Source organism: Marmota flaviventris, chromosome 11, assembly GCF_047511675.1.
Source record: "Marmota flaviventris isolate mMarFla1 chromosome 11, mMarFla1.hap1, whole genome shotgun sequence".
NCBI lineage: Eukaryota > Metazoa > Chordata > Mammalia > Rodentia > Sciuridae > Marmota > Marmota flaviventris.
Genome location: NC_092508.1, coordinates 28,852,327 through 28,996,505, shown reverse-complemented (window position 1 = coordinate 28,996,505; position 144,179 = coordinate 28,852,327). Strand labels below are relative to the sequence as shown.

The following is a 144,179-nucleotide window of genomic DNA, read 5'->3' as shown; positions in this document are numbered from 1 at the left end:
GGCCTTGAAAGCTGAGGAGGTTGTGACCTTGTCCCCAGTTCTGTGATTTTCTTTGTGTTTATATTTTTTACAAACTCACACAAACTTATTTTACAATTGGGACCATAAGTGCCTTGTCAAAATTTGTGTAGATTCATCTGGATTCAGAATAAACATTTTGTTCTCATTTAGAGGTTTTGATTTTCTTCTCTGATGACTGTTTTTGGTATATTATTTACATCATTGATGCATTATTTCCTCAGGGTATCCCATTCCCGAAAATTCTCAAAGTGCAGCATTTTGGAGTACAGAGACTTTTTACAGAGAGGAGGTGGAGCCTGTCTTTTCAATAGACCAACAAAGGTTAGTAACTTCAGAAGTGTAATTATCTCTCCAGTGTTTAACAATGTAACAGTGCCAGATAGCATATAATTGTCTTAGAAAGCAGGTTTCTTGTCAGTCAGATTAATGCTTAGTTATAAAAAGTCTTTATCATGTGGAAGATTGAATCCTGTTTGAATGAATGACTGAGCTATAAATCACTGTTCAGTTCTAGGTGCACCCCAAACCCTCTACAAAGCAAAACCCCTTCAACTTAATATCTTTGATATTTGCATGCACCTCTCTACTAAGAGACAGTGCAGTAGACTAAGAAAGTAACCCGTTTTTCATTGTTTCTAGGTGTCCAACTTCTTTCTCCTCTTTTTCATCTTTCTGTCTTTTTGCCTTTCTTCCCCTTTGCTGGCCTGCCTAACTCCAACACCCTCTCTACTTCTCTGCTCTCCCAGGCAGGAAACATTGCTAATATCAGCCAGCCAAAACATGATATTTCAGGATATTTATGGCTGCCATAAAGACCATAGGTATTTATACTCCATAGTCTCTCCACCCAGAGGAGGTCCACATTGTCCTGGCATTTCATCAGAACTTATATACAGTGTCAAAAATCCCTTATCCCTAAATCCTGAGTTCAAAAAACTGAAAATTTCTAAATGTGGTTTTTATGAGTTTGCAGAAAACAATTTAACAATACAACTACATTTAAAATCTGTATTTATCCCCCATAGGGTGAATGCTTGAAAGTCTTATTGCAGAAATGTTAATTTGTTCAATTGTAGGGTGTGTCCCAGGCCTCTTGGGACTGTTAGATAGAACATGGCCAATCATTATACTTTGATAAAATCCAGCAAAGCCAGAATTCTCAGACTTTCTCACTATAGAGCTTTTGGATAAGGATCTGCTTGGAAATAAAGTTCCTCAGCAGACAGAAAGATAGGATCAATGCTAATTATCAGATGGTATAGAAATTCTAACACAGCAAATTTCATATTTTCTTTAAAATACTGCTTTATAAGTCAAATACAGTTCATTACTATAAAAATGTTTTTAATACTTTGCAAATGAGATCAGTGGAATCATGTGAGATTTTCTTAAAAAAAAATCAGTGCTAATGTGAGTAACTGATAGAGTAACTCTCCATACCCATAATTAAGTGATACTGCTGGAGTCAGCGGATGGTAGCTCGATGTCTGATATCTGTATAAAATTTCAGTAAAGCTGTGGAAAAAAGAAACTGAACTTTTAAAGTGACCTTACATCATTAATGTAGGCTGCCTATCTTTTATGACATTGCTCTTAGTGCACCAGAAACCTGAAAGCTTTGAAGTGTTTGAAATGGGTAAAAATCAGTAATAAAGAAATGATGCAAGATGCTGTCATTTTTTAATTGCTGTATACGTGGCTGATTTTACCTAGCTTGCAGAGTACCAGCTAATTATAAGCATCAAGCTTGAGGAAATAACACTCACTGATTTGGGAAGGATAAGGTTTCATATATATGCATTATAAGGATTCATCATTGCTTTTCTCAAATTGCCAATGAGCGGGAAGACAATTATTGCAATAATTTGGAAACTGTATAAAAGTAACTATGTATACATCTTCAATTTTGAACGTTAGTAAATAAAGAATTATTTCTCTTCTTAAATTACATATTACAACGATTTTTAGAAAGCCCTGTGGATTCCAGTGGAAGAGTTTATATGTATATATCAAATAACTAATTTTTTCCCAAGTATTTTTAGTCAGTGAGGGTATATATATGCATGAGTTATGTGTTGTTTTCATATTATTAATGCGCATATTTTGTGTGCTTTGGGAATCTTCTCATCTGCCATATTTTTCATGTGGTTTGAGGTATGACACATCTCAAGATGGAGAAAAAGCCCAAGGAAGAAAGGACCAGAGGCCTAAAAGAAAGTGCTGATTGTGTTCTCACTGGCCCTTCCATTTTACATTTTATCCTAAGAGAGTGCTAACAGAGATTAGCACTGTTGATGTCACTCATTGAACTTCCCCCAGTGGAGTCTCACCCAGCTAGGGTGGGAGCTTCCTTGCTTCTTATAATAGTTTGGCCTTCCTGGAAGTGGAAGGGAGGTCAGGTCTTTCATGGGTAGACTTGGTAGAAGGTAACCTTTCCTCAGGGTGTATACAGCTGCTGGGGACAGAGTCTCTTTCTCTCTCTCACATCCAAGGCTCTGAGCATTTTGTGTTACAATGTGCTTCACCCAAGGTAATGATCATGCCCAGAGAAATCCTTCCCCAGGGAAGTGGGAAATAGGGCTATTTCTCCTAAGCTATGTGCTGCCTCAACAGTTGGTCCCTAATAGCATTTATCTAGAAGCAAGTTCATGACACCAATAGGATGGGTTATTCTAGAAATTTGATGGTTCTATCACTCCAGCTATGACTGAGATATTGAGATTTCCGTAGATTCACGCTTGTGTCTGCACATTCATCTAACATGTTTCAGACAGATACAGGTTTCTTTTCAATGAGGAGGATGGGCTTGGGTTTCTTACAACATTGTTTTCTAAGTTTGTTTGCATTGACTTGATTTTATGTATCACGTTTGGCTGTGACTGAAGCATATTTATCTTTTTTGACAATTTTTATGTCTTCTGATCTGCCTTGAGATAAGTCAGCAAATTTAGATATCTGTGATTCTTATTAGCAATACATTTTAGCTCCATTAGCAAATATGAAAAGTGATCTATCCCTCTTGACAGCTTATTTCCATAAAAAGTAACTATAATGCTAGAGGTCATCTCTCAAGCCCACTACCAGTGAAACCCCTTGGAGATTTCCCACCTTTCAAGTATGGTTTTAGAAGTGTTATTAGTAAGTGAATAGTGTTTCCCACCCAGACATCCTATATAAGATGACTTAAGGAACTGGGATTGTGGCTCAATGGTGGAGCACTTGCCTAGCATGTGCGGGCTCCTGGGTTCAATCCTCAGCACCACATAAAAATAAACAAAGTAAAGGTATTGTGTCCAACTACAACTAAAAAATAATTTAAAAAAAAAGATGACTTAATAACAGGTCATAGAACAATACCACATGATAGCTGGGTGTAGAGCTATGTATGTGGTCTGGTTGGTGTGTTGATTTTCTGTGATAAATTAAAATATTTTCCTTTTCTCTTCCTAATCTCTTTCAGCTATTTGAGCCCACAGAATGTGGAAATGGATACGTAGAAGCTGGGGAGGAATGTGACTGTGGTTTCCACGTGGTGGGTATAAGAGGGGACTCTACCTTCAGTACAGCTCCTCCAGCACTAATAAGAACAGTGTTAGTGAGAGGCGTCTCTGCTGTTCATTGTCGCCCCACTGCCTTTCTTTCTGACCTCTCTGATCAATACTCCTTCCCAACTCAGACACGCTAGCATTAGTCATGTCCTTATGGGCCTTGTCTGAAAAGGACAAATGGATTGTTCTAATCAAATTCCCTACCTCTTTAAAAATCCATGACTCATATCAGGTTGGATAACTTTTACCAAATCACAAAACATTTTTTTTTTCCATGCTCTTCATTGCTTTTGCCTTTATAAAACTTAACTGGGTAGTAAGAATGTTAGTAGAGCTAACCAGGGGTGGGGCATTGCTTAACAATTAGATACTCTTTGAGAGAGAAGTCCTTCCATAGGAGATCATGCTGTGCTAGGAAATGTGGCAGGAAGGGGACTATCATTGTTTAAAGTGATCTTTCTTTGCTAAAATATTTGCTTATAATTACACATGTTTGCTCACTTGGATTTTTGCATAAGGCACATGTAGAGAGAATGTCAAGAGTGGCTTTACTCATTTAAGATGTTTTTCTCTAGGAATGCTATGGATTGTGCTGTAAGAAGTGCTCCTTGTCCAACGGGGCCCACTGCAGCGATGGGCCCTGCTGTAACAATACCTCATGCCTTGTGAGTTACCCGACAGCTTCGTCTTTCTTTTAATTGACAGATTAACCAAATATCTCAGTATGTGCATTGAGCATTTGTGTAGCTTGTCATAAATGTGTGCATGCTGGCTCAATAATTTTGTAGAATCAGTAATTCCATCCAACTTTGGTGGTTCACAACATTTGCCTTTACTGTTACTCTCTATCCACTATCTTATCCTCCATCATCTCCTTAAGAAAATATACCTATGCAGCTTCCAAAATAAACATTGGGAGTTGCCCTACTAACACAGATGAGACTCAAACAAGTCATTGAATAGAAGAGGGACAATACTTGTAATCTTTTTGATAATAGGACCTACTTATAACTTTTACTTCAAAACTTTCCCTAATTCATTTTAGACCTCAAGTATAAAAGGTAGTGTTCATATTTTTCCACTTGGCTTTTTGAATCCTCTATGTAATCAGGAAAGCTAGATAAGAGCATAATTATGTATGTTCATATATGTGTATGAACAATTTGTGTGTGAATATGTGTGGACACAGTCTTCTATTTATAGTGATCCACAGTTTTTGAAAAGTCATTTTGATATTCCTTTTCCTAATATATGAGGCCTGTGATATTTCCTGTAAGTATAAAATTACATAGCTTTACTGATTTTTTTCAATACAGAGGGATATTCTATGGTACTATATTCTAGAAGATTCTAGCTTATTTAAACTTGCTTCATGCCCCCTACCAGATTATAAATTGCTTAAAGCTAACGAGTCTTTTTTCATGTTGTACTCATCCTTTCCCATATAAACAAAATGTTTTGTACATCATAGGCAATCACTGGCATCACTGAAGTTAATTTATGTAGATTCATTGTAATTTTATTGTATATATTTAGTTAAGGTAAGATTAACATTCAAGCTAAATATAAATTAAATAAATTAGTGCAGGTTGGAAATGTATATCAATCGTTTAGAGAGATCTTAAATGTTTATATTACAGTGTTTTGCTCCTCTGTCTCAAGACAAATCAGTGTTTCTTCTTTACATAATTTCCATTACATTGCTTTCCTAAAATAATATTTGGAGACAGTTCGATTGAAGCCTGAATACTTAATGCCTTGGCTGATGACTCATCTTCAGTGTAGACAGTCTCGTCTGGCCTTGTATCATCCTGTAGTTATTGTATTAATTCATCAAAAGAGACTGGTGGTGGTTGGTTACAAGAAGATTATTGGTGAATTTAAGAGTAACTTTTTCAAAGATTAATTAGTACTAGCTCCTAATATTGGGTTTTGATTTACAGTTTCAGCCACGAGGTTATGAGTGTCGGGATGCTGTGAACGGGTGTGATATCACTGAATATTGTACTGGAGACTCTGGCCAGGTATGGCAGACTGAGTTTTTGGTAATACATTGTACAATGTACATATTGAAACTTTCTATGTAGATTACATGTGTGAACATGTTTTCTTTCTTGTTTTATGTTTTGGCATGTTATGTTTTCTGGTTATTTTTAACTCTTCATCAGACTTTTATTTTAGGAAAGTTGGGCATGTTATTTTTGGACCTATACTTTTTTTTTTCCTTCCAAATTTCCCCTTCATAGGCTTTTTTAAAATTTATACCTTACTAATTGATTTTTTCCCCTGGACCTCACATCTTAAATAGTACATTAATGGGGCACTAATATACTGTTTCAAATATTTTATTGCTATAAACCCTGCCTTTTAACAACTTTTGGATGGGAACCCACTGTAGAAAACTAAGGACAAGCAGCACTGTCTTGGGGTGGACTGGGTGTGGAAGTCTGCCTTCCTTAGTCTCTTGATGCCTCCACCCCACTACTTAACCTTGGCTTCAAGGCTTTTACATTTTAGCATGATTTTCTTTTTTTCCCCTACTTTTTTTTATTGATGCATTATAGTTGTACATAATGATGAGATCTGCTGCTATACATCCGTACATGCAATGCACACAATCTAACAATCCAGTTTGACCAATGTCACTCCCCAGCACTTCCCCTTCCCTCCGCACCTCCCACCCCTTGATCCCTTTCCTCTATTGATCTCTCTTTTTTAGGAGAAGCCTTTGAGTTTTGATATGATTTTCTCTCCACTAAGTGATTATAACATTGTAATTAATGTTGCCTTCTAGAATTCCCTCTTTATAAAATTTTTTATGTTTTTGGTTTATGTCATATCATGCCAAGTCTTTGTTATTCAAATAAACATTTGTTGAATTATGTGTCCCGCAATGCTGTAAATACCAGGACATGGGAGGTTCTTGTGAAACCTACCTTCTGCCGGTATAAAAAGGCAAATAAGTAAATAAACATGTTAGATTGCATAAAGAAAGCTCCTGTGGAAAAAAAGGATGGCGTAGGAGCGTTAGCCAGGGTGATCAGCTGTGTTTTCCTAGGATAAGGAAAGATACACATAAGAAGGAACTAGTTTGTGAACAGTAAATGTAGAAGCTTGGCTTCTGCCAGAAATGGAAGGAAAGCAAGGAGAGTGGAAAAGATTCAACAAAATGTCAGGAATCAGGTCAGGTAGGAACTTGCAGCCATGGTAAGAAGTTTGGATTTCATCGTACCTTCATTTTAATTCTGATAACCCTTCAAAAACATTTTCCTATTTGCACAGTTATTGTAATTATTATTTTCTTGTAGATTTATCCGTTGATTTATATCCAGTGATGGATATTTAGATTTTGGAAGTTTTTTATTATTTTATTAGCATGGTAGTGAATATCTTTGTGCATTTTAAACAGTGTTTCTTGATTGAGGTAACTCCTTAGCATAAGTTCCCATCAGTAGGATTACCTTTTATAAGGTATCGTAGCTTCCAAGGGGCTCCCAACAGATAGAATACAGTTGGAGGCCAAAATATCACTTTTCAAAAGAGCGGGTTGAAGGCCATAGCTCAATGTGGGGGCTAAATGAGTCTCTTCATAAATCTTGGTTCTCTAACAGGGTACTGATAAAATCAGGTCCATTATGACCTCTCCCTGCAGGGGTAGGTCTGTCATGGAGAAGTAGTAGAGAATGCATGATTTATGTGGGCAGACTTGCTTCTAAGAGAAGAATGACAGAACAGAGCTAGAATTCCTAGTTTTTCTTCCCAAACTTATCTGCCAATCACCAATCACTCCACTTCCATGTGGTAGAAGTGAATCAAGGAGCGGAACAGCTGGAGTTAACACTGAGTGAGCTCTGTTCACTGGAAAAAAACACAAGGAGAGAAAGAAATATACATAACCATTTTTAAAGGTCTGTATATGTATTATCTAAGGCTTAATTCAAAGGGACCCTTTCAATGATATGGTATAGGGAAGTATATTCAGGCTGTGTGTGTGTGTGTGTGTGTGTGTGTGTGTGTGTGTGTGGAGAGAGAGAGAGAGAGAGAGAGAGAGAGAGAGAGAGAGAGAGAGATTGATTTTCATGCATATCTGTTTCTTATATTTAAATATATAAAATAAATATATAAACAGGTTTCTTTGCAGTTTTTCTATAACATAATGACAGAGTATGAGAACTGTGTGTTCTCCTTTTCTTGACAAATGTACTGACAATCCTGATAAACTATTTCACTGAATTATATTGTTAGTTTTGTAGAATAATATTATTTTTATAACCATCATAGATGGTTTTAGTTCTTTGTATTCAGTCTTTTTGGAAGTATAGTTTTCTCATTCCAATTTTTAACTCCTGATTTGCCATGAATTTACTGAATATAAGGCTTTTATAATAGGGCCTCTTTGTTCAACCTGATAGTCTAATGTCTAAGGAAAACATTTTTTCCTTTTCACTACATTGGCATAAGTTAAACATTTTACAGTTAAATTAATTTCTCATTGGCATATTAGAATAGAATATTTTCTTATTATTATCATGTAAAACATGATCAGAATGTTTTCCAAATGGACAATTGGAGTAGGAGTTAAAGTCTCTCAAAATTTTTCTTCTCTTCTTTCAGAGACAGTAAACTTTGAATCTAATTGAGACTGATAATTTTTAAGAAAATAGAATCTCTATAAATCAGTATCTATAGGTATTTTTTAATTTGCTATTTTTAGTTATATATGACAGTTGAGTATATTTTGACATATTTATATAAACATGAAATATCTTATTTTAATTAGGATCCTGTCACCTGCAACCTGTGTGAGGATGGAATAAGTAACCCTCTGAGGTGTGGGCTGGTTGGAAATAAAGAGTCTGAAAAAGTAATATCAAGAAATAAAGCATGGGGCTGTGGTTGTGGCTCAGGGGTAGAGCGCTTGCCTCACACAAGCGAGACCCTGGGTTCGATCCTTAGCACCACATAAAAATAAATAAATAAAACAAAGGTATTTGTCTAACTACAACTAAAAAATAAATTAAAAAAAAAAAAAAGAAAGAAAGAAAGCAAAGATTCAGGAAAATATTTGAAGAAGAGGCTTGATGGGTGGAAGAGACCTGATAGGTCTGATCCTAACAATGGGAAAAGCTCAGGAATGCTGTATTTATAGTGAAATGCACCAAAGGGATTCACTGAGGAGCTTCTTCAGGAAAACAGGATAAGAATGGGGAAAACAAGTTGTTTGGGGCTTAGCAGGTTATGCCCATCTCCAAGTGGCTGTGTTTGAACCTAGTGCTGTGAGCTGAGGCAGGGAATCAGCATGATCTGGGCTTTCTTAGACCAGGGAATTTCACCCAGGAGTCTCCCAAAAAGTAGCCTCCCTGCCTTATGATGGTTCAATCAAGCCCATAATTTATACACAACTTCCAAATTCCCCCCTTATTTACTTTTTAAATGAAAGCAGTGTGCACTTACTTGGAATTCCTGGATCTTTGTTCTGAGAGGAGGACAAACTATTATCACGACACAAAAAAGAATTAGTAGCAAACATATCATTTCAGTAATATGCCATGCAGAATGCTTCAACATATTTCCAGGAGTAAAGCCATTTAATTCATGAAGTATTATTTGTGTAGCTGGAGATGCAGGGACCATGAGATCAATTTTGCTTTTCTGAATATCCTGGATGTGATGATGTAACTTCACAAGGTCCAAGTTATTATTATTGCTATGCCAAATGCCCACTAGATGATTTTTTGACCTTTTCCCAATTCCACTGGGAAGCATTATTTTGTCTGCAGCATTGCAAACATATTTATAGCTGGCATGACGGCTAAGCCTTTGTTCAAATTTGAGAGTAGAAATTTTATTTCCTATATTTATGACAGTAGCTTTCAAAGCATTTAATTTAGTCTCAATCTTTTCATCAATATTTACCTAATACCTTCCAAGAATTATGAGGCTGAAAGCTCACCTGTGTCTGGTTAGCTGAGCATGTATCCGTTGCAAAACTTGTATCCGGGCATAAGCATATCATGGCCCTGAAATGTTAGCTGGGAGTAAGGCAAAGGAGGGTTGATGAAGAATCAGAGTTCCTTTCCCTCTATTATACCTAGTGATGCAGTTAGTCAGATTACACCTTTTACAAGTTACATGACATTTATTATCTTTTTTCTTTACTCTTACATTTCTAGTAATTAAAGCGTAGGAGACTGGATAGGCTTACAGGCCATAGCAGAAGCCCTCCTTCCAGTTCCTGCCTTTAGAGCCATCCGTATAATGGAGAAAATCTGAGGCTGTTATTAAATGTCACAGATCTTTTTGCATGTCACCTTCATTGAAAGTTAGAATATTACCAACGAATACTCCAGGGGTCATGGCATCCAGATGTAGCTGTCTCTTATCAATTCTTGGAGACCAATCCAAAATCTGTCCACCATTTCTAGAAACTTTATGTTGCATTGACAAGGCATCTGTGCATTCCATCCATTTAGGGAAGGTGCCAAATTCTATTGCAAAACTATTAGGGCAGCAAGGTACTGGTGGATGTTCCCTGGAAATAATTGGCCTGTTATGGGAAAGTCCCATACTAATCCTAAGATCTTAAGTACCAAGGGCCAGTATGATTGGTTGATCCAGGTCTCTTATTTGATGTCTTTTACTCAAAAGTTATTTTAAACAGCCAGCATGTTTATCATGAGACTAACATATAGGTGGATTCTCACTGTAGCCAATATGATTAAATCCAGTGGCATGAATAGGTGTAATGTGTTTGTCTGTGAAACTTCCCATTATATGAATATCATTAGTAAATACTGGGATGGATTCTTCAGTCCACACAGCTCGATGTCCTAAATGTGGATCTGGGAAATGGGTCCAATAAGTTTCTCCGTGGACTCCACTTACCTGACAGCTCAATAGAACCAGCATAACCACAAACATTGAGATTGGAGTCGTAATACCTCCTTGTTGTTGAACCATCTGCTCAGCCTAAAGTGTCAGGTCCTTCAGTCGTCTCCATGATGACAGGTTGGGTTTTCTGGAAATATACAAGCACAGCTTCTATCCTATATTATTACTGAATCTTGTTTATTGTATTGCTGCATGTGTGGCTCAGAAGCAGTGAGAATTTTAATATCATAATTAAAAAAGTTGTTTTAAAGATTTTGTGAGATTTAGTGGGGTTATGTGGGGGCTCTGTCCTCCCCCCCTTTTTTAAATTGTAGGAAAAGGTTGATATAAGCTGGAACATCATTAGCTTTAAATTGTAGAGAATGGCCCAGCACTGTACAAGTATTTAAACAGTACAAAGTGACTTAATAAATATTTTTATTTGGCCAGGAAAATTAGCAGAAGTTACCTGTTAGGCATGTGAGGATTGTAAAGTCAATGTTGTTGAGCTAAAGAGGGCAACATAGTAAAAGAAGACCTAGTTTTTACCAACAGACTATGATATTTTTCTATTAATGGGCTGAGCAACAAAATATGAAATGGGGTCGGTATAGATACTAAAAGCCAGTTTTATGACCTTATTATCTTAAATTAACTTAAGTTATATTAGAATTTGTACTTGTGTAAGGTATTAACAGATAATAGTTGTAAAGTTTGTAAGGAAAATACAATATGAAACTAACAAGAGTAAAAACATATTTAATTTTTATAATAGTTTGAACCTTTACTTATTTATATATAGTATTTTTTGTTTATTTTAGGAATATAATAATTTTTATAACAAAAATCTATATTTTGAACTTAATTTTAAATTAACTTGAATAATTATTTTAATCTTGAATGAGATAAGAGGCAGTCTTAAATGAGGTGGCCTCTTGGCAAATCTTAGGTGAGGTGCTTTAATTTGAAACTAATCTTAGTTTCTTACTTGAATATTATTTTATAAAACTTTTATATAACATTTTATGTATAATTTTTTAATTAATATGAATTGGTTAACATAATGTAACATGAAACAGACAAGTTAAGAGAGCTTTTAACCCCCTCTTTGAGGGAAAGTAGCAAAAGTTTTATATCTCATATTGTTAACCTTTAAATAAGTTAGGCTCTCTTTATTGTCCTTTAGAAATATAATTAAGTTTACTTCTCAGTGTAGAGAGTAACATAAAATTCTATAACTTATGTTTATTCAATTATAGAATATTAAATGACATAACTAAATTTCCAACTAAATTTTTATATTTGTATAAGTTTGTAAGAGACCACTTGTAGAAAGCTTTAGTATGGAGAGCATCAGCTTAGTAAAATCTTGTAAAGACTTGTTTATTTGGGAAATAAAAATTTATTTAGTAGATGTAAAAATCAATAACAGTATCACAATTATGCTGATTTTTTTATATTAAACAAATTAAGCTTTTAAAAAAAATTTTGAAATCTGGAATGTAATGTGATACTTTAAAACAACAGTTATTGTTTTACCAATATTGTACAAATCTTAATTCCTTTAAAACTAGTTTTTCTAAATAATAAAACTCCACAGACATAAGAAATTATTTTATTTGAATGAGAGTCGATTAATGTTTTAAGTGTTTCTTTCTTCTCTCATTCTTTATTTAGAAGGCCCAATTAACAGGGGTCTGTGTAAAGAACTTATCTGTACTTGTAAATAGGTCTTATGTCAGAAACAGCACAAAGCCAAGCTTTTCTTTTTAAAAGAGTAAAACATTTTAAGTAACCTTAGTTGATTGTGTTAATTATATATAACCAATTTAATTACATGTAAAATTTTTGAAATGTATTTTTTAAAAATTTCTTTTTTATAGTTGTAGATGGACAGCATGCCTTTATTTTATTTATTTTTATGTGATGCTAAGGATCGAACCCAGTGCCTCACACATGCTACGCAAGTGCTCTGCTACTGAGCTACAGCCCTAGCCCTTGAAATGTATTTTGTACAAATTTTATTTTAATTTTCTTAGTCATTTACAGCCTTTTACTTTAACAGGTGAAAAATTTGTTAGACCCTTATAAATAAATCACATCTGACAGAAAAGAAGCTTAAGTCCCAGCAACTCCATTCTCAGAACATAGAGAACAAAGGAATTATAGACCTTTTTTATATTAATCAAATTACAAACACATCTAACATTTAAATACATTTTAGTTAAGAATGCTTGATGTTTCTATATTTAGTAGATGATATTTTAGCATTGTTTGTAAATTAATAAGTATCTCCTTTAATAAAGACTTATATAATTAATCCCATTTATCTTAAATTTAACTTATTCTTAACTGTAAAAGCCAAGACATCAAACAAATGTAGATAACAGTGCTAATCATCTCTTTCCTATTGAATAAAATTGTTAGAAGCAAATGGATATAAAATAGGAATTAGCAACTTTATTAATTATCTGATCAGCTGGAAAAACCTGGGTTAATAATTTTAAAGACATCTTTATTTTCATCTGTCTACCCAATTTAAATTGAACCTTTTTTAAAATCGCATGAATGAAAGGTATTTGGATCCATTTTTTAAAAATTTTAATTAATGAATGCTCTTTCACCTATATGCCAGTTTTGGTACCCTGTGAATAACATATAGACAGGCAACAATAAAAACACTATAGACGAAGAATCAAAACAAGAAACAAAGATTCATAACTTTTATAAGTGAGGCTCCGCAGGTAGGAAACAAGACTACAGATTTTTATCAAAGCTTTTATTAGATTTGACCTGTTAGAAATTAAGATATTAGAGCCAATCAGACTTTTATATGATTTAATTATAAGGCAGGCCTATGTGGATGGAATAGCAGGTCTAAAATCTGATAATCATGAGGACATTGAAATAAAATATTGCAGATTTCTGGCTTATTGTCCTGATGATTGCTAGATTCACCCCCAGCATCAGTCCCTCCTGGAACTGGCCTTTGAACAAAGAGTGAAAAAAACCTGCATAGCTAAATAAAACTGATTAGAAAAATACATGAACTTAGAAACATCCAAAGAATGCAAAAGCCTGTAAAAAAAATCCTTGTTTTAAAGGAAAAGAAAACGTGTACGTTTAGGATCTTTCCATATTTCCTCTCCCGGTGCTGTAGAATTAGAAAAAGAGGTTATTAACAAAGAAGCGTGGTCAAATCAGAAACAGTTTGAGTTTTAAGGTAAACTCTTTTGATGTTGTTGTTGTTGTTGTAAATCCTGTAGGATCGCAGCGGCAGCACAGATATAGTTTTGGTTTGTTTTTACAACGAGGCAGCAGCCTGCAGTTTGTGGCCAAATCACTGTTAAAATATCTCCCTCTGGAGTTTTATCTCCTGGAAGGTTGAAAAGTTCTTCTAAAAAGCATCGTGGAGTTTGGGCTCCTTCCTTCACTTCCTCTTTCTGCTCTCATAAGCAAAGACTGAGAAGGCAGAGGGTAGAGAAAAATGCAGGGGGCTGAAGATTCTCCCTTAGTTTTTTGTATTCTTTAAAACCAGAAATTGAGTCAGAAACCAAACATTTTCCATATTACAAGGTGGATAAAGACAATTTTTAAACCACAAGATAAATGCTCCCACAGGAATTTTATCCGGTCTCTGGGCTGGAGAACTAACACATAGCTGTTTATCAAATTTCTTCCTTTCCTGGGCTGCACTCTCTGTAGGCAAAGAAGCTTCAGAAGCCAGGCAGTCTGGTAGCCTCTGACAGCATTCTTTTTTGTTGTTGTTCTAATTAGTTATAGATGACAGTAGAATGCATTTTGGCACATTGTACACAAATGGAGCATAACTTCTCATTCCTCTGGCTGTACATGGTGCAGAATAACTCCAGTAGTGTAATCATACATGTATATAGGGTAATAATATCTGTCTTATTTTACCATCCTTCCCATCCCCACAGACCCACTCCTCCCCTCACTTCCCTCTACACAAAGTTCCTTCATTCCCCCACCTCCGTCCCACTATGGATCAGCATCCGCTTATCAGAGAAAACATTCAGCTGTTGGTTTTTTGGGATTGGCTTATTTCACTTAGCATGATATTCTCTAGTTCCATCCACTTACCTGCAAATGCCATAATTTCATTCATCTTTAAGGCTGAGTAATATTCCATTGTGGATATATTCCACATTTTTTTTTATCCATTTATCTCTTGAAGGGCATCTAGGTTGGTCCCATAGTTTAGTTATTGTGAATTGAGCTGCTACAAACATTGATGTGGCTGTGTCACTGTAGTATGCTGTTTTTAAATCCTTTGCGTATAGACTGAGGAGTGGGAGAGCTGGGTCAAATGGTTGTTCCATTCCAAGTTTTCTGAGGTGTTTCTATATTGCTTTCCAAAGTGGATGCACCAATTTGCAGTCTCACCAGCAATGGATGAATGTACCTTTTCTCCAACATCCTCACCAACACTTATTATTGCTTATATTCTTGATAATTGCCATTCTGAGTGAAGTGAGATGAAATCTTAGATTAGTTTTGATGTGCATTTCTTTAATTGTTAGAGATGATGAACATTTTTTCATATGTTTGTTCATTGATTATATTTCTTGTTTTGTTCAGCTCCTTAGCCCATTTATTGACTGAGTTATTTGATTTTTTGGTGTTAAGTTTTTTTTTAGTTCTTTATTTATATATCCTGGAGATTAGTGTTCTCTCTGATGTGTATAAGACAAAAATTTGCTCCCAAAATGTAATCCCTCTCTTCATCCCATTGATTGTATTTTTTCTTATTTATTTTTTATTTGTAGTTGGACATAATACCTTTATTTTATTTATTATATGTGGTGCTGAGGATTGAACCCAGGGCCTCACACGTGTTAGGCATGTGCTCTACCACTGAGCCACAACCCCAGCCCCTGATTGTTTCTTTTGCTAAGAAGAAAATTTTTTAGTTTGAATCCATCACATTTATTGATTCTTGATATTACTTCTTGTGCTTTAAGAATCTTGTTAAGGAAGTCAGGTCCTAAGCCAACTTGATGAAGATTTGGGCCTACTTTTTCTTCTAGTAGGCACAGGGTCTCTGTTATAGTGTCTAAGTCTTTGACCCACTTGGAGTTGATTTTGAGCAGGGAAAGAGAGGTTTAATTTTATTTGCTACATATAGATTTCCAGTTTTCCCATCACCATTTGTTGAATAGGCAGGTTATCTTTTCTCCAATGTATGTTTTTGGCACCTTTGTCTCGTATGAGATAACCATATTTATGTGAGTCTGTGTCTTTTATTTTGTACCATTGGTCTACAAGTCTATTTTGGTACTAATACCATGCCTTTTTTGTTACTATTGCTCTGTGTTATGTATCCTTTGAAGTCTGATATTATGATGCCTCTTGCTTCACTCCTCTTGCTGAGGATTGCTTTGGCCATTCTGGGTCTTTTATTTTTCCAAATGGGATCATGATTGCTTTTTCTAGTTCTATGAAGAATGTCATTGGGATTTTAATAGGATGGCATTAAATCTGTGTAACAGTTTTGGTAGTATGGCCATTTTGACTATATTAATTCTGCCTATCCAAGAGCGTGGGAGATCTTTCCATCTTCTAAAGTCTTCTTCAATTTCTTTCTTTAGTGTTCGATATTTTTCATTGTAGAGGTCTTTTACCTCTTTTGTTAGATTGATTCCCAAGTATTTTATTTTCGAGGCTATTGTGAATGGGGCGGTTTTCCTAATTTCTCTTGCAGTGTATTAATCACATATACATAGAAATGCATTTGATTTATGGATATTGATTTTTATATGCTGCTACTTTGCTGACTTCACTTATTCTAGAAGTTTTCTGGTGGAATTTTTTCTAAATATAGAATTATGTCATTGGCAAATAGTGATAGTTTGAGTTCTTTTCCTCCATTCTCTCTCTCTTTATTTTTTTAATTTTTTATTTTTTTTAGTTATTGGCAGACACAACATCTTTGTTTGTATGTGGTGCTGAGGATCAAACCCGGGCCGCACGCATGCCAGGCGAGCGCTCTACCGCTTGAGCCACATCCCCAGCCCCTCTCTCTCTCTTTAAATCGACTAGCTACACTTTTCTATGAGGGAGGGCCTGACACCCACCTGACACTTTTTCCATCTGAATTCCTCTCAAGGGTCCCTGTTCCAGGTGCCATCTGTCATCCACAACCTGTATAGGAATGGAATAAGTAACCCTCTGAGGTTCTGGGCCTCCGGGGGGAAAAAAAAAAGTATGAAAAAAGTAGTATCAAGAAATAAAGCCAAAGATGCAAGAAAATATTTGGAGCTGGGGCCTGACTGGTGAGGAGACGTGATGGTTCTGATCCTAACAAAGGGAAAAGCCCGCAAATGCTTTATTTATAGTGAAATACACAAAGGTGCCAGAGTACAGCTGCATCAAAATAACGGGGGGGGGGGTGAGGAACAACTTGTGTACATTGATATAGCAGGAGTGGGAGCCGTTTATTGTAGGACGACAGAGGTATATATACATTCCACACAGCTTATCTTAATTAGCATAAACTCGATACAGCAGTCAACCAATAAGAAATCTCCACACTTAATGACTTGCTGGCTTTACTTCACAAACCACTCCCTCTGGCAAAGTGCCAGGCGCCATCCAGACTTGTTTACAGACTCTAACATTTGCTAGGCGCCATCCTGACTTGTTTACAGACTCTAATACAAAGGGATTCAGTGAGGAGCTTCTTCGGGAAAACAGGATAAGAATAGGGAAAACAAGTCGTCTGGGGCTTGGTAGGTTACACCCATCTCCAGGTAGCTGTGTTTGAACCTAGGGTTGTGAGCTGAGACAGGATGCCAGGAGGGTCTGGGCTTTCTTGAACTGGGGAACTTTACCCAAGAATTCCCAGAAAAATAACCTCCCTGCCTTATGATGGCTCAAGCAAATCCATAATTTATGCACGGCTTCCAACAGGATCCTAGTCTTGTGGATGGACATGATGTGGAGATTCACTGTGGTGTATTCCTTCATGTCCACAGGAAAGTCATGTTAGACTTAGTTCACAGTCTTTCATATTCCTGTTCCCCCTTCTTTCCCTTCATTCCCCTTTGTCAAATCTGCTGAACTTCTATTCAGTTGACTGCTGTCCTTAGCATCCACATATCATTTGACCTTTGGATTTTTGGGATGGCTCATTTCACTTACCATGATAGTCTCCAGATTTCTCCATTTACTGGCAAATGCCATAAAGCCATTCTTTTTATGGCTGAATAATATTTCATTATGTGTATCATTACTTTATCTCTTTTGCCTCATGTTTTTGCTTAATTTGATATCAGGTCAGAGTATCTCTGAGCGACTTTTTAAATTCAGTTTATGACAGAATCAATACCGGTACAACTGAGAGAAATCTTTGGTAAAAAATACTAGATGATATAATAAAGATATTTAATAATGTGGGAAATGTTTTTGTTGGCACTAGGAAAGAGGTCATCTAACTGGGTAGTATAGTATATTTTAAACATATTTAAATACTGTTGTACTGTTGAAGATTGCCTTGAGCAACCCTGCCTATACAGCATTAAACAAGGGCAAAGTGACATTTAGTGATGGAACCCATACTCTTCTTAGTTAGAGAGGTACCAGAGTTGTGATTTTTTTTTTTTTGAATATCCCTAGAAAATGTAAGAAGCCCCATAATTTCCTTGTTAAACATTTCAGTGATAAGCAACTGGATTTTATTGGCCTAAACTAAAAGCAAATTGTTTAGAAATCTCACGAGGCTATGGCAGTTTGTAATAAGGTTTGTACTAAAGACTTTTTTCTTTAGTAAAGAAAAGAATTTTCCTTCTTTTTAAAAATATTTTTATTTGTTATTGATGGATCTTTATTATCTATTTTTTTATATGTGGTGCTGAGAATCGAACCCAGTGCCTCACACATGCTAGGCAAGTGCTCTACCACTGAGCCACAAACCCAGCCCAGAATTTTTCTTCTTGAAAATTATAACAGTGAAGCATGGCAAATTAATTTTAGGCCCTCATGTGCCTATTCTAGTAGCAACATTTTTTCCCCCACTTCTGTTTACCATGGTTGCATTAGTTTTAGGGTAAGTGAATAATTAATGATGGTTGATTGATGAAATAATGATTGTATTCAGAGTGAGTTTAGATAGATGAAAGAGGCCTCAGGGATCCCTGCTTTTGTGCAGTTGGCTCAGGATTCCAGGTTTTAGTGCCAATAGTTGCATCCTTTAAATACTTACAAACAGGTTTAACGAAAAGCTGTGGTGAATGAAGCTTGCATTACAGTCAGTTATTCTTTAGAACAATCTAGAACTAAAGTATTTTAGCTCAAAGTATTCCTCAGTACTGCTCCTTAAGCATGATAAATTAATTCTATTATCCTTCTGAGATAAACCTGATAACCAGCTTGGTAAAGTGCAGAATAGAATAACTTAATTGTGTCTGTATGAGTCATTCATTTATTTTTCTCAGTCGATAATAATTAAACACCTACAATATGTCTGATATGGTTCTGAGTGCCAGGAAGGTAGCAGGGTACAAAACCTGCATTGATCTCACATGGATCTCTCCTTATTTTGTTAGGAACAAAAATAATGAATGCAGAAGTATAAAATGTATGAACCGTCAATTGGTGCTAAGTGCTATGGAGAGGAGACAGCGGAGAATGGGGAGTGGAGAATGCCAGCATGGGAGGGAGATGGGCTTTAAAGAGCATGGCAAAGCCTCTTGGAGATTATCGTACTTAGGCCTTTGACTTTTCAGCTCTCTTAAATGCATGCAAAATTTAAGTTCACTTATTCAGAATAACTTTTGGGGAAAACAAAGGATACCTTAAAGAATGATTTGATAAATGGGCCTGTAAGATGCAATAGCCTCGACATCACAGATTGTTCTAGTAAAGAGTTTGCAGCTTGAGAGGTCAGAAGGATCCTGACGATGCTGCATTTATATTGTGTTGAAAAGCAGAGTATTTCTTCTGTTTCAGTAATGCAGCCGAAAGGTGAGCGTCATGGTGTCACATGCAGATTTGACATTTTCATGGAGCTGAGCAAGGTCTTGCAAATTAGTTCCCAAGTGTGTCCACTCCTACATAACAAGCTGATTCATTTCCTTCACTGTCCATTTTAATTCCTTCTACTTTTATCTCCATAGGCAAGTGAATATATTATTCTAGTCCACCTCACGGTAAACAGAGAAGCTTATAAAAAAACAGCCACTTTGTGGGCCTTATTTATTTATTTTACCACGAATAGAATTAATTTGGATAACCTACTTGAGGAGTTGCATGTGTTTTTCTAAATGTTCCTAATTAGATATTCACCAGTTTTTTGCTTTTTTGCATTTTTAAATATTGAGCACAGTGTTTGAATAAGGTGATTAGCATGCCAGACTTTAACTAAAAAGCTGATATTTTTTCAGTGCCCGCCAAATCTTCATAAGCAAGATGGATATGCCTGCAATCAAAATCAGGTATACTGGTCTATAAATTTTAAATATAATTTTAAAATAATTAGCTTGAAAGGTTTTTGTTTTGTTGATGAATGTAATTTTGAAAGGAAATTATTCAAGAAAATTATTGCAATGAGGTTCTAATTCAGAGTTGCTTCACCTCATACCAAATATTAAATATACTTAACTCTGGTGACAAATTGTCCAAATTGAGGGAACAGAAAACAACAACAACATAATGGCTGAGGAATCAGAAATCTAATTTTTTAAGTCATGACCATTTTTAAATAATTTAAACCTATCCATTATGGGAAAAATGACTTACAATGCTTTTGAATCCATTTTATAACTATAACCATGTACATACTGGAGAAGCTAAATATCATTTTGTATGATACAAAAAAACTGCCAATTTTTGTTTTCCATAAAATTTAAATTTTTAGGCAATTAATTTGGATTTTAAAATACTGTACTATGAGATCTGTTTCAAGTTTGAAATTTTAACTGTGTGGGATTCTCTTAAGATTCTTATTGGTCACTATGAAAATATTAGGGTATGAAATAGGAAAAAAATTTAAAAAACTTACCTAGCTGAACCTGAAAGAGACCTTGTCATTGGAATTTGGGGTAAAATGAAACTGGCTGTGTGTGCTTCACAATATGTGCACTCTTGTCCCCAGGGCCGCTGCTACAACGGCGAGTGCAAGACCAGAGACAACCAGTGTCAGTACATCTGGGGAACAAGTAGGTCACATCTTCCTGCCTGGTGGTCATACACACAGTTTTCTTTTAATATTGTTCTTCTCTGCCACGTATGCTGACAGAGATACACGATTTGGAGTGATGTTTAAAAAGAAAGGAATCTAGAAAAGGGTGAGAATAAAGAGATTAGTGAATCTCAGTCACAAAAACGATAGAGGGGTTGAAGTGTGGCTTAGAGTGTGAGAGAGGCCCTAGATTCAATCCCCACCTCAAATAGTACAACAAGATACATAATACAAACTATGTAGTTTGTATACAACTACAAACACAAATTGAGGACTTGTCTCAGAACCCAATGGTGTCATTCAGTGATTATGGCTGTCAGAGAAGAATATTGCATCTGCTTGCAAAGATGATTTGAGTGCAGAGGTCAGAGTCACTGTCTTGGCACTTGCATGGTTTACTTTGTACTTTGGCTCCAACATGTATCCACACCACCCCCATACCCGCAAGTTAGCTTTCTGTTTTTTACCCCAGAAGAGTGTCAGCCTTGATTTTTAAAATTTGTGTCACTTACTATCTCAGTTCCAGTGAAGAAACGCAGGTATTTCTGAAGAGCAGATAGGTACACGGTCCTGTCTCAGCACATTTCTCAAATGTTCATACACATATTCTCTTGATGACATTTACAATGCCTCTTCTATGAGCTTCAGTTCATGAGAGACAGACAGGAAGCTCAAGAAATGGGTCTTCCTTGCTGAGGGTCATTGGCCAAAAGAAAAGAAAGGACACAAAAGCAAAACAGAACCCCTGGCATGAGTGATTTCAGTTATTAACAAATATCATTTATCTGAGATTTGTGTTCAGTGTTCCAGTTTTCATAGGGGAAAGATAATAGACACTTATCATCTTTTCAAAGATTGAAATATCAAAACCCAACTACCAGTACAAAATCTCAATGGGCTGACTTTATAATTAATCTCCCAATATTAATATAGAACAGAATTAAGAATGTATGTTAGATTTCCGCGTGTCATTTCACTAATTCCTACTGATGATCCTTCCCACTACCTACCCTTAAACTCACCAATGAGAAATTTGTTTCTCACATTAAACAAATTGTATTAGGACCCTTTTTTTTTTTTTTCCAGAACTAGGGATTGAATCTCTTGGTATTCTACCATTGAGCTACATCTCCAACCCCTTTTTATATTTAAAAAAAAAATTGTGACAGCATTTTGCTTAATTGCCTAAGCTGGTCTTGAATGTATAGTTCTCCATTCTCAACCTCCCAATTATCTGGGATGACAGGCATGTGCCACTGTGCCTGGCATGTGTTGGAGCTTTTTTGAATAAACCCACAAGAATCATTGCTAAATTTTCAGGAATTTTTTAGCTTAAAATCAGTCCTGGAATATTTATACTACAGAAATTGGCAGATGCTACAAATCAAGGTTTTTCCTTCTTTTTCTGGAGAACCAGTTGTTAAACATTTAGTGATGCACTATTGGTTGTGATTAACAAAAAAAGAACTAAAATTAATTTTCTCCCCTTGCCAATCTCCAACAGAGGCTGCAGGATCTGACAAGTTCTGTTATGAAAAGCTGAACACAGAAGGCACAGAGAAGGGAAACTGCGGCAAGGATGGAGACCGGTGGATCCAGTGCAGCAAACAGTGAGTGCTCAGTTTTGGAGCATAATGACTGCACTTGGAGGTCCCGATGCAAATGTAGAATGAGAACAAGACAAATATTACTTGCTTTTTAAAAAATATTTGTTTTTTAGTTTTAGGTGGACATAATATCTTTATTTTTATGTGGTGCTGAGGATTGAACCCAGTGCCTCATGCATGCTAGGCAAGCACTGTACCACTGAGGCACAACCCCAGCCCATGTTACTCATTTTTATAAATGTCTGGCTACTCAAAAATTGAAGCATGCATTTGAAAAATTCAGTGGTGTATCTGGTGTCAAATGATAATAGGCAAAACTGATACTATGCAACAGACTCACAGCCTTTCGATAAAACTCAGAAAATCCTCATATGCTGTATTTCTGTATTTTACCTGATTCTTGTTTTGAAGTGATACTTTGCCAAAATATTACAAATGAATATCAGGTTTTAATTTACTACTTTAGCTAGAATATTTGACCTATGAATGTGCTATTTGCTATTATACACAGAGTTGAAGAGGTAAATTATATAGACTGTATATTTTGGAGTCTATTCAAAGTATACTAATAATATATTTTTAGTCATTTCACATGTGCAGCACCTTTTGATTTAATTAGCCATCAAATATCTATATCAGATATCAGAGGCTTTTCCCTTCTAAAAAGCATCTGGTTAGCACATATTAGAGGCATCCTTACTCAGGAAGGGAGAGGCTTTTAGTATACATCGATTATATTTCCCTTGGGTTTGTTGACGAAAGTTAGAATTGTGATTCAATAGTTTATTCAGGTTAATCCAGTGATCCAAGTCAGTTGACTTAGTTATAAGTCAAAACTCCTCTATTTCTTTCCCCTAACAGTGAGGATTTTTCTCTTAATTTTTGGTACCAGGGATTGAACTCAGGGCACTTGACCACTGAGCCACTCCCAAGCCCTATTTTGTATTTTATTTAGAGACAGGGTCTCACTGAGTCGCTTAGCACCTCACTTTTGCTGAGGGTTGCTTTGAACTTGTGATCCTCCTGCCTCAGTTTCCTGATCCACTGGGATTACAGGTGTCTGCCACCATAGCTGCTCTCCCAGTTTTGAAGTAGAGCAAGGGAAGTTCTGTTTCTCCTGTTAATGATCTCTATGCTATACTTCATGAAAGTCTGCAATTCCACATAGTGTTTGATAGTGAATAAGGCCTTACCAGGCAATGAGTCTTTGACTATCATTTCTTTAAAATTAAACCAAAATGACAGGGAACAGTTTCCCTGATGATTACAAGTGAGGTATATATATGCTATGATGTTGAGCCTCAGTTCTTGAGGTGCTAGGGAGAAGCAGGGAGAGGTCTGATGTGGTGAAAACTCATGGGGTTGGGTATCTCCAAATTGATTAGCTTTATCATTAACTCCATGTCTTAGACAAATCTGATCATTTCTCCTTGTCTCTGTAACTTTAAAAAGTTACAGAGACAAGGGAGGCATTGGATTAGATCATTGTAAAAGATAGCTTTTGAGGAAAATTACTGTTTTTTTTTTAAACTTTAAAAATTGTGACATATAATATGTAAACTGAAAAGTAACCCAGGTATGCCTTTTACCAAATAATTATGAGGTGAGTCCCCATGTAACCCCTACCTGGGTCAAGAAATAGAATGTTGTAGCATCCCAGAAATAATGTCTCCTTCCCCAACAGCTTCCCATCTCTTTTCAGGAAGTCCCTTTCGCCCAACTTTTGTGACAATGGTTTTCTTGCCTTGTTAAGAGTTTTACTGCCTAAGTTTTTTTTTTTTTTTTTTTTTTCTTTCTTTCTTTCAGTACTGGGGATTGAACTCATGGACACTCAACTACTGAGCCACATCCCCAGCCCTATTTTGTATTTTATTTAGAGACAGGGTCTCACTGAGTTGCTCAGTGCCTTGCTGTTGCTGAGGCTGGCTTTGAACCCATGATCTTTCTGCCTTAGCCTTCCGAGCTGCTGGGATTACAGGCGTGTGCCACCGTGCCTGGCTGCTGCCTAAATTTTTAATCCCTAATACTTCACGCATTGTTTGATAGTTTGCTTCTGAAGTTCAGCATTTTAAGAGCTTTTCCTGGTGTGTATAGCTGTACTGTTTGTTTCATTTTTGTACATGCACATACTAATATACTATAATTTAGTCTCCATTCTATGTTGATGGACTTTTGGGTTATTTCTTTGTTTTGGCCATTAGGAACTATTGGGCTATGAATATTCTTGTACATGTAGCCTAGAGCACCTTTGCACACATTTCTCTAAGGCCCTGGTACCTAGTTGAAAAATTGCTAAGTCATAGGAAGTGAATATCCTCAGCATCACCAGATGATGTCAAACTATTTTCTAAAAATAGTTTTACTAGTAAACTCTGCCATTAATAATATGAATATGAGAATGTTGTACCATATTCCCACCAACATGTGATCTTATCAGATTTTTTGCTTTTATCTATTCATTTGGGTGTGAACTACTATCTTATCATGATTTTCATGTGCATTTCCCAGATTCTAAATAGCATTTAGCATATTTTCTTACATTTATTGAATATAGATTTTTTTTTTTTTTAGTGATGTCACTTCAGTTCTTTGCCCATTCTTTAAGAGTCATGGTTTATTTAATAGATGGGCTGGAAGTAAGTACCCTCTTGGTGGATGAGTTGTATAACAGTGTCCCCAAGGACCTGGATCATTTCTGTCCTGCTGCTCTGTCATCCTTGCATGTTGATTTTTTTTTTCCTGTCTGTGAACTTATGAGCACAAGATGGGTACAAAACTGCACATTCAAAGGTAGGAAATAGGGGTAGGAGTAAAGCCTTTTCCCTGAAAGGCTCTAACCTTTATCCAGAAATCCTCCTAGCAACTCTCTTGCTTTCTCTTCCCCACATCTCTATGCCCTGAACCCCTTTTAGCTATAGGGAGTGGGGTAGAGGGCTGCATAAGAAAGTGGGCATGGGAATGCCACAGGTAACTGGGACTTGTCATGATCCATCTTTCAGGCTGTCTGCTTCACTGCCCCAAGCAAAAATGTGGTCCTTCTGGCAAGAAAGGGGGGGATCATAGCCAACTATAATATCTAAATGAATATTTCTATTTTAAAGGAAAGAGAATATTTAAATTTTTTGAATATATGTACACTGAATACTTTTGATTTTTTTTTTTGAGCTTGATTTGTCTTGCCTTGTTCTTTCTTTCTTTGTTTTTTTCTAAAAAACATATTCAGTGACGTGTTCTGTGGATTTTTACTTTGTACCAATCTTACTCGAGCTCCACGTATTGGTCAACTTCAAGGAGAGATCATCCCGACTTCTTTCTATCATCAAGGCCGAGTGATTGACTGCAGGTAACACCATATATGTTAGCCTCATGAAGCATGAGAATTACAAATTCCAAAAAATAAAATTTTGTAAAAATAATTTAAAAAATCAAAGATTTTCTTTTAAAAAAATCAAAGATGTTCTTACAAGAGGAAAGTTGACTTAGATTTTATCATTATCTTTCATGTGGAAAATTACTTAAAAAAGAAAGTATTACATTGATTTGCAAATTACACTTGCTCCAAATTGTACTAGTTAATACCAGTGAAGCATTCTTTTAAATCATGATCTGAAGAGTAGAATTATCATTTGAGTATCCCTTATCGCAAATTCTTGGGACCAGATGAGTTTTGAATTTCATATTTTTGGGGATTTTGGGATATATATATATATATATCATGGGGGTAGGACCCAAGTCTAAACATGAAATTTTTTGTACACCTTAAACACATAGGCTGAAGGTAATTTTTATGTATGTATGTATGTATGTATTTATTTTTAATGGGGTTCATTGTGATGTTTCCAAAAAAATCATGCAGCATGCAGTGATTATTTCTAACCAAGTTTCTCCCATGCTTCCCTCCTCCACCCCTGTATCTTTTCCATTCCACAGTAATCACTATTATTTTGGGGAGGGTGTACCCAGGATTGAACTCAGGGATACTCAACCACTGAGCCACATCCCCAGCCCAATTTTTGTATTTTATTAGAGACAGGGTCTCACTGAGTTACTTAGCATCTCACCTTTGCTGAGGCTGGCTTTGAACTCGAGATCCTCCTGTCTGAGCCTCCCGAGCTGCTGAGATTAAAGGTGTGTGCCACCTCTCCCAGGCCCAGTAATCACTATTTTACTTTCAAGTTAACTTCTTTTTAGTTTTTATGTATAAGAGAGAGCGTGTTACTTGTTTTTCTGTCTAGCTTATTCTGCTTAACAAAATGTTCCCTAGTTTCATCCATTTTGCTGAAAATGACAGGATTTCATTCTTCTTTATGACTGAAGGATATTCCATTGTATTTATGTGCCTTGTTTTCTTTAACTATTTGTCTGTTCATGGGCCCCTAGGCTGATTTCATATATTAGCTATTGTGAGTAAACTTGGGCATGCAGGTATCTCTTTTATATGCCGGCTTCATTTCCTTTGGATAAATAGCCAGTAGTCAAATAGCTGGATCATATGATAATTATAGTTAGTGTTTTGAGGCGCCTACCTAGTATTCTTTATAATGACTGTCCTAATTTACATTCTCACTAACAGTGATTGTAATAGTTCCTTTTTCTCCCCATCCTGGCCAGCATTTGTTTTTGGTTTTGTTTTGATAATAACTATTCTAAGTGGGATAAGGTGGTATCTTTTGTAGTTTTATTTGAATTTTTTCAATGGCTAATGATAGTGAGCATTTTACCACACATACATTTTTTTTTAAATTTTTGGAGAGAATCTATTTTTTATAAGCACAAACATATATATCTATTGTCATTCAAGATATTCTTAATGCATTTGATGAAAAAGAAAGAATCTGCTTCATGGATGTTGAAAATATCTAACATTTGCTACTTCTCCTTCATATTAAACTTAATCTTTTTTTCCATATATTTATTGACCACTTTTATTTCTTCTTTTGAGGAGTAATTCTTATGTAGTATTTTTAGTGCACTTCACTTTTGAATGTGACTCATCTCGTGATCTCAAATGTGTACTTTTCCACTTACAGTGTCACGTCAATGTTCAGAAATTTTCAAATTTTGGAGTGTTTCAAATTACAGATTATTGGATTATAGATGCTCAACCTGTATGCTTTTTTAACTCAAGATTACAATTTTGAGCAAGGAATATGTCACTATTTGAACACTATTATTATATTTTTATCAAAAAGAGCTTAAGCTTTGTGTAGCATAAGTCTGGTTTAGAATATGGCTTAACAAATACCTAATCACATATAGAAAATATTAATTAAAATATTATTTATAGTTGTAAGCAAACATTTTATGTTCAGTTGTCTTGAGAATACATAGGATATAGGTATAGGCTTATTTTTTAGCCAAGAAATTGTAATATATTCCAAGTGAGTTCCCTTCAAGTAGTCACAGTTCTAAGACACCATTCTCTTATTTAAATTTTCTGGTGTTACTTGAACTGCTTTTTGGATTTCCCCTATAGAATAGACTTTAGCATCTGCACTTTTGTTTTTAGTAGCCCAGATACCAAATCTTCAACTTATGTGAGTGAGTAAGATATGAGGAATTATCCAAAAGTAATTTTGAACAAATTTTAGTAAATTGAGTGAGTTCTATGCTGTATTGGTCAAGTGATTGCTGTTTTTTTTTTTTCCCCTGTATTTTTAAGTGGATTTAAAGGCAATTCTTGCCTGGTCTATGACAATAAGATCATTCCTGGAATACATTTGCAGTCTCCCTTGCTTGTTACTTTGAGGCACACAAGTTTTCTTTGTGTATGTTTTTATATGTCTGTAACAGCCTTGTTAAATTACATTGTTACATTCTAAATCAGCATCTTTGTAAAATACTCAGCAAGATACTCTGTTAGTAATTATAGCATTATCATTTAAATTCATGTTGTCCCTAACTTTGAAATTTTGGAAGTAAATATCAATAGAAAAGCACTGGTTTATTTTTTCAATTATGAATCATCAAGTCCTTCCTCTAAAGTAATAATAATAATTTTCAGAATACTTTCATGGCTCTTTTTGCTCAACGTCTGCTTTTTTTTTTCCCTCCCCTACCACATCTGAAAGCCTCAGAGAACTCCTGACATATTTGCTTCTTTTGTTCTTACACGAAGGCCTCTCCCCTCATCTTAATATTGGGTGAGGGAAACAAGTGAAGATTCAGAATGTACATAATGTGAATGATGGTTTTCCTGATGATGGGAAGTGTAATAATGATAATGAAAGGGAGGGTTTTTGTTTTTGTTTTTTCATGCTCTTTTATTAGGGGGACTGGAAAGGGGAAAAAGGAAAGAGAAGATTGGGAAAATACTAAGAGGAACCTCTGTTCATAGACACCCTCTTCAGTTCATGCTGACCCTGTATTTCTAAGTATGCCGCTAACGATTGTGTGGATCTTTTTTTCTTCTTAGTGGTGCTCATGTAGTTTTAGATGATGATACAGACGTGGGCTATGTAGAAGATGGAACACCATGCGGCCCATCCATGATGTGTTTAGATCGGAAGTGCCTACAGATTCAAGCCCTAAATATGAGCAGTTGCCCACTTGATTCCAAGGGTAAAGTCTGTTCAGGCCATGGGGTAAGTAAGCATCCATGTTCCAGCTCGAACCTCCATTGTCTGGTCCCCTCAGGGTGCATAATGGCTGGACTTCCGGTTTAGCCATCCTCCTAGGTGATTATTGCCAACATCTAGGCATGGATTATGACTATTTTCTTAGTCCCCTTACCTGCTAAGAATGTGCCACGTATTAATTTGATTTTATTATTGCTCTTTTTTCCTATCTCTGGCTATTTATATTCACCACATCCCCAAGATATTATCTGATATCCAGATGAGTATTCTGCAGAGAAACAGAACCAGTAGAAGATAGATATATGTATGCATATGTGTATGTATGTATGTATCTGGGTATATTATGAGCAATTAGCTCATGTGGTAATGGAGGCTCAGACATCCCCAAATTTGCTGTCAATAAGATGGAGACTCAGTGTTATAATTGTCTTGAGTTCAAAGGCATAAGAACTAGAAGAGCTGCTGGTCCTAGGACTAGAGAAGATGTCCGCATTCAAGTAGTTAAGCAGGAAAAAAAAAAGGTGTGTATGTGTGAACCCCCCTTCCTCCTCCTTTTTGCTGTGTTCAAGCCCTGAATGGATTGGGTAATGCCCACTCAGGTTGGGTAGTCAACTAATTCAAGTGGTACTCTCACCTAGAAACAGTTTCACATATACATCCAGAAATAATGTATCAGACATCTCTTAGTCCAGTGAAGTTGGCACATAAAATTCATCATTACAACAGCTAAAAAGGTGGAAGAAAATTGGCGTGGGTTCCACAGAAACTATGGATCGCATGTGACTATTTTGTATAATTCAAAACAACTTAAACCATTGTGGTAATTCACTGTCATGAACTCAATTTGCACAAACTGAGTATCTAGGTGCCAGTTCACACTAGGCTAGAGGTTGAATCAAAGATGATATTTGCAGGTTTAAAGTTATACACAGTTATACATGGACAGTTGTCAACCAAAGAGAAAATGCTATCCCTATTCACAACCACATGTGTCTTTAATTCTGTGAACAAAGTGTTTGGGCAAGTTGCCTTTATTGGTAAATCTAAGCTGGATCCCAAAACACAAAATTAACTATTATTTAAATTGGGCTTATCAAAAGGAAGGCATTTCAAAATTGACACAGGGTCGGGAATAGTGGTACACACCTGCAATCCCAGCTGCTAAGGAGGCTGAGGCAGGAGGATCGCAAGTTCAAAGCCAACCTCAGCAAAAAGCAAGGCACTAAAGAACTCAGTGAGACCTTGTCTCTAAATAAAATACAAAATAGGGCTGGAGATGTGGCTTGGTGGTCGAGTGTTCCTGAGTTTCATCCCAAGTATTTCCTTCTACCCCCCTCCCCCCCAAAAAAAAATTGATTCAGACTTCAGAAATGGAAAAAAAGGGGCTGTGAAAAAAACTGAGGGCAATAATTTAAAAAGGGAGGTACTAAAATGAATGTAAAATTAATTCAAAATTGAAAGGCAGGTGATCTGGAACAGAACAAGGTGGAAAGGCCCACAAAACTTGTGTCCAGTGATCTTGAGATTGAGATTTTGTTGGAGGAAAGACTCATGGGATATAGTATAGTCCAGTGATTTGAAAACTTGGATTTGGGGGCTCAAATGAATCATGGGTTTGAATCCTAGCTCTGCTTTTTGGTATTTTGGTAATGTTGGACAAGTTACTCTCTTGGCGCTTAGGGTGCTGGAATGGTGTAAATAAGATGTTTTACATAAAGTGTTGGGCACAAGTACTTGGCACATGGTACGTGTTCAGTAATTGCTATGTTAAAATAAAGTCAATGGCCAGACTTATCAGGTATTTCAGTTACTGCTCTAAGAACATAAAACTTAATGCTTAAAAAGGCTTGAATTTCTTTCCTCATACCCTCTTACCTTTTCCTCTTGTTTTTAAAAAAGGTCAAATTCAGCATTATTAATCATAATCAGTATTATAACAGTTCAGATTCAAATACTTCTAAGTTTGATTTTATCATCTCTAATACTCTGCCTCTGAATGTATTTCATAGGGAGGTAAGGGTTTCAATACCCTTGTCTCTAGTTTGCAGATGGTTATTTATTTCATCTAAATTGCAAGTTCATTCCAACTAGCTGTTTGGTCCCCAGAGAAAGAGATGGGAGATGAAGTCCCTCCCAGTTTTTCAGCCTGGCTGGCTGAGAAAGGTGCTTGTTTGGCAGGAAAGTGCCACCACTGAGTTTGTGTTGGACATTAGTCATTTGTGTCTCTTGGAGTTTTATGTCAGACAGTGCCACTGTCTTTAATATTGGGCAGTTTCTCTTAAGCCCACTACCTATTAATTTACTGAATTAAGCATGTGTTTTTCTTATATGTTCCTAGAAACAAGTATGTGTGAAAAAACTACCTTGTAGACATTAATGTACAAATTTATATACTTAAATAATATCATCATGAATAGTACAAACTTAAGGCTTTCTTCTTCTTAGTCTTTATTTTTATATAATAAACAGAAAATATATTCAATGATTTGATCTACACATTGTTTTCCCTCATCTCCATCTCAAGGTGTGGAAAACTTAAAAAAAAAATATTTCCAATGAATTTTTTGGTACTGGAGATGGAACCCAGAGGTGCTTCACCACTGAGCTATATCTCCAGCCCTTTTTATTTTAAGAGAGGGTCTCATTAAGTTGTTTAGGGCCTCATTAAGTTGCTGAGGCTGACCTTGAACTTGTGATCCTTCTACCTTAGCTTCCTAAACCACTGGGATTACAGCAGGCACCACCATGCCTGGCTCCAAATGATTTTTTAAGCTTTCTTCCTGCCTATGTCTCTTTCACATTTATCACCACTCCATGAAGCACAGTGAAAATGCTCCATCTCTGTTGTTTTGTTTTTACAGGTGTGTAGTAATGAAGCCACCTGCATCTGTAATTTCACCTGGGCAGGAACAGACTGCAGTATACGAGATCCAGTTAGAAATCCTCACCCACCCACGGATGAAGGACCCAAGGGTTTGTGTGATTTCAGTTTCTATTCTTTTCCTAACTTCATTCATTCTCACTCTTCCAATGCACCAGCACAACACTCTCATGGATTTGAAAGGAGACACATAAGAACATCTCTTTTTGTTATTAAAATGTATGTCATTTTTACTGCAGAATTAAGCATCCTGTGTATATCATATTTGTAAAAATGTGTTTGAATTACCTCTTAGCCTAGAACAGCATTAGGAAGAAGTATACCAATGTTCTCTAACCCAGTTTCCTTTCTCTCCCTTAAACCTCATCCTTTTTCCATGATCACAAATGCTAAATTATTTTATAGTTTTTCTAAGCTATGCCAGTTTTCTAATAGAGAAAGTCTTTGGGGCTGACATGAGACTCTGATCTTTCCTCAGTATTTGAATCCCTCTAGGGGGATGTTATGGCATTCCATGCTTTTTTTAAACTCAAGTTTTTGAAGGAGTTAAATTTTTTAATACAGCTTTAATTCTTAAAAGAAGAGGCAAAGGATCTGAACCTTTGTTTTAGTCAGTCCCTAAGAAGAAAAAAATTAGAATTTTAGAGTTAGGAGTCTCCATGGCTGCTCAGAACCACCCTCTGATTTTGCAGTTGAGGATGCCCAGCTCCTGAGGTCAGGTGACATATAGTTTCCCAGGCAACAAGAGACTGAGCTGCAATCAGGAACCAATTGCCTGACCTGAGACTCATGCTCTCTTCCATTACATATTCTTAAAATGTAGTCTGTGTTGTCGTGAACATGGTAATCATTTTCTCATTATTCTTCCCATTCAATTCTAAAAGATCTAGAAAAACCTTCAGTCACAACTGGTTTACTACAGCATCCATAGCATCATACCTGAGAAAAAATTAACTACTAGAATCAATTTTAACATACAGAGATGACATTGTACATCAGCTTCTTTTTCATGGTACTCCTGGCGGTATTTTATAAATAATAGCCTTGCTTTCTCCTACAAGTAGCTAAATACACATAGGAATAATATGATGTTGATCATCTCCATTTTGGATGAAAATTCATTTAAACTCTCTGAACTTCAGTGTAGTCTATATGGAAAAATATGACTCCAAAAGCAGATGAAGCTCTGTAGTCTGCAGTTCCTAAAGAGATTTAAGCTAGTTTGGATGCATGTGAATTGTTCTGTAATAGTGGGTGTGTTAAAACACATCTCATGCATTTGCTTAATATGCCCTTGATATTAAAATTCTATAAGAATCATTATCACACCCTCACAGTCTATTTCTATTCTTTTTCCATTTCTAAAAGTGAAACTATCCCATTTTCACATTTTGTCTTTTGTTACTTTAAAACTAGAACAAAACATTCTTGGATCCACCTTCAGAAGTTAGATTTAGAGATTTAAGCTCTGACAAGAGAAGCAGAGGTTCATTCTCTCCAAATTTTCTCTCCATAGCATGTCTGTGATTTTTAAAAAGATCTAGATGCATATCCTCAAGTGAGGCATAAAGAAATCTGAACAAAAAAGCAGAGCTAAACTTACTTGGATTGCTTTTCTTTAGGCAGAGTAGGGGATTATTAATTATCTGGTTCTATTCCCTATTCCTTTGCCCACCCATCCCTAGCAAAGCTAAATTTGAGTTAAAGAGCAAACAGGTGTATTCCAGAGAAGAGAAAATTCACAGCTGCCTCTTGTTTTTTATTCTCTTAATGTGGTGATATTCTATACTATCTTTTAAAAAAATAACTGTTTTGATCATTCAAATGATAGATGGTTGTTATAAAAATTTTCTCCAATAGACAATATGTAACAAATACATGTCTGTTGTCAAAAATAAAGAAAGGATCAAAAAGACGATAAAAACCAGTCTTCATTCCACAACTCATAGGTAATCAACATAAGCATTCTGTCATATTTCTTTTCTGTTGCCTATTTTCCTTTTTTTATTCTAATGAAGACAATGAGCCATTGGAGTAAAAATTTACCCATTGGTGCCAATATTGTTAGAATCCTTATGAATCTCTAACAATTTTGATTAAATTGAAAATAAGTCATTAGTGTAAATGAAGATCAGTTATTTTTGTACATTTTTAGATTTCTGGAAAAATCGAACAATTTTAGTACACAACTAAATAATAGTGTCATCAGTATTGGCTATTTATTTATTTATTTATTTTAAAACCATTTTTTCTACCTTTATTTTATTTGTTTATATGTGGTGCTGAGGATGGAACCCTTGCACGTGCTAGATGAATGCTCTACCGCTGAGCCACAACCCCAGCCCCAGTATTGGCTATTTATACCTTCTCGTCCTGTATAGAAAAACCTATTAATGTAGTAGTAAAATGCTAACAGAAACCAAACTTTTTAAAACTTTGTTATAGATTTATAACTTTATCCTGGATATTCTTGTTAAAAGAAGATGCTAAGAGAGAAACTATACATCTTACTTTTATTTTTGTTCATTTAGCAGATATTTATCAAGTCTCTACTGTTTAAAAGAGTACATTTTTGGCACATAGTAGGCATTCATAAATATTTCATCCCTTTTTTGGGGATAATGTAAAAGAAATGGAAAATGCAGCATGTTGGTGCTGATTTTCACTTTATCCGTATGTATTTGTTGTATTGGCTTGCCAAAGAGTAATAGGTAGTGAAACTATGATATTGATTAAATCTGTACTTTCTCAACTATAGGTTCTGCAGCATTTGGGGTGCCAAGTTTTTCTCCATAGCTTCACACTGTATCTTGCTGGCACTTGCTGTACTGAGCACTGTGTTTGGGTCTTCCCCAAATGCACAGCATGTGCAGTGATCTGGATAGCTATAGTCATTCATAAAAATGCAGTGAGAAGGTATTACAAATATTTAGTTTTATTTAATTTTAATGGTCTTGTTTGATATGGAAAATTCAAGAAGCTAAATGAAAATAATTGCCTTTTTATGATGAAATTTGGGCAAAAAAAGATGAATTGTACCCAACTACATCCCTGTAGATCAAGATCAAATTAGCAAAAATAAGCAGATTCCATGGCTCTCTTTCCATTGTTTTTCACAATGTCAGAAATGAACCAATGTGTTTGAAATATTTCTTCCTTTTTAATTATAAGTTCTTGGAAGAATGAGAAATTCAACTTCTGCATCTGGGTAGGGATTCAAAGTATGCACGAAAGCACTGCCATCATAGTCATTGTACTTGTTAAAGTTGTCTACAGTAGACCCACAGTTTAAAGCATGCTAGCCAACCTCTCAAACGAACCACGTGAGGAAGGATTTTTCTTTTCTTTGTGTGTATGTACGTGTGTGGTGCTAAGGATGGAACACCTAGGGCCTCACACATAAAGCACTCCACCACCGAACCACATCCGCAGTTTGCTGAGTTAAGTATTTTCAAAAAAGATTTTCTATTGCAAAGGTCACTTCATTTTTTCCTATGCAGACATTTATTCCATTTACAAAAACTCCTCTCTCAACTTGTTTCTACTGAAATCCCTGAAGGAAATTATTATTATTTTTTCCTACAAGGATAGAATACATTTGAACTCTTTTAAAAAAATTTCCACTTGCTGTAAGGACAGTGTAATTTAATTTAATTTCTATCAATTTGTAGACACTTCTGCACAATGCTTATTATGTTATACAGGAGGACTTTTATCCTTTGATAATCATCTGTTATCACCATTCTAAGAGGGAAGAGAAGAAACTGGCACATATAAAATACTTTCAGTGACATTTATGGGCAAAGATTGTCACTAAGAAGCTTGGGCTTAATCAATACTACTATCGTCATCAAATTAGAAAGAACCTTAGAGGCAATTCATTCCAGTCTTATCGTCCTACAAATGAGAAAACTAATTTAATTATCAGGGTTAACAGCTCATTAATGGTAGAGCCAAAAATAAAATGTGATCACCTGAGCTTGAGTCCAACACTTTTTCTGTTATTCCGGACTGCCTCATTTAAAGCACAGTATTAAGTTATTCTGTTCATTCTTTGAGCACAATAATAAATAGAAAGGGCAAAACAATAACCAAGCAACAATTAAGCTTATTAGCTGAGCCATTATTTTCCAGTGATGCTTATTATGAAATTAGAGGAGAAAGGCAGTATCATATTGTTAGAATTCAATTTTTGAAAACAGTGGTTACTAAATGTTAATAATACCTTGAGGAGTGTTATTTAGTGTTTCCATTTACCTTTTGCATATGCCCTTTTGATGACTTTCTTTGTGTGGATACAAATCTTTGATTTTATAGTTCAGATCATGAGATTGCAGACGTTATCACTATCATATATATTTATGCTCATGTATAATTATATGTCACCTAAGTATTTTTCTCATTAACCATAACCTCACCAATAACTTAAGGATTTGCCAAACTTTAATAAAATATTTTAGTAATTATGAGTTCATTTTGAGTTCATAAAAACTCCATATTTTCATTGACAACATAAGTTGGAATAGTATTCTTAATGAAATGTTTATTTGGTATTCTATCAGGCACTTGTTCCAATATGTCAAAAAATGAACTTTATTTTTTAATTCATAGAAAAGAATAAGAAAATTTGATTGAATGTCTTACATTGAAATTTTAAGCAAGATGGAATATGTAACAGAAATATTATACTGTGAAGTATGAAGAGTTTATTTGCTATTTACTTCTCAGCCTAAATTTTAGTGAAGTAACAAATCTCTGCAGAAAGAACTTTGGTCCACAGAGTACCGATGAGTACATTTTTTGCTTCCTGCCTTTGAAGTACACAGATTGCAGTATTTTAGCCCCTTTTGAGTCATTGGAATCACTTGGTGAAATGGTATACCTTCCTGTTTCAGAAACTCTCTAAAAGAAAACATCCACTCGGTTTCAAACAAGCACAATTTCTAAATGTCTGAAGCATGCTTTGCAGAGGAATTCTACATATAAAATAATCTTAAAAAGGAGAATTTTAGTTTGATTCTTAATATCAAAATACACTTATCAGAAATTCTGCCTTTTGGCCCAAGTGAACTGAGAGAGTAAGGAACTAAGACTAAAATTAATAAAACCAACAAACCCCAGAAATAACATGAAAACATACTGGTAGGTAATAAACAGGACTCACAAACATGTGAGAGTGACAGGTAAGTGGGTTCAACCCTCAGGGAGCAAATAAGCTTGTAATATGAAGACTGTGTTTGCTGGAAGCTCCCGGTTCAGGTTTGGTAGGGTGAGTGGGTAAAAAAGGAAACTGGTCATGTGCACAGTGTCATGCCTAGGAGAAAAAAGAGGCTTTGAGTAGGTAACGAGTGAATGAGTGAGTGAACAAATGCAGTTAGATAATAAATAAACCAACATAGAAATACAGCTGTGTTATAGGCCCAAGAAAAAGGAAAAAATTTCAAGGAGGAGATAAATTCTTTGTAGTTGTGAAAAGCAGCTGCAGCAACCTTCATTTTTAAACATGATCCCTGGAAAAATCCACCCATCTGTGGGCCAATCAGTTACCTCATGGCTCCGAATGACAGAGTCTGATGATCTTCACAGGCCTCATCAGCACAGCAGAACTAAAAGGAGCAGGAGGGAAGGAGAAGGGGGGTAGAGGAAAGTTCTGGAAAAGCTTTCTCCCCACTTTCTTTTATCTTGTCTTGTGTTAAGAGTACTTATTAGTTAAGCCTTTGAGGTTGATTATGCTTTCTCAAGGGAGATTATGGACTCTATCCTTTTATCTGGAATACACATTCGAAGCCTCTGGAAATTTCTTGTTCCCATGGTTGGGTTTCTAACACTGGCAGGATGGGCTGCCTAATTCTGTTGTTTCTACAGTGATAAATTATTCCACACCAAATACAAAAGGCTTTTCAAAGTTGCTATTTTTATTCATTTTTCATCTTACTATAAATTTTAAAAATTAACAAATATTCACTTAGCATCACATTTTATGGGGCAGTGTTTTCCATATAATTTATCTGATATGACTTATATAAAAATTAAAGAGATAATAAGACTGTTTCCTGTATTTCAGCTCTGACAGCCAGAGCTTAAAACCTAAGGCCTCCCCCTCGCCCCCCCAAAAAAAAAAGTTATAAAATTATGGGCTTTAGTTAAGTTAGTATCCTGAAAGCAGTGATTTTTTAAGGGGCTTTAAAAAATGAAGCTTTATATTTGGGATACCTTTCCATTCCAGTATTTGCCTCCATAATTTGAAAGTCTGAGCTGTGGTTGAGGTTATTTTGGATTACAATGTATCATCACATTTGAAAAAACATTACCAACACCTTATGAGATGGTCTTCTTCCACTCCCTTCAGCGCTGAGTAGACTGTTTTCTGTTGTGACGCCATCTTTTTTTTTGTTTTTTAAGAACTTGGGTAGTGTGTAGTGAAAAACACTAGACTAGCTCATTGCTATTATTTACCCTGTGATAAAGTGAAGTAATCGTGCAGTTGGTCCACAGGGTTAGAGAAGTGAGGTTCTTGCTCTTCCTTTGGGAGAACATTTACTGAAAAGGTCAATCAGCTCAATATGGAGCCTTAAAAAATTATGACTTTGAGTCTTGGTTCTTTGTTTCATTTCACTGTTTCTCATAGCACACAGTCTCTGTGAAGTGCAGCTTTGTGGAAGCTGATCTCTGTTTTCATTGGCAAGGTCAGTGGAAGCCAGTCCTTTTGATTTACATAGAAACATGAGTGTAAATGCACCCATACACTTATAAGTTCATACACACACACACACACACACACAAAATACCCTAAATAATCCACCTTCCTACTTCTACCCCAGATTTCATCTCACCGATGGGCACAGATGTGGTGATGCACAGGTGTTGAGTTTCTGCTCTGTCAGCATTGGCTAGCTTGGTGATCTGCCACAGCTAGTGAAGTTTCCCAGAGACCTTAATGTTCTCTCAGTGCATGGTCATACACTGGAGTTTATAAACAAAAACCTAAATGTCCATATTCTAAGACAGCAATTCAAACTTTGCAAAGCTCTTTGAAATATACCTTTCTATAACTTCCCAGGTAAAAAGTGCTTAATGTAAAAACGACTCTGTTTTAAATTTCTAAGGATTTTCGCAAAATTGAGTTATATATTCTGAATTTTGAAAAGATGTTGGGCATACTTTCAGTTTGAGAACTTATGACAATATGTATTAATAACTACTTTTTTAATAAATACAGATTTGCCCTTATATAACTTAAATTACATTTGAGTTTTACCTTGCACCTAATAGGAACTGGAACTCAAAGTGGACTGTTTGTTTTAAAGTATTTATGAGAGATTATGTTTTAAAGTAGGGTATGTAGAATTTGAAGGTAAATTCAAAATTATCCTTAAATATTTTCAACGTAGATATCAATCTTAATTTCAAACCTTCAAACAAAGACATCCAGATTTAACTTACTTTCAAAGTATTTCCTGAATAGATTATTTTGTATGTGAGTGAAATCAGTGTGTATTTTTCTGTTAAAAAATGTCCATTTTCCCTCCACACAGTGAACATGGCCACAAGCAGGCTCATAGGGGCCGTGGCCGGCACCATTCTGGCCCTGGGGGTGATTTTTGGAGGCACAGGGTGGGGAATAGAGTAAGCATCCTTGTGCATTTCAGAGTGTTTCTGTTCGGTGCCTGGTGTGCGGGGTGATGCGTGGTGCCTGACTTCTCCACCTGTGTCTTGCTGGCTGTGTTTCCTGTGGTGGTACAACTTGTGGTATGATTTGGATGTGTTGGTGTCTTGTGATCTTTCTCGTGCAATGTAGAACCTTCTCCTGTCTGGAACAATGTGGGGCATAAAACAACCTTGGGGGTGCTTATATTTTTACAATTAATGCACTAATCCAAAACTTCCATTGCTCCTCCACTTATAAAAGTAATTTTCAAATACAAGCCTTAACATTTTTTTTTATCATTATTTATTGGCAAAAATGCTCTCACACTAATGTTTTCTTCGGATTGCTGTCATAAATTTAATCCTCACCAATCAAATGAAGCCACCTATACAAGTAGGAATTATCCACGAGCATTTTTTATAGATAATAAGAATGATGATCACTGAATGTTTTCTCCATTTATTTAGAATGATATAGGAGTTTTCAGTGCAATGTTTTTTAAAGACGATATTTTGACGACTGCTTTTATTTCTTTATTATAAAAATAGGTTAAAAATTCAAATGTGAAGTTCACATAAATATTTGGGAGCAAGGAATATTAAGAATCAAAAGATATTTAATCCAAACCTGCACCACCTTAAGTGAAAAGCTGCAATTCATCTAGTGGGTTTGTGTTTAAAGTATTCAGTGTATAAATAAATGTGTTGTGTGCCACTTGCCCATTAAGCTCTCAGAAGCACAGTTCTCCTGGTGTCTTTATTTAAGTTGTCCTGCACTTGATCCATATCCTCAGAATAGCTGTCAATTCTCCATGTAATACTACCAAATGAGATTGTTAATCTGTAGACTAAAAGATCGTTGGGATTCTTTTCTCTGTGTGTAGTTACAGAGAGAGCCTTTACAAATAGCAGAAGTAGCCAGTCACACTTTTTTTAAAATTTTTATTTTTTACTGTGGTAACACTTCACAGTGACTCAAGAAGAAATTACTAGTGTCTTAAGGAATCACCAGATACCCTTTACCCAACCAGCCCAAAACACAGGCATGTTGATGATTTCAGCCTCTGTCTACCTTAGTCCCCTTAGTTGGTGACACCTGGATGTTCTTTTATGAAAGTTGGGAAATCCAAGAACTGAAATACCATTAAGAGGAGAGCAGGTCCCCAGGTTCACACTTTGTGGAAGGTGACAAGAATTCTCCTCTATATGGGATCTTAGCTCATCTTCCAGCAGTATAGACTGTGAAGCTAGTTAGGCCAGGAGAAGTTGAACTACTGGAAAAGAGATTTTTGTTTCTCCTTACTTGTCAGAAAATAAAGTATGCAACAGAGGTAAAAATATTTAAGAACTTTGCCCTGTAAAATTTCACCTTGGATCCGTTGACTGGATTATACATCCCAGTGACATTCCTTTCCAAGAGCAGTTCTATAGATACGTTTATATGAGAGACCTCTGTGAAGAAAGGTAGTTTTCTAAAAATCATCCCAAATGTGGATTTTTTTTTTACATTATTTATTGGTCATAATTTTGTCATCCTGAAATATACTAATTGAAGGGATGGATTTTAATAATTCTTCCCTTGAGTCTTAGAGATGGGCAGAATCAAAATGGCCTTTGTAGTAAACACAGTCTTGTTCCCAGTTTGTTTCTATCATCCATTCTTTCCAGTGTTGCTATTTCTGGTTGTGACAGGTAAGTGTGTATAAGTGTATAAAAATTGGTCTGTTATTGTTTCATGAACTGTTTTTGCAGTTTTCTGACTTTTCCCCTTCATATTCCAAATTTTGACCTGATACCAAGTAAATATAGCATTTACAAAATAAAATTCACATAGTACAATATAGATTGTTTTAAAACTTTCTACCTTAAATAATAGTGTCTTTTTCATTTAGTCACTTAGGATTCCTTGCACAGGTTTAGTTTCCTAAACATGTCTGCTCAGTTTAGAATTGTAAATCAGAGATCAAGAGATCATTTCTCTAGGATTATGTATTGTTTGATGCCCACCTGTGTTTTCTAAGTTAGCAAAATGCAAGTTATCTGCCGTTTTGAGTGTGTACTTGGAAACGTGAATTTTTTTAAGTGCTTGTTCCAAATTTTGATTCCTTCCTGAAATCTGGGAGGAAATATATGTAAATGGAATAAAATTCCATCAGAACAAGAATTAGCAAACTTTCTATAAAGGCCCAGATAGTAAGTAGTTTCAGCTTGCAGGGGTACAGGATATCTGTTGCAATTTTTCAACATTGCTGTCTTAGCAAAACAAGAGCCATGGCAAAAGATAACAATGTGTAAATTAATAAGCATGGCTGTGTTCCAATAAAATGTCTTTGGAAAAACAGATCGTAGGTTAGATTCGGACTGTGAACTCTAGTTCACTGACCCTTGATTTAGTGCATAAGTTTTAGAGTCAGATCTGTGTTCAGATCTTGCCTTCATCACTTACTAACTTCTAGAAGCTTCTGTTCCCTTCTCTATTGAACAGGGATAGTCATAGTTCCTACCTCATATGTGATGTGGAGGATCAAATGAGACGATATGTCAGATGTTCTGATTTGCACCTGGCACATTGTAAGTGCTCATTATATGGCAGCAAAACTGCTTTTATTGCTCTCAGTTTTGTTATTTATTATTATTGACATGTCTCTAAAAGCCATTGAGATTCATGTTCTGTAGAACCACAGTAAAGCCCAGGGACCTGAAGAGACCCGCACCCTTGGGACTCCACGCAACTGTCGTGCACCTGCCTGCTCGTGTCCACAAGCACTGGCTATTCTCTGGACAAAAACATCATGCATACAATTTTAGTGCTGCTGAAAGTGTTATCTATTTATGTACACAGCTGGGGGGACTAGTGTGAGCAGAAAAGAGAATTTTTTATGTGGAAATGAATGTGTATATGGATGTGAGGATTTTAGAAAAAATAACAAGGTTGGCCTTGTGACTTCTGGGAAAGGGCTCCCTGGTTAGTATTTTGTTGTTAGGGGCACGGTACCTGCATATATTGGCATCCTAGAGGATGTAACATTTAAGGCAATTCTTGTACTAAATTTAATACTGCTTAGATTTTGAAATGTCAAGTGAAGGAGAGTAATAGAGTTACTGCAATGTATCATTTCTTACTCAACAATTGGTAGAAGCTCTACCTTCTAGTTTCTTTCCTGTTGTCTGTCCTTCAAGCTTCTTATCTTCCTTTCCTTTTCCTTCTCCCTCCCTCCCTCCTCCTCTCCCTTCCTTTATTTTTAATATCTCCAAGCCTCCGATTTCTCTTCGTAAGTGGGAATTTAAAAGACAGTCTCAATTGAATCTCTTTTTCCACTTACCCAAAATTACCCAAATGAGTTTTGCGCTTCCTTTATGTCTTACCCTTGGACCCCCATTTTGGTGTTTAATACAGAAAGAATGGTGAAGAATATCTTTCTTTGAGAGCAAGCCTTCAGAGTCAGGTCTTTATTGATAATCTCTCTCTGACTTCTGAATTTTAAGTGTCTCCAAAGTGCAGAATAAAAAAGCACTCTGACGACTTTTGTAGAATCAATTTCCTTCCTCTTGTGCCCTCATTTGTCAGTCTGCTAGAGCTAATTCTAATGCAGTCGCGTTCTCTATGTGCGCGTTTATTTGTTTGATTTATGGAATTGGGGAAGGGGAAGGAAGAGACCCAAGACGTGCAACGAAAGCGAATGGGGCCTCTGTGCTTCAAATTCTGCGAAAGGTGAATTTAATGAAACTTAACTTTGTCAACGGTGCAGAAACTTGAGATTTAAAGGCATATAAATCACTGTGGAATCTAAAGTACAAGTAAGCTAAGTTAAAAAAAAAAAAAAGCAATTTAAATGTTTAGCCATCTTGTACAACCGAGTGTTTACTTCCTGAAACCGCTGAACTGCTTTTCCCTTGTGGTGATGAAAGTGGTCGGCTCATATGACTTTCTTCCTATGATCCTTTGTCACAGGTCCTAGTGCCACCAATCTCATAATAGGCTCCATCGCTGGTGCCATCCTGGTAGCAGCTATTGTCCTTGGGGGCACAGGCTGGGGATTTAAGTAAGCAACGCCGCATGTCGTCTTCTCGGTGGCTCTGGCACTTCTTTTTTTCTGCTTACGTAACCAAGTTTTGAGTTCCTGCTACAAGATTTTAACAGTAAAACTGTAAAGAATAAATATTTTTACTCAGAAATGGGTTAGAAGGGAAGGAACATGGAGCCTCAAATGCCATCTCAGGCAAGTGGGATAACATTAAAAAGTAGAAAGAAGTTGGGCGTGGTAGCGCATACCTGTAATCCCAGTGGCTTGGTTCTGGAGGTTGAGGCAGGAGGATCGAGAGTTCAAAGCCAGCCTCTGCAATTTAGCCAGGCCCTAAGTAACTCAGCAAGACCCTGTTTCTAAATTATATATATAAGCTGGGGGTAGGGGGTGCTGGCTCAGTGGTTAAGTGCCCCTGGGTTTAAACCCTGGTTCAAAAAAAAAATTGCATGCTTTCATTTAAGAGCAAAGTGGCTCTTCAGTAGAAGACATTGGCTGTAAGAGCCAGTCTTCTGAGATCCTTTCCTGTATACACAGGTAATCAAGGAAGCATATTGGAAATGAATCAATACAAATCCCTATTAATATCTGTATAAAACTGGCTTATGTTCTGGTGAAATTTTCACAAGCTCAGTAACCTAGTAGTCATTATTTTTCACATGTAACGTATTATATGAGATTTGGAAAAGCTTCCTTGTTTGCAAAACAAGGTTGAAAAAATATTTTCATTAATTCCTTAACCAGCTAAATTGGTTTCCATCTGGAATTTGAAATCAATGACTTTGTGACACTTAGTATTTTCTAATTAACTGCGAGTATTGACATAACTGACAGGCCTGGTGTGTTGTCTGAGTGACCTTTTACTTTGGATTGCATATCGATCACTTGACTAAGATTTTGCTAAAATAGACCACAGTGAATAATCACAAATAAGCCTTAATTCTGATCAAAACTTTTAAACCTGATTTATCTAGTTTGATTGTTTCTATATCTTAGATTCATTGGATAATCACTTTTTATGCTATGGTGACTTGATTATTATGATTTGTAGGTAAGCCTCCCGTGTCAAATATTCCCTGTGATAAATTAGGTTTCAACCAGATCTATTGAAACAACTTGAAGTGGAAAATAAAACCCATTAGCCAAATTCAAAACCCACTTTGCCTCCTTCCAGTTATTCAATATAGGAGGCTTTCGCTTCCAACTAATGGAATAATTGTCTTAATTATGAACTTTTTTGTAATTAATATTTGGGATACTAAATTTGATGTATTTAAGCCAGCTAAAATGTTATTAGAAGCTGATTATGACAGATGAACCACTAAAATAAATTTTAAATAAATTCAACATTTTCTGTTTTTTTTTTTGTTATCTTATCAAGATGTAACAAATAAGCCTACAGTTTTTGAGTGGCTTCAACTTGGAAAGATAGTATCAAATGGTACTTCTTTTCTATAGAGATATTATGAAGTTGAATTTGTTCAGTGAAATAATCGTTTGGTATCAGCACATTTGCATAAACACATACACAAAATGGGCACTGATATATGGATCTCTCCTCATGGCTTTAATAAGGCATTGCCCAGATGGTGGGTCACTCATGTAGCATCTCATAAGAATGTGTTTTTGTTTGGGCTGGCCAAATTCTAGCTAAATCTTAGTGTCCCATAGTAGAGTTGGGGTTGTGGCTCAATGGTAGAGCACTTGCCTAGCATGTGCAAAGCCCTGGGTTTGATTTCTACTACTATTAAATATTTTACATCATTCTACATTATAGCAATATCATAGTTCATTCTTATTTTATAATGCTCCCTGGCCTTTGTCATAAATATGCCCAGGGATATGCCTTCTTGACATTAAGATACCTTACCATCAAAGACCTGGAAAACGGTCCACCATTCATTGTTGCCATGCAACCATGTACAATGCCAAATTTACCATTTTAGTATTTGGAGATAAGAGCACACTATTCTGTAGCAGGACCTCAAAACAGTGGCCTGGCCTAGCTCACAGCTTGAATTGCATGTTTCTTTGGGGAAAAATGGAAAAGCCTTTATCACTGTGTATAGAAGTGGATTAGGCCCTATGCAGATGATTTCTATTTGTGAGAGATGAAGAGCAGGAGAAGAGGTGGGGGTTGATACTAAGTCACATAGGGAGTAAGAACCAGCCTCTGCTGCTAGCTTGGTAGAGACTGCTGTGTGGGTACATGCTGTGTGGGTACTGAGCAACTCAAGGCCCCTTCCCAACCCCTGTGACTCTAAAAATCACTTTAAGGGAAAATTTTGTAGAAAGTCACATGGACTATTGGATGCTATATGATTTTACTTTTTGATTCTAGTGGTAGCTGTGTAGTTTGTTTTAAGCCTGAAACAGTGATTTCTAACCATGAAATAGAAGACTTTTGGTGCCAAATGATCATGTTTAAATTTCCTCCCAACTTGGATAGTTTTGTAGACTATTAGTCTAGGGATAATTTGGAAGTACAGTTATTTGCTAGTTGAACTGAAAACCTTTGAATTTTTCATTGAGCACAGCAGAAATTAAACCAAAAAAAGAAGTTCCTTTACAATATGATGTTGAAAATAATTTGTAAAGAAGATTGTTCTAAATATATTCCTACTGGGAATCTTTTCTGAAATTAGTTTTGTATTACTAACAAAGAAATTAGCAAAGTCTCCTGAAGAATTTGAGAGTGTGTAAACTTTCAGATTAAAGGAAAATGTATTAATTGCCCAAGGACGATATTGCTTTTTCTTAATGTCGCATTTCTTTAGGTGAAATACTCTAAATAATTTAGATGTGAAAGTGTCATACCATCCATGTCTTGCTCCAGTATACAGGCATAAGTGAGAAATCCCTCTATACTGTGAGCTGTCACATAGCCTTTTTAAAATAATTCTTTTCTTCTGAAATAAGTGTTAAAAAGCATGAGTATATGAGTGTTTGCATTTGTGAATGTATGTACTTTGTGTGTGTAAAGTGATGAATATTTATCAAAATTATTGTGATCCTACAATTAATACATATTTAGTAAAACGGTAGAGTCTGAAAGCTTTGGTTAATGTAAGCAAGACTTCTGCAAGCAAGATTGGAGAATTCCCCTAAAGAAGAAAGTACTTCCTTCCGTGAGTTATTACTGTTAATTTACACATTCTGACATGTTGAGTAAGGTAGTGGGTGTATTTTGGTAACTGCTCTGGACTCCAGAGGTGAGGATGCTGAGGGATCATTAAGTCTATAGGTTCCCAGGTGTTTACAGTCTCAGAATGTACTCTGAGAAGTCCTGTGGAAAATGAACATAGGTACATCGCACACCAATTTGTCCACCTTTCCCCATATCTATTATTTCTGTTCACCTTATACTGCTTTTCCTCTTCATCACCTACCCACACAGAATAATGTCATGAACGGCGGCACAGAGCATTGCTAACCTCTGTCCTCGTTGACTCACAGAGGCTCCTGACACGTAATGCTGAATAACATGCTGCTCTCCTAGATAATTAAAGCTGTTGTTTTTGCCTGATACTGGAACACGTCAGGTAGATGATGGATCATTTTAGTAGTATCTTCCCTCAAGCTTAGGAGAAATGAGGCATGAATTTCTTATGTGCAGACTCTTTGGCCTTATTACCTTGGACAAGGGTATTATGTACAATCTCTAAATTTGGGTATAAGAATTTATGATTACTTTTTTCTTTTTCTTTTTCTTTTCTTCCTTCCTTCCTTCCTTCCTTCCTTCCTTCCTTCCTTTGTTCGTGGTGCTGGATAGGGATACCATACCCAGGGCTTCACACATGCTAAACAAGTACATATACCCCACCCTGAATATAGGAATTTAGATGTCAGTAAAGTGATCACTTATATGCACACATCATTTGTCAACACCGTGGTTGATAGCGATAGGAACAGAGAAATTCTCAGTGATGGTAGGAAAGAACATGAGGGTAAGAGTGACAGTTTGTTGACAGCTCAAATTACATGGATTCTAGGATTATTACTGAGCTGTTCAACCATCTTATAATATCTTAGTCTGTAGAAACCACTACCAACAGAGACCATACTGGCTTGCCAGAGCAGCTCCTGACACTGAAGGTGTTCATTTTATTAAGCATGTAACTATCACATGCAGTTTTCTGTCTCTGATCAGTTACTTGGTCTATGAGTTCATACCAAGCCTGACTTTGGCTCTAAGAGACTCTTTTAGGCCTGTGTTCCATTTTGTTGGACATGCTAAAGAAAAGATTATTGATGCTCACTTATAAAATGAAATTGAAAGGGCTATATCTTGTTAACTATATTAAAAAAATAAAGTGCCTCATTGGGGGTGGGAGTAGAGCATATTTTGATTTTTACAGCATTAGGAAATGGAATCAGTTTTAGCTGGTCTCCCTATGACTGGGTTAACCAGATGCCTGCTTTTCTAAATTCCATGACCATATCCCAGTGCAAAATAAGGAGCTGAATTCCCTTAATGCATGGGACTCCCAGGGTAGGTACTTCATCATCCATACTTAGCAGATGACTGACCAGGAAGATGCAATGTATTTCCATGACTGTTTCAACCCTGAGGATGTGAATTCAGTCCAAGGTGGTCTAGCAGAAGTTTGAGTGAGGAGTCCTTGGTGGCAGGTAGGGGTAAGGGGACTAAGTAGAGAAAGATAAGAACATAATAGCAGTCAATGACCATAGACCCTGCAAGATATCTATAGCTGTAAGATTGCTGTTGATACCTGGGTGGTAAATTTTAAATAGATGTGTATAATATGTACCTTGTAGACTAAAGCCCAAATTTTCAGAAGTAGTAAAAATTGATAAAAACTGTATCACTGGAAGGTTATGGATCATGCTAATATTTTATAGTGACCCAGAAATACTTTAGTGGTTATTAGAAAGTAATTGCCCTCAGAATCTCAGGAGAGGGTAACCAGAGGAAACCGTTTGGGAGGGGAGACAACAATGACCTGCCCAAGAAAATTATACTTTCACATTAAAATTGACCAAAAAGAATTTTGCTTTCATATAAAAAAATGCAGGACAGATGATTTGCAATGTTAAGATGGACCATGGTGGTTTTGTGGTTCCTCTGTGAGGAGGCCTGGCAGTGTCTTGCTGCAAGGCTGTCCCCCTCTGTCCTCATCCTCCCCTGTGATGCAGCTTGCCTCCGACCTGCTGGAACATCAGTGGAAGGGAAAAGGTCCTGGAATCCAATCTCCCCATTCATATTCCGCAATGAAAATATTTTTTCATCTGACCAAGGAACTCAGTGTAGAGCATTGTTTCTATAAAAAGTACAAATAAGCTTCAGAAATCAACCTTTAAAAGGAGCACATGCCTTTCAACACCGTAGATTGCCTGGGTGCCAGGCTGAAATAGAATGTTATAGCTCCTCTAAAAACAAATCGCACTACAGTTACAACCTTGGACGTGAGAGTTTATCTGATATTCCCTGCATTTGAATTAAGGGATTTAGATATGCGCAGTACAGTCATTTATAAGCACAGTCCTGGCTTGGTTTGTTTTTTCCTCTATATTCAAATTAATTGAGGAGACATTAGTTTAACCCTTCTACTGAGCTCTAGCAATACACAGCTAACAAGGTTGGGGTTTCTGGTCCTTTAGGGTCATTTCTCCAAATCAGGCAGTCTGTGTTTCTCCTACCTGACTCACAAAGGGAAATGTAGCTCCTTAAATTTCTGCTTCAGGGAACATGAGCTTGGGTAGCAGACACAGATCCTGTGCTCCACAGCAAAGGAGCTCAGGGGAAGATACATTATGAGAGACTCTCCCATTTGTTTTTTCCTCTTTCCTGGGCAGGATCAGCATTGTCTCCTTTTGAGAATATTGACTTAAAAGAGTGGGTGGCAATGGTGAAGAGAACTAAGTAGTTCTGTTGCAAATAGAGTTCTCTGCAATGGATTGTCTGTTAGGCTGATGAGCCACATCCTCTGGCCATTCTTGATGTCTTAATGGAAACATTTTTAAGAACAGAAAGAGGAGATTTGCCTTCAAAGTGGTCCTTTGGAAAAATAAAAACTTTGCAGAATGCCTTCTCCATATTTTGATCTTTGGTGGTGTTTTTATTTTGGATTACTCATGGGGGAGGAGGAATCTGTTGTCATCTTTTTGGTACTTAGGGCCTGCCAGGGTATCCACTGGCACCGAGTGAGTGGCAAGAGAATGAGGAACTTGGGGACTCTTTGGTCTCCAGTTTTGCATGATGCCTTCCTTGGTGGCAGCAGCATTGCACCCGCCAGTATGCAAAATAATGCATGAGCCCTTGCTTGATGCCCCACATGAAGCCAGACCATGGGGAGGTTGCAACCAACTTTTGTTGTTGCCTTGTAGTGTCTTGCTGTTTTTTTTTTTTTTTTTCATTTCTCTTTTTAAATATAGGAATCACTTTTTAGGAGACTGGACACTGTGAGCAAAGCAGTGTAACTTGCTTATTTTCAACTAAGCTAAACTGCTGCATTTGCTTAACTAACCCGAGCCTGTGTCCATTCTCCTTTGAGTGTGCCACCTAACTGTGTACTCTGTTTCTGAACTTTCTAGTATGAAAAATGCTTGTTCCATAGTGGGGAAGGAGCTCACACACCCAAGGCAGAAGATAACTAGTAGAGCAAGGCTTTTTTTTTTTTTGCCACCTTGGCAAAGACCAAATCCACTGGTCCAGAACTCTGGAGGCTTGAAGGGAAACAGCTCTAAGATTTTCAGAGTTTTGCTCATTCTCCCAGGAGCCTCTACATGGAAGAGGCCTCCCTGTAAAGATTTTCATCTAGTAAATGAGCAATGTCATTTACTTCTGAAATAAGGGGCAAATTGGGCCACAGAGTGTGCCTGTGATTGCAAATGAACAATTTGAAGTTTCTTTTGCTTTACACCCAAGTGCATAGTCTAGTGGGGAGGTATAGTGACATTCAAAGGCATTGGCTCTTGTGTGTTTCAAGTTATTTGGGGCTACTGCCTCTGTGTGAGTTGATTGCTTAGCTCTGGAACTAGCGTTGCTATCATCATCATCATCTCTCTCTTATCATCATCTGATTAATATTGTGGATTTCCCCCCCTCTGCTTGCATCTTGTTTTGACGCACTCTGGAAGAAATGTCAAGAAGAGGAGGTTCGATCCGACTCAGCAAGGCCCCATCTGAATCAGCTGCATGGGATGATGCCACCTTGCACTACTGGGTCCTGGGTGTGACACACTTGCCGCGACTATGCAGGAACTCTTAAGTCTGTAAGCAAGAACACTGGGTGGTAATGACTACAGAGCTGAAGTCAGGGTGATGGGGATGGGGAAAAAGAAAACTGTCCCTTTTGGAAATAATCTCAAAGAACCCCTCCCACAACCTGTCAATAAAAGTGGGACAAAAGACCATGTTATCAAAAGAACTGTTTGGAATCCTTTTTTTTTTTTTTTTTTTTTCCCTAACTGAAGGAGAAAGGAACAAAAAACATTAAGTGCAATAAAAGAACCATTAAAAAATAGCAAATGATTATCACCCCCCCCCCTCAGCCTGCTGGCACTTAATATCTTCTAAATGATTTGGCATGATTTTTTTTTCTTTTACTACCAATGACAAACTCCAGTGGCATGAAGATTCAATTTTTGAAAGGGTAAAAACTGCATGGCATATATTACTAGAAGCTAGCAAGCCAATCCTCAGCAAAACCTGCAATGGAATTCCTAAGGGGAAGATGACAGATGACCACGCAGAAGCTGCCTGGGCCTACATAACACAACCTCACCCATGCTCACCCCCTGTGGCCCCTTCCCCAGCCCCTTAAGAGCCCCCATTCCCCTCTAGATGAGTCCTTGGCCGAACTTCGTGGGACCATGCTCTTGTTGATTCACTTTCCCTATTATTTTTCCTTCTGGACCAAGCATCCTTTGGAAATGGGAGCTGGAATTTGAACAATGATGCTATTGTATAGTTCTTTTATAAATGTAAATATGGAAATAAGAGATTTTGACACATCATTTTCACTTGTCTGTACTGAGATTTTTTTTTTTTCTTGTCAAGATTCTCTGTAAATTCAAGTTTGTTGCTTGCTCCCATCTTTTCTGTTTCTTTTCTTTCTTTCCTTCTTCGTCTCTGTCCTCTCTTGTACCATGTCCTATGATTGTTGGGCTTGCTAAAAAGACAGATGTAGCCACAGATGCAGGGAGTTTGAGCACAAAACAAGTCTAACTTAAAGTTAGTATGCTGGAAACCAAAAACAAACAAAAGGGTGAGGGTCACAAACAACAAAATAACCCATATCAAAACAACAAAAAGTATGTAAATGCAAATGAAATGCACTGAAGAGTCTCTAAAATATTTTGATGTCATTATAAACATATGTATATAATGTAAGAAAGTAGCCACCCTCTCAAATTAATCACAAAAGTGCCAAGCTCATAATTTTAGTTTTTGGTTTTGACAATTTTCTTTCCCTATCCTTAATGTGAAAGGAGGATAAACTTAAAGCCTTAAATAATAATAATAATGAAACAGTAATTTTTAAATGTTGAAAGCTTGGGGAAAAGTTAAGTTTTCCATTTTATTCATATTTTGTCTATACTCCATCTTTCTCTCTCAAAAATATATATGGTAGAACTCCATTGTAACAGTGGGAATGGAGACAGAAGCAGCAATTAACCTTCTTGTTGGCATTGTTGTAACAGGCTGTAATTCTGTGTGCAGTATTTTCTGGAAGCCTCGTTTGGCCCACAGCATTTTGTTGACACATAGAATGTTGTGCTGGATTATAATGGGATTCCACTATATGCAAATTCATGCTCTTCTTTTCCCTCCAGGAACATTTGCAGATAAAATCTTGGGGTTCCCAAGTCCCTCTGAGTTTCCTTCACTTTCACTGATTTTTTTTTCTGTTTATGGTTAAGGTATAGCTTCCATTCAAGTGCTAAGCAAACGAGTTAATAAAGTAATTTGGTCAAAACAGCTTTGTTTTCCATGCACAAACTTTTGCATCACCAGTGAGCATCCATCTAGAGTCGAGTTTCTACTAAAGGTCCCCATAGACCCACCCTTCCAATTCTCCATGTCTCTGTTTTAGGAACAGGACATTCCAGTTGTACTATTCATTTCTTCATGGTACCCAATTAGTTTCTAGATTTAGCGCTAAGTCCCTTTTCAGCAAGATTCATAATATGAGTTTTATAACTTTTTCTTTGACTTTGGAAAAGGTGATGTCCTAAAAATGTACTGCTTAAAACATTGGGATTTCCCCCTAGGGTATCTTTCATTATAGAAATTTCACAATCATAGAGCAAGAAACCTTAATTTCCATATGCTACCATAGACCACAATTGAACATTCTAATCCTGTTATTGCTTCCTGAGTAATAGGTGCTACACAGGTATGCAGCCTTTCTCAAGAACTTGCTACATGTTTATATGGTAATAACAGGGCTATCTAAGAGGTTCATCAGCCTTACTTCTGGTTTCACGTGACACAGGTTGTATTCCTTTACTGAATGGAAATGGCTCTTCAAGTTCAGAGGAAGGTTGGAGGAAACTCAGATTACTTGGTATCTCTCCCTGTTGCTGCATTGCTTAGTGGGTCCTCTCCACTAGGAGATACCAAACTGCTGCTAACAACACACCATATGCATTTCCCTCCTGTTCCAGAGGTACCATGGTGACTTAATAGACACAAAACCATATGGTTACAAAAAAAATCTCTATTGTTAACTTTTGAACATTTCACAAACAACATTGTAAATGTGCGATGTTATGTTTTAAATCAGACCACAGTGGTCCCCAGATATTATGTACATATGGCAAATGTCAGTATAACTTTTTGTTATGCTGGCAATTTCAAGGGTAACCAAACCTATGCTCCAATGTCAAATTATTTGTGTGTATATGTAAAATACACAAGCTTTAAGCTTTGTGTGTATGAATATGAAAGATAATGCAATCATATTGTAAACAAAGGATAATAATTATTTTTGGTGGTATTAGGTTATGTAGTTTCAAACTCTGCTGTATTTCCTCTCGCACCTGCCATTCATTTGCTGATTTCTGTGATGTGAATTCTCCTTTTTATTAGTTTGAGCTCAAAGCACAAGCAGATCACTGTTTAATGTTATCCAACAAGAGTGTTAAGTGATGACCAAGTTCCCATTTCACCTGCTATACTTTTACTGCGATAAATAATGACATCTGGATGAGGAGGCGTGCGCTAACTTCATTGCTCACCTGGGACAGTGCATGAGCCCACTGAATTAGAGCTACTCCTACTAGACAAATGAGCAGTACCCATAGGTGCATGTTATGAAACATGAATCACATAGAGCTGTGGAGTTTTACCAAGTGATGTGTGTGGGGTTTTTTTTTTTGTTTGTTTGTTTTGTTTTTGTTTTTTTACTATGCAAAGATGGGAAATGCACAAACTTTTCAGAGACTGATGTCTGAAGAACTCTACAAACAATACTTGAATTCTTTCTTTAGTCATCCCATCATGTCTGATAGTCATTGTTTCTTCCATTGTTAATTTCCATTTTTAAATGATTTGTAATTTTTTAAGTGCACAACCTGAAGTTTTGTTTGAAGTTAATAAATTCATTCACATCTTGTTGGCCGCCTATGAATGGAGATTCAGTTATTGTACGCATCTTTCAGTCAAGTGTATATTAAAACTTTCATTAATGTAGAATGTTGTAGCTTTATGCTTTGATCACTTATTCCCAAAACCTTTTTCTGTGTTCTCTTGCATTGTTGATTAAATGACCATGTGCCTGACATCATCAGAGTTTTAACACCAATCTAGATCAAAGGCTCAATGAAACTTTAAGCAATCAATGGAGCAAAATAAAATCTGACTAGTGACAAATGTTTTCCTGATTAGGATTCAGTTTTATTGGATTGGTTGGAAATTCTTTGCTTCTTAAAAATCAGAAAGAAAAAAAGAACACCTTATGATCATACTGTTATCAACTTCTGTTGAATTTTTTTAAAATTGTAGATGAACACAATACAAATACCTTTATTTATTTATTTATTTTTGAGGTGCTGAAGACCTAACCCAGTGTCTCACACGTGCTAGGCTAGCGCTGTACCGCTGAGCCACAACCCCAGTCCTGTTATCAACTTCTTGCTTTTAAGTATCCCTCTGAGTTGAAAGAGTGATGGCTAGTAATAACATCCACATTTCAACCTGGCACCACATTAAAAATCAAGGTATTTGGGGGCTGGAGTTGTAGCTCAGTGATAGCACGCTTGCCTAGCATGTGTGAGGCACTAGGTTTGATCCTCAGCACCACATAAAAAATGGATAAATAAAATAAAGGAATTGTGTCCATCTACAAGTAAAATTATTTTAAAAAAATAAATAAAATCAAGGTATTTTAAAAACAGAAGAAAATCTGCTTCTGCACATCAAAAACATTCAAAGGAAGATATTTCCTCCCAGCTCACAGTCACCACGTTATAGTCCTTCTTCGTGAATGTCTGAAGTATGTCTCCCTCTACCTCACTGCCATGCTTGGTTTGGCCTCTAGCATATATGAGACACAGCACTGATGCCCAGAGGTGCTGACAGACTAGCGGAAGCCTGCTGGGGCTCTTTTCCCAGAGGATACATTCCAAGTTCTGCCTGCCTTTTGTGATCTTGCCCCTTTTAATTAATTTTTCTAGCCTTATTGATGCTCATCCTTTCTCAGTCACTTAAAGTTCCCCTAAAAGAGTCTTTTCTAACCAAGCCTGAATAATCTTTAAATTTAATGTCTATTATCTATAATCCATATGTTTCAATGTCACTGCATGTAATAAAGTGACTTTAAGTCATAAAGAAACACTTAAAATAGCACAAATATTATACGTAAGAGAACATATTGGAGTGTCCTTTATATTTGATTTTAAAGGAGTGATCTGAGTTTTCAATATGTTGTCCTTTATATCGTTCTCTTTTTGAGGTTGATATTGAGATGAGCTCTACTCTGCTTCCTGGTAACTGATTGAGAAAGGTGACCCAGAAACCAGAAATTCCCTAGAGAATAGAACAGCCACTCTAGAGTCAAAAAATGGCTGTGAATAATTAGGTGAATAATCTATATGCTGAAGATAGAATCTGTAAGAAACTTAAATTTAACCCTTTAGTTTAATATATAAGATTCTGGGAATTCTTATTCATTTATTTATTCAGCAAATATTCATTATGCCATATACTTTATGCCAAATATTTATTATGCCATATATTTTAATGCCAGGGACTCCTAGAAATAGAAGGAGCAAAAGAAAACTATCAGCCTGAAGTTTAACAGCAATATGTGTGTGTGTGTGTGTGTGTGTTTATAATTTTAAGTCTCTAAGCCCAAAGTAATAACTAAAGTAAACTAGTGGAGAACTGGGGGTAAAAAGAAGAGGACTGATGGCAGGTAAGAAAGGGATACAAGAAGGATTCCTTAAAAACAAACAAACAAAAAAACAAGTGAGTTTTGAACTACCTTGAAAGATGGTAAGAGTTCACCATTCTAATAAAATGGAAAATATATTCAAGGTACAAGAATCGACATGTGCAGAGACCCAGCAGGAGAAGCCAGACCCTTGGGTAAGTAGAGCTAAGCATGGATCCATTCAGACTGTTTCCTGCTTCATCTATCTCCCACAAACACTTGACCTCTAAGGATCCTGCATATGCCATGCCCCAAGGGTACAACGATACACCTTCCATCCACACTTAAAAGCAATGTGAGCCCAGATTACACCTGTAATCCCAGTGGCTCTGGAGGCTGAGGCAGGAGGATCATGGGTTCAAAGCCAGACTCGGCAATAGCAAGGCGCTAAGCAACTCAGTGAGTCCCTGTCTCTAAATTAAATACAAAATAGGGCTGGGGATGTGGCTCAGTGATAGAGTGCCCCTGAGTTTAATCCCCGTACCAAAAAAAAAAAAAAAAAAGAAAAGAAAAAAAAGCTATGTGATTATTGCCCTAGTAGATAGAAGGACTAGATAAGAAGAGAGTAGGAAGACTTCATCCTGGATCTTGGGAGCAGGAAGATTTCAAAGAGGAGGTGGTGTTTGAGCAAAAGTTTGACCCTGTGCAATGGAACCTAAAACCATGATTCCTATTGTTAAATTCAACCAAGGCTAACTTATTCTGATGGGGGATGGGGCAGTCCATTCATGAATACCGTGGAAGTAGAACAAACTATCCATGTTCAGATCTAATTGTCTACTCCAGATCTCTGGGTGTCTTGTTTGGGTCAGGATTATGATTTCGGTTATATTTTATATTTTTAGATGTTTTCCTACTAATGTGCTCATCATGAGTCAGACCCTTATGCCTGAGGCTGTCAGTAATAGCAGAGGACTTCTTGACCTAGCTTGTTAAATTCTAGTATTTTCTTAGCATAAAGATTCCTGGCTAATCTCAGACTGGAGAAGGGGGTGGATGAGAAGAATCACCAACACTTTTAAAGCATCATTTAGTAACTCCCTTCATCATCAAAGGGTCAAAATCATTTCCCAAGTGCAGTCTCACTTCTGGTCCACCAAAGTTAGGGTTGTCTATCTGTTATGCCTTGGAGGGAAGGTTGCCTATCCTCAACCTTTTCAGAAACCTATCAGCAGTTCTGCCTCCTTGACTAGAACAAGTTCTCAGCCCCATGTATGACTTCTGGAGAGAAAGGAAATGCCATGGTCCCTCATCACATGGACCCAGTTGTCCTACTGGGGTCTGCCCATGCTGCCCTGCCCATTGATTGCTTGTGCAAACACACGAGTCCTGATGTGTCTGTAAAGACCTCACTTGTAACCCCATGGAGCTCACCTTCAGGAAAATATTTACTAGCCAAGTAAATCAATTGGTCCTATAAAAACAAGGCAAAACAAAACAAAAAACTCTTCATCCTGAATGATCAAGAGTAAATCAAGATATCCTCGGATCTCTTTGGAGCTTGAAATAGCTTTTAGCCTCAGGAGGTAAATGAGCTTGCAGTGGAGTGCCTTGATTCTTCAGGTCCAGGTCCCAAGATAGAGACAGAAAAAGGTAACTCGGATTGTAAATGACATCAGGGAGGCCTCTGTTTTGCAGTGAGACATAAGTCGTGAAGCCACTGTGACTTGCATAAAGATATTGAATGGCAGGTACACAGCTTTAAATTGCTTTACATTTAAATTGTAGGTGAGATTACTATAAAGCAAGGATCACAAAACCTTAAGGTCCTTGGGAGAAAAGCAGTTACCAAGGTGAATAGAAAGGGGTGGTCAGTGGAGGAGAGGCCTGAGAGTGACTGAGCTGACCTGGTCAGCACACACTTGTTTTGAGGGAGTAGCTTCCACTCAGCTCCACCCAGTTGTCACTCTATGGAAAACTGGGGCCTGCTATTGCCTGTTCCATTTATCTTTCTACAGAAGCAAAAACTGTCCAGATTTTTGTATAAAATTCTTATTTCTTAAATAATGATGCCCATTCATATTTTTAAAAAGAGTCATATTTTTAAAAATTTTTTTAGTTGTCAATGGATCTTTATTTTATTTATTTATACTTGGTGCTGAGAATTGAACCCAGTGCCTCACAGATGCTAGGCAAGCGCTCTACCATTGAGCTACAACTCCAGCCCCCCCATTCATATTTTTAAAAAACTATGTGGATCAAGATGGTGCAAATAGAACCTGTCTTCATAGCATTGAGCCTATTGGCCCCTTTGGGCAAATTCTGTCTAAAGAAATAGGACATTTTCATGTGTGATCCCCTGAAATCATCTGATAGTTCTAATGAATATGCAGACATGGCCTTGCTTCTAGTCAGGGTAACAGATTGCCCTGTGAAGAGTCAGACAGGTAGTCTCCTGTGTCTGCCCTGTGAAATACTGATTTTTTATAGTTGTTTTGTATGGACAAGGAACAGCTACCGAAAGCCGTAGCATATCAAGGAACACCTGCCTGAAGGTAGTTCATTTTGGTGGTGCTTTGCATACCGAGTTCCTTCTGATGTGATCATTTGTTGGAGATAAATTAAACCTGCATTGGCAAATAAGTTTCATCTCAATATTCATGGAGGCTTTGTCTTGGTGCTCACTAAGTCATCCTAAGTGACTCTCTCTAAATCCTGAACCATGTCTACCATCAGTTAGAGTACTGTAGTTGGTTACGGATGTCTATTCCCTGGCAACCAGAAGTACCTGACTAGATCCACATCAATCCTAAAACAGTCTTTCTTTCAGCCTTTGACTCTCAAGGCCAATTGGATACAGGGATAAATCAGTCAATCAGGCTAGTCCAGGGATCCCTGTGTGATAAAGGATTCTTGGGCAACACATAAGCTGAAAAATACAGTAGTAAGGAACAGCTGTTCATTTTAAAGTATCATATTCTAATTTATTATGAAAGTTAACATATTGAAATTTTGCAGATAATTTGGAAAACAAAGAAAATTTCAAGGAAAAAAATTAAAATCACTCTAATCATGATGCAATCTCCACGAATATTTTGTTCATTCTTTAAATTTCTTTTTATTTTTATTTTTGGGGTTTTTCCCATAATTACAGAAGCAGCCTACAAAGGTAGACAGCCAGGGGATCCCTCAAAAGGCTCTGCCTTCCCATTCCAATTTTCTATGTGTGTGTGTGTGTGTGTGAGCGCACGTGCGCCCATGTGCCATGTTTCATGTTCTGAAGGCTCCAGAAAAAGATGGGTCAATGTCTAGGAAAATAATTACATTCTAGCCTCTTGTATTGGTTCAGGCTACTTCTGCTTTCTTGTATTTTCCTTGGTCCCTGTCAAATGCATCCCTGAGTGTCACCTCAAACATTACCTCCTTCACAACATCTTTCCTTGTGCTCCCATGACATTCTAGGTACATTCATGAAGAGAATGCAGGAGCTCCACTTCACGGTGGAGCTCGGATGAAACCCAGCTCTGTTAGGCTCTGATTTCATCACTTAATTGTCCCTCTTTTGTACCCACTTTAGAGTTGACAAAACTCCAATTTGGAGAGGCTTAGCATCTTCCTTGAGATCACTGTTCTACTAAGCTGGTGCAAGGCCAAGAATCACAGTGCAAACAGTCCAATTCTGGGTCCTTTTCTGGACATGGGGAAACAAGGAACATAGCACATTTGACAAGAGAAAAAAGAGCAGAAGGGTGGCAACAGGAGAGAGAGGCATTTGCTGCCCGGCTCCGTGGGCTGATTCTGCTTGGAAGCTGCTGGAACTCCACTCCTTGCCAACCACTGGGAGAGAGAGAGAGCATCCAAGCTGGGAGGATCTGTTTGAAAATATTTTGCTCTCTTGGATCTAGAGTATGGAGTGAGGTCGGGTAGGAAGACCCATGGGAAGACTGAAAGTTCATTCCTAGACCACCCTACCTTAAAAGGAACACATTAACTAGCTTGAAATAATCTGCAAGGATAAGAAAAGATTTTTCTTTCATTTCTGATGAGTTAAACAGTTTTCTGTTACAAACTGATGAGTGAAAAAATTTTAGGAAGGCCATATTAAGAAGAACTTCCTCAAGTCAACACATAATGCAAATATCTACTGAGTAAAAGATTTGTTGCTAGACATGGTAGGTCAGAATTTTGCTCAGATTTAGTCCTGTAAGGTATTACAGTTTGGTAGAGGGTTGAGAAATGGGGAAATAATTCAATTCCATTTATGATGAAATTTCCTGTTCCGTAAGAAGAATACAGCTAATAACTATGGAAGATCAACAAATCAATGACTTATGGAAGGTCACCATTTCCTAGAGGGGCATAGGAAGAGGTCACCACATTTCTATGGCGGAAGGAGCATTTGAACTGGCATCTGAACAACTAGGGAACTATGGATATCTGGAAATGGACACAAAATTGTTGAACATCTCAGGTGGGATTCAAATGAAGTCACCATGATCAGTATCCCAGGGACTTAGACAAGATAGAAGTCCTCTCTTGAACAGCAGTCCAGCTCTGGTATGGTGGCTCCACACCCCTTCCGTCTTCTTGCTGTGCAGTCCTTAGCACCAGCTTTACCTCATGGAACCAGTGAACTGTTCTGGGTCCCACCTCCCTGTCTGCCTTCCAGGAAGCAGGAGGTGAAGGAGGAGCTGTGGAAGGCCTCTAGATACCACTCTGGTGGTTTTATATATCACTTTTTATTTGCGTGTATTGGTCAAAACTTACCTAAGCACATGTAATTGTAAAGAAAGGTAGAAAATATAATGAGGGGGTTATTATTAAGGGAAGAAAGGGGATTAAGAAATATCTAGCAGTCTCTTATAGTTTCATTTTGTATGGCTATAACAAAATAATTTACAAAAAAGTAGGCTTATTTTTCTCATGATTCTGGAGGCTGGGAAATCTAAAATCAGGTGACTACATATAGGGTGGGCCCTGTGCTGCTTCAATTCATGGCATAAAGGGTAGGGCAAGTGGGCACATGTGAAAGTTAGGACTGGACATTCTTTATAACATAATTCGTTCTCTTGGTAACTAATCCAGTCCTGCAAGAGTGAGAACTCACCCAAGAAAGGCATTAATCCATCCATGAGGGCTCCACACCTCCCAACACTGTCATATTGAAGAATGAAGGTTCCTAACATGGGCTTTGTGGGGACAGACCCAAAGCATAGCACATCTGCCACTGAGCTTCAAGGAAAGTGCCTGTGGGGAATTGCAGGTCAATTCGGGTACCATGAAGTGCTGCCCAGATCTACTTTTGAGAAGGGGTGATGAAGTATACATTATATTCTCTATATGCCGGGCGTTGTCATGAGAAGTCAGGCATCAACTGTTGGCCCTTTTGAGGGTTGCCTCTGCTGAAGAAAGCTGTCTCCTCAATGTAGGTCACATCTACTGGTGAATCAGCCTGGGGCTGTCAAGGATAGCTCTGAAGAGTTATATTCAATAGCTCTTCTTCTTTTGGGTTTGCATGGAAGTTCATCTCCCTCCATTCAATCCTACTTCCGTTCCTCACCTTCCACAGCTGCAGAAAAACATTCCCTAACAAACTTCCTGTCTGCTACTCTCTGGCCCAGAGACTGTTTCCTGACAAAACACATCTGCAACAATCACCAAACCAATCTGATTGGTTTTATGTGAGCATAGAGTATTTAAAGGGGAAAGGAAAAAAGTAAGGAATGAATGTAGCCTTGGGTATGGGCCCGGAACTGTCACGTGTTGGACTTGATTCTACAGGCACTTGTGAGCAGGTTCTACAAGATGAATTGTGGAAAAGAAAGGTAGGAAGGTCAGCAAGCCAGTTAGGATACCAGGGCCATACCCCAGATCTAAGATAATGAACAACTCACAGGGGCTCTGCTAATGCAGAAGATGCGACAGATGACTCACACAGAATCAGCAGACTGAACAGATCTAAAGGAAATCTAGGTGGGCTGTGGTTATAGCTTAGTTGATACAGTGCTTGCCTCACATGCACAAGGCCCTGGGTTCAACCCCAGCACCACAAAATAAATAAATAAATAAAAATATAGGAAATCTAGGTGAAGATGCCTGGCAGGCTACTGACATGCGAACTCATCAGAGGGGTTAAGATAGAAATATTTACTTGAGAGCTATCTATAGATATAAAAATTTAAGTCACACTTTAAGGTAAAATCATTTAAGTGACAGTTTCAACCTTTGTTTGTGGTACTGAGAATTGGTACCTAGGGCTCTCTACCACTGAATTACATCCCCAGCCCTTTTTATTTTTTATTTGAGAAAGGATCTTAGTAAGAGTTTTCAAGGCTGATCTTGAATTTGCAATACTTCTGCCTGAGCTTCCTGAGTAGCTGGGATTGCAGGCACACAACACAGCACCCATAGAAAAGGAAAGGAAGGGAAAAGAGATAGAAGAGACTAAAGATTGGGAGAAAATATGGAATACATGCATCAAGGAGCCATCATAGAGGTGCTGGGATTATTGACTGCAGGACTGAATATTTTGTTGGTCCTAAGAAAAGAATTTAGAAAGAGGGTGAATCAGATCCTCCTGCAGTAGCAATGATTTCAACTGATATGGAATTAATAGTGGCTTTTCATGGGTAACTGGCAACCTAATTATCAATAAACCTGGGGATTTTACTGGAATATATGAAAAAAAATTTTTTGAAAGAAACTGGAAGGTCCACACTTGAAGAAACTTTTGACAATATCTCAGTGTAGCAAAAGAATGATTTTTTAAAAGTAATATTTACTTCCATTACTATGAGCTCAATTTCATTTTCTTGAGGCCAAAGCTGAAATTACAAGCATTTTGGCATTCCAAGAACAAGAAATGAGAATGACACCCCCATACTTATTAGAAGCCAATTTTGATTTATCAGCGGAGTAGCTGTTTATCAATAACATCACAATAGCTCTCCACAGAAAAAATATTATTCTTGGGTCATCACGACACAAAAGCAGACGGGTGGCATAGGGTGGAATACAAAGAAAGTCATAACTGTTCTTGAGTTTCCAAATTACATTCTCAGTGAGACACAAAGGAGAGGTGAGATGCTTAAGACATTTCATCAGACATTTAGTATTTTGAGAGATATGAGCTGAACAGTGGAAATAAAAGGAGGCAGTACAAGCAGAACAGCAGGGTGCAATGTAGTGGCTCTGGCTGCATTTCTGTGAGTTCTCAGAAAGCTGATGCCCGCCCCCCCACTCTTTCTCTCTTTTTGTGATGTCTTGCCTGAAGCCATACATGGAATGAAAAAAAATAATATTTTCTTTGTTAAAATTGAAAAAAAATACAATAAAGCCTCATACTCAAAATGTTTATATGAGACCACACATTCAGATGAAAGGAGAGAAGTGTAGTCAATTCAGTGCATTTTGCTTTGTTCTCAGGACATATACCAAGTGGACAGAGGACCGAATGGAACAGAAGGCCTTCAGTTTTCTACAGATAAATAAAGTACAGAAGAATATCCCTAGAAGAAGTCATTTGCTTACCTGAGTTTGTATAATTACCAGTTACCCAGAAAGGCAAACAATTCATATATCCATAAATGGCCATCTTTTACATATGTGGATTATTACAAATATTTTGCTATACAGATGATCTCTTTGGTTAACTTGGCTGCAATACTTTTTGTGTGTGTGTGTGTGTGTGTGTGTGTGTGTGTGTGGTGCTAGGGATCAAACCCAAGGCCTATTTTATTCTAGGTGAGTGCTCTACCACTAATCGAATTCTAGTCCACCTGCAATATTTTGATAGTTAACTAAGTAAATTTGCAATTTGTCTGGTCAGAAAGTTTTGTATGTATTTATTTTTATTACAGGAAAGAGATTTTTAATTCCTTGCATGGAATGTGATCTACATTGAAAATTGAACACCTTACACAAAAAGTGATTGACAGCTAAAAAATCATGGTGAGATCTTGCTTTTGAAAAGATCTTCATTTTGGTTTTGTTTTCACCATGGAAAAACTAAAACAAGGAAGGATCCTGTTTTAGTTGACCTTTTTGCTGCTGTGACTTAAAGACTCAACCAGAACAACTGTAGAGGAGGCAAAGTTTATTTGAGGGTTCACGGTTTCCGAGGTCTTAGTCCATAGAAGGCTGGCTCCATTCCTTAGGGCTTGAGGTGAGGCAGAACATCATGACAGAAGAGGGCAGAGGGAAGCAGCTCACATGAAGATCAGGAAGCACAGAGAGAGGTTTCCACTTGCCAGATACAAATATATACTCCAAAGCCACACCCAATTCCCACCTCCTCCAGCCACACCCTACCACTTCAGTTACCACTCAATTAATCCCTATCAGGGGTTAAATTCAATTATTATTAATTGGGTTGAGACTCTCACAACCCAATCGTTTCTCCTCTGAACCTTTTTACATTGTCTCACACATGATCTTTTTTGGGGGGATACCACATCTAAACCATAACACATTCCTAGCAGAATAATCTTAACCCCTGAAAAGACTCTCCTTGCTTTGAAGTATTATGAGGGGTTGGGTCTGCTTCCCTGACCACTGCCATCATGAGAAAGGCTGTTGTATAGAATGTGTTATAGGGCTAGCCCTTGTCCCGGAACTATTTTAGAGAAAGGGAGAAGTGGAGTGCCTAGAAACTTACTGGGCGGGGGGCATCAAGGTTTTCTTTGGCATGTATTTGAACCATGGTGAGTGAGGTAGGTCAGACTTACAAATACGACTTTTTAAAAAGTGGTCCGAGAAAGTGGTCATGGGTGTACTCGCAGATAAGCATGGCTTTAATTTTATTTTTGCTGTTTTGATTTCCTCCCCTGTTTGGGGGTTTTATGTCTGAAATGTTTATAACTGGGGAAGGTACAGAGAGAGTCAATAGCCTCCCTAACCTGTGGCTCACCAAAATCTGCTGGGCATTTGATGAAATGTCTAACGTGAATTCTTCTGGTATGAACTGCTGCCTGGTGTCTTTCTGGTCCTGAAATGGATCAATGCAATTGTTCTATAATAGATTTCCTGAACAATTCTCTCACTTGTTCCTGTTGTCTAATGAGGAACACATATTGAACTAGAAACGCAAGTGACTTATGCTAAAATCATATATTATTTTTCTAGTGGGGATGATAAGCCATGTTGGATATTAAATGCAAATATCATGTTTTTAGAGGAGAGATGATCAACTTTCTTTTCTTTCTTGCTTTCTCTCTAAATCTAATTCTAGATCTTAATTTGTTTTGTTTTTGTAATCTAGAATAGAATAACTCTTTATTCTATAAAATAGAATGAGTGTTCCTCAAAGTAGTCAGTTTTCAATTATAATAACTATGTATATTTTTTATTTATGTTTATAAAGTTAATATATATATATATATATATATATATATATATATATATATATATATAAAAGTTGGTATATGGGAAGTGAAACACTTCTCACTAAGATTTAATTACAGTCTTGGTTGACATCACAACTCAGGGTCTAGAAGTTTTTGCTTTGCTATTAAATTAAAGCCATGTAAGAATGAGTGCCCCAAGATGTGGGTTGATTATAAGTCTTAGTCTGAATATGGGATCCCTAAATAGCATGGAAATTATATGCATATTGTTTCTATATGTTATATGAATACATGTTATATACCTATTTGAATAAGTAATTTGCTTTAGGATATGACCCTCAGACATGGCAGAACCCGGGAGTTGTTAGAAGAAATTTATTCTACTTCAGGATCTGCTAGCTGCTGCAGTGGAGCGGGTGAGTCACCTGTGTTCCTGAAGGTTTTCAAGGAAGCGGGGGCTGCTGGACAGGAGACTGATTACAGAGTGGGCAAATGGAGAAAAGGCTTATTTAAGCTCTGTATATACACACTGGTTAGGTTTCAGTGGTCTCAGATGTGTATGCCTAATGACACTTGAATCTGGATGATACAAGTCAATTTTGTAAGAATAAGGGGCTGTGATTTTGTTCAAATGAGTACTGATGCAATTTCAAAGCTTGCATGGATTGAAGATCTAAAAAGTTAGAAGGACCGGAGTTGTTTGTGCTCTTACAAGAATGTTTTTCTCCTTGATCTCTATAGTACTGCACATGGCTTTATTGCCTTCATTTCACTTTTGCTCTAATTTTCTTGTTTGTTTGTTTACTTGTTTACTTAGCCTTCTTTAGTAGGTTGTTAAGTTCTATGAGAACAAAGACATTACTTACCTTGTTCATTGATGTACCCATTATGTCCATGGCAGTGAATACTACATAGTTTGTGAGTATGTACATATTTGAACAAATAAATTGCTTTGGCTTGAGTATGTGTCATTTTATTTTTGTACTTTGTTCTTTACCTATTTTTGTTGACTGTGTTCTCCATTAGCTTGAGGATTTTGTCAGTGGTGTAAAATGTATCTCAATGATCTCTCCTGACACCCAGCAGAGGATATGCTTTGAAATAGCAAGTATTTAATCATCACAATAATTACTTAGGAAGAGATTTAAGAAGGCACCTATCTCATTGTGGTGACCTCAGTGCAGAGAGGGACCCTGGGGGCCACAAAGAATAGATAGTGTCCTACCAAAAGGAAGTGAAGTTCAGGGCAGTGTGTGATAAATTTCTTATTTTCTTCTGTGTTTTACTAGCACTAGTTAAATGACTAGATGCTCTCATTGAAGATGTCTCAAATAACCAAGAAAATTCCACTGTTTTTGCTGAATAAATTTTTTCATTCTCTGCTTTAGGTGAGGAAGGAAGAACTCTAGCTGAGGATAAAGAGCTTCTTTTTTTCTCTTACTTTTAATTTAGGTGCACAGAATGGGGTTAATCATAATCCTTGGTTCTTGATTATCCTATTGTTAGTCCATTGGGATTTTGTGTGCATATGTATTAACTTACTTACATAATTATTTGATTAAAATTGTGTAAGAAATACCCATGAATCTACCACTCAAAGGGATAATTAGAATATGGGACGTGACTAGCAATTCCTACGTATGTCTCTTTTATCATGTCCATGCCTCCCCCAATAATATAAATACTACTACTTCCTTGACCATTGTCATAATCATTTCATTGTCATTTGAAAATATACATATATTCTTTAACCTATATTCTTAGTGTGTTGTTTAGTTTTGGTTATTTAAACATTATAGAAAGAATATTGACATTCTATATATAATCTTTTGGGACTTATGTTTTTCTTCTTAATATTATATTTTAAAATCCTTCTATGATGTTCTAAGTAACTACTTTATTAATTATAACCATTGTGAGAGAGTCTATTGTGAAAACAGACCATAATTTGTTGCTTCATTTAAGTTGTTTCCAGATTTGCTATATGGTAGTGTTTCTAAAAACATCCTTGTATGTTTATTGGTGTACAAATGCAAGAATTTCTTCAGTGTTTATATCAAAGAATACAATTTCTTACTCATGGGGTATGCTAATGCTTAACTCCTTCCTCCAGTGATTTATACTACTTCTAATTTTAAATTTCAAAAATTTGCTAAAGTGCCAGAATTTCCATGCATTTAATTGTGGATTTATTATAGAATAACAAATTGATAGAATAAGATAGAATTTTGACATTACCTAATTGAACCTGTTCAATTTACAATGGAGAACAATAATGTATCAGACAGGTGACATGAATTACTCTAAGTCCCAGAAACAATGACATGTTCAGATGCAACCCTAAAGTTTGTACAAGAAGACACGTCTTCTATTTCTCTAATAAATAGTGTTATGTGATTAATAATAAGTCTTCCATTTTTTAGGATAAGGAAGTTGGGACCTAAGAAAATAAAACAATAAGCAATGAAAGATTTATCCCAATATAGACTTAAGCATGAATTTATTTGATGCATGGTTTCCCATTAGCTCATATCACCTTGTGGGGTTAATCTTATTGATTAAAAAGAAAAAAAGCCATTTCCAAGTCTCCAAGTTCCTAGACATTGGGCTTTAGTCTTCCTATTGGAGCTCTTCTCTGCAGACTTGCATGTACTAATAATGACCATGAACATGTGACCTAGTTGTAGCCCATGGATATCAAGCCTAAATCCACTGATAATATGGTATACTAATGTTTTTGCTTTCTTGTTTTAAAAGGGACATATGTGGCTGGCTAGAAAAATCCTTCCACCTCCTTATTGCCTTGAATGTATATGTGACGTCTGTAACTGTGATAATCAACCTATAAGCGCAAAGAAGGTCAAGAGAATCATAGAAATGTAGGACCTAATGTCCTTGGATCACTGAGCTAACATCAGTAATTACATGCTTTCAGACTTCTTAGTAAGAAAAATAAAGCCCTTTCTGTTAAATCTACAGTCAGATTTCTGTGACTTGAAGCTAAATGCATTCTCATCTGATGCACAATGTTACAAAAATGATCTCAATCTAGATTTAGAACATTATCATTTTCCATTGACTGAAATTTAAAATCCCATCTTTGAGTGAGAAATGTTTTTTTTCCCCTTAGGGAAAAATAATTTTATACTTTTATGCTTGTAATATACTTTAAAGATTATAGTCTTTCAACCAAAAGCTCTATTTCAGAGGATGTGTTCAAAATCCCTATTCAGTAAAGGCATAATTAAAAATTTGAACAGTCAGCAAAGAAAACAGAAAACTAAATTGACTGATGCTTTTACTACTTTGTACAGACATAGGAAAGAAAATTCATCAAAGTCAATTAATGAGTCTCACTACTCAGTCTTAGGTTCAACATGGTACTATCCTCAAAAGTAAATTCAACCAACATTGATTAAGAAATTATTGTATGTGTGTTTGGTAGTGATATTGAAAATAGTTAAACATGATCCCTACTCTAAGGTGACAGAATCTGGTTGGGCTGGAGGTGGGAAGATTAGGACAGACAGGTAGGCATGAAAAACAATTAGAATACAGTAAGCAAATAAAGTATGAACAAAATTGTATGGGAATCTAGAGCAGAGCAGACTTAACTCCCTAGACACGCAGGAGTTAAGGGAAAGTTCCTCATCTCAGGAGCCCCGATCTTACTCTAAGATGTTTTGTGCATCGAGCATGTAGCATTTTCATTTGTCCTTCCTTCCTTCCTTCCTTCCTTCCTTCTTTGATACTGGGGATTGAACCCAGGGGCTCTTAACCACTGAGCTACATCCCCAGCCCTTTTTTGTATTTTATTTAGAGACAGGGGCTCACTGAGTTGCTTAGGGCCTCGCTAAATTGCTGAGGCTGGCTTTCAACTTGAGATTCTCCTGCCTCAGCCTCGTGAGCCACTGTAGTCAGGCATGAGCCACTGCCCCAGCCTCATTTGTCCTTTTCACAGATGATTTTTTTTTTCGGTACTGGGAATTGAAACCAGGGATCTTAACCACTGATCTACATCCTAAAACCTTTTTTTAAAATTATTATTTTTTTTTTTAATTTAGAGACATGATCTCACTAGGTTGTTGTGGGTAACCTTGAACTTGTGATCCTCCTGCCTCAGCATCCTGAGTAGGTGGGGTTAAAAGTGGCCACCATGGCACCTGGAAGATGATTTCTTCTTGGCAAAAGTCTGATTATCCCCAAACCCCTTGTTTTCTGAGCTGTGAATTTTTCTCCCTATGTAGTATTGTAGAGATTTTACATTTTGTTTTGTAACTATCATCATTGAAGACTTGGGAAAAAGAAATTTAGTATTGCTAAAACCTTAGACTATTGTCATTGCTTCCTTTGTATGTAAACCAAATTGAAACAAATCACTTCAGTCTCCTTTGAAAATGAGTAGGCCAAAAGACAGGACAATTCTGAAAGTCAATACCTGTAATGGCTACTCTTGAAGTGCTAGAGTACTTGCAAGAGATAAAACCCAAGTCTTGACAAAGCCAAAGGAATCCTTGTGGGCTTTGCAACCTTAAGGAAATAATGGATAAAGGATGGTAGAACCTTGAGAAGCACCCTGAAAAGAAATCACCACTACCCTTGCAATGACAATTACAGTACATTCAGTTGGTCAAACAGAAAAAATATGAATGAAATATCCCTGTATCCCTGAGTAACTTTCCTATTCCTCGCCTTTTGAAATCAGTGTTCAGTATCATCTGACTACTTCATTTAACTTGTCCTTATAAATTTGATGACACTTAAAGAGTGACTCATCCACTTACCCCAATGGGCATTCCAGGAAATTGTTCCTGTTTATTACCATCTTCAAATGATGGAAAAGCACAAAACAATGAGAGAAAAATAATTATTTTTACAATCTGATCCTAAATGTTAAAGAAGCACCCTATTCTTAAAGATTGTCCCCATCATTTGCAAATTTAATGCACTGCTGAAGATGCAAACTATCTATATAACTGCTCTTGAATTTCATTAAAATTAATCGGAAGTCCTATTTAATGTCTCTGAGAATTGCTTCAAGTGGCAAAAATCAGAAAATCTACCCATGGGGCACATTCAGCTAATTGCAATTTACTTCTCGACCAGTCATTCCTTAGCCCTAGGCTGCAGCTGCAAAAAGATGAAACAACTTTGGATGACAAATGCCAGTCAAAACATTTATTTTGCGTCATATAATTTTCAATGACCCATTGGTTTCCTCAATATTTGTCTTACCAAGTAAGAATGATGATGTGATAAACCAAGCCTAGATGTAAATTGTTAAAATTATTTTCTCTGGAATTTGGACCTATCATCTGCTCCCTCCCAGTTGGTATTGGGGATCAAATAGGGAAATAACAAGAACAAAGAGGGGCAGAGCTTATACTTGCATGTGCACACTGTTTAGGACAGATAACAATGTATAAAGCCAAGTTTTGGAAACAGAGTCATACTCTAATTCTCACCAGCCAAGTGAGTAGGGACAGTCTCTTTACTTAATAGCAAAATGGGGAAAAGGGTAGATCAAAATGGTGTTTTCCTTAGGATTACATGAGACCATGTACATGAAAATAGTGTTTTGTAAATTGAAGGTGCTGAGCAGATGTTAGTTAATGCTAGACAGAGCCTAGTCTATGAAAATGAAGCCATAAGGATAAATCATAAAATCAAGCATACTTATGTGTTCAACAGAATATAGAGTATTTCATTCAAATTGCAGTTGGGAGGGAGGAGGAGTGAGAAAGGGGAGGAAATGCTGAATGAAATCAAACAGTTTATGAATGTGCATGTATGAATATATCACTGTGAATCCCACTATTGCATATAATTAAAGTGTACCAATTAAAAAAACAAAGTAAAATAAATAAAAAGAAAAACTGTGGATAACAGGGGTCAGAGGAGAGAGGAGAGGACAGAAAAGGGAAGTACTGGGAATTGAAATGGAGCAAATTATGTTATATGCATTTGTGAATGTGTCAAAATGAATTCCACTATTATGCATAACTATGGCACAAACAAAAAACAAAACAAAAAAGAACTTCATTCAAATGATTTAGTGGTGGTTTTCCTCTCATCTAAATGTAAGCATTGGTCTGTCATTTTCCTCTTGTGATTATCCAGCTGATAGTGAGTTTTAGGGTTTAAAAATAGTATACATTCTCCTTTCCCAGAACGTCTCCAAGTTTTCCTGAAAATCAAAGAATATGAATTAATTTGTTACAACAGAGTATGTAGTGGTTAGGCTCTTATTCTAAATAAAAATATTGAAACAAATGGTTGCTTAATTTTTAGGTGAAAGTGTGTATTTATAAGAAATGTTTATTCAGGGAATTTTATTCTAGTATGGCAATGTAAAAGTTTCACCAAAGGCCAATACTTCTATTCTCAAATAATTATATTGAAAAAAAAAGTATCTGAGTAGACACCAGCTATACTTCAAAAAATAATTTTTCTTTGTAGAATCTTTGCTCCTATTGACAAGAGCTATTTCCAGACCAATTGGTTGGAGAGCAGTGTCTCACACCCTTATCTTCTATAAAACAGGAGTGACCATTTCAACCCATTATCTTCGGACTCTGAGTCTTAATCTTCCACTCTCTGACTACAAACTCCCTAATTTTCAGCATCCTCTTTCTTTACTCTTCTTACATTTCCCCCCTTCATTTCCTCCTAGTCTTTAATCTCTCTACCCCTAGTTTTTTTCTAACCTACATACATCTTTGATTCTCTTATCAGCGTCTTCCCAGAATACCTTTAACATTGAATCTATGTCATAGTGACCATTCTATTCTCCAGAGAGTTGAGTCAGAGAGTCTGTGAGAGAAAAAACAAAAACAAAACCAAAAAAACTTTACATTCAAGTACTTTCTACATGTAGCACCTTTCTAAGTTTTTTTTCTGTGTGTGGTCTCATTTTGTCTTCACTAAACATGAGGAAGATTTTTGCCCATTTTACAGGCAAGAAAATGTTTTCACAGAGGTTAATTAACTTCTCCAAAGCATTACATCAAATCAAAGATGCCGTCAATTGTAGACACATTATTTTAAAAAAAAGTTTAAAAATGCTATTATTCTAATTACAAGGTTACAGATACATCTTGATTTCAGCAGAAATGTTCAATGTACAAAAAAATATATTTAAGAATCAATAAAATTTGACAAGTAAAAGCTACACAGTACAAACCCAGGCAGTTGGTATCCAGACCATAATAATGTTCATCATTTTGTTATTCTCATAAAAAACATCCAAACATACAAAGTGGTATGTTAAAAATTCATAGTCTCAGACATTATCTAAAGTTTTATTCCTGTTCTTTAGTCTCTTCTCTTCTCTCTTCTTTTTTTTCCTTCAGTGAATTTTTCAAAGCATTTCTAGCCTCTATAGCTCCCTACTTAATACTTACCCTCCTTTTCTTTTTTCAGGTAAGCATTCATTGTCATTGAGAAAATTGAGACATGAGTCACCACTTCCCTCAGCCTCTGCTCTCTTCCACATTACTATAGACACACCTATAGTCCAAAGGCAGCCTTCATTCTGACCTGTTTCAGAGGGTGAGATATCTCCCTTCCTGTTAGATGCTGACTCCCTCCTCCTTATTCTTTTATCCTTATTGCTTCTGTGCCCTCTGACATTACTAGTCATCTTTCTTTCCTGGGTTTCAACTTCTCCCTCTCTCTTAGGTTCCCTCCTTCAGCCTGTAAGCCTGATCAAGATCCAAGCCCTAACCTTCTGTTCCAGTTTTTCACACTTGTTTTGTAAAACCTTTCTAAAGAGGGTTCCCTTCATGCTGTCTTCATTTCTTCACTTTCCATTTCTGGTTCAGTCCATCACAACTTTTCCTTCCCCAACATTCGTTTGAAATTGCTCTTGAGAAGTTGTTCAGTGACCTCTTGTTTTTAAGATCCAATAGAAATTCTTTATCATCATTTTATTGATGTCTGTCACTCAATCTGTGATGTGATTGATTTTTCTCTTGGTGAGAAGCTTTACCTCATTGGTTTCTAAGGTACCACACTTTCCTGATTTTTCTTATCTCATTGTTTTTTAATCACTTACACATTGACATTTCCCAAGTCCTATCCTGTTGCCATTATACTTTCCCACACCTCCAGGAGATAGGCAGAGGCAGGCATTATGCTAAGTTCAAAGATGAAGATACACACTCCATCCAGTTTCAGAGCAGAAGGAGAAGCCCAGAGCTCCCCATTAGACTCCTCTTTAGAGCTCCTTATTCCTGTCCCTTGGAGGAAGGGGCTGATTTTTCTGTGACTTCAGTAAACTTCACTGCAAAGTATGGTGCCCCTGTGGAAGGTAACCATGGATACTAGTAAGCTGGCACAAAAGCCTTCGGTTAAAGGACACTACAAGTTCTTTTTAGGACTCTAAGGGGGCTTTGAGGTGGAGGACAGGACCTAGAAACACTTGGGAAGGGAGGACGATTGTCTAGAGCCTTTGGGCTGGGTTTATCTTAGTTGAGGTTGTGCCAAGGCTCATCAGAGTCCTAGGGGAGCCACAGGGCTCTAACCAGGGACTAAGCTATTAACTAGCTGCGAGGTAAGAATCAAAAGGAATTCCTGGCATGTCCTTTTCTTGGAAAGCAGGGACCCCCGCTGTGAAAATCGGACTGAATGGGTCAAAAGGACGCCAGCAACCACCCAGGCTGGAGATAAGATCTCCTGGTTATCCAGTCAAGGGAAGCTTCCAGTCTCGCCAAGTCCCTACCCACTTCTGCGCCTTTTAAGGGTGTTTTGCTCCTTCCTGCCCAGGACCTCAGTCAGGCAACAGAAATTCACGTCCAGAATATCTTGGGAAATCTCCACCTTATTTCGTGGGAGCTCTTGCTGACCTCTGGAAGGGGGCCCATGTCCCTTTTCCGACCCCAGATTTCAAGGCCTTTCCTCACGTCCCTTTATGCTCAAGAGTGGCACACTTGGAGAGCGGGGGACCTGGGGACCTCCACTCTGCCCTAGACGGGTGGAGCGGGCGCCAACTTTCCAGCTCCAGTCAGCAGCAGCACACCTCCCGAGGTTGGTAGGGGAAGCCAAATTGCAGAAGGCTCCATTCTGCTGGGTGGAGGACGGATATGGGTCAGGGTCAGTAAGGGAGTGTGTGGCCAAGCCTGCTCATTTCCAGAAACGAAATCCTCAGAGGAGCAAGCCGAGAGGAGGGTGCGGGAGAAGGACTTGGAGGCGAGAGGTGGCGGCAGTTTCCAGGCGCTTTGACGTAGACTTGAAGAGGCGCCGAACACTCCCACTGCTTAAGAAGAGGCACAGTAGCAGTCAGGACGCGGAAGCTGGGGACAGTGACTCGCTCTGGGAGCAGCCCGAGCATTTCCTCTGCGCGCACTCGAGGGAACCCTCTCCGCGCATTCGAGGGAACACAGAGAGGGCAGAGCAGGTGAGTGCGGAGGGGCGCCCTTCTGCGACCTGGGAGTAGAGCTGGAGAGTAAGGAGGTGAACGGGGCCAAGTCAAAGCCGGTCCCTGGCGGCTCCGCCCAGGTGGGGCGAGGTCGGAGACCAGGTGCGGGGCTAGGACGCGCCAAGCAGAGCGTGGGGCTCCGATCAGGGCGCACCGAGGACCCCAGCCGTTAAAGAACTTGGAGAAACACCTTTCCAGGTTCGGAGAATCATGTCTAAAGAAGGGAATCGGAAAGATTCCACATGATCCTTGTGGCCTGAGCCGACGGGGAGTCCTGGACACCGCCAACTTCAGCACCCTGGACAGCGTCCTGCCCTTAGTCTTAAAAACTTGGCACTTAAGGCTCAGGCTTAGATTCAGCCCCTGGAAGAAAAGTAACCTCTGGGAGATCTTGACTTTGCTATTTTAGTTCCGAAAAGAGCACAATAGATATATTTTTTTTTCGGGCAGAGTTAATGTATAAATGATATAGAAATAGAGAAAAAAAAATTGAAGTGTCTTTTATCATAATATACTCCTTCAAAATAGGGATGTGCCTGTTCAAAGAGTTTCTGAAATATTTAACGGTATTTCATTATGTTCTGTTGCTGTGCTGAAGACAAATATTCCATTTTATGATATTATCATTGAATATTTTGATATGAAATTATTCCCATAAGTATTCTCATGGGATGTACCTTGCTTACTTTCGTGATATTTACCATCTAAAAGCTTTTGAAAATATAATATAAAAGTAGAAGTGAGCTTTGTGTGCTTCCTGTTTCTTATTTATGTTGAAGTTGTTTAAGTGTGATTACATTGTGCACAGACTGTGAGGATTCCGATAAGCTGTTTTGTTGGGGAAAAAGAAAATTTAAGTTATTTTAAGAGCATAATTTCTCATTGCACTTGTTTGAAGTGGTAACATAAGAACGAATTCAAGGTGATATGTAGCTGCCCTGATTTTATTGTAACAGGCATTGAGAGAAAAGTTGAATGAGAGGCAAAGAATTTTTTTTAAATCCTTGAGATTTACAACAAAAAGAGAGAAATTAAAAACAGTATCTTTATTAAATTTATATCAGAATTGAGAACATTTTAGGTGTTTGTAAAATGTCTTTTGATTCTACTTTAATGGGTTGAATATATGTCCTTCAGTTTCCAAATATATTTACCCACCTTTTAGCACCTATCTTGTATTTATTTTTATTATAACGTTTTATAATTTGAATGTCTTTTTTTAAAAAAAGTAAAAGCCAATGTGAATAGAAAAGTACACAAGGATAAAATATATTTAAATTCTTAATTGCATAGGTATCTTAGATGGCTAGGTTTAAGATATTAATTAATAAAAGCCATGCAGCAAGATTTTTAAGTTTTCACTTAAAAGCTGTATTATTCTGTACCAGGGAAAAACAGTTCTCTTATACATCTAACAAAAGAGCATATATTAGGAATACTTCTTAGCCCAACTATCTAGATTTTACACTATCTGGCCTGGCAATGAGTCATTTTAGATAGAAGGAGACTTGTGATATGGGAAGAAAGGTAAGACTTTTCCTATTTTGTGACAATGACATGTTTCTTTTTCTGAGACTATGTTTCTTAAGGGCACACTTATTTTCTCTTCTGAGTGGAACAGGGACTGATGTATTTCCATCCTGTGCAGTTTCAGGACCATGGTTGATCCTGGCATCAGAAGAGGGATCCATTACCCCCTGAACTTCACCTGCTCCCTGCTCATTGTGGGAATGTGCTGTGTGTCTCCTTTCTTCTGTCATAGCCAGACAGACCTACTGGCTCTTAACCAAGCTGATCCTCAGTGCTGGGAATCCTCCTCAGTGCTCCTCCTGGAAATGCGAAAGCCTCGCATTTCCAACACTGTGTCGGGCTTCTGGGATTTCATGATCTACCTGAAGACATCTGAGAACTTGAAGCATGGAGCACTGTTTTGGGATCTGGCCCAGCTCTTCTGGGACATCTATGTGGACTGTGTCCTCTCCAGGAACCATGGCTTAGGAAGGAGGCAGTTGTCTGTAAAGGAAGAGAAAATCTCAGCAGCACAGCCACAGCACACAGGGAATAAACAAGGTGGTTAGCCCCAGCTCCCATGTCTTTTAAAAGGGTCAATCAAGTATGAATGTGCTGAATTGTGAGGAAGGGGGAAATGGCTTGAAGGGACAAATGCCACAAATATTCTTTTCAAGAGCACAGAAGTAATAGAAAGATAGATAGCACTTTCTTTTGCATTTCACAATAACTATTTAGATGATCATATTGTCACTATCCTCATAGCTCATGTGAACACTAAGGAGAAAGAATAAGAAGGGCAAATAAGGAAAAGCATGATTCCTCAAATACAGGGCAAAGGTACAAAGGTATGCCCAAGATCAACACTATTTTATCACTAGCTGAAACATTGGCATTGATATTTACTTGCTGTGGAATTGGGAAAACTTGAATATAAGCCTGGGGAATATTTGTAGCACATGAATTCTTGCCCCCTTAAAATTGAAAAACAAAACAAAACATTGCTTTCATGTTAGTGGAGGGGATCTTTGAGAGGTACTTAGTTGATTAGGAGAAAAAAAATCTACTGGAATGCAGATTCACTTCTTTTTTTTTAGTGAATTTCAGATAAATAGTTAACTTCTATCAAGTAATTAACTTTTAGTAACTTCCCAAAAGTTTACAAATTTTCACCAAAGTAAATATTGCATTCAAATACAGTCTTCTCTAGGGGTATAGAAGTAATATCCTTTATAAAATTGGAATGAAGGTGAGTGAGATCCTGTCAATAAGTGAGCAAAGAGATGCCTGAGTTCTATTCATTTTTTGTTGTTGTTCAATTTTTGGTATCACTTCAGCCATTAAGCTTTCAAGCATCGCAGCAAGTGTAGTTTAGGTGGTAGTAACTCTTTTAGAATTATTTATGTACCAATGGAAACTAGAGTATAAATAATCTTTACATTTGTAAAAAAAACTAGAGTATAAATAATCTTTACATTTGTAAAAAAATGCCTTTGATATATGACATATATTCCTAAATAATTAAAATAATGATTAATAGCTATGATTTTAGGACTACCTTTTCCTAAGATATTGAAGATTTTAGAGATAAAGTTTGTTTTAACCTCAGTAACTAAAAATCCTCATGACTTGCTGCCACACAAAACCAGATAATCCACTGCTATTACTTATAAATAAGTTTATTGTTTTGATAAGTGTAATTATAACTTAAACTAATTTCAATTTTCACAGGCTATATTCTCTCTGCAGCTTTGATACTAGAGTAGAAATACAGATGGAATGTTTTAAGCATTGGTTACTGCCATTAAAAATATTTTTAGTTGTAGACAGACACAATACCTTTTATTTATTTATTTATTTATTTTTATGTGGTACTGAGGATTGATCCCAGGGCCTCACACATACTAGGCAAGTGTTCTACTACAGAGCCACAACCCAAGTCCATGGTTGCCACTATTTTTAAAATATTTTGAACAGAGGCTGCTCAGGTGTCAGCATAAGTAAGGACTACATATTCTCTTCTGTATGGTGGAGGGTGATCTGTAGGGATTTTTCTCTCATTTTTATCACTTAGCTGTTGTGCTCAAATAATCACAACTATATTTTGTATTTTGTACTCACTTTGAATAGCTCAGAGAAATGTCTAAAGAAAACATTTGTGTTCTCAATATGAGAATAATTATATGTATGTATACATGTTTATACACACACACACACACACACACACACACAATTCTCCATCTCCAGCCATAGAAGCCAGTTCCTTTATCTCACTATAAAGTTGCTATTGAATCAGTTGGTTTCAAACTTTAGGAACTGTTGCTTTGCAAGTAGCCAAGTAATAGGAGTGAGCATTTCTCTTTGTTGAAGTTATTTTAATGTTTGGTACAAACAATTGTTTGCAGATCAGGAAACAAGACTTTCCATTTGGTTGGCAGAACCACAGTCAAAGAAGGTCTCAGGTCAAGGAGATACATGTCCAGAAGTTAAAAAGTTACAGGAACATTGAGATTTCCTTTCAAGAGGCTTGATTAAATCTCTAGTGGCTCAACTGGGCTCTGGATGTACCTGCATGGATCCTCTAATAATTTTTCCTTTTGTCTCGGGGGGATAATATGCTACCATGTTTGGACGAAGGTGAGGGTGAAGAGGTACTTTTCTGTATATTTCTCAGGGAAATCATATCATCAGGGCAGAAGGGAAGAAGAATAAAATAAATGTGCACATAATATACAAATAGGTTTTTGCTATTTTGATGACTTTAAATCAAATAGTTTAGATCCACTTACAAAATCTTAGTATGAATCATGCTTTGCTAAAAATATATAATTTGCCATTTTCCATTTGACTAAATCATATTTGCTAATATTATATCAATAAATTTGAAACCAAAAGATACCAAATACCTAGGTAACCTTGGGGAAATTAATTTATGCATTTAGTACTTTATTTTTTCATCAATTAGGGAACCTCTGACATACCTTCAAGTTCTCTGTTCTAATATTATGTAATCCTATAAAAAAATGAATGTATGAAAGAAACTAATGTAACTCTCAAAGAATCTAGAAGAGCTTTACCCAAAGGAGAGTTGACTGAGCTGGGTGATAACCTGGACACTGTGGCTATTTACAGAGGAGGCTCAGAAATGAGAATTCTAGAAATTCTAAGGGCTAGAGATAGCATTATGAGAAAATACCCTAAAAGTTATTGTTATTTAGTCTAGAAAGATGTTGACTAACAGTTGAATGGTGGAACATATAAAGGGAATATAAAGAGGACATACCTAGGCTTAAGCACTAAATTCTGAGAGGAGAAAAAAGGAGAGAGAGGGAGAAGGTGAGGAAGAGAGAGGGGGAGAAGGAAAGAGAGAGATTGATTCATTTAGGCCAAGAGTACACAGATAATTCCCAAAGAGTAAGCTACAGAGTTTAGGGTAACTCACACAGTAGTAAAGACTTCCATTCAAATGAAGAGATTTTGAAGTATAACCTTGTTCATGTCAAAAATAATGGCCTCTTCCTTCAGAAAACCTTGCTCTGACACTAATAAGGACAGAAAAAATTATCTTCTGGGGCCTGGAAGTCTGAATGTTCTAGAAAATTTGCTATTCTTTGTTTTTCTTGTGATGAGAAAATGAAAATTTAGATTTATCAACTAATGTTGTTGCAGTTGGTGTCAAATTAGCTGACAAATATTCAGTGCTTATTTTTTGAACACTAAACATAAGAGAGAACAATGCTTTGGGAACATAGATGGATCCACAGTGCTTGACTTCCTACTTTGCTCTCTCCAAGAAATTTCCTAAGCAGCATATTCAGCAATTCTTTACCTAGAAATTTACTCTAAGAAACATCCAGAGGTTCAAGTTCTTTACTGCACTGCGATTTACAGTAACAGGAAACCTGGAGATAATCTAAACCCCCACAATAGAGTGATCATTAAATAAATTATGGTATAAAGCATGTGTATAAAACTACCTCAGAAAGATTATACTGTGTGTGATTTAAAATGTTTTATTTATATTTTTACAGGAAACATTATATAAAGACAATTTTAACTTTTTAATCAGAAAAATAATGCATAGTAATTGACAAGAGAAAATGTTTTTATAATTTACATCATTCATATAATATAGGTAAACTGCATAGGACACAAAACTTTTCAAAAATATAAATTTATTATATATGAAATAAGTTTATATAGAAGTTTGATAGAAGAATGGAAGAAATGTCTACTTTTCTTTTTAAAAAACAACTTACTGATATTTAATTCAACTGAAAATCATTTGATGACCTTCAGTTTCTTTTTTCTGCTTTCAGGTGCATATTCCCAGATCCTAAGAGCCCCTTTCCTAAAGAAGAAAGAGTTGATTGAAGATTGGATAAGCATGTATGTGCGCAGGAGTGGGTCTAGATTTGTTGGAAAAGTAAACCTGGAAATAAAGAGAAAATAAATAGAACCTTAGAGCTAACTCATGCCTTGGAATTAAAAAGTGCATACATATTTTTTCTTAAATATTGATCACTTATTTATTTTAATTGGTGAAAATGTCCAGAGATAAAAATTAATATGAAAATTAACTAAGAATACTTAAAGCTTCATTCTTTTAGGCTGCTAGCATGTTCCTTCAAACAGTGATTACTGACAGAACATTTAAGAGTTAACCTCCGAAGATGACTTGAGGATTGGAAGACTCCACTCTGTATTAATTTGATAATTTGTCTGGGGATGTTTGACATTGTTAATGGACTGGGATGCCATACATTTAACTTGAATACATTGCATGAATTCCAAGCCATTTACCACTGAATTGCTTGTGCACTGGCATAAAAGGAACTGTGTTTATTAATTGCTAGTTACCACAATCTGTGATACTACACTTTGAGAAAATATTTTTGAATACTGAATGAAGCAACGAATAAAATGAAACAAAAAACTGGGGGAATAAAGCATTCTTCTTATGGAAACAAAATTAATAAATGCTCTGGACAAATAATGTTTTGAAGTCTCTTTATCTCAGTATTTAATGTTTCCACTAAAGACACCCAAACTCTGATAAAATACCATAAGTATCAATTATCTCTCAATTACATATGTGCTATTTGATGAAATATTAAAACTGTATAAGTGGCAATAGTTTGCACTGAAAAGCAAAACACACTTAAACAGGATTATAAGAGAAAAACATATAAATAATTTTCCCTAGCAAAATGACCAGGCCTGAATGAGATTCATAGCAGTGAAGTCCAATTAGCAAATTGACTTGCGTTCCAGACATAAGGCTATTTTTATCTCTAATTATTCCCATGTTTCCAACCATTCTCTCATAACCAATGATGGAGAGCCAGTTTGAATTTCAGATATGTTAGCTATTCTCTTGATATTTTCAAATCCAAATTATTTTCAGGTCCGAGTAAAATCTCAATAAATGTTTCACTGAAGCCTTTGGGACCCTCCTAAACCTAGAAATCTTATCTAAAGGGTTATTATCAGAAGACAAAGTTTCATCTGAGGATTAGCCAAATCCTAATAATGGGGGAAGAAGTCCAGCCTCAGGGTTTGGCTGACTGGGAGAATGAGAATATTAAAAACCTGCCACTCTTTGGCTACCATTTCTACATAGATTCATCATTTTGCTTTCATACTCTTTTCTCTAATGCCTTTCATCCTGCTCTTCAAAACCATCTGATAAACTCATTACCTCTTTTAAATCAGTAAATAGATACCACTCTTGGAGAATGCCAACAGCAGTTGGCAATATTTTCTGTAAAGAGTAGGGGTTGTTGGCTTCCTGTGGCTATTGCAATTAATCAGCTCTACCTTGGTAGAATAAAAGAAACTATGATACATAATAAAAGAGCATGGTTATTTTTCAATAGAACTTGGTTTATGGACACCAACATTTAAATCCATATACTCTCCAGGTGTCCTTTTCAACCACTTATAAAATGTAATACCCACTCTTAGCTCACAGCCTGTTCAAAGTAGGCAGTGGGTAGGATTTGGCCCACAGGCTGTGGTTTGCTGAACCATCATGCTTTATGGCATATTATCCCATGTATAAGGAGCACTAAGGGATGAAGAAAGAAGAGTGAATATGTCAAATGACAATACCAAAACAAAGATGTATGATAGGCTGGGAAACCAACATAAAAATTAGGATGAGATTGAACAGGGATAAATTCATTTTAATCCTATCCAACTGGACATTATTTTACTCTGTAAACAGTACTAGGAATTATAGAGCACACATACACATATATGCATATCTATAATCTCTCTGAGTGTAATATGGACCACAGATTTTGAATGGAATCCTAATAATTTATATTGAGAGCAATTAGAGATCAGTGATTGCACTGTAGGCTCAGGAGCTGGGTTCAAATATCAACTTCAAGTACCAGCCAAATGATTTTGCCTAAGTTATTAAATGTCTTTGTGCTCCATTAAAAAAAAGTAAAATGACATACCAGCTTTCTAGGTCTGTTGTAAGGATTAAATGAGTTAGTACATATAAAGTATTTAAAGCTAAGTGTTATATCAGTAAAAAAATTGTTAGCTCCTACTTTGGATTTTGAGTTAAGCATATCTAATCTAATTCAACACATAGAGAAAGAACACACAGGTGCTTTGGTGAAACTCATGAGATGGAGGTTTTGAAAACATTCACATAAGTCTTTTGAGATACTTTTTTATTTATAAACAATTATAGGAAATAATAGAGACATTTGTATATTCATCTAATTTCACCCAATGGGAACATCTTGCATAAGTATAGGTCAGTATCACAAGCAGGAAGCTGACATCGATGCAACCCAAGGAATTTATTCAGATTTCACTTGTCTTACATGCACTCCTGTGTGTGTGTGTGTGTGTGTGTGTGTGTGTGTAGTTCTTTGTCATACCACTTCCCAAAGAGGAGCATCCAGATGGAGAATTAGGTCATCAATCACTAATTTGAATGATATGTGAAGAAGATGCATTCATTGACATAGATCATACATTTGACTATTACTACCAAAATATCCAAAGAAAGAATGACCTTGTGATAGAAACTCCACACACCTGGATTCAATTTATTTTTCATCTACTCTTCACCCCATGGCCTTACTCTAAAGAAGATCCATTAAAAAGGAGATTCAAAAATAGGATTTCTGTTCTTTATAGTTTACACCAATTATTGAGAGAGAGGTAGAAAACTTAATTTTCTTAATTCAGATTTTGAAAACGCATTTTGTCATCACAACCTGGGGCCTTTGAGTCTGGACTCCTTTTCATTTGAAGTTGGGAAAAGTGATTTGATCCACAGGGCAGAGAAAGCCCTGCACACCTGCTCAGCTTTTCCATATAGGTCCATGTTCACTGAAGACTGTGGCCCTGAAATCAAGAAACAGGAGAATCTTTCAGAGAAACCTACTTATAGGTTCTTAAGCTGATCTGGATAAAGCTTTTGCACATAGATGAAATGGAACCCATCTTTCCTCAATTCCTGCAAACAATGCCTTTTCTCTAAGTTATAAGGCAAATTAGATGGCTGTATTAATCATGATCAATACCACTAATCCAAAGAAGTTGTAGGTTCTTAAGATGCATTTTCCCATGGCACAAATCTGAGGTGCCAGAAAGTCCACTCCAGACAAGTGTCTTGCAAACTCTGTACAATCAGAATCACCTGAAGAGTGTTAAAACAGAATGCTGGACCCCGTCCCCAGAGATGTTACTCAGTCTGTTGGGGATAAGGCAGAGAATATGTATCTGTAATAAGTTTTCAGGTGATGCTGATGCAGCTAAGATTTGAGATGCTTCCCTGAGATCAGTTATAAAAGGGATTGAGCTACAGCTGAGTTCTACAAGACCTTTAAAGAAGAACTAATACCAGTACTCTTCAATTTATTTCAGGAAATAGAAAAAGAGGGAGCACTTCAAACTCATTCTATGAGGCCAATATTACCTGATTCCAAAACGAGGCAAAGACATATCAAAGAAAGAAAACCTCAGATCAGTATCTCTAATGAATATACATGAAAAAAATTCTCAATAAAATTTTGGCAAATCAAATACAAAAAACATATCAAAACAATAGTGCACCATGATCAAATGGGGTTCATCCACATATGTGGTTGGTTCCACATATAGATATCAGTAAATGCAATTCTTATTGAATTAATATTGTCAAAATGACCATACTACCAAAAGCATTATACAAATTTAATGCAATTCAATCAAAATCCCAATGATATTCCTCATAGAAATAGAAAAAGCAATTATGAAATTCATCTGGAAAAATAAGAGATCCTGAATGGCCAAAGCAATCCTTAGCAAGAAGAGTGAAGCAGGTGGCATCACAACACCAGACCTTAAACTATACTACAGAGCAATAGTAACAAAAACAGCATGGTATTGGCACAAAACAGACTGGTAGACCAATGGTACAGAATAAAGGACACAGAGACTAACTCACATAATTCAGTTATCTTATATTAGACAAAGGTGCCCAAAACATGCATTGGAGAAAAGATAGTCTCTTCAACAAATGGTGTTGGGAAAACTGGAAATCCATGTGCAACAAAATGAAATTAAACCCCATGAAAGAAAGTCCACTCCAGACGAGTGTCTTGCAAACTCTGTACAATCAGAGTTGCAAACTCTGTATAATCTCTCTCCATGCACAAAACTCAACTCAAAGTGGATCAAGGACCTAGGAAATAAACCAGAGACCCTGCATCTAATAGAAGGAAAAATAGGCTCAAATCTCCATCATATCGGATTAGGCCCCTACTTCCTTAATAAGACTCCTGTAGTGCAAGGATTAAAATCAAGAATTAATAAATGGGATGGATTCAAACTAAGCCACATCAATGTTTATTGCAGCACAATTCACAATAGCTAAACTGTGGAACCAACATAGATGCCCTTCAGTAGATGAATGGATGAAGAAAATGTGGTATATATACACAATGGAATGTTACTCAGCAATAAAAGAGAATAAAATCATGGCATTTGCAAGTAAATGGATGAAGTTGAAGAATATAATGCTAAGTGAAGTTAGCCATCCTCCCCGCAAAAACAAATGCTGAATGTTTTCTCTGATTTAAGGAGGCTAATTCATGGTGGGGTTGAGAGGGGGAGCATGGGAAGATTAGATGAACTCTAGATAGGGCAAAGGGGAGCAAGGGGAAGGGAGAGAGCAAGGGGGTAAAAATGATGGTGGAATGAGATGGGCATCATTACCCTAAGTACATGTATGAAGACTCGAATGGTGTGAATATACTTTGAATTCAACCAGAGATTTGAAAAATTGTGCTCTATGTGTATAATATGAATTGTAATGCATTCTGCTGTCATATATAACAAATTAGAATAAAAATTTTAAAAAAGAGATTGTGCTATAAAAAGATCTACAATTTGGTGGTTATCAAAGTTTTAATGTGCATAATCTTTAAACTAAGAACTCTTCATAGTTTAAATATACAAAATATACAAGTATACAAAAAAAAGAATATCGCTTACACATAAGCACAAGGAAATATAAGGATATTCACCAAAGCCTTTGTGATCATGAAAAACTGAAAATAACTTGATTATACATCACTAAATATAGTATATTCATACCATGAGATGCTACACAGAATTTTTAAAAAATGACATTGTTTAATGTCACTAAGCAAGCAGGAAAAAAGCAAAAGTATAGTATAATCTGACTTATGATGAAAAAGTAAGGACATGTACATATGTAGTTAAAAACATGTAAAGGAAAACGTATTAAACCTCTAGTAAAAAGGTGGGAGAAGTGGAGGACATGAAGATGAATTAATTTTTAGAAAATTGTGCATTGTGGCATCTTAACTTACCAAAAAATGTAATATTGTATTATTTGTATAACTGATAAAAAATAAAATCACAGGAATTGAAAGCACAGAAAGGCTTATTTTGTTAGTTACATACTTTTCAGGTACCTGGAGTATATTGTAGCTCCATCTGTGCTATTTTGCATTGAACATTCAGGAGGAGAGAATTTATACCATTCTTCCTCATCTATTCTCTAACACTTCTCCAGAGCTACAAGGACCTTGAATAAATCATATTTCATGGCCTGACTAAAAATCTTTGTTCAGAGGCAAACTTATTTTAAAACACTGCTTCTTAGCCCACAGTGATAAAACCTTAAATACAGCAATAAAGAAATAAGGAAGTGTAGTCCTTTTCATCTTTTCATGAATGAGAGCTTTTCCTGTTACTTTTTTTTTAAGCTTAAGTCCCTTGTAATGTTACAGAAAAAAAAAAAAGCCAAAGATATGCACCTAGTACATAACATGTTACTTGGCATACTCTTGGGACTCAACATGTATAAGGACTAAATTAATATGCATATATGTAAATGCCTAAGGAGATGTTAATTGACAGTCCAGAGAAAATCACAATGTAATTTAAATTAACAATTAATTTAAATATAATTTAAAAGCCTATCTGGTCTCTGAATAAATTAAAGATGTGAGAGAAGGCTATTAGAATGTTGGATGTAGAGATTTGAAAGTATTAAGCTGTGTAGTCTATGAGTACTTTCCTAGGCAATTGAAATACTGAACCCATGTCTTTCTTACAACAATCATTAATTAAGCAAATCAATATTCATTAAATATCTACTCTGTGCTAAGACCTCTTCCTTGAGATGCAGATTGTACATGTTGATTGCCTCTTTGACAATTCATTTAGAAAGGTCTCAGGCAATTCAAACCTAATATGGTAAAAACAGAACACCTGATTTTTCTGGCTCCCCCCCCGTCAGTCTTCACAGTGTTCCCTGTTGTCATAAAATATCACCATCTACCCTTGTGGTATGCTCTTTCCTGGTCTGTTATCCCACTTGCCCTTCTCCCAGCTACTCTCCACATAATGCCAGGATGTCTTAAAAATACAAACCTATGCCGTGAATGCCAAGCAGCAAGCATAGTGCTTGGCACAGAGTAGATTATTGATGAATATTTGTAAAGTGAATAAATGAGTGATTTAATGACGAACCAACTAGATATATTTTCTGCTGGATCTCTTCCTTTACTCATCAAAAAATTACTTTGATTTTTCGTGTGTGTGTGTGTATAATGATAGAGAAGAGAGAATAAAAGATATATGTCCATTAAGTTTCCAATAAACAGTACTTGGACTCCCAATCATCATTTGAGGTTATTTTCAAACAGATTAGATAAAGATACAATGTTGAACTTTTCTCTCCTGAGTTTGCTAAGACACTGTTGTTTATTTCCCCATAATTTGCTAAATTTGAAGCTTTATTTTCTATTCATTTAAAATAATAATTCATAATGATGGTTTCAGAAAGGAAAAGGGCATAAGCCACATCCCTGACCTTACCTGTGCCCTCATATACATAAAATTATGTCATCTGCAAACAGAGATCATTTTATTTCTTTTTTGATTTGAATAGCTTTTATTTTGTTTCCTTGTTTGATTGCTCTGGCTATGACTTTCAGCACTATGTCTAACAGAAGTGGTGAGCATGGGCATCTTTGCTTTGTTCTTGATCTTAAAGGAAATGTTTTCAAATTTTCACCTTCAGCATGATGTTAGCTGTGGGTTTTCATATATAGACTATATTCCATTGAAATAATTTCTCTCTCTACCTAGTTTATTGATAATTTTTATCACTATAGAGTTGAATTTTTCGAATGCTTTCTTCTATATCTATTAAACAAACCATGTGATTGGTATCCTTTATTCTGTAATGTACAGTATCATATTTATTGATTTGCAAAAACTAAAACATCCTTGAATTTCAAGGAAAATTCTCACTTGCTCATGGGGTATGACCCTGTTAATATGCTGTTGAATTCAATGTTCTAATAATGTGTTGAGTATTTTTACATATATTATTACCAGAGAAGTTAGCCTGCAGTTCTTTTCTTGTAGTGTTTTTATTTGTGTTGGCAACAGGGTAATACTGATCTCATAAAATTATTTTTGAAGTATTCCCTGTCCCTCAATTTTTTTGGAAGACTTTAAAAGTATAAACATTAATTCTTCTTTAAATATTTGCTAGAATTTACTAGTAAAGTCATCTGGTCTTGGGCTTTTTTTTTTTTAGTAGTAGTTCAAATTTTCTGTTTCATTATAATTAAGTCTTAGTAGGTTGTATGTTTCTGGAAATTACCTATTTCTTCTAGATTATCCAATTTGTCGGTGCATGATTGTTCATAGTAATAATCATGATCCTTTTTATTTCTGTGGTATTAGTTATGTCTTTATCATTTAATTAATTTGAATTTTTCTTTTAAGTTAGTTTAGCTAAAGTTTTGTCACATTATTGATCTTCTAAAAAATCAAGTCAGCTTTTTTCCCCTATCGTTTTTTATATTTTATTTATTTTTGTTCCAATCATTGTTTCCTTCCTTTTGCTAACTTTGGGCTAACACCCGCCCTTTTCCACTTACTTGAGGAGAAATATTCAGGTTTATTTTGTGTGTGATCCTTCCTCTTCTTCTTCCTCTTCCTTTGCTTTCTTCACCTTCATTTCCTCCTAATCCTCCTCCACCTCCTCCTCCTTTTTCTTCAGTACTAGGGATGGAACTCAGAGCCTCATGCATGGTAGGTAAGTGTTTGTCCCCTGAAGGTAGGTGTTTGATACTAGAGGATTCCTTTTTAGGACTATATTTTCTATATGCTTGCTGTGTTTTTGTTTTCATTTATCTTGAAATAGTTTTCTACTCTGCTTTTTGATCATTCATGTATCTTCATGAATTTTTTTCTTCCATTATTAATTTCTACTCTCATTATATTGTGGTTGGAAAAGATATTAGATCTGACTTTAGTCTTCTTCAATTTGTTAAGACTTGTTTTCTGACAACAGGTGACCTATCCTTGATAATGTTCCATGTGCACTTGAGAAGAACATATATTATCTTGCCGTTGAGTGAAACATTCTGCATGTCTCTTAGGTTCATTTGGTTTATAGTGTTGTTCAAGTCCACTGTCTTCTTATTGACTTTATGTCTGGATGTTCTATACATTATTGAAAGAAGAGTATTGAAACCTCTTAAAATTATTGAATTACTGTGTATTTCTTAAGTTCTGCCAATGATTGCTGTATGTATTTAGGTACTCTGATGTAAAGTACTTGAATTATTATGTATTCCTTAGGAATTGACAATTTTATCATTATGTGTCTTTTTTTTCTCTTGTGCCAGTTTTTGACCTAAGATCTATTTTGAATCATATGAGGATAACCACTCTTGATGTCATTTGGGTTCTTTTTAATGGAATATCTTTTTCTATCCCTTTACTTTCAGTCTTAAATATAAAGTAAGTTATTTATAGATATTACAGAGCTGGGTCTCTTTTTTATTTGTTTATTTTTTAAATCCTTTCAGCAATTCTATGTATTTTGTTTGGAAACTTTAATTCATTTATAATTAAAGTGATTATTGGAGGGGAAGTACTGCTTTGCCATTTTGTTAGTTTTCTGTCTTACAGCTTTTTTTTTTATCTTCCTTTTCCTATTCTACCATATTCCTTTCTTTTCAATTTTTTTTGCATTATTGTGGTTTATTTTATTTTGTATATTTTCTGTGGGTTTTGTTGTGTGTGCTTACCAAGAGACTTCCATCAAACATCTTGCAGTTATAAAAGTCTTTTTTTAGCTGATAATAAATTCAATTGCATAGAAAAACTCTTTACTTTTAATTGCTGCACCATATTTTATGTTACTGAAAAAGTCACACCTTTTAATATTGTATATCATAAACATTTTATAGTTATAATTATTTTTAATACTTTTGCTTTAACTTTTGCATTGAAATTGAAAGTGATTTATACATCACTGTTTCAGTATCATGGTATTTTTGTCTCAAACATATTTACCTGCCCCCCCATACCCTATTTTTCTCATCTGAATGGATGATTTCAAATACTCTGAGTTTGCTGATTCTTTCTTCTGCTTGATTCTAGTTTGCTGTTTAACTCTTGTACTGAAATTTTCATTTAAGTTATTGAATTTTTTCAGTGCCAAGATTTTTATTCGGTCTCTTTAAAGCTTAAATCTCTGTTGAAATTGTCTTTTTGTTCTTCTCTTCAGCTCATAAACATCATCATAATGGCTATTTTGAATTCTCTGTCAAGTAATTCATATACCTCTGTTTCTTAAGAGTCCTTTTCTGGAGCATTCTCATTCCTTTGTTTGTACCATGTTCCCATGCTCCTTCACCTTTCTTTACTCTGTATTCGTATATATACAGTAGAAAAAATAGCCACTTCTAGGTCAGGGACTCTAATGCATACTCTTCATGTCTTTTCATACAGAAGAGGATCCTCAGCAATCAGTCTAGTCAGAAATTTTGGGAGCTTCTCAAGTCTTCATATTAGTCCCAACTGCTACCTTTGTTCTTAGCAACTCTCAGGCCTCTAGTGTATGAGAAGTACTATCAGTATTCTGAGACAGGCAATGCAAAATCTGGTCCCTAAGAGAGTCCCCAGAAGTATTAGAATGATGGATGCATAGTCCAACTATTTCTCTCCTGAGTAAAAAGATGAGATTTAAGTATTATTAGCCTGCATGCTTTGCACTCAGCCTTGAGGAGGAGCTATTCCAGGTGCTTTCATGCTGGTCTAAACCGCCAACTTTGTTCTTAAACCATGCTCTCCTAATTCTGCCACCCTCCTCCTCTGTCTTTCCTCCTCATGACTGAAATACACAGTGACAAATGTATTGCAAAAATGGATGAGATAGAAACTGAAAATAATTTAGTACATGTACACAGGAAATTTCACTCTCAGATGGAAAGCAAACAGTTTAATAAAACAGAAGCAAAGAGTATTAAACAGAAGATTTCAAATCTTCTTTCTTTCTTTCTGTGCTGAGAATCAAACCCAATGCTACACACATGCTAGGCAAGAACTCTACCACTGAGCCACAACCTGAGCCCACAAATCTACTTTCTTTACTGTAAGTTTTAACAAATTTATTTCCTATTGATTTTCAATCCAACATTCAGAATTTAAAGAGGTTAAGGGACCTCTTTACACATAACTGTCTCTTTTCATTATGCTCTCATCATCTTTGAAGTCCTTTTTTCTTAGATCTTAATGCTGAATGACTCTATTCAATTAATGTCAAACGATTGCCTAAAAATCATCATAAGGTTTACTTTTTAATCCTATTAAGCCTTTAAGTATCATGAAGTTCATCTCAATAACCAAGATACAGTAACTTCTTAGTGAATCTGTAATCTAAAAGGGCAGTCAACTACTGGGATAATCACCACAATGGGTGAATATGTCAATACTTCATCTGAGTCAATCTTAGAATGTTATAAATAGTAAGTATTTCTAATTTGTCCAACAATTTTCTAATTTTAAAAAAATCAAACAGTAAAGAGATCAAAACTTCCTGCTGTTATCTAATGTTTCCACGATAAAAATAGAGTAAATAAAGGTAACCATTACCTCAATTTAGCTCATTTCATTTTCCACCTTTTCACCACACTTCTGTCTTTGAGTAAGTTTGATGTAACCTTGCAAGCATGTATAGATTATGTAGAATGAATGAAGTATAATTTTATAATAGAAATTGCCAATGGCTAATTGGAATTGAAAACAGGATTATATTCAATACCATACTGAATAAGGATCCTAGCTTAAGTAGAAATATTTGAGTGATGAGTGACAGTGCAAAACAGTAGCCATGAAGGTTAACATGTTTATACTGTAAGTTTAGAGGTCTCAAAGAAATACCGCTAATACAAAAGAAATAGACTTTGTAGTCTATAAGTTTAAATCTTAAAAGTTAGTATTTGTCAAATCATCACAAAGTAGTGAGTATATAATAACAAAAGGACAAGCATTTTTCTGCTAATATCATAAGCATGTTTATAGAACATGCTTCCTATAAAACATCTATATTCTATCGAGATTGTAAGTGGAAACAGATGAATTTGTTGAGATTTTTAAATATTTTCTACAAGATTGGATAATATTAATTACATGTTGATACATTCTCACAATACCTGAATTTAGAAATATATATTTACTCATGATTTTCCTTTAATGATATATATGTATAGATAGATATATTTATATAGAGACCTTGATAAATCACTTAAAATATGCACAAATCCTTTACCTTCAGATAGTAAACTAGGGAAATATTGAGATATTATCTTCCAAAAAGAAGTAGTATACCTAGTATTATAAATATAAAATGTGTATTATAATAACTACATTTGTGAGAGCTGATCCAACACAACGTTTTAGTAATCAACAGTTTTCATCAGCTTATTTGGAGAAACAAATAAAAACAAAAAAGAAGATGTCAAATACTAAAATCCTTTTCTGTAAAGTCCAATATTTATATGAAAATTTTCAAGAAAAAGGTCAAGTGGATATTGACTTTGCTTTGAATGCTCATAATGACCCCAAGTATATTTAGATGGAAATACCAAGGTGGAATTTTTTGTTGGCTTAAGAACCAGGCACAAGGAGTTCCCATCTTGTCTTTGTCTCAGGCAGACAGAGCATGCTCTGATATCACTGTGAACTCATTTCCTCTAATACTAAGATTATAACTCCAACTCCATTTACTATAGAGCTTTTGAAAATCACCAAATAATCAGCTCATTGACTTGACTTTACCAAATAAAAAACTGATGTTATCATGTGCTTAATTTATAGTTCTCCAGCTGTCGTGAGCTGAATTGTGTCCCCTCATCCGTAAAATTTATATTGAAGTCAACCCCAATACCTCCAAATGTGACTGACTGTATATGGAGACAGGGTATTTAAAGAGTTAATTAAGTTAAAATGAGGTCTTTAGGATAGGCCCCAGTCCAATATGACTGTTATCTTTATAACAAGGGAAAATTTGGACTTAAACATATGCTGAGGGGACACTACATAGAGACACAGGTGGAAGACGGTCATCAACAGGGTAAGGAGAGAGGCCTGGGGCAGGGGACAGTGCTGCTGATACCTTGATCATGAACTTCTAGCCTCCAGAACTGTGAGAAAATCAATTTCTTTCTTCCTTTCCTTTCTTTCTTTTTTTCCTTATTTTTCTTTTTCTTTTTTGTTTAAGTCACCTACTAGTTTGTGGTACTTTGTTATAAAAACTCAAACTAATAAACCAACTCAGAAACTGCTGTGTGTGTTGCTGGGATTGAACCCAGAGCCTCACAAATGCTAAGCAGAAACTCTTCCACTGAACCACACTCCAACCCCCAAATCAGAAGTATTTTGAGAACATTCATACATGAGAATGTTATGCTTCATTTTACCATGAGTCTTTAGATAAATCGTCCACCATACAAGAGTTTAGACTTTTTCAAAAGTATATATGTTCTCCCTAGATTTTAGATAATGTTACTCCAAAGCAGAAGAAATAACTATGTTAAGGGTTTCTTGAAAGGCTTTCAGAATTTAGCAATGGATCACAGCTTATGAAGGAGATTATAATGATCAAGCTTCTTCTAATTTAGAAAGTTAATCAATTCTTCTTCAGAAAGATAACAACATTATTATCCCCATTTTAAAATCATGATACCAGGCTGCACAGGTATATATGATTTAAGGCTGATACTAATAAGTGCTATTAGATACTAATAAGTGCTATAAGAAAATAATAAGAATTTATTTAATGCTTACTGTGTGCCAGGTGCTGTTCTAAAATCTTGCATGATTTTATGTTCACAGTAATCCTATGAATTAGTCAACAGAAGGAATCAAGTTCAGAGATGCTACTGATGTCCAAAAGATTCAGAATAATGTTACAGACTAGATAAACTGCACCCATTGGTCTGATACTATAAAATCAAGTATTGTAATCTCTGGCCATTACTTTCTCTATTGATGGGGAAAACTTTACCTGGTGTCTTTTCTAGGTTGAAGGCATTCATGAATTTTGACAATAGTTCTTGGACTTCCTCTTTCTCCAGATCATCATTTCTCTCTTTGATGTTAGCCATCTCTTTTCTTTCTGCAGGTACCCGAGCAGGTCTGTTTTTTTCAGGAGGAGAAATTTGGGGGTCTTCCTGTAGCAATCCCTCCTGACAGCTTGGTAGGGAGCTAAGGATTTCCTTGGGAATATTTTGGGCATAGCTTTGCAGTCTGGTGCTTTGCAGAAGAGTCTCTGATGATTCCAAATTTGGTAGAGCATTCTCTGCATCTGCTTGACTTCCATTAACTATGGCAGGGTTAGGAAGAGGTTCCCATTCTGGACTATTCTCAGTGACATTCTTCATTTGAGAAAAATCACCTCCATCCAGAGGCTTAACAGCTGAAAAATGGTCAACCCTGGACATTGTATTTTGATGGGAAGATACAGGATGGAGTGGCTGCAACATTGCCTAGGTAGAGAAAAATCTTATTTATGAAGAATTAAAATTTATTTTACTTTTCTCCCCCAAAGCATTAAATTTCAATCATCTAACAGGAGATGCTAATACAACATTTCTTTTTCCTCTCTAAATATATTATTAATTATATTTTATATTGTTAATTCAATATCAATCTATAACTCTTTCCAAGATTTGGAACAGCTCAGATTATAAAATTTCACAGGTAATAATCACAAGATTTGGGAGGTAAAATCTAGGTTCTAAAAAAATTCCTGGTTCTAAAAACATCATAAGGAATTTCTGAAAACATAAGCATATGTTGAATTGACATATAATTTAATAATATACATAATCACAACAAAACATGCTCATCATGATCCTGTAGTGGTTGTGTTGTGAGGGGTTCACAATAAGCCAAGGGATACAATCTAGGGATGTGCTCTATTTTAAGGACAGTTCTCAAAGTGTGGTTGGTCCACAGGCCCTAGAAATCCCTGAGACCCTTTTAAGGGTCTGTGAAGTAAAATTTTGTTCTTAATGATACTTCTGTGTTATTTGATGTTTGCACTGATAGTACAAAATTAATGGTAAGTAAAGCTGTCAGTGTCTGAGCAGGAGTCAAGACAGCTTTACCACACAGAGCCAACAGGGTCTCTCTCAACATCATACACTACCTGATTAAAAATATAAATAAATAAAAAGTTCCATGGAAGAGTACCTTTGATGGAATATAAAAAATTCTTGATTTTAATAACAATAACCCTTGCCTTTTTAATATTGTGTGTGGTGAAATGAGAAGTGTATATAAAACATCTCAGATGCATCATGCAGAATACAAAGGTTACCTCCTGGGCCAAAGAAGGATTGACAGACAGACTATGATTTTTCATATCTGTGTATCTGCAAATATTTTTTTGTTCATAAAGGAACAAAATGAGAATGTCACTGCAAGGACAACAATGAACCGTATTTGTAGTCAATCATAATGGTAACTCTCAGCAGAAGTTAGAAAAACTTGCATTTCTCACCATGACCTTGATAGCTTTATAATTTTCTGATGAAATTAGTGGTGATATTATATTAATGAGTGTGAATTTCTTTTGTATAATAAAATAGGTGAGCTTAGGAAGTTCAACATCAGTGAACCAATATTTTTCAAATGACCGATGTAGTTTGTTAACAAAATCATGCATGGGTAGACTATTCAAAGAACATACTAGAACATTGGGTTGTAATGAAACAGAGTATGAGATAGACAGCATTTCAGATTCCATATTGCTCTGTGCTTTAAGAAACTATCATTTATTGTGTTTTGGTGTAGTACCAAAGAAAAGTATCCCCAGTTATGTGAAAGCCTATGAAAATACCTTTTTTCAACTGTAATCATATATGAGGTCAGATTTCTTCAGAGGCTTTAACCAAAACCTGTTGCAACAGAGAGATGGCTAAGCAGTTATGATATTTCAGATATTTTTAATTAAGATATTGAAGAAATTTGTAAAAAATATAAAATAGTGCCATTCTGCTAGGCTTTAAAAAATTTAGGTTATTGTTTAAAAATGTTGCATTATTATTTTTATATGTTAACCAATTAATTAAAGACATTCGTAGGTTTTAAATTTAATTATTATAAACAGCAACAGATATAACTCACAGAAACAAAAGATTTTTGACATCCTCAAAGAATTTTAAGGATATGTGAGGGATCCAGAAGATTTGAACCACCATTTGACCCAGTTATCTCATTCCTTGAAATATACTCAAAGAACTTAAAATCAGCATACTACTGTGATACGGCCACATCAATGTTTACAACAGCTCAATTCACAATAGCTAAGCTATGGAACCAACCTAAGTGCCCTTCAACAGATGAATCGGTTAAAAAAAATGTGGTATACATACACAATGGAATATTACTCAGTCATAAAGAAGAATAAAATTATGGCATTTGCAGGTAAATGGATGGGACTGAAGACTATCATGCTAAGTGAAATAATCAATCCCCCAAAACCAAAGGCCTAATGTTCTCTCTGATATGCTGATGCTTACACACAAAAAAAAGGGGGCAGGAAAGAAAGAATAGAAGTTCATTGGATTAGATAAAGGTGAATGAAGGGAAGGGGGGAGATGGGAATAGGAAAGACAGTAGAATGAATCAGACAGAACTTTCCTATGTTCATATATGAATACACAACCAATGTAACTCCATATCATGTACAACCACAAAAACGGGAAGTTATACTCCTTGTGTGTGTGATATGTCAAAATACATTCTACTGTCAAGTGTAACTAAAAAGAACAACAACAACAAAAAAAAGAAATAGAAAAAGAAACAATTACTGTAAAGAACGGCTTTGCCCAGCTCTATTGTTTATAGATGTTACCTATCCTACCTTCTTTCATCGCTGCAGTCTTCGAGAAGGGGAAGGATACAGAGTGGAGAGTGAGAGTGGGAGGAGGTTAGGGGATGGGGAGAAGAGGGCCTCTTCTCTTGAGGCTGAGCCATGTGAGGTGTGAAGCTTTGGGTTGCCTCTCTCCCTTGGCAGGAGGATCTCAGGTTAGACTTCAGGTGGTCCAGGTGGCCAGTGCCCCCCACCCCGCCCCCGCCATTCTCTACCTGTAGGTCCTGTCCCACCTGCTGTAGCCTGGTCCATAGACTCTCCTGATGGATTGTAAGTGCATGAATCTTTGTTTCGAATCTGCAACTCTTTTCTTCCTGGTAGGTGTAGAATGCTTGCAACTTTTCTTTGTATTGGCTGAACTGTTGTTTAAGGACTCTGAAATGGGAAGAGTGGTTTGGAAAGGTGAGGCCAGCTCCCTACCAGAGCTGGAACCAGATGTACTCCAGGTCCTCCTACAGACAAGCCTGTGCCCTGACTGCTGGCTAACCTGACTACACTGCTGTATGCCTTTGTTCACCATACAGAGCTCCCGTGGTGTCCATAATGTAGCAACTCCCCTGAGAACCTCACTGACATTAGAGATATTTTCGAAAACTCACCAGGCATGTCTCAGATGACTTTTTCCTTTGGTACTGGGGATTGAACCCAAGGGCGCTTTACCACTGAACTACATCACCAGCCCTTTTTTATTTTAAGACAAGTTCTCACTATGTTGCTTAAGGACTCACTAAATTGCTGAGGCTGGCTTTGAACTTGCGATCTTCCTGCCTCAGCCTCTGAGTTGCTGGTATTACAGGCAGGTGCCACCATGCCCAGCTTGGATTACTTTTGACAGCATAGTTTCACCAGCTGCTTAAATATGAATATTTACTTTATTCATTATTGTTTTGTTCTAGAAACACTGCATTCAGAAAGATAGTATACCTAACACGGCTAAACACGGAATACCCAAGACTACAGGGAAGGACCAATTATACAGTTCATGAGTTGTGGATCTGTTTTGGCCTCTCTTCCTCTCTAACCATTTATTAGTTCAAGAATGAACAAAGCAGTTGGGATTATTCTTTTTAAAACATAAGGCAGATTATGTAATTTCTCTCATCAGAACCCTTTGATAAGTGGTGCATGGTGGCATAGACCTGTAATCCCAGAATTTCAGAAGGCAGAAGCAGGAGGATTGCAAATTAGAGGCCAGTCTCAGCAACTTAGTGAAGCCCTAAGCAACTTAGCAGACCCTGTCTCAAAATAAAAAATAAAAAGGGCTGAGGATGTGGCTCAGTGGTTAAGTGCCCCTGGGTTCAATCCCTGGTATAAAAACCAAACACACAAATCTTGGTGACTCCCCTCTTACTTGGCATAGACTGAAGTCCTTACAAAGGTGAGTTAATTCCATGAGACGGTCAAACCCCTCCTTCCCTTTCATCTCATCTGCTTTTCCCTGGCCACTTACTGCCCTTCAGCCACACAGGGCTATCTTGAACACACCAGGGCATATTCTTTCATCAGATAGCTCCCTTTGCCTGGACCCCCTTTTCCTCTTCGGGTCCCTACTTGGTTCACTCCCCCACCCACTTCAAATTTTAGCTAACAAGCTCTCTTTTCAACGAGGCCTTCCCTAATGCCCAGTAGAAATCACAAACCATGACCCCAACCTTTCCTCTGACCCTGAACATCTCCTTCCCTTCTTTATCCCCATGTCTAATTGCTTCCAGAGCTCAAAGAGACCTCAGATTTTGGTAGAGTCTCTACCTTTTAAGCTTCTGAATAGCATGCTCTATGACATACTACCTGTTTTGCTTATTATTTTGCATATATATTACTCAATTACTTCTTTAATTGCTTTCTGTCTCTGGATTCTGACAACATTTTTCATATTTTGTTTCCTACCATGTCCCCAGGACCTGACCTAAAACATTCCCTGTCACATAGTAGTTACATAATTAAAATTGTCTGCATGTAATCTTATTCTTTAATCAGTGTCATTGGCATATGTGTAGAATTTGGGAGAAATTGGCTATCTGGTGAGAAAGGTACCATTTCTCAAGTTAGAACCTTTGAATTTCTTAGACTCAAGAGGAGAGGCTTGGAGAGGCTTTGGTACAGTTTGGGCTCCTACCCACAGCAGATGTCTCTGAAAAATAGCCCTTAAACTTCCAGACAGTCACTTAGGTGAGACAGGAGTTCTACTCTAAAATCCTTGACTGTAACTGGAGTGTTGAGTATGTACATAGGATGGGGTTTTCAGGAAGGTGTCAGCTCAGAGGGGTTATATAACCGACAACAAAGAAACCATCTCAGGAGGCTTCTGAGTACAGTGCTCTCTGTACCTAAGGTGTTGTGCTTGTTTTAATCTCTAACAACAGTCTCTCTTTCTCCCATGTTGTCTACACTAAGAGCCCTGCCTCCTCATTGGCCAATCCACCGTGTTTGAATATCTAGGAGACATGTGTTGTATTCCCTATAATCCAGGGGAAAGTAGACAGAGGCTAATCAGAAATGCAGTTCCTACTTACTCTAATTTTTTTAAAAATTTTTTTTAAGGAGAGATTTTCTTGTGAGTGTTTTTGATAAACACAATTTATCTGATACAAATATTTGCAGCAGCTGGGAGTCTACCACTACTTTCTAGTTAGATATCTATTATTAACAAACAGTTCAGATTATCTGAAATTATTCTAATCAAATGACCTGAAATCTGCCTTAGATCTTTATATGTGTTTCTGCTTTTTAGAGCTAAATGGCTTGAGTCCACCATGTTCTAGGCCTTTAAAAGAATCCCAGATGCTCCCAAGGCAAGCTAATCGTGCACAGAGTAGTGAAAGATGACTTCTCTTGATGAGTCCCTAGCACAGAACCCACCGATGAATCAGTAACCAACAAATGAGTGATACTCTTCCTGTTAACGCAGCCTGAGATCATGTTGTTTTTTAGATAATCAGTGGCATAATGCTGGCTATTACTGAACTTGCAGTCAACTATACATCACATCTTTTTTTACACTATTTATTGTGAACATACAATTGGAAGACTTCTCTTTAATCCCTTAAAATTTGGTCTTTATTGATTGTTTCACTATTTTATCCCGTGAAATCTTATTGATCCTAAATTGTTATTTGGCTTATTATCTATGCCTTTTTTTTAAAAAAAATATTTTTTTAGTTGTAGATGGACATATTATCTTCATTTATTTATTTTTATGTGGTGCTGAGAATCGAACCCCGTATCTCACATGTGCAATGTACCACTGAGTCACAACCCCAGCCCCTCATCTGTGCCTTTTAGTACCATGTCCTGCACACATTTGAGAGCAGTGATGATGCAGACAAGAACAAAGATGGAGCCTTCATTTTGTATTTTGTTAATCAGCCCCACACTTTGGTAAACTTTGTAATGCTAAATACTTTATTAGGATACCCATGCCATGTGTAGTAGAATTATTTTAAGAATTAAGTTTTAAAGAACTAAATTTTTCAAAGTTTCCTTGTTATTTCTACATTTTAAGTTTCAAAATTGCTTTTTGATGCTGTTTTCTTTAATTTTATTTTTAACATTTTTCTCATACCATGAAGTAAAAAAAAATCAATTTTAACACTTAAGTTACTTTAGAAGGGTTTATTAAGTTTGTTCACATGAGTGATCACAGAATTTGGAAACTATTTCCTATCTTGTGTACAATTAGATGATGATGATGATGATGATGATGAAGCATATCTCATTATGCATATACAGGGAGTATCATTAACTTATTGACTGTGTAGTGCATGAGGAGCCAGGAATTCTGTCTTCTACAGGAAAGACAACTAGTGACAAGCCCAAGGAGTGATTTGCTCTTGACATACAATGAAGAGAAGGTAGGCTGTCTCCAATCAACATAATAAATTTGGGAGAAAGTTAGATGTTGCTTGAGAAATTGTATTGATTTCTTTAGAAATAAGCCACACATACACAAGACATATGCAAGAATCAATACTTCACTGAATGTGCTGAGCCAACTTTCAAAGAAAAAGCTCAGGTAATCAAGAGTAAAAATTTACTACCCAGTTGATTTTTATTCTGCATAACTACTCAAGTAATGTCAAATTGCTCTTTTACCTTCATGTTGGAATCAAGATTTCTCTGCTTACAGAATTCCTTCCAAAATAAAAACAAAAGAGCAAAGTGAAGTCCTTATAGAAAACTTTTCCAAAGCCAAGGGAAATGTTACTGACTTATCTCTGCAGCCTGCTGTGTGTGCATCCACACTCTGTTCCTACCTTCTTTCTCTGTGGAGAGCATTGATGGATTCGCGAATCCTCCACAGTTCATTCTTAATGCTGACTAAGGTCTAGAGAAGGAAAGAAATAGGGAAAATGAGTTTCAGTTGGATTTTAATCCACATTCCTAAAAGTCCATTGTAAGAATAATGTTTTTAATAAAAATATCACCTATTTTTAAAGACAGCTGATGTTTTGGTTTATGTCCATAAACAATGACACAAAAAGTACATTGGCACAATTTAATTGACACAAAAGAAATTAAAACATAGAGAAAAATTTTAGGTTTGAAGAATAATTTACAATAGTCTCTTGCCCAAGTTACGTTGCCATCCTGAACATCTCCTTCCCCTAAGACCTCTAAAAAAGCAGTTGGGTCCACTTTATTTCCCTTGATATAAGAAGTCTCTCACTTCTTTCTATCTTCTACTTAAATTTTCTTATCTTTTATTGCTTCCTACTTGGATGTATACTTGGAGATGTTGCTTCTCTTTGAATTCACCAAGTCTGTTGAACTAATAATGGTTGGCTGGGCTCTCAGGATTTTCCCATCAAACCTCACATCACACTCGGCTCCCTGAACTGCCAGCCAGGGGCTTGTCCTGGCCTGAATAAGCTTGGGCCAGACTCCTGGGGCATGGTGTTCCAGCCCCTGGCTCTCACATGTCTGGATGAGAGACTGGATCTCATTGCTTTACACTGATAAATAGTTGTGGCTGTTATTCTGCACAGCCTCCTTCTCCCTGCAAATGATAGGAGGTGCATCTGGCCACCAAAGGAGCACTGTCCCATAGGAATGTCCTGGAAGAGGAAGGAAGGAAGGGCAGAAGAAACTGAGCTATACACAGACTTAAAGTTGCACTTCCTGATTGCTATGTGGCCTTTGTGCCCCCTCTGAGTGACCTATGCCCGCCTGCCTCTCCATTTAACTACTCAAATGGCTTCCATATGCTTAGCATAGCCTTTGAATCAGTGAGCTCTATATTATTAAGATGGAAAAACAAATCTGTAACTTTTAAAATAACATCAATACTACCACATGGTACATATTTTTCTGTAATTGAGAAGCATTTCAGGTTTGTACATGTGGACCTACTATGGCACATCAATTAAAGAGATACCGTGATTATTGAGTCATTTTTCCATTAAAGGATATTAGTCTATTTCCAGTTTTTCAAAATTAAAAGCAGTGATGCTGTGAATAAAACTAAATATGTTTCCTTTTGTACACATTCAAGTTTTTTGGGTTTTCAGCTTAAGAGATATTGCTCCTTTGTCCCCTTTGGGTATGTGTACACGTATGCACATACACACACGAACACACACACGAACACACACACGAACACACATGCACATTTGAAAAAGACATGCAAACATATATCCCAAACAGATTGCCTCTGGGGAATTAAGGATTGGACCTGGGTTAGGATTTGTAGCTGAAAAGGATTTAACTTTCTGTGTATTATCTTGATTTCTTTTAAAGCAATCAGATTCATGTCTTAATGTATACTTAAAATTTTTTTTAATAAAAACAAAGTACTACATACATAAGATGGTACATAGCAATTTTTAAAAATGAAAAAGAGGTGAGTGTAAGAGAAACAAAAACAGCAAAACCTCTTTGCAGTTTCCCACAGAACAAATAAAGGTTACCATGCAGACAAATCTGCATTGCAGCGATGTCTTTTCTTCCTCTTTATTCAAAGCAGGAAGTAGAGCAGCTCTTTGTGCTCACACATGTGCGCCCAGCTTTCGGCTGAGCACTCCACCAACTGTGCTGGATATCCCACACGGGTATTTTTGAATGAGTTGGACTCTGTAAGCTGATGATTAAAGTGCACAGGGACTGACAGGACATGACACAGAGATGGCTGCACAGGCCACTGGTGGCCACAGGCCTTACTTTCCATTTTGACTTCTATCTAATATAGCTGCAAGATGGGAACTAATTTCTCTTTGATAATGGAAAAGTATTACAGAACATCATCCTTTGAAGACCTAGAAGATCACACTGTAATGATTATAATGATTTCAAAATTATTCTAGAAAAAATATTTTATAATAGCTAGTATAAAAAATAAAAATAAAAGGGAGGTGATGTGATTCATAATAGCCAAACTATGGAACCAGGCTAGGAGCCCATCAGGAGCTGGATGGAAACACACATGCACAAACACAAACAATGGAGTTTTATTCAGCCATAAAGAAAAATGAAATTATGTCATTTGCAGGAAAATGAATGGATATTGAGATTCATTCAGAAGCCAAACTCAGAAGGTCAAGGGTCATATGTTTTCTCTCATATGTAGAAGCTAAAGAGGAAAAAGGAAAAGAGAGGTGCAGGGGTGGGGGAGGGGGGATCTCATAAAAATCAAAGGGAGATCAGTAGTGGGAGGAGGGAAGGTAGGGAGTGATCTTGGCCAAATTATATTGTGTGCATATATGAATATGTAACAATAAATATCATCATTATGTATAATTATAATGCACCAATAAAATAATTCAGAAAGAGAGAAAAAAATGGGAGGTGATAGTCAAAGGGTATATATTTTCACTTATGCAAGAATAATGAGCCCTGGAAAACTAGTATATAGTGTAGCACCTATAGTCAACAATACTCTATTGAATACTTACAACCCGCTCAGGGGATAGATCTCATATGGAATATTCTTAACACAAACACATACATATGTACATCCTAATAATAACAACAATAATAATCGGAGAAAGAGGAAACTGAGAAGTGATGGATATTTTTATGGCAAGGATGGTGGTAGTGGTGATGGTTTCATGGGTGTATACTTATCCCCACACCCATCAAGTTGTATACATTAACTATATGTAGCTTTTTATGTGTCAATCGTGTCTCAATACAGTGATTTAAGACTTGCTCTGTAATATGCTAATAGGACTAAAGTTAGAATAATTCAAATATTGTTCTTATATGAAAATAAAATGAAAAGCAATTGAGCTAAATAGAAAGCAGTAAAACACATCCTTAAATAATGAAGATTTTAGTATATATTAAAGGGAACATGATACAGAAATTTAAAAGGAAAAGATTTATTGAAGTAAAAAGCAGGAGTAGGAAACTATCTTTGTTTCTTATCATACATCAAAACAAAGGCTAGATAGATTTAAAAGTTAAATGTCAAGATGAAACATGTTAAAATAAAATACAGCTAAGGAGTCATTTGGTTTCTTAGTGGGGAAATTTTTCCAAGCATAAAACTGTGTAAGAAATTACAAAGGCAAAGATTGATAGCATTTTCATAAGAATTGAAAACAACCATATAGCAAGTCATGTTATGAATAAGTCTAAAAGAAAATAACTAGGAAGCAATATTTGACTTAGTGAAACTTCAAATGCAGAAAGTTTAAATATATTGATAAATCAAATTGATGCACCAATAAAAACGGGCAGAGGGCACTGAAAGAAAGGAAAACACAATTGCTTTCTAAACTATTTGGGGAAAAGTCTCATTCCACTCAATCAGAGAAATACAAAGTCAGGCAAATATGTTCTGCTCATAAAATGAACAAAACTCAAAACATAGTAATAACCAATATTAGCCTGTATCAAGTGAGCTGGCTGCCTGTATCCACTGGGAGTGTGATTTGATATGACTTTCAAAAAGGCAATTTTGCAACAGGCACAAAGAGCCTTAAAAACATTTCTACTTTTCTTTCCGGTGATTAAACTTCAGAAATGTATTCTAAGGAAATAATTGGGGATCTGTACACAAAGAATAGTATGTAAGAATTTTAAAAGCAAATTTTAAATTACAGTCAAAATTTGAAATAATCTAACAACAGAGGAAAACTTAAATGAATAATGTTATGTCCACTTAAATACCATTAAGATGATTTTGAATCATTGTAATGACAATGGAACATGATTATCTCTGCTACTATCAATTGACTACTTAGTCAATAAATTTTGTAGTATGATCTAAACTAATTTAAAAATATTTATAGGGAAGGACATATATTGAAATATTAGTCGTGATTACATCATGGGTTGTTTATATTTTTTTAATTTGTTCATCTTTCTTTTCTGACTTTCCCAAATTTTCTAAAATAAATATATATCCCTTTATGACTGGATTTTTCATTGATCACATTAACATCTTGAAAATATTCCCTAAACTACAGAATGGGTTCACCAAACTTCACTCTTATGAAATGGTCCAGACCCATTGTGCATTATTGCCCATTCCTTTTGCCATGGGGTCACCTGGTGATGTGGGCTGCTGACATCCGCTCCTTGAGCCTGAGAAACTGGCTGACGCATGCGTCTGGAGGCTGCTTCTGCTCGTCCAATTCGCCTTGCGTACACTGGAACTTAAGAGCTATTGTACCAGATGGAAAGCATGTTAGAAAGTAGTTATTCAAGAAGTTGTAGCAACTTTTAATGACCAGATATGATATTGAGGAAAACCTTTTTTAAATATTAAAAATCAGATGTTGAAGTCAGTAACCCCCATAGCAATCAAGTAGCTCAACTGTTTTCTCTGTGTTCTTTTCCAGACAATTTAGTTGACAGAGAGCCAATTAACCAATAATAGGAATGGAAATCCCATTTTCCCTTCTCCATGACAATCTAGATGTGCAAATGCAAAGAAATCCAGGGACGATGGCAGAAAATCTTGTAGGTCATCTTGTCCAGGTCAGATACTAGGGATTTTAAGTACAGGTGTATATTTATCATGTCATATCTGAAAGAACACAGAATAGACCAGTTGAAGGTCAGGCAGACTCAACTTTATACAATTCCACTTAGTTTTATTCCTTTATTCAAAAATTGTTTTTAAAGCATCTTGCCATCTTGAGTTATTGCAGGTTTAAAAAAAAAAAAAAGAAAGAAAACAACAAAAAAGCAGAGAGCTCTCTGCTCACAGAGTTCCCATCTAATGAATAGACAAACACTCAATTACTTTTGACATGCTGTGATAATTTCTACAAGACCTGATGAGAACATAGGGCAAGAAGCGATTATTCTGTGGTATACTTAGTTATGTCTTTAAGAAGTGGGCATTTGGGGTAGAAACAGAGGGTAACCTGTAACTTCTTTGTAACATTCTATTCCCCACCTGAGAAAATTCTCTCTCTCTCTCTCTCCCTCCCTCCCTCCCTCCCTCTCTCTCTCAGACATAGTCTCACTGAACTGTCCAGCCTGGCCTTGAATTTGTGATCCTCCTGCCTCAGTCTCCCAAGAAGCTTGGATTTCAGGCATGTGCCACTATGTCCAGCTCCATCAGAGATAATTCTAATACCTTCTATTGCTCTGTCTTAGCTTAGGATGCTATAACAAAATACCACAACCTGGTTACCTTAAATAACAGTTATTTTTCACATTTTTGGAGGCTAGAAGTCTGACATTAGGGTGACAGCATGGTCATACATACATATTTTCTGTACTTATGCAAACATTTAGAAACTTCAAAACAGTTATTGGATTTGATTCTGAAATAGAAATGGAATCATTCCCTACACATTATTCTGCTACTTAATTTTTTTCTCATTGTGTATGACGGTGAATACACTCTATCATCATAGGTAGGAGCTAAAACTTGTTCTTCTAAGCAGATTCATTAGGTTCTGTTGTAGTCTGAATCATATGTATGCCATTATTATTATTATTATAATTTTGGGGGGACAGGGGACCCTGAAGTTATTTCTGTTTTATTACCCTGCCAATCAATGCTAAAATAAACATTCTCATTTACTATCTAGTGGTACCTCCATTCCTACAGGGTAGAATTCCAAGAATGTCACTGGCTGAATCCTGTGTTTATTTTACCACTTTGTGGGAACTAGTCTTCTAGAGCCAATCCTTCCACATTGCATCTCACCCCCATATTGACTGTGCCAACAATTTGCCCCTCCTAACAGATCTTCATTTTTGCTGCTTGCTCACTCATTTATTTTTATTTTATTTTATTACAGTGCTGGAGATTGATCCCAGGCCCTCATGCATGCTAGGCTACCGCTGTCCTACAGTGCTCTGTTTGAGGTCATTGATGAGGTCCTTGTTGCCCAATCCAACTTGACTTAGCAGTAGGTTTGCACATAGGACCACCCTGCCCTCTTCTTGGGGTCCTTTGTGCGCTCATCTTCCAGCGTTCCTCACTCTCTGGGTTTTCCTCCCACCTCATCCACCACTCTTCCTCCGTCTTCCCTGTGGGTTCTTCTTCCTCTCTGAAACTTTGTAACGTGAAGTGTCAGAGGGTTCAGTCCTCGATTGTCCTCTTTTTTCTATTGACACTCTCTGATGATCTTGCATAATCTCATGGTTCTAAACCCCACATACATGCCAACAGATCTCAGATTTGGAGCTCCAGCACATACATTTTCCCTAAGTTGTAGATATGGAGAGCCAACTGCTTAGTCTTCACCTCCACGTGAGTGTCTAAGAGCCACCTCAAACTTCCAGTGCTTCAAACCTAACCCGTCTATCTCCACACACATGATCTACCTGTGGCCTCCTCCTCAGGTGGTTGCAAATTTATCCTTCTGTTTACTCCAGAACCACCATGACCCTATTGTTTACTGTAGACACAAGAATAGACACACAGGCCTGAGGATGAGAAGAGATGCTGTCTTGATTGATTCAAGTACATACATGTGATGGTTAGGATGTGAGCTGTCCCCCAAAAGCTCATGTGTGAAATAAGGCAAGAAAGGTTTAGAGGAGAAATGTTTGGGTTGTGAGAATCTTAACAAGATTAACTGAGTGGTAACTGAAGGTAGGTAGGGTGTGGCTGGAGGAAGCAGGTTGTTGGGGGTGTCCCTTTGAGGTATATATTATATCTGGCAAGTGCTTCCTGGTCATTGTGGGAGCCACTTCCCTCTCCCACACTCTTATGCCATCATGTTCAGCCTCACCTTGAGCCCTGAGGAATGGAGCCTGCTGTCTATAGACTGAGACCTCTGAAACCATGAGCCTCCAACATTGTTCTCTTTGGGTCTTTTAGTCACAGCAGTGAAAAGGTGACTAAAACAATCAGGGAACCTAATATGTGACAAAGGTGGAATTTTAATTCAGTAGGAAAACGAGTACCTAACTCACTGCCTATCTGAAAGAAAGCAAAGCTAAAATAAATTCATTGAAATTTTAAGTTAATAATTCCAAATAGAAACACGAGGAGAAAAATCAGGAAACTATTTACACAGCCTTGCTTCTAATGCCCGAGTCTAGTCTCAACAGAACAACCAGACCGGCAGTTTTAAAACTGAAGTCAGATTCTCTACGCAAAACCCTTCAATGCTTCCTCTAAGGAAAAGCTCAAGCCCTGCCCCTGACCTGCCAGGCCCTTTAATATCTTCCTTCCCTCTCTTGTCATTTCCCTTGTCCTTCTTGCCCCCCCGGCCTCACCACCCCGCCACTGTTCTTTGGACCTGCCAAGCAGGCTCCCCCTTTGCCCTGGCTCTCTCAACTCGCAGCCTGCTTTCTTCAGATAAAACTCTGACTCGCTCCCTCTTTCAAGGCTTTCTTCAAATGTCACCTCTCACTGAAGCCCTCTGTGACCATCCTATTGAAATTTGCCACCAACTCTGCCTTCCAGTCTTCCTCTCTCTTACCTTGTTTCCCACCCCCACCTTTTACTTTAGCCCTTAAAATTTCTAATGCACTGCATCATTCCTTTATCTACCTGTTTTGCTTTGTCTCATTCCTCCACCAGGAGGCAAGCACCATGAAAGTGGAGATCTTTGTTCACAAATACATCCCAAAGTGCCCAGAACAGTGTTTGATATTTATTGAATACTTAAATGACAAATAATTATTTACTGAGCAAGTCAATGAGTGCTTTTCAGATGATTTTCTGAAAAGTCAATAGCAATTTGTACTTCTACCACGTTTCAAGGGTGTTTATTTTTTCTAACCTCAGCAGCCAAGGGTACTGTCACTGAATCTTTGCCATTCTGCTATGTGATGGTGTCTCGTGGTTCCTTTTACTTTCACATTTCTAACCACCAGTGGGGTTGAAGATCTTTTGGGGTGTTTAATGACCATTTGGAAATTCTTCTTCTGTGATTGCCTATTTACAAATTTGGTATGTTTTTCTCCTCCCCTTTGTCCTGCTCATCTTCCTCATGTTCTTCTGGAGTTTTTCTTACCACTTTGCATAACCTAACCTCTGAGTAACCTGACTTGTCTTATTATTGAAAAGTTATTTTCCATGTCTCAGGCTCATCTTTTGATTTTGTTTAGGACATTGTTACTGTAGGAAAATGTTTAAACTTCCATGCTGACATACACACCTGCCTCTCCAATCCTTCATGATTTCTATTTTTTTTCTCTTTCTTAGGAAGGTCATAGGTTTCTTATTGTTCTATTTTTTTTAATTCTAAATTTAAATTTTACTTTTGGAATTTATCATATGAGGCAAACTAAAGGCCAGGTTTTTTTTTCTTTCAGATGGATTATGAATTATCAGATGTATTTCAGAATTATGTGTTCTTTCTCTGTTATATTGAAAAAGCAGCTTTATCACATTAGGTTTCCATATGTGCCGGATCAATTATTAGATTTTATATTCTCTCCTCATATCTACATGTCCATTTTTTTAAAATACTGTATCATTTGGTCATAGAGGTTCCATAGCAAGTTTGAACATCTGTTGAAGAACAATCCTCTCACTAGTCTTCAATTTTGTATGTTTGACTATTCTTGCACATTTATTCTTCCACTATGTTTTCAAAATTCTTTTACCTTACATAGAAAGCTTTGAGATTTTATTTGGAAATGCATTTAACTGAAACATAGTCAATTGGTATTATTCACAAGAACTGTGTTCTATAAAGTCACCTTGAACATTGAATTAGCAAATTCTGAACCATGGATCCTAGGGGAGATACAGGGTTATGTTCCTGGGCACTTTTCCACCCACCAATCAATACATAACCTTGGTTTATGTGGGTTTTTGTTTAAAGATATCTTTTTAAATATACATTGTTCATTCACTGACATTGAATTCATGGTCCACAGCACTGTATCTCATGCCTAAATAAAGCTCACATAACACAACATGTTCTCATTTAGCTCTAGCGTAGCTTTCTTGTGCTTAGTAAACTGAACACCACTTCAGCACCACGCTTGGGGGCCTTTTTTTGCAACACTAAAATCACATCAAAAAGTACAAAAATGTGAAAAACATAGCCCCAAATAGACTATGTGGATATACTTGTTTACAGTGTGTGTTAGTTAGCTTTTTGTTGCTGTGACCAAAATACCTGACAAGAACAACTTAGAGGAGGAAAGATTTTTTGGCTCATGATTTCAGTAGTTCAGTCCATGGTCAGCTAGGTCCAAGGCAGAAACTTCATGGCAGAAGGGGTTGGCAGAGGGAAGCTGCTCAGCTCATGGCAACTGAGAAGCAGGGGATGGGTAGGGCAGAAGGGACTGGGGAGGAGACAAACCCTTCCAGGATATGTCCCCAGTGACCTACTTCCTCCAACTAGGTCCCACCTTCCAGTAAGCCATTCAGCTATCAGTGTATGAATCCATTGGATGATGAGGTTAGAGCACCCATAATCCAAAGATTGCCTAATAGCCCCACCTCTGAAACTTTCTGCATTGGAGACCATGCTTTTGACACAGGAGTCTTTGGGGGGAACATTCCAGATCCAAACCACAACACAGTATGAGAGCTGAAGCGAGAAGAGAGCACAACCCCAGTTCAACGTACTGGGAATGTATGTGTCAGGCAACTCAAGGTTTTGGCCTTTCTGGACATGTCTGTAAATACTGGAATAGTACCTTGAATATATTAATTTTGGGTTACTAATAACTTTTTTGCAAATAAGCAAATTTGTAAATACTGAATTTATGCATAGTGAGGATTGACTATATTCATTTTTGGAGAATGAGCATTCTTATGCTAACGTCTTCCCTTCTAGGTATTTGGTATGTTTCTCTTTTTGTTTGGGTCTTGTTTTCTGTACTCAACAAAGTAGTATAATATTTTTTATACGAGCCATTTCTTTTTGCTAAACTTTTTCCCTAGTTTCTTTTAAAAATAATTTTTACAGTTATTACAAAGGGGATTTTTATAAAATTTCCAGCTGGTTATTGCTAGTATAATGAAGAGCAATGAATTTTGTGCATATTTATTTTATATTCCACTATCACTCAAAGCCTATTAATTCTAGTAGTTTTTGCTAGAGGTTTCTTGGGGATTCACAATCATATTAACTGTAAATGGAAGTAATTTTGTCTGTTCTTTTCAATTTTCTTTGTATTGTATTTGCAAGAGTTTCCCTAAATATTTAATAACACTGATGATATTTGGCTCCTAGTTTTCAATTATGTTTTTGTAAATAAAAGTATTCTTTTCTCAGTGTGAATAATTGTATGTAAAGTAAGTAAATCCACATCAAGAGAAAGAAAGTTTTTACTATGCAAACTGTTGAATCATGAAATAAATTCAATGTCATCACTAGGAATCACGATTGATCTCTTAGAAGATGGTCACTGCTAAAGTGCCAACTTGATAGCTGTCGAGGATGTGTTTTGCCTATTATCACATTGTGAAATAGTAATATTCCACATTAACTTTCCCTAGGTAAGACACTGAGCAGAACTTCTGAATTCATCAATATCCAGGCTAAACTGAAAATTATTATATAACATCAATTTGGGAGAACCCTATTGTACTTGGGGTAGACAGAATAGAACACACTGAAGTTTAAATAACCTTTAGAGTTACCTAGCCCTTGCAGTTCCCTTTCTTTATCTTAGGCTCACAAATACTATTCCAAGAATATGAATGTCAGGTTATTTGTTATTAAGTGAACTAATTGGGTCACAGAGAAATAAAGTGACTCTGCTAAGGCCACACAGATAGTTGGCTAAGGACAAGGCTTCTTTGTCTCTGTGGGCTCCATCAAATTTCTCCTCCTTCCCACATTATGTCCCCTCAGTCTGTCCAACTCCCTTTCATGGTTCATTCTAAAGGGACTCACCTTATCTATCTATCCACCGATTCTCCATTGTGTATTTATCCATTTTATCACTCATTCATTCAATTAGCATTATTGAGCATTTATCATATTTAGACATTGTTATAGGTTTTGGCAAATACAAATGGAAACAATAAAAGATTCCTCCCTCATAGAGTTTACATTATAGTGGGGGGCACAGCAATAAATAAATAAATAAGATTAGTAAGGTATACAGTGTGTCAAACAGTGAAGTGCTTTAAAGAATAAAGCAAGGGAACATGACTCATAGTGCTAGTGTGCAGACAGGGGCTGAAATGACAAATGGTCATCAGGAAAAGGCATTGAGGATGAGATCACACTTGAGCAAAGACTTTTGGTGGATTTTTAGGAGGTGCAGAGTTGAGCCATGCAGGAGATGGTCTAGGGTAACCCAGATGGCAGCATGCCTGCCTGGCATGTTCAAGGACCAGCAGGAGAGGCATATGGCTAGAGTGAATCAAGTCAAGGGAGAGGCACAGGAGAGGCTCAGAGCTGGTTCAGAACAGAACTGTTAGAGCCAGGCAAAAGGCCATTGGGAGAACATTGCTTTCTTGAACAATGGAAAGCCATCAGAAAGCTTGTGTAAGGGAGTGACAAAATCTGATCAAGGTTATAAGGCTCATCTGGCCTGTGGCACTAGAAGTAGACTGGGGAGATTGGTGAGTTTCTCTTAATAAAATAATAAAAATATGCAGAATGATGCATGCCCAGGGATGTTGACTATAGAATTATTAGGGGGCAGGAATTTGAAATAATAAAAAGTTTCAATGGTAAGCAATTGCTTATAAATTATGGCATTTTCTTACATGGATGAGAGTAAAGCTATTAGAAAAGGAAACTAATGGCATGGGACATGCTCTCCATTTACTGCAGGTGAAAATAAGAGTGAAAAATTGTATTCATAGAATAATCCCTATTTTGTTGGTCACGCTAAAATGTGAATAGCATTCATCTGTGAATAGTGGGATACTCAAGGGTCTTCCTACTTCTTTTCTTTTTTCTTTTTTTAATAAAGCATCAACTCTGAATTAGGCTTTCAAAATCAAACCAGTAAAAACTAGAAATCTAAAACAAAGTCATTCTGTTGTCTTTCTGATGCCTTTAATTAAATGGCCATTAAAAGGCCTTGCTGCCCTTAGTTCTACTCTAAAACTAAAGACCATTTCTAAAGGGGAGAGGTATTTTAATTCCTCTCTCCCCTCTACCACCTGCCTTCTTTAGAATCTTCAGTATTAGAAAAGTTGGCACCAGGCCCCGTGCTGTCTGTGCAACAAATACCCAGGTCCTCTGGGATGCCATTTTGTGGTCTGTCCCTCATGGACACTCACGTGGCCTGTGCGTGGTCAGCCATATCCTTTGGATTCACCTGGTCCAGCTGCCACCGCTTTCTCATAGCTTCTTTTCTCCCACAGCACCCTTGGAGCAGGTTTTTTCTGAGCGTCCTGAGGAGGAGTTTTGTACTTTCCATTGCTGACATCCGCTGAAATAGCCAACATTAAAAATGGCATCAGATCAGTCTAAACACGGTCTTTCCTTTCATTGGTGGATTGGCCATAGTGAAAGTTTTGGGAATTATTTCTCTTACTTTTATGCCCTTGGGAAAATCATCTTACTTCCTTACCCCTAGAATTTCCTTATCTTTTCTGTATAAACATAACATTGCGTGTTTATACAGAGACTCCAAATAGTTCATCCCCACCTCTCTCAACAACTCCTTGTCATTAGAGGAACCCAGGAATTTGGAAATGCAAAGCTAGAAGAAAGAATGGAAGAGGAGTAAGTCTATGGTTGCTAATATCTTGGGCTGCGGATTCCTTTGCGAATTGGATGATGACTCATGAATTGATCTCCAGAAAAATACTCATGGGTTTAATCTTGTGGACAATTTCAGTGGATTCATGGACCACCTGAAGTCCATTCCTTCACCTCACCTTAAGAATTTCTACAATAAATAAATAAATAAAATAAATTTTAAAATTAACAAAGGAGGAAGGAAAGGGTGCATTAAGAGATCTTCCGCTCTTCAAATTTGAAGTGTCGTAACAAAGTGACCACACGGTGGCACTGTAGCATCGTCTAACCCTGGGCTTCGGGCGTGGACGGAGGGATCAGAGACCGCTGGACCTGTAGAACCGAAGGCGTAGAGTTTAGCAAGGCAGTGCCCCGCGGGAAATATTTGGCAAGATGCGGGCCCTTGACTTTTGTTGACTATTCACGTTAAAGCGAGAATAAGGGAGAGCTATCCTCAGCAAAATCAATCCAACGTTCTTCGCTATTGTGGCATGGCGGGGACGGTGGCGCCATCTGCGGGAAGAAACTGATACATGGCAAATTAATCGTGAAAAGAAAAACGTTCTTTCTGGGGAAAGTGAGAATGCGTTTGGCTCAAAATCCACTGTTCTATTTCTCCATTTTCTTAGAACTAAATTTACTTGTTGGGTATTAATAATCGACTGTCTTAAACAGAAACAAAACCTCAAATACAGCTCTTACAGTCAAAACTGAGATAATAATCTCATGTATTTTCCTTAAAGAAAAAATACTTGAATTTTAGGAATCAGGAAAATACATGCAAAAGCAGAACTTCTCCAAAAGTATACCAGCAACCTGAATTTTTGTTGCATCATTTTTACCAAACCAAAGCTTTTTTTTTTTTTTTTTTTTTTTTTCATCCATGCCAATTTCCAATGCTTTCACAGACCTTTCTAGTATCCTGTGTGGGATCAATGCGGCCTTTTCTTGTCCCCAAATCTATGATGCAACAAGGCATGACAGCACATTCCTGTAATACCAGTGACTTGAAAGTCTAGGGCAGGAGGATCACAAGTTCAAGGCCAGCCTCAGCAACTTAGTGAGAGTCTGTCTCAAAATAAAAAATAAAAAGGGATGGGATATAGCTCAGTGGTAGAATGCCACTGAGTTCAATTCCCAGTACTGAAAACAAAACAAAAACAAACAAACAAACAAAAAAAACCCCTGCAATCTAAAGAAAGTGTTTTTATTTAATTGATTTTATTTTTTTAAATACATGAAGCGGAATGCATTACAATTCTTATTACACATATAGAGCACAATTTTTCATATCTTTGTACATAAAGTATGTTCATGCCATTTCATGTCTTTATACATGTACTTTGGGTTTTTTTGCATTACAATTTTTATTATACATATATACCACAATTTTTCATATCTCTGTATATAAAGTAGGTTGGCACCCAATTCGTGTATTCATACATGTACTTTGGATAATGATGTCCATCACATTCATCCATCCTTGCTAATCCCCTGCCTCCTCCCTTCCCCTCCTACTCCTCTTCCCTATCTAGAATTCATCTATTCCTTCCATGCTTCCCCTCCCTACCCCACTATGAGTCAGCCTCCTTATATTAGAGAAAACATTTGGCATTTGTTTTTTTGGGGGGGATTGGCTAACTTCACTTAGCATTATCTTCTCCAATGCCATCCATTTACCTGCAAATGTCATGATTTTATTCTCTCTCTCTCTCTTTTTTTTTTTAGAGAGAGAGAGAGAGAGAGAGAATTTTTTAATATTTTTTTTTAGTTTTCGGCGGACACAACATCTTTGTTTGTATGTGGTGCTGAGGATCGAACCCGGGCCACACGCATGCCAGGCGAGTGCGCTACGGCTTGAGCCACATCCCCAGCCCCTTTTATTCTCTCTCTCTCTTTTTTTTTTTTTTTGCTGAGTAATATTCCGTTGTATATATATGCCATATTTTTTAATCCATTCATCTACTGAAGGGTTTCTATGTTGGTTTCACAGTTTAGCTATTGTGAATTGTGCTGCTATAAACATTGATGTGGCTGTGTCCCTGTAGTATTCTGTTTTTAAGTCCCTTGGGTATAGTCCAAGGAGAGGAATAGCTGGGTCAAATGGTGGTTTCATTCCCAGATCTCCATGGAATCTCCATACTGAAGAAAGCATATTTATATCAAGAGCTAGTTAAGGATGGGTGTAACCTTAGTCTTAAATATTATAATGTATGGCAGAAGCAGAATCTGTGATTTTGTTGGAAGACCTTTTTGCAGGGGAGGGGTGCTAGGGATCAATAAGTTTCTGAGGCTGGCCTTGAACTATGATGCTCCTGCCTCAGCCATGGTAGTCGCTGGGATCACAGCCATGCACCACGGCATTTTTTTTTTTTAAGGCTATAGCTCATTAGGACTTAATCAATGAATACTTTAGTATTTTGCATTAGAAATTACCTGAACACAGTGTTCAATTACAGGATGTGACTTCTGGTGGAACTTGCTATGAAGACTGGATAAAAAACAAACCTGGCAGATGTCAAAGTTGAGACACTTCAGACAGCGGTATCTGCCAATTAAAATGAAAATGCAGTTTATATCAATACCACTAGAAGAGCAAAGAAATAATATTCAGGTGGAGAATGAAAACTTACAGGAGATGTCTGAGCTATCCAGTTAACCTAAGATTTCTCTCAAAGTTGGTAGAGATATTAAATTATTTAATCAAATGAATCTTTTGATGATATTTTAAAAGCATTATATTAATATGGTTCTATCCAGCAAACTGTAATATAAAGGTCTGAGTTACCCTTCTCTCCCACTGCCCTGAAATGTCAAATGCCTTTTCTATGTAGAGTACCAAGAGCTGTAACCCTTAAAATAAATCCCCAGGTCTACACAGATTAGGGACAATCCCTGGCTTTTAGAAGGCCAAGTCATTGCCCTTGTCCTGCTACCTTCAGATCTGTGACTGCTTCTACCCTCAAATGGCTTTATTAATTTCTCTAAACCCAAAGATATTGCTTACATTTTCTGAGAGCCAATAATACAAGTTTAAGATTAGGATTATAATAGAGCTGAACAATTTTTAATAGACTCAGAAAGTTAGAGCTAAAAGAAGCCCCAGACATCATTTGACACCAGCCTTTATTTCATTTTGCCTTGTGTATCTAGGAGTAAAGATAGCTCAACAGAAGCATTTCTAGGTGGAAGCTTAATCTCATTCTTAATAGGTAAGGATGTATTCTGAAAGTTAAAATATGGAACTTCTTGTCTTCTGTTTTTTTGGGGTGACTTGAGAAAATCACTTAAATTTTTTGAGCCTCTATTCATGCCATCTGTAGAATAGAAATAACCATATGTGATTTATGTCTTATATCCTGGTTTTGAACAAAAAAAAATTCAATATAAAATTGTGTGTCTTGTTATTGCAAAGTTAACTCTGTACCTGGCCTAGTAGAGGACATGTAGCAGTTCTATTACTATATAAAACACAACTTTCAAGTTACAAGTTCAGCTATTTGCAAAGATGAGTGACAATTCACTGTGTCCTTCAAATCACCTGTGAACCCAATGCATTTTCTAAGCAAAATTAAAACTTAACATCCAGGTTTTTAGTGGGTACTGAAGGACTATTTAATAAATATAGGGAACGCTTTTAAAGTCTAGTTTAGCTAAGTTCAGGAAATACAGGAACAAAGTGAGAGAGAGCCAAGCTCTGAATCCTCTGGGCCCTCCCCTTCTGGACTCACCAGCTGTGACTTGTTTTAGACTGAGTGTCCCAGAGCTCCAGTCCTACCATGGCTCCATAACCATGTTCACTCATCATGAATAATGGAGCCACCTATCCTTGGCCTAGACCTGCTAGTTTCTTTCTCTGCCTCCCAAACCTGTACCAGTATCTCTAATTTTACTTCCTATTTTTAATTTATGGGAGACCTACACCTCCCTTTCTCTAAAATGGGATTTTGACTGCTTCTTGAAAGCTGTAGAGAGCTCTCCATCTCTCACCCCAATGCTTAGCTTTCATATCAGCCTTTGTCACTAGTGGGAGGGAAGGCCTGAATTGCTCTCACAAATGCAGACTGTCCCTTCTGGCTCATACCTCAATCTATGCACAGGGTGGCAGCACAGCACCATGAATGCAAAGTAGGGACTGTGAATCCAGAGTGCCAACCTCCGCCACTTGCCAACATGAGAACTTGAGCAAGTTTTTTCAACTTTGCTGCAAATTGGATGTTCTGATACCATTTTGTAAGGCATGTAGACATATTTTAAATGAAATGACCCATGTGAACTGCTCATCTTAGCATTTGCTTAACACTTAACAAAGATAAACTATTGTTATGATTATGGATGGCTCCAAAGTATTAAAAAAATTTTTTTTAAAGACATATCTTTTTCCATTTAGGGTAATATTTACTGATCAAAGTGTGAGACAGTGGAAGAATTAAGGTTCCATTGACTGTAGAAGATAAATTAATTTTCAGCCAGGATGCTTGAGGCAGGGAATTATTGAGCTGGAAGAGTCAACTGAATTCCAGATGTGCAAGGATGACCTCAGAAAGCATCTGGAGAGAAGCAGCTCTGATGCTGGACCCATTTGGAGAATGACCATCCATGAAATACCAATGATGACTGTACCTCAGTCCGATGATTGGGATCGTCCTGCAAACACTGCACCGAACAGGGTGAGTGACCATTTCAGTGGCTGACAAACGGTGGCAGATTGGGAGCCACAGGAGGATGAGAGGCTCAGACTGTATCCAAGATAAGAATTTCTCCTCCTTGATTCCTGGGCTCAACACCTGGGAAACAAGAACATGCGTAGGTATGACTTTGTGCTTTTGTATTCTTTTCCAGCTTGATTTCTGTCAGTTCTGCCAAACAAGCATATCATACAAAAACCTGGAGGCAAATGCACCTCCCGAATAGGGTTGTCTGGGGGCCCCATGGAGTCTAATTTAAATTGAGTACACTCTTCAAGTACATCTGCTCAACTCTGACATTACCAAGGTACTCACCCCTTGGAAACAGCTGCGGACAGCACTTTCCACAGGACACAGAGTGTGACTCTCCCCTACGAGGGTCGGGATCTGAAAGAGGCAACATCAATGCAGGCATCTGTGGCCACCTGAATCAGCATGCCTGAGTGGCGATCTCACAGCCACCAACTCACAAGTACTGGGTGTCTGAGATTGGATGAACTGTCTCAATCCAAGCAAACCAAATAAACTTGTGGGTTTTGTGCAATGTCTGAGTTGAAACAGTGAGTTAACTAGTGGGAAGAAGAGGAGGAGGAAACGTGAAAGAAGAAAGTTTATCAATCGGGTTGATAAAGGGATGGCTTCTGTTCTATTTCTTATGATCTCAAAGAGTTTGGTGGTTCTTCTGTTTTTTTGTTTTGTTTTGTTTTGTTTTTGTTGTTGTTTTGTTTGTTTGTTTTTTTTCCTATGACAGAGTCTCACTATGTTGCCTGGCTGGTCTTGAACTCCTGGACTTAAGTCATCTTCCCACCTCAGCCTCTGAGTAGGTGGAACAGCTATGCACATCACCACACTCCATTTATATTTTTGAATATGTGTGATTTTTCTTTGTCAATTAAGTATTTTTAAAAATAAAGGGATGACTGAGATTTGACATTTTGCTTAAGATCAAAAAAGCAAGTTAGCCGGGCACAGTGGCACATGTCTTTAATCCCAGTGGCTTCAGAGGCTAAGGCAGAAGGATAGCAAGTGCAAGTCCATCCTTAGCAGCTTAGCAAGGCCCTAAGTAATTTGGCAAGACCCTGCCTCAAAATTAAAAAAATAATAATAATAAAAATGACTGGGAATGTAGCTCAGTGGTTGAGTGAAGAATTGGGATCTCACTTCAGAAGTCTGAGTGACAATAAGACTTTGAGGAGTTTTCAAAAAGCTTTGTAACATCAGACTTTATAGATATTCCAAAGACTGATGTGTACTACCTCATACTGTGGTATCCATATTATAACCACAGTCACAACAAGGAGTTTAAGGATCTAAGAACCTCTTGTAACTATCTATATGCACAGATTTATCTATGTGTCACCTCTACTTATTCCCATTTGGTCCTTGTTTTTTGGTTTGGATGTATGGTATCCCCCAAAATCTCATGTGTGATACAATGCAAGAAGGTTCAGAGGAGAAATGATCCAGTGATAGCCTTAACCTAATCAGTAAATTAATCCCTGCTGGGATTAACGGAGTGGTAACTGGAGACAGGTGGGCTGTGGCTGGAGGAAGTGGTTGGTTCCGGGAGTGGCTATGGGGTATTTATTTTGTTATCTCAAGAGCGGAGACTCTCTCTGCTTCCTGATCACCACCGCGTGAGCCACTTCTCTCTGCCACACTCTTCTGCCACGATGTTCTGCTTCACCTTGAACCCCAAGGAATGGAGCTGGCCTTCTGTGGACTAAGACCTCTGAAACCGTGAGCCCTCCAATAAACTTTTCTCCTTTACAGTTGTTCTGGTTGGGAACAGTGTGAGAAAAGCTGACTAAAATAGTCCCACTTTCTCATCCGATGTCTTCTACAGTGTGGGCTGTGGCAGGCATTGCCTGCAAGCTCAGAAGTAATCTCAAATGCCCCCCTGCTGAGTCCATCAACTGGAATAAACATTCTTCTAATCAGGAAAGTGGCACTTAGAACCTCTTTGCTGACAATTAGCCAGGCAGAATTCAACAAACATTTGCGTAATAGTGACAAGATGGCTGGTACTTTAAATTGATAATAACCCTGTCACCAGTCAAATGTAAGTAACTACTCCCTATGTTATTTGGCCTTTGTCTGAAAAAAATAACTCATTACTCATCTTTGGCTTCTGGGTGCTAATGAACTAACTGGACCACTCCTTTAGACTGTGTTGCTGATTCGACACTGTCCCTCCTCTGGTGTCCTTGAGCTTTGGCCAAGAGTTTCTTTTCATTTGTAACATAAGAGAGGTGGATAACAGGAGATCTACTTGCCAGTTCTGTGATCCTAACACTAATGAAAAGAAAATTCACTTCTGTCGTGGGTTTCCACCTATGTTTTTGCCTTTAAGGGTGTGCACAAAGATTTTGTGTATTAGTTGCCCATTTGACTAATATCTTGCAGGTGTTCTGAGGAAGAACTAAATGTGGTTAGATGACAAGCTGGCAAAAATAGAATGGTACTTGAAAGGATAATTAGGATTCTTCAGGAGGATTTGAATCACATAGTGGAGTCTGGAATTTTCTGTGGAAATCCATCTTTGTGTCCATAATGCCAAGTCAATGGAATGATAATTTGCTATGCAAATATCCACCTTCCTAATAGCTCTTTCTCAGGAACATTCTAATGAATGGGGTGGGGGTGTGGAGGGGAGGAGGGAGTTGCTGTACCAGCTGCCATTTCAACAAATCTTTGAAATGAGTTACTGTTTCAGTCAGCTTTTTTGCCATTGTGACCAAAATTTCTGACAAAAACAATTTTAAGGAGGAAAAATGTATTTGGTGCCCATAGTTTCAGAGGTCTTGGCTCAATGACAGACAGCTCCATCCTGTGGGGCCTGAGGCAAGGCAGAACTTCACAGGGAGAAGGGTGTGGTGGAGGAAAGTGGCTGGAGTTGGGGCACCAGGAAGCAAAGAGACAGAGAGAACAAAACATATATCCCCAAAGCACACCCCCAGGGACCCACCTCCTGCAATCACACCCAATCTGCCTGCAGTTACTATCTCATTAATTCCTATCAGAGAAGTAATGCACTGGTTAGGTTAAGACACTCAAAACCCAGTTATTTCACCTCCAAACTTGCCTGCATTGTCTCACACATGAGCTTTTGGGGGCACACCTACTCCCCAAACCATAACTGTTATATTTGGAACAAAGAGTTTTTAGGCCCCTCTGGACCTGGTGCTAGCTTGGAGACATTGGTAGTAGTCAGGAGGAAGACACAAGTATCTCTAGATGAGAAGGAAAATGCCCCCTAGCCCATCTCTTTTCATCACACTCACTTTCTAAACCAGTCTGACTGCATAAATGGATAAAGAGATTATCCTGCCCTCCATGGCTCCCCACCTGCTTGAATTCTGGGATGTGGGATTGTTGGAAAAGAGCATCTCCTATGATGGCTCCCTAACACATGCCTGAGAGAGCAAAAACAACCTGGTAGCAGTATCTGTTGGATGTTGCAACCGCCATAAAACCTTGAAAGATCTATACCTAATATTTTAACTATATACAATTTAAAAATCATCACTTTATTTAGGAAATATGAACATTTGGGGGGAAGGAAGAGGAAAGTGGAGCGTGATGGTGAAATAGGACTCTTCAATAATTTTCCTCCTACACAGACATCAATTTGAATGACTATCCATGCATATAAATACCTTCTGAAGAGCCAAGGAAAACAGAGAAGAGGTATAGTGCCTGGTTATATCATCATCACAATAAAAGACCTATTGAAAAGAATATGAAAGGTAGTTTTATATTACCTGTTACCCCTCTCCCAACCCAAGGCAGAACAGTGCTGAGAGAGGTACCATTTACTTGGGAGAAAGAGGAGGTAAGTGTAATAATTTGCATTGGACCCCAATGCAGTAAAACCTAGCACTAGGCATACCCCTAGGGTCCTGACTTCAAGCTGATATCTGTGGGCTGTTTTCAGACCCATCCTGGTGTGAATGGGAGCCTATACTCCCTGTAATGGTTAATTTGAATGGTCACCTTGATTGGATAAAGAGATGCTGAAGATTATGTCAATGAGAGTGTATCTAGGAATGACTGGCATGTGGAATAGTGAACTGAAGTGAAGACCTTCCCTAAGTGTGGGCAGCACTGTCCAATAAGGATGGTGTCTTGGATGGAATAAAAGTTGGAAGAACAAGGGAGCAGCAGCAGCAGCAGATGCAAGCTCTATTCTCGATATGCCAGAGGATATCAGGATATCAGTGCTCCTTCGCTCTTCCAAAGCAGACTTTGCCAGTGATTATCCAGTCTCGGACTAGGTTAGCACCATTGATCCCAAGATATGGAAGCAAGCTAAGTATGAGTGGATAAGGAATGTATGCTACATAAACACAATGGAATATGATTTAGCCTTTTTTTTTAAAGAGAGAGAAGAGAGAGAAAGATTTTTTTAATATTTATTTTTCAGTTTTCGGTGGACACATCTTTATTTTATTTTATGTGGTGCTGAGGATCAAACCCAGCACTCTGAGCATGCGTTACCACTTGAGCCACATCCCCAGCCCAGTGATTTAGCCTTTTAAAAGAAGGAAATCCTATAGTTTGCAACAACATGAATAAACCTGGCGTGTATTATGTAAATGAAATAAGTCGGGCACAGATATGTGGAGCCCATAGGAATTGATTACATATAAGTAGAGGGAAGAATGGCATTTACCAGAGGCTGGCATGGTTAGTGGGGAGAAAGAATGGGAAGATATTGGTCAAAAGATATATAACTACTGTAAGATAAGAGGAATAAATTCAAGAGATCTACTAGTGGGAGTGGGTGACTATCGTTAGTGATGGATATTGTATTCTTGAAAGGTTCTAAGATAGTGGATATTCAGTGTTATTACCACCCAAATGATAAAACTATGTGAGAGATGCATTTGTTAATTAGCTACATTTAACTATTCCACAATAGATACATAATTCACAGCAACATATTGTACATGATTTTTTTTTAAAGAGAGAGAAAGAGAGAACTTTTTAATATTTATTTTTATATCTTTATTTTATTTTTATATGGTGCTGAGGATTGAACCCAGTGCCCCGCGCATGCCAGGCGAGCGTGCTACCGCTTGAGCCACATCCCCATACATATAATTCTTATCTGGCATTTAAAAAAGTAAGAAATATGAACTTCTCAAATTTGGGAACTTTCAGAATAAATTAAATATTAATTACTGTTACCAACATGAACATAAAATATTGTTATTAAGAAAAAGTCAAGTTAGGCGTGGTGATTCCAGCTACTTGGGAGACAGATAGGAGGATCATAAGTTCAAGGCCAGCCTGGACAACTTAGTGAGATTGTCTCAAAATAAAATAAAAGAGTAGGGGATGTAGCTCAGTGGTAGAGTGCTTGCCTAGCATGTGCAAGGCTTTGGGTTCAATCTTTAGTAGTTCCCCAAACATCCAAAATAATTTTAAAAAAATCAAAGCAAAGATAATTTTACTTGGGGTAGGTTTTTCCAAACCATATCTCCTGTCTTAGTGATTTTGATAATCTTTCTCCCTACCCCACACCTTTCTCCATCATTGATCATGAGGATTATACGGAGTCTGGATGTGACTACTATTTGAATGATTTTGAGAATATCTCGTTCAGACCATTGAGAAAAAAATATCAAAGAGGTACAATAGCTTCACAAGACAGAACTTAAACTATAGGATTTTACAGAATGTGAAATTAGAACGAAGACAGCCTTCAAATAAGTTAAAGCACAGTAGGACAACAACCACTTAACACAAGACAATCTGGAACTTGCTTAATCCATTTGTAAACCAAGTTCTTGCTTGGTTATTTCATTTCACATCATTTTAGCACTGAAAACAACCTATTAAAGCAATTTAAATCCCTTTGCCCAATAGGGATAAAAACAATATCAAATTTGCACTTTCTTAAAACACTAGAAATGATAGAAATCGTAATTTGGATATTCAGTATTGCATTTTACCTATGCATTCATTAAGCATTTGTTGAAGGCTTTTTTGTCATCAAGCACTGTTCTAGGGACTGGGGATGTGGGCATGAATTACATATAATTTGTTTCCTTGAGAAACAAGGCCTTTGAGTCTGGTGGGAAAGATTCCTATAACATTTGCCAAGTGCTGTAATAAAATTCTGCATAGGGAGTTAAAGTCTGAGTGAAGAGGTGACTACTATTTGATGATCTTGAAAGATGAACGGCTTGTTAAGTGGTAGTACAGGCAATGGAGCTCCAGGGGATGAAAGTGCAGAAGTCAAGCTTGGAGAAGGTGCGCGTGTCAGGGACAATAAGGATTTTGATGTGCAGAAGTTAAAGGAGTGGAAGGAGCGTAAAGAAAAATCAAACACTTTGGAATAAGAGGGACCACTGGTTACCTCTTCAGTGGTGCTTATCTGAACCCACAGAGATGATGTATCACTCTTTGACTTGGAATTTTAGAACTCTGTAGAGACTGAAGTTAACTTGTAGAAAACTAATGCCAATTCTTGTCTGTGGACCTGTAAATAAATTCTGTCCAGGTTGAGAGACAATCCCCCCTGCCCCCAAATCAGTGTCGTATCCATCTGCAAATTCATTTTAATATTCCTAATCTTGCAGTTTGTTCTTGCCTCACCCTGCCCCACTTTCAGCTAGTTGTGACATTTTAAAGGTGCCTTCTTTTAATTAATAAATAAAATAGATTTTTTGACATGTTTCCTTTATATTTGTATGGAAATCATAATTTCACCTATTTTTAAAAAGAGGAGGATTGGGTCAAATCACAAAAGCTTTGCTTGTGATGCTAAGGAGTTTACGCTTTAACAATGGCCATGAGTAGGCAGTGAGGCCTTCTAGGTATGAGGATGTGCTATAGTTTTGTTCTTCTGTGTTCTCCAAAGGCCCATGTGTTAAAGACTTAGCTCCCAGCTTGGTGCTATTGGAGATGTTGGAAGACTTGAGAGGTGGGACTTAGTGGGAGGTTTTATGTCCTTGAGGGTAACTATGGGACAATGGTCTCTTCCTCTCTCAATATATGTTTTCTGGCCACCATGAGGTGAACAGATCCCTATAACACATATACCTGCCATGATGTGCTGCCTCAACATAGCCAAAAAGCCAGGGGCCAACTGACCATGGACTGAAACTTTGAAAACTGTGAGTCAAAATAAACCTTTCCTGTTTTTTAAAGTTGGTTATCTCAAGTATCTTATTATTGTAATGGAAATCTGACTAACCCAGGTGACACTTATATTTTGGAAAGGCCACTGGCTCAGTTCAGAGGAAGAGATAGAGAAGGGGGAGGCTTAAGCTTGAGAAACCAGTTAGGATGCAATTGCCATAGATCAGATTCAAGTTAATGGGGATCATACTCAAATAATAGGGGACAAGGTTGCATGGAGAGCTATATAAAGATAGAACTGACCCAGTAAAAAACAGATTCTTTGATAATACATGTGGCCATCATAACTGAAACAAAGTTAGAATTAAGTATTAGGGGCTTACCGGCTGTAAATCTCTTAATAGGCTTCTCAAAATCTTTCGAGTCATGCGTGCCCCAGAATCATGATCTCCCTTGTTATTTTCTGCATACAGCTGAAATAGAGCTGGATGGGTAAAGGGGCAGGGAATAAAACTTTAAGTTGAATATTTGTATTCTTGAAGAGTATGTGCTTTGATCTAAGATTTTTTGTGAGTGTGGCGAGAAAGGAAGGCAGAGTTATATTCTTGATTATTTGCTTGCTCTTTTGAGGGCTTCCCAGTCTAGATTATTGGAGAACTAATGAAAACCCATTCACATTTCAACCCCTTGACAGTTAAGCATTTCTATGATGAAGATCATGAGGTTGGTAAGTGGCAAAGTGAAGATGATCTCAGTCTTTAGAGAACAATAATTGGTGGTATCTGAATAATCCCTACCAAGCATCAAAAGCTAACAAGCAATGCATAATTAGAAAGTATTGATCGTTAAAAAAAAATCACAATTTCTCGCACTCTTAAACATTTATCTTAAATCAAAACAAACCAGTCATGCTGAGAACATGCTGAAGAAAAAGAGTCATTGTTACAGGGATATAAGAGTGGGTGGAAAAGACATTGCATTGAGGATTTGCGAAGATGGTGGTGTCATGGTATTTCAGAACACACAAAACTCTTATAGGTTACCTCGGTATTTTGTAAGAGGGGTATCCCCCGAGAGAGCAATTAGGGAAGCAGCCACAGGCAGAAGCTTGAGAAAACCTGTTCCTTTGCTGCATGGAACATATCACAGAGACAATGGAAAGGGCAGGGCTAATATAGGTGAAGTGGTTTATTAAAAATATATAACTATTAGTGGACATTTCTTACATGGTGGTATAAGTTATAGTTTTTGATGGCCTCTTTTTCTATATCTAGAATTTTGCAAAACAGAGCATTGATTTAAAATGTTTCAGCAATCGTTTACTCAACAAATATTTATTGGATGCCTCTCTGTGCTGAGCACTGTTCCGGGGACTGGGGATTATGGGGTACTTCTTGTCCTCGAGGAGCAGGCAGTCTTAATTCCTCAGGATGAAGCTGCATGGAAATCAAACAAAGGCTCAAAGGAGCAAACATACAAAAAACCCAAACAGAACAAAATCCACCGGTTCACTAGCCCTAGATCAGGGGCTAATCATCTTTAACCCACTGGCTGAGTAAGTTTACAAATCCTGCAAAATAACTTATCAAAGGCAGGAAGGCTATTATAAACAAGCATCATAGTTGCAGTGATACTCCAAAGTTTGACATTTAAGAAGGCTGAAATCATTTAAAAAATAACTTGAGAATATATATTACTTATGCAGTTAAAAATAATAAATTAGAAAAGAAAACAACTAAGGAATTTGTCCAGTAGTTCAACCTGGGCTTGCCTCTGGGAGGTCAGTTTATGGGTAATATTCTTCTCTGGTTTTTTTCTCTACTTTCTAAGTGTTTTGTATTCACTATGATTTTTTAAAAGTTCATTTTAAAGGACACAGTCTGCTGAATCAAGATTACATAAGTAAATCTAAATGAGGAGGAACAGAGAATGTAAAAGCTATAGCTCAGCAAAACGTATAACACACACACACACACACACACACAGATTAGCAAAGCCATTGACTGCAGAGTACATGTAATCAACTCTTTGACATGCTCTAAATTGGCCTATAGGTTAGTCATCCATGTGCTCGATACTCAACCCCATTCAATCCAACAACTCAACTACTAATGAATTACAAAGAAATGAGTAGGGAAACAAACATACTTTGAGGGAGTTAAGAGCAAAATAAAGATGTATAATGCTCCTTGCAAAAAGTGCATGTTTTTCCAAAGAGTAATGTGGAGTTTTTTCCTTTCTTGCTCTCCATGGGACATTTATACTAGTGACCTGGATAAGGATTTCCTTCTTTGTTCTCTTTCTAAATGAGTAATAAATCTGTGGAAATAGACAAATTAATAATGCTTTTTTTATACCAAATCTCAAGCAAACATTACAAAACATCCAATGGTCAATGACTAGTGGCAACTATACATTGCCCTTGATGGCTTGATGTGACATTCACATCCTCACCTGTCATACATGGTCTTGAGAAGGCTCAAAGTGAGTTCGGAAGCTCTGGGATTCACTTGTCCTGATTTTCCTTCCCTAGTTCTCTGAAACAGATCTTGGAGTGCCTGAAGAAGCTGATGCACAGAAAGGGAGCTCTCTCTGGCCTCCCAGAATCTTCCATGTAGAAGGACCTGCTCAATAAGGGAGCTGTGGATCAAATCCACTGTAGGAAGCAAATGAAGAACTGAACCTTCTTTTCTGATGATAACAAATGGCTTCATATAAAGCAAATGTCTTCTAGTGTTTAAACAAGACTATTTTCTTTCTGGCAGCTATTTTCCTTAAAAGAATTAAATATGACCATTATTCGAACACATGCTTTGTGTGTAATTCAGGCATTTCTATTCTGACAGTCAATTTGATTTTGGGAAAGTACATCTGTTGGTAAAGCATAGTTAAAACATTATTGCCAGTATATTTTCTAGGATGCCATTTTATAGAATGAAGTTAAAAGGAGAAGTAAAAAATCTGAAAAATAAGCCTTCCAAGGAAGTTAAGAGGCTGTAGAGACAAATTGGGTAAAGTACTTGTGTGTGTGTGTATGTGTGTGTGTGTGTTATTAGGGATTAAACCCACGGGGTCTCTACCATGAGCTACATCCCCAGCCCTTTTTTAAATTTTATTTTGAGACAGGTTCTTGGTAGGTGGGCCTTGAATTTGTGATTTCCTGTCTCAGCTTCCTAGGTTGCTGGGATTTCAGGTGAGTACCAATGCGCCCATCAGGGAAAATATTTTCATAATTTGCTTTCAGTGGACTGAAAAAGTTTACCTTTCATGTCTAAATTCCTGTCTGCAGCCTACCTTCAGAAGGACTATCTTGGGTTAAGATGCAGTTGCCCTAGTAAAAAAACAGACAAGTTGGGCTGGGGATGTGGCTCAAGCGGTAGCGCGCTCGCCTGGCATGCGTGCAGCCCGGGTTCGATCCTCAGCACCACATATAAACTAAGATGTTATGTCCGCCGAAAAAACTAAAAAAATAAATATTAAAAATTTCATAAAAGCAAACAAACAAACAAGTTGCTTGCCTCGCATGCATAGGCCCTGGGTTCAATCCCCAGCACCACAAAAAAAAAAAAAAAAAAGCAAACAAAACCCCAGTGATCTTTATAAATGCAGTTGCTGAATTATCAGACTCTTTAGGTCCCACCCTTGCCTCAGCCAAATCACTTTTAAAATCTTGGTTCCATCAGTATTATTATCTAAAGAAGGCACTTAATAAAACTAGAACTGCTTATAAAAAATAATGGTTTCTCATATATATACATATATGTACACACATATGTGTATATATAATATATATATATATATATATGTATATATATATATATATATATATATGTTTTACCATCTTCTAAAAATTTTACAAGGCAATGAAAAGAAAGAAGAATGAAATAGAGGTACCTCTCTATTTTCTTGCAGACACAGGATGACAGACAAAATTAATAAACACCCCCTGTGCCTTCCAAGGAATAGGGATGTCACAAGAACCTCTAGAATGGCTGGCATTGAAAACACTCCAGTCTGTGAAAGGATAAAACTCCATGTTTCTCTCTACTTCGTAAATCACCGTCACAGAAAAGAAATCTAGCAAGTATAATAAAATATTTTATTTGTTCTCTGATATTGCTTTTTAAGGGGAGAGTCTAGGGAACAGAGGAGCATGTTTCCAAAATGTGACTTAAATAAAAACCTGGCCACAGGTGGTGGAAGCTATAAACTCTTCCATTGTTATTCAATCACAAACCCTAGCACCTGGGCCTGGCATTCTGAACACAGGGTGTTTTGTCTTTTGTTGAGAGGTCTGTGTTACAGCAAACCAGATAATGGTGCTGCCCATTAATCTCATTGTGAGATTTACACATCGATAGTCTCCAGATCCTGCTACTTGGAGTTCATGTTTTATCTGAGGTTTAGGTCTTCTTGTTTTCAAATGTCTGTTTGAATATCTTTTCTAGGTCGAATTTTTCAACACTGATTTTATGTATTGCTAATATTTCTCATGGGTATTACGTACATTCACTGCTTCTGATGCCAGGGATAACAAAAAGGTTTAAAAAAAGTACATCCTCCATTGACATTCTCTATTTCTAGGTCCAAATGATGGAAACTTAATGTGAACTTTCACTGATAACTTACTTTCTCCCTCCCTCCCTCCCTCCCTTCCTTCCTTCCTTCCTTCCTTCCTTCCCTAGAGGGGTACTGGGGATTGAACTCAGGAGCACTCAACCACTGAACCACATCCCTAGCCCTATTTTGTATTTTATTTAGAGACAGGGTCTAATTGCTGAATTGCTTAGTGCCTCGCTTTTGCTGAAGCTGGCTTTGAACTCACTATCTTATTGCCTTAGCCTCCCGAACTGTTGGGATTACAGGCATGCGCATCTGTACTGGGCTCACTACTTTCTTTAATGGGAGAAAATCTCCAGGAAAATGACATAATTGGGGATAAATTTTTAATAAGCACATTCTGCCTTTTGTTTATTCCTCTAATAAATAATAGTTACAGAAGAATTTTTATACAACAGCTATTTAAGAAAAATTTTTGTAAAGCTCAAAATTCCTTCTTTGGATAAATCTGGTACAGAAGCACAGTATGAAGAAGAGCCATAAACAGGATGTTCTTGTTGAGGATATGGCCATTGAGTATTTCCACTCTGCCTACACCTCTTCTTCCCACCTTGCTAACCCTGTTGTACCCTCCCTCACACCATGTATACTTCATGAAGCACAATTTGAAAACCATTGGTCTATATAGCTTATCAGATAGAAGGAAAATGTAAAAAATGACAACCTTCAATAGAAGCTGTGTCATCTATATAACACAACTTCTTTTAAGTCTGATATAAATGTCAAAATAATTTTGTACAAACTCATTATTCTAATGCAATGAAGAACATGTGAAAAGTTAATAATTTTAGATATGCTGAATGCCTGTTGTTTTTCATGGCTAGGACCCAAGTTACTTCATTTTGGAAAATTTTAACAGGATAAATATTTTGAATATATTTAACCTAGATAATGGTATAAGAAAAGAAAATCATAATATTCAATTCTAAATAAATTTAACTCAAAGAGAGTTCTCAAGAGGATTCTGTAGACAATTTTAAAATTTATGGCCATTGCTCACACATTTGAACCTTCATTTTCGCATGTTCAGCGTATGTCATAAGGCATACGACTTGAAAATTCATATATTATATGATGGAAGTAAATTTTAATTTTATGTTTAAATATGTAAGTACAGATTCTAAATTAATTTTTATAATCTGATTTTGTGTTGATATTGGTATCCTGAAAGGGACACCAAAAATGTTTTCAGAAGCCAAGCAGGAAAAATTAAAAGAAAAATAAAACTAAACTAAACTCGTAATCCACAATCATTTTCTATTGTCATCAAAGCTATGTGTTGGTTGAATGCACACAAAATTCTCCCCTTCACTTCATCATCTTCTGTGTAACAATGGGCTAAATGCACAGGTCCAGCCCTTCCAGAGACCAGCAGTTACTTGCATGGGGTAAGTTCTACTTTATCTATGAATTTTATATCACACATCATCAGGGTCAGATTATTCTAAGTGTTACAAGAGAGCGTGTACTTACATTGGCACAAAGTTTGCACTGATCGCAATTTGAAGGCTGTTCTATACATGGAATTCTCAATATTATTAAGAATATCTGTAAAGAAAGCATGAAATATCATGGAAAAAGGAGTTTCACGATATAAAAACCATGTCCCAGAAAGGAATGTTAAAGATCATGTAACCATATATTATTTTGCAGGTGAAAAAATTAAAATGAAGAACTCTCCTTTCTACCTGAAAACAAAAAATAAGGGACTTATAGTATCCTATGGCTGCAAGTGACCCTGAAGAGTACTCTGCAAATCCACCAAAAAAGGAGTCCATCAAAAAGTGGGGCGTCAGCTCACTTTTTATATAAGAAGGCAAAGGCCTTGTGAAGCAAGACATACACACACACACACACACACAAAAAAAAAAAAAAAAAAAAAAAAAAACACCTATATATAGTATTTATAGCCATCTGATACTTGCCAAAGGGGCCAAAAAGGTACACTGATACATTGTTGATAGAACTGAAAAATAGTACAACCACTGTGGAAAGCAATGTGGAGATTTCTCAAAACACTAGGAATGGAACCACCATATGACCAAACTACACCACTCCCTGGTTTTTATCCAACAGAACTAAAATCAAAATACTATAATGAAACAGCACAATTCACAATAGCCAAATTATGAAACCAGTCTAGATGCCTGTCAATACATGAATGGATCAAGAAACTGTGGTATACATACACAATGGAGTTTTACTCAGTCATAAAGAAGAATAAAACAATGGCATTTGCTGGTAAATGAATAGAAATGGAAAACTAAATGCTAAGTGAAATAAGCCAGATTCAGAAAATCAAGGGTTGCATGTTTTCTCTTATATGTGGAAGCTAGAGTCAAATAGGAGAAAGGCAGTGATGGGGGTGATCAGACATCATAAACATATATGGAAAATCAGTGGAGTAGAAGATAGAGATAGAGGGAGGGAGGGAGGAAGGATGGGGAAGGGAGAAAATATGAAATGAAACTAACAGAATTATGTTCTATGCAAATGTGAAAGTACCAAAGGGAATTTTACTTTTATGTATATGTAAAAAAATGTAGAAAGTACCAATCAAGAATAAATAAATAAAGGAGTGAAAGGAAAACCACTAGAGCTGGGGAATGAGAATGGGGGCGGGGGTGGGGAGAGGGGAAGAAAAGCCAGGTGGGGCAATGGGGGATTGAAATCAAATTCCTTGAATGTGTGATTTTGTCAAAATGGACCCAACCACTATGTATAACTATAATGCTGTAATGATAATAAAAAAAAAAAACTATGTAGAATATAAACTCAACTTTGCCACTATATTCCAGTTTTATTTGTACACATATTTTTATGCATAAGTAAAAATGACCAAAAGTTGTCTCAAGTATTTAGCAAGTATTTCTTGAGTTCTTCTATGACATGAGTCTAGGTCCTTGAAATATTATTGTTAACTAAACAGATAAAAATTCTCACCTGTGAAGAGTTTAACCTTAGTTAACAGTAGGCATCTTTGGATTCAGGAATTATCAGTGTTTTTAGTTATTTTATACTTGTTGCTATTATCTAGATGGTCTATAAAAAGCATGTTTAAAAAAATTTTTTTTTTTAGTTGTAGATGAACACAATACCTTTATTTATTTATTTATTTTTATGTGGTGCTGAGGATCGAACCCAGTATCTCACACATGCTAGGCAAGGGCTCTACCACTGAGCTACAGCCCCAGCCCAAAGCATGTTATTTTTATAATAAAAAAGAATCCTTAGTAGATCTTATTTCCAGTTCACACCACCATCATTGCTGTAATGGCTAGCAGTTGTGAGCACTTTCTAGGCACTGATAGGGAATTTTCCCATTTCACTGTGTGAAGGAGAGGAGAGAGCTCTGGAGCCAGTCCTGCCTAATTCTATTGTTTCTCTTTCTCTTTGGGGAAATTAATTTACTTTTTGATGTTCAGTTTCTTTCTCAGATAGATAGGGAATATAATACATCCCTCAAAGGGTATTTGCGTGATTTAAACATTATTACTAAATTGTTTCCCTTACTTTTCCATAGCTTATATCTTCAATCTTCCAAAATTTGATATCTCTTGAAGAGACATGTAAAGTCTCACAACAGAGCTTTTTGTTGTCTCCTAACAGAGTTTTTTTTTTTTTGGTTGTTGTCTAAAACTGAAATAATCAGTCTTCACATCCAGCAAAATTAAAAACTATGAAATAGAATTCATCATTTGATCATGTTATTTTTGATGTTTTTCAGCAACACTTTCAAAGGTCTTACACATTGATTGTTTAGTTTATTTTAGGAACTTAAAACTGCCTGTTCTATTCAATTATTGTTGGTATACATCAGTGGTCCTCAAAGTGTGTTTCTGGGCCAGCACCATCACTATTACCTGGGAACTTGTTAGAAATGCAAATTCTCACCAATTCTGTCCTGTAGAGGTGAGACTAAGCATGTTACTTAAACAGGCCCTTGAAAACATGATATAAACGAAATCTGATGTAAACTATAGTTTGAAAACTACTGGAATGAAGGAAATTTCTTGATTTTAGTGCAATTGTCTTGGATCCAGTCAACTTGCAAGTGATTCTTAGGGATTATTTATATAGACAGTCATATCATCTGCAAAACCTGATATCACCTGTGAATGTTTGTGTTTGTGTGTGCATAGTTTGGAATTCCCAAATAGAAACAGCAGATAAATTTCAATCCACCACTCTGTGCCAAATCCAACCACTGGTACCAATTTAGGGCTATTTGAACAAGGTCTCTCAAAGAGCCCTGGGCTTTTTTTGCAGCAGTGTGGAGAGGATAGCGATGGCTCTGATGTCCTATATTTTATTTGTTTGCTTCAGGGTAGCAGTGTATCTGTACTGATACCTAGAATTCTTGGGGGTTTCCTTCTCTATTACAACAGGGTTGTAAAAAGTACTATTTAACATATAATCAATATAAAGATTATTAATGAATTATTGTATCTTATTAGTCATTGAACTTCCATGTCTTTTTTACACTTGCAGCACATCTCAATTCAGACTAGCCATAGTTGGATTGCTCAATAGCCACATATGGCCAGTGGCTACATACTGACAGCTCAGTTTTAGAGAATATGGGGAGGGGAAGCTGTTCAAGGTTCTGAAGAGGGCTTCAATTTTTGATTTTGCAGCTGGAGTCAGGGCTGCTAGTTGGGCTGAGCTAGAGATTTAGGAGTTGTTGGTGTTGGATTTGGGCAATACCATGTCCATTAATCAGACTGAATAGAACATACTTAATGAAGAGAAAATTAGGCTAAGTAGCAACACCTTTATGAGCATGATCATCTAAGTAATAGAGGAGGAAAGAGAAACCTAAGAGGACTGAGAAGGGAAAGACAAACGAGGAGAGCAATTGATGAAATGCCAAGGAAGGTAAGTTTCAGAAAGTAGAGACAAGCCAAAGCTTCACTACCTGCTACCTGCAAGCTACAAGATCATCAACTGTGGGCTGAAAAGTGTCCTCAGTTTTTAATGGTTTACCTGATCTTTGGAAGTCTTTGCAAGAGCAGTTTCGGTGGAGTGAGGGGGATAAACAACAAATTGCAGAGGATTAAGCAATGAATGTAAGATGAAGAGAAAGCCTAAAATAGGCAACTTTTCCAAGATCTTTAATCTGAGAGCGTCATAATGAAACAACATGTAAAATGAAAATTTGTTTTCAAAGGCAAGAGAGATGATAGAATGCATGTATAGGTCAAGGAGGAGGAGCCAGGAGAGGAATAAGCCTTGAAGGAAATAAAATACTTTCAAATGTAACCATGAGTTAATTGCCATAAAACTCAAGCAACTGGGAGTAAGTGGCCTGTGTGCTGGGAAAGTTTTGTGACTAGAAGCGCAGCCAGTCCTTTAACCTTTGCTAAGTGGACCCCAAGCAAAACTAAAATGAGGGACTACTAGGTGGACTTCATTAATTCAAATATCTGTGACAAGATCATTCATGGTTGTGGCCATATTATTTTGTTTCTATTCTTTTAGCAATGAGAACATTTAAAGATTGAAAAGACAATGTTTCCATGCCCATGTCTCTGTGTGTTTCAAGATCTAAGCTCTTTTTACTCCTTGGGGTGATCTAACAGTTGTTTTGAATTTAAGGATCCATTAATGAAGTCCACACCACTCAGGCCTTACTTACTATGAAGGGACAGACAACCCCATTGAAGAACTTATCTATAGTTTTCCTGGAGTGGGGAGAGAGGCTGAACCCTGGACAGAAGTTGGGATTGGGGGACATGGGGGATGTTAGATATGGGCAATATCATGTTCACTAATCAGATTGTCTAGGTAGAATATATTTAGTGAAGAGAAAATTAGTCTAAGTAACACTCTGAGGAACATAATCTTCTAAGTAGCAGAGGAAGAAAGAAACCTAAGAGGTTTATCTTACTGTATGCATGCTAGTAGAGGGAATGATGGTATGGCACAACCAGGGAGACCAGAGACCAGGGGTGGCAGAGTCTTCTGTGTGCAATCTTGCACAGAGCCCCATGTCTCCAAGTAGACTCTAAAATCAAAGGCAAAAAGCAAGCAAGTGGCAGCCATGACAGATCAGCAATCAGACTGGGGCCTCTGTACAGGTGTTAAAGATAAAAACCTTAGAGGTTTCTGTCTGTTTCCAAAGGATGGTTCCTTCCCAAACTTAGTCTTAAGTTCACACTGAAGTACAATTTTACTTGATTTTGATTTGGAAAATGAACATTCAGTGTTGTGAGCAAAGTCCTCACTTTTATACATAAGAATATTGAGCTCCAAGCACTATGCCAAATCACTGAGGGAGGGTCACAGTGCTGAATCGGGACAGGCCCAACTTTAAGGAGATAGAGCATGCCACAATCTACTCCCTGAATCAACAGATAGCCCTCTGTATCCCAAGTTTCTGTATCCATGCATTCAATCAGTTGAGGATTAAAAATAGTTAAAAAATTAAATCTGTACTGAACACAGACTTTTCCCCTTACTATTAAACAATACACTCTGACAACCATTTACCCAGCAGTAATATTTCATTATGTATTCTGAGAGACCTAGAGATGATTTTCAGTATATAGAGAATGTGTAGAGGTTACATAAAAATATTAAGAACACTTTACATAGAGGCCTTGAACATTTGCAGATTTGCATACCTGTAGGGGATCTTCAGACCAATCTCCTGTGGATAGCAAGGGAAAACTAGCTGTATAATGATTCAGCAACCAATATCATGAGTCAAAGACACTTACATAAGGTGAATGTAGGCTATGCACCTATATTCCCACTTAAAGAAGAGATCCTGTTCCAGGCCCCTCTACTTCTGTTCTTTTATTTCCAAGTGCAAACATATCCAAGAACCCACAGTTCACTGTAAATCTTTTGCTATTCAATATTTCCTTGTTTTAAAAAATTCTTAGTTTTCAGAGAAAACTCCAATGTTAAAGAATGGGAGAGGTCAGAAACCTCTTTGGAAATATGCATAATAGTGTGGAAATAATTGTCAACATGTGATGCCCAGCATTATTTGTTCGTCTGGAAATTGTCCAATTTTTGTGCCCCAGTTTCTCCCAGATGCACTAAGTGGATACAGGGAATCAGTAAACCAGGGTTTCTGCAGGTTCCCAGATGCAGCTCTTGGTGGAGGAGCAGCTCTGTAGCTGCCTGCCATCTGGCCCATCACTCCTGTCAAGTGATGCTTTGCAGTGTCATCTGATGAAGTTATGCAGCGTAACCTGGCAAGCTGTGCGATGTGGAAAATGAATGTGTATCCCAGGTGAGCTGCCAGCAGCCCTGTTTCTACTAGGCTTCATTGTTAAAAACTTCTTTTCTGGCAGTGTGAGAAAACTCAAGAAAGGAAGACATTGCTGGATGCATCAGGCCCTAAGTTATGAACAAAGTAGTTTTAGATGCTTGAAGACATAATAACATAAACTGCATGTGTGTTTCTTAGAAGCAATTTGGGAAACGTCTTTGCTTCCAACAATCCTCACTTTTGCTTAGCTAGATCATTATGTTCATTTCTTACATATGAATGTAGTGAGATCTCTTTCAACTGTCCATCATCTAGTTGGAGGGTCCAGAAATAGATACTTTAGGTCAGTGGCCTTCCCAGCGTGGTCCCAGACAAGCAGCATTGGCATTGCACAGGAACTTGTTAGAAATGAACCTTCCCAGTCTGTACCCTAATCCTACTGAATCAAACTTGACAGGGGGTCTCCAGCATTTTAACAAATCCTCCAATGATTTGAGAAACACTGCTTTAGGGAGAGAAAAATTGAGCTTTGAACAGATTACCTGCTGTTTTGTGTTGGGTTTACCAGTAGGAGGGTTCCAATTTGGGAAACCCCAAAATAATTTGACTCATAATGTTGTTTTCAATAAATATCTTGAGATTATACAGAATTTTATATCAATCAACTAAAGTTAACAATCTGTATTAGCTAGGAGAAAGTGGTTGCAAATAGTTCCAGAAATAAAAATGTCACAGACTAGTCATGGGCTTAACTTTCAATACAGAGATGTAGGGAGAAAGAAGAATTAGTTTCTCCATATTCGTTTATCAAATATTCATAGAGTGACAGCTGTGGGAACTTTGCACTCATGTTGTACTGTGAACTTAATCTTCCCATAAAACTATCTCAAGTGATGTCATTTAAATAGCAAACTATGAAGATAAATTTTAAAAAGACACTTTTGTGTATTTGAATAGCAATTTAAAACATAATTATGGGATGTGAAAACTTTTGTCAAATTAGTTTTGGTGCTTCAGAGACAACAGACTAAATACTTTTCAATCCATTATGAATTTCTATTTAGAAAAGAGAGAAACTCACTTTACTCAACTAATAACTTCTTTATTAGGCAAAACATTTGCTGTGTGCCTACTCTTCTACTCTCAGAGGTCTGAGGGTACATCTGCCCCTCAATTTTTAATTTACAAACTATGTTCAGAAACTTGACAATAATACTCACCTTTTTTATCAGGGTCCATTTCACGAATTTCCTGAATACCAAATGGCAGGATGGTCCTTGTAACTAGAAATGAACCGATATGTATGCAGAAGGTTTTGAAATGGAGGAATGAGCAGGGGAGAACAAGAAGCCAATTAAAGGAATCATTTTATCCATGGAACAGGGGGACTGGGAAATCTCTTAAGGAGATGAAAAGGAGAATATAAAGTAGAGGCTTCTTATACTGGCCACACTTTTCATAAAACTGAAAACAGCTCCTGAGACTAATACTATCAACACCAGAACTTTTGAGGCATTATCATTTAAAAAATAGACTATATTCTAATTTAAGAAAATTTAAATTTGCTTAAATTTTAAGAACAAAAATTGAAACTCAATTATTTGCATGTCAAATTAGACTTATGCTAAATTAGTCTATATATAAAATTTCTAACCAATACTATTTATCACATATATATCCAAATATTCACATTTATGTGTTTCTACATAGAATTCAGCCAGTATTTTAACAAAAACAGTCAATTAGCTACCTTGTTAATAGTTTCTAATGTTGTAACATTGTTCAAAGCATATCCTTTGACAATGAGTTATTCTACAAGAAAGCCTTTCCAAGAAAATGCCATTGCATTTGTTGACATCACATTTGAAAACTGGTTTTAAAAGTTGGTACCCACCCTCCCAAAAAGTTACGCAATAATTAAATTTAAACAGTATTCTCTCTCCAATGAACCAATGAATGAATGAACAAATTATTTGGGTATATAAATATTATTTTACATGGAGAGAAACTAAAGCAAACACTGATTACATTACTTTTCGAAAAATATGATAGCAATAGTGGAAATCAGAGATTGCCGAAATCTAGGCAGTTTCCAAATATATTTAAGTATGATCTGTTTTGAAAAGTTGTAGCAAAAGAAATAAGGTCAGCACTGTCCTTGGAATACAAATGCTATCTGGTTGCTTCCTGAGGTCTCCAGGTGACACCGAAGGGTCAACCTCCTGTCCAGTCAGTATAGCTGGAGATGGCTCTGCCATGTCCTTACCTTTCTTAGTTTTCCTGGGGAAGCATTTGAGTCAAACTTTCTGCATAAATGACTCAGCAGTTCTGAAAGAGGGAAAAGCTGGGTAATTGCAGACTCAGATGTGGTCTTTCCATGTAGAGGTTTTTTTTTTTTTTTTTTGTTCTGACTGCCCCACAGTCGCATGTAAAACCGTGATGTGTGAAGTTGCACTATTCCTAAAGGCTTGCTCAAGTGCATTCATTAGTAATAGAGATCTTGAATAATTTAAGGCCACCTGTACATCTCTGTTTCAAAGGGCCATTTCTGTTTTAGTTTGTAGGAGAGGAAAATAAAACATGTTCTGGGTGTTGTTGAGAGCGGGGTTTACCATCTCTGTATTCCAGGTAACGGCAACCTTACAAACAAACCCAGAAAAGAGTTACATATGAATGGAATCTAACTCATTTTATTAATTCTTTCATAAATACAGAGGTATGATTTCACATTTAAAAAAGGTACTAAATAGATAAGTCTTCAAAAGGATAATTACAATTTGTGATTGAATGCATATTCTCTCTTAAGTTTTGAGTATAACCCCAAATATCTTATTTCTAAAATAGTTCACATTAAAAAAAATAACACTTTCTAACTCTACTAGAATTTTTGAAAAGGGCATCACATGAACCTAACATATCAGAACTTTACCATTAACATTTTCAGGCTGCTGAAGAGGTAGGAAATCAATTTTGATTTATCTTTCAAAATTATTTGAACCTCCAGCTGAGACATTATACTCCAAGAGCAATACATAGTCCCAACTAATATGCTTAAAACAACTGTAAGTGGATACAAATCTACTCTAGAATGTCCCATAACAAAAATCACCTTGAATGGGGCTGGGGTTGTGGCTCAGCGGTTGAGCATTTGCCTTGCATGGGTGGGGCACTGGGTTCGATCTTCAGCACGACATAAAAATAAATAAAACAAAGATATATATTATAAAATGTAAAAAAAAGAAAATAACCTTGATCTATGTATATGAAGTTGAAGAACAGTCAATTTACTATTTTCTTCTTGAAAAGTATTAGCATCACACTGTTGGCCTCTTAAAAACAAAAACTTGGGACATTTTACAAATGAAAATTGATGAGTAATGGGGCAAGAATAGGATCAAGAGGAGGGGAAAACAACTGATCATTTATGCCAATCATACTGGCCTCCTGTAAACAGATAAGACAAAAATCTAGGAGGAGAGCAAATCTATTTTGTACAAAAATCTACATCTGGTTGAATGCTGCAGACTCAAAGTTGAAATAACATTTAGAAGTTTTAGATTATGTATCAAGACATATGTATCAAGACTGTATCAAGACATACCATAATATCTGAGGTATGAACAATAGAAGGAGGCTTGAAAGTTTTTTGTTTTTTTTAATGTCATGTTCAGATTTGAGCAAAGCTCTAGCACTGACTAATTCTGTTGAGTCAAGAATCTTGTACCAGGGGGTTGGGGATGTAGCTCAGCTGTAGAATCTTGCTTAAAAAAAATTTTAAAAGTTGTCCAAAGTTCCAATTAAATCTTACAAGGGCTTGATCTAAGATTATCCCTATGAAAAATGTTGAATTTATGAAGAATGGATTTTGAAACTTTGAAAATGGTTAACTTCTCAAATAAAAGTATCAATATCCAAAAAACGAGTTCCAATTAAATAACATAATTAAATAGAGAAGTGCCGCAGTCTGGCTGGGCACAATCAGGAGCCACTTGTCAAAAGAAACTAACTTTATTTTTAGAACCACACACGCCAAACAAAACAGCCTCTCAGGAAAAACCCTCAGAGCCTCAGCTGCCACCACCGGCTTTCCACAAGCCTCTCTCTCCCCCACAAGTTTCTCTCCACCTCCCACAATCCTCCTGCTCTTGAGGCCCATTGGCTGGGTCACGTGGGCGGAGCCAAAAAAGTCCCCCAATGAGCAGCTCCATGGTCTGAAAGGGCAGGGAAACAGCCCAATGAGCATCACCGCAGAGGAGCCAATCAGCTAGATGTTGCTGGGGCCGCTGTGAGCCAATCATCAGCCGGCAGCTGGAAGTTTGCTGGGGCCCCTTCGGCTGTGGCTCTCAACAGAGAAGTGTTCTAAATATTTAAATATAGAGTGAACTAGGATACAGTGAAATGTAACTTGGGCAAATGGACAGTTGCTAGCCCTGAGATTTTAGCCTGGCTGAACTTGGGACAGGCTTAGAGAAAAGATCTGAAGACTTGTTTCACTTACTTCTGTTAACTGGAAACTTATTGTTACTGTTGCATCCTCTGGTTCAAGTTCTGACAAATGTAGTCACATTAAAACATCCCCTCCTCTCTCCACTCTTGACCTTCTCTCTTCTCCTCAGGATTACAAATAAAACAGTTATTATAATTTTGCCTCCAAAATGACTGATAAGGTGGCATTTTTTTCTAACATGGTCCTACTGTTACTGGTAATTGAGTTTTTTTTTTTCAATGTAATATTTTGATATTTAAAAGAAGAGTTATGTGAAAACAAGAGAACTTAAATTATCAGATTTTATTTAGTACGCCAATACAATTTATCCTGGTAATAAATTAATATGTAGTTATAAAAATGTTTGTGCTATCCAAGAAAAATGCTTTTTAATGTATAAAGTATATGCAGATCCTTCAAACAGCCGACTTAATTTTCAAACTCAGAAGTGTGGTAACATCGCTGATAAAAATTGGGAGTTTTCCTGAATTCATGATTCATAAGTTTTGAGCTTATCAAGGTTTCAATTGCCCTTTCCATTCTGGCAATTGCCCACACCTGAAATGAGAACTGATAGCTGAAAACGTTCTGATCCCATCTCTTACACCTGTACAGGTGAGGGATCCACTGGCCTGAACTCAAGACCCCAGAGCTAATCAGACAGAGATTGCATTAAATCAGTTCACAGAGGTGCTCCACAAATGTCTGTGGGGCTAAATAAGGCACAAGCATCACTCAGAACTCAAATCATACCTGAAAAACCTTGGTTTTACTTTCTGCTTACTATAGAATTAATTCCTGGTATGTTCTGTTGTAGTTCTCAAACTTAAACAACACAGTTGCTTTAAAACAAAATCATTCCTATTATTGCAGCATTATCAACAATCACTGACTGCCAATGCTGTTTGTATTTCTTTTCTCCTGGGATGTTTGAATTTGGGCAAATTTTTTTCCTGTTCTATGCTCACAGTAGACCCTCACCAAGGATGTCTGTTCTTGCTTGAAATTCATTGGCAGCGGAGAAAGTTTATATATTGTTAGTACCATCTAAAATGAGGTTGAGAGAGTTCATTTCTCTTTGCAGGTCACTGCCCACTAGAGTTAACTTGTATCCTGCTCTGTTCATTTGAGCAGTCACTTTGCTTTTCAAAGTTGTGTGGATTACTTCTGGGCTAACAGTGTTCTAAGCAGCAGTGAGACTTCTCATCATGTCACAAATATGCCATATAATGTACGAAGTATATCTAGCATATAATTTTTGATTTATTATGTGTCTCAGCCTAATGGTTGCATACAGCCATGCTACTACCATATTTTTTTTTAAGTCCACTTGTTTTAATTTAAACTTCCAAAGATTGTGTGTAGTTTATTTATCAACCAGTATAGAACACTCATACTCTAAGAAGCTTTTCTAATTGCAGGAGCCATACCTAAAACAACTTGCCAGGTATCAGTGCATTTTCATACAGACAGCAAAGTTGTGTTTATAATGGAAATTTTTTCCAATTTTCTTGTGATTCTAATTTCTTGCTACTCTCAGCACTCTAGCAAAGGAAGACTAATAGTCTATCTTCATATATTTCTCTTACTCCCTAGCAACATTTCTCTGTAGGAGTGCATGTTTGGTTTAGATGTGTCCACACGGACATATTTATTCAGAACAGGCCTCCCATTTTTAAGTTCATTCTCTATTGTAGATGCTTTACTTTTTAGGTGTAGTGACACAATACTGTGATAGGCTAAAAACACTGGAACTAGCCACAGAGACTTGGCATTAACCTCTCTATGAAATGCAATTTCATTAGTTTTATCAGAAAATAAACAAAAATCAAAATATATGCTTTGATCTGGTAAAATAATTAAAGCATTCATTTACTAATTTGGCATGTTTAACTCCTCTCATTGTTAACAACTTTGCTTCCTTCTGATTTTTTTTTTTTTAATCTTGTCATGATTTTTAAGGAACATAAGGACACTTCTTCAATCATTTCACTATAGATTTTTCTTCCTTATTCACTAACCTTCCTTATTCACTACCACAATAGAACTCTGTGCATGAAGTGTAACAGAAAAAACATGCTAAACAGAACCTGAACATTCTAATAATAGCAAGACTGGGGAGACTGGCTTGGTGAGGGAACTGGAAGTGCAGTACTGATGAAGCAACAAATTTTAAGTTAGAGTAATAAAGCTGATGTCAAATTTCAAAGAAAGGGCTAATTTTAACCATATTGGTAACTAATTAAAAATATATCTTTTAAACTAAGAAATCCTAATGACTGAGGTAGATGATGCTGTTATCAGATACTGAATT

General features: G+C 36.9%; 3 protein-coding genes across 3 annotated transcripts in view; 2 read left to right on the top strand and 1 right to left on the bottom strand.

Annotated features, from left to right (window-relative positions):
• Nucleotides 1–50,784, top strand: part of Adam23 (ADAM metallopeptidase domain 23) — a 164,187-nt gene extending 113,403 nt beyond the window's left edge. The window contains exons 15-26 of the mRNA XM_027941896.2: nucleotides 243–342; nucleotides 3,482–3,553; nucleotides 4,145–4,234; nucleotides 5,513–5,593; nucleotides 19,844–19,894; nucleotides 20,554–20,617; nucleotides 22,145–22,250; nucleotides 25,471–25,590; nucleotides 28,663–28,831; nucleotides 31,687–31,798; nucleotides 43,306–43,396; nucleotides 50,477–50,784. Of these exons, the coding sequence (XP_027797697.1) occupies nucleotides 243–342; nucleotides 3,482–3,553; nucleotides 4,145–4,234; nucleotides 5,513–5,593; nucleotides 19,844–19,894; nucleotides 20,554–20,617; nucleotides 22,145–22,250; nucleotides 25,471–25,590; nucleotides 28,663–28,831; nucleotides 31,687–31,798; nucleotides 43,306–43,396; nucleotides 50,477–50,525 (1,105 nt within the window). The 3' untranslated portion in view covers nucleotides 50,526–50,784. The remainder of the gene's footprint in view (nucleotides 1–242; nucleotides 343–3,481; nucleotides 3,554–4,144; nucleotides 4,235–5,512; nucleotides 5,594–19,843; nucleotides 19,895–20,553; nucleotides 20,618–22,144; nucleotides 22,251–25,470; nucleotides 25,591–28,662; nucleotides 28,832–31,686; nucleotides 31,799–43,305; nucleotides 43,397–50,476) is intronic.
• Nucleotides 50,785–76,136: 25,352 nt separating this feature from the next.
• Fam237a (family with sequence similarity 237 member A) lies at nucleotides 76,137–80,440 on the top strand. The gene is made up of 2 exons (XM_027941720.1): nucleotides 76,137–76,548; nucleotides 80,307–80,440. Exons 1-2 carry the CDS (start codon nucleotides 76,137–76,139, stop codon nucleotides 80,438–80,440), a joined length of 546 nt encoding a protein of 181 aa, XP_027797521.1.
• Nucleotides 80,441–83,261: 2,821 nt separating this feature from the next.
• Dytn (dystrotelin) lies at nucleotides 83,262–138,618 on the bottom strand. Its single transcript, XM_071619361.1, is given in 13 exon segments — nucleotides 83,262–83,296; nucleotides 83,299–83,364; nucleotides 93,851–94,331; nucleotides 96,940–97,099; nucleotides 113,292–113,443; nucleotides 116,191–116,302; nucleotides 118,378–118,541; nucleotides 118,758–118,829; nucleotides 125,918–126,018; nucleotides 126,578–126,663; nucleotides 127,989–128,190; nucleotides 131,628–131,702; nucleotides 138,600–138,618. Coding segments are annotated over 13 exon segments (1,725 nt in total).
• Between the last annotated feature and the right edge of the window lie 5,561 nt (nucleotides 138,619–144,179).

Bases quoted from the DNA above. Each gene is read 5' to 3' on its own strand.
- Fam237a (XM_027941720.1), top strand. From the start codon at position 76,137: ATGGTTGATCCTGGCATCAGAAGAGGGATCCATTACCCCCTGAACTTC. The intron at 76,549-80,306 runs GTGGTTAGCCCC...TTCTGCTTTCAG, and splicing joins GCACACAGGGAATAAACAAG to GTGCATATTCCCAGATCCTA.